At 47.4% G+C, this 144,179-nt stretch overlaps 1 long non-coding RNA gene across 2 annotated transcripts; it reads left to right on the forward strand.

Moving 5' to 3' along the window:
- Nucleotides 1-8,699: 8,699 nt before the first annotated feature.
- On the forward strand, nt 8,700-38,678 carry LOC141160958 (uncharacterized). Of its 2 annotated transcripts, XR_012250597.1 has the most exons (5): nt 8,700-8,964; nt 9,117-9,220; nt 38,179-38,256; nt 38,334-38,402; nt 38,483-38,678. It is a non-coding gene; the product is annotated as an uncharacterized lncRNA (long non-coding RNA). The 2 variants fall into 2 exon arrangements; XR_012250596.1 differs by lacking the exon at nt 8,700-8,964 and having other exon boundaries at nt 8,995-9,220.
- Nucleotides 38,679-144,179: the final 105,501 nt, after the last annotated feature.

The following is a 144,179-nucleotide window of genomic DNA, read 5'->3' on the forward strand; positions in this document are numbered from 1 at the left end:
ACAGATCAAGCAACTGAGAGAATCTATGGATGGAAGGCTGTTGAGTGTCATCATAAAAAAAGATGGCTATATTGATCACTAATTTTTTTTTTTTTACATGTCAGAAATGTTTATTTCTAAATATTGTGCACTGATATTGGTTTACCTGGTGAAAATAAGCAAGTGAGATGGGATTATATTTGGTTTTTATTAAGTTGCCTAATAATTCGGCACAGTAATAGTTACCTGCACAAACAGATATCCTCCTAAGATAGCCAAATCTAAAAAAAAAATTCTCCAACTTCCAAAAATATTAAGCTTGGATATTTATGAGTCTTTTGGGTTGATTGAGAACATAGTTGTTGATCAATAATAAAAATAATCCTCTAAAATACAACTTGCCTAATAATTCTGCACACAGTGTATATCCAGCTGATGGCCCTCTAACAATAGTAAGGGCTGCCTGATGGCCCTATAAAAGTAGCCTTTATGACTTTCTGAGTCCCTCCTTCATAAATGAAACAGGATGTGTCTGATCATGTCTCACATACCACATGGCCAGATAAGGTAGTAAAATGTTAACATAACATTTACCGGTGAAGGTATTTTTTTCCTTCATAAATGAAACAGGATGTGTCTGATGCATACTGTAAAGGAGACTACTGCATAATGTAAAGTAGACTCGCTCCTAAATCATGGTAATTTTTTTTTAAATAAGGCCCTCTATTTGTCTTTAAAGGTGTATTGGAGTTTTTCCAAATTTTGGGCAGGCCTTACAGTCACTACATGGGCATTATCACTATAGGAGACACACTCCTTAATAATGGGAAATTATTTTGTATCTTCAATGGTGTATTGGGTTTTTTTCAAAATTTGGACAGGTCTTACAGTTGCTGCATACACTATAATACTGTAGTATAGGAGACCCATTTCTTAATAATGAGAAATTATTTTTTTAAATCAGACCTTCTATATGCCTTTAAAGGTGTATTGTTTTTTTGTTCCAAATTTTGGCCAGGCCTTACAGTCACTGCATGGGCATTACCACTGTAGGAGAGCAGCTCCTTAATAATGGGAATTTTTTTTAAATCAGGCCCTCTATGTGTCTACAAAGGTGTATTGGGGTTTTTCCAAATTTTGAGCTGGCCTTACAGTTACTGCATGCGCTATAACAGTATAGGAGACCAGCTCCTTTATTATGGGATCAACAAAGCATAGTCAGCTGATAGCCCTCTAACAATAGTAAGGGCCACCTGCTGGCCCATTAGCAATAGTAAGGCCGGCCTGATGGCCCTATAAAAATAGGCTTTGTGACTTTCAGAGTCCCTCCTTCATAAATGAAGCAGGATGTGTCTGATCAGGTTTAACATACAATATGGCCAAATAAGGTAGTAAAATGTTAAAATAACATTTACCGGTGAAGGTATTTTTCACAGTTGAAAGGAATGCCAAAGTGCAGAAATGCATCAATAACACTACGGGTGAACATAGGCCAAGTGTGGAGGAGCATTTTTGTTTGTTTGTTTTATATGCAAGTCATTACCCTGGAAAGAATGTTTCTTAACAATTTTCCCAAGAAAATGAATTTTGGTTTAGTTTTTGTATGTTTTATTGTGAGTCTGTAAAAGCCACGTAATACTCTGACAACATTGTTCACAGCAATGACCTGGGAGTCAGAGATGTATCCATCGGTCTTCCAGATGCGGTTACCATGTCATTTCAGCTTTGTTCCCATCGATTTGGGCAATTTTTAGGCCCCCTGCAGACCTCTGGGGGGGGGGCTCTGGAAAAATTCTCGAGTTTTCCATTGACTTACATTGGGCTCGTTGCTCGGGTCGAGCACCCAAGCATTACGATTTGCTCAACCCGAGCAATGAGCACCTGAGCATTTTAGTGCTCGCTCATTACTAGTGGAGACTCCTGGTTTGGTCACCATCTGGTGTGTTTACTCTAATGGAAGGAGTGTTAATCCCTATCATAATATTTCTACTCTGGTGAAATTGATGGCACTTTGGTGGTGTATGGCAATAATTTTTCGAAATTGGGTCTCCTTCATATTTTTCTTGCCTGTAGCAGTAGGGCTCCCAGACCAGCAGGCCTGTACTTACTTTCAGTCAATTACCTGTGTTACTATCCTTAAATTTTTCTACCAATAGTAGTCTACAAAACTGTGGTTTGTGCAGGAGTGTGGCTGAGCAGAAAAGCAGTTTGAGCTGTTGCATGAGGTATCAGGGCTCCCAGCACAGCAGGTGTACACCGATCCCTCACCCACCTCATCTTAATTTGAATTCAAAGCTGTAAATGCTGGCCCAGACCCTGATGCCTCATGCATGGCCCAATGCTGACAGCCTAGGGATAATGTGATTAAAACTTGACCTTCATTGTAATTAATTAATATGGTGTAACAAATCAAGATTAAAATAACTCAGGTGTTATTGCTGTGTGGCATTTCTTTGGGACTCCTCTATGGGATATCACTCTCCTAAAGTAAATATATTTCCTACCTAGATTAATGGCTACAATCCACTAGCTAGGATGTTTTCTAAGGACAATTATAGATGTCAGCTGCAAGACCACTAAAGCTGATTAAAATTCCCTCATAGCCTCCTCAACATGTTTCACCATGACTGGCTTCATCAGGAGACTGAGGCTACACTGAGTTGAAAAAACAGAGTGCAAGGTCTTTTAAGGCTTCTGATGTTACATCATCAAATTAACAAGCCAATCAGATATTCCCACATATTGTGTCCAATCAAAAGTAAAGCTATCATTAATGATGTGTCACGCTGGCAGCCTATAATAAATCCTCTAACAAAAAGGATATCCGTAATTGGCTATGGCCATTTCTGTGTCACTCGGTCACATGGTTATCACAGGCAAATCACCAAACCAGGATTGCGATGATGTCACAGTCACATGCTAAGGTCCTGTAAAACAGACAGGATTCAGTCCTATTGTATCATTACTGTTATCGCCGGCCAATCACCAAACCAGGATTGCGATGATGTCACAGTCACATGCTAAGGTCCTGTAAAACGGACAGCACTCAGTCCTATTGTATCATTACTGTTATCGCCGGCCAATCACCAAACCAGGATTGCGATGATGTCACAGTCACATGCTAAGGTCATGTAAAACAGACACGATTCAGTCCTATTGTATCATTACTGTTATCACCGGCCAATCACCAAACCAGGATTGCGATGATGTCACAGTCACATGCTAAGGTCATGTAAAACAGACACGATTCAGTCCTATTGTATCATTACTGTTATCGCAGGCCAATCACCAAACCAGGATTGTGATGATGTCACAGTCACATGCTAAGGTCATGTAAAACAGACACGATTCAGTCCTATTGTATCATTACTGTTATCACTGGCCAATCACCAAACCAGGATTGCGATGATGTCACAGTCACATGCTAAGGTCATGTAAAACAGACACGATTCAGTCCTATTGTATCATTACTGTTATCGCAGGCCAATCACCAAACCAGGATTGTGATGATGTCACAGTCACATGCTAAGGTCATGTAAAACAGACACGATTCAGTCCTATTGTATCATTACTGTTATCACCGGCCAATCACCAAACCAGGATTGCGATGATGTCACAGTCACATGCTAAGGTCCTGTAAAACGGACAGCATTCAGTCCTATTGTATCATTACTGTTATCGCCGGCCAATCACCAAACCAGGATTGCGATGATGTCACATTCACATGCTAAGGTCATGTAAAACAGACACGATTCAGTCCTATTGTATCATTACTGTTATCACCGGCCAATCTCCAAACCAGGATTGCGATGATGTCACAGTCACATGCTAAGGTCCTGTAAAACGGACAGCATTCAGTCCTATTGTATCATTACTGTTATCGCAGGCCAATCACCAAACCAGGATTGCGATGATGTCACAGTCATATGCTAAGGCAGGGGTCGACAAAGTTGTTCAGACTCTAGGAGCCAGCCAAAAAATTTAGGAGCCAGAATTTTTTTTGTTGACAAACTGTACATATAGACCCCCTCACACACGGCGTCTCGCCGGGGAGCACGGCCTTTGTATGTACTTACACAGGTAGCGGGAGTTGAGAACGGGCCCCCGGCCACAGCGATCCTTCCCCCCAGGGCCGGCTCCAGGTTTTTCTGGGCCCCGGGCGAAAGAGTCTCAGTGGGCCCTTTGAACACATACACGGTTCATGATGCACAGATACGGCGGAGAAATAAATATATATAAATAAATATATATATTTATTACACATGGCCCAGCCTGCCCCCTCATCCTTCACATACGCAGACATATGCACACGCACACACGGTACGCAGACATATGCACGCACACACGGTACGCAGACATATGCACGCACACACGGTACGCAGATATATGCGTGCGCACACACGGTACGCAGACATATGTACACATACAGACATACACATAGATAAAACAGACAAATATATATACACAGTCATATACACTGACATTCACATACATGCACTCACACAGACCCATTACTAATATTTTTAATATGGGGATTGGGGAAGCCTCACTCACCTGTCCCCGAACCAGTGTCCTGTCCAGCAGCTCCTCGGGTATGGGGCAGTGCAGGGCCCCCGGCGTGTCACAGACTTCATGGCCCTGGAACATCAGAGGGGCCCACTTGCGGTCGGGTCCGGGCCCCTCCCGCCCATCTGTGCAGGACCTACGCTCCGACGGTGTTTGATTGCCGGCACTCCCCCAGACATGGCCGCGCGCTGTGCGGCTGTGTCTGCTAGTAATGACGCGGCAGGAGCGACACACAAGCACAATTAAAGGTGCAGTGCCGTCGACCCTGCCGTGTCATTACTAGCAGACACAGCCGGACAGCGGCCGGCCATGTCTGGGGGAAGTGCCGGCAATCAAGCAGCGCCTGCGTCCCTGAACAGGTGCCGAGGAAGCGGCCAGGGCCCCGACAGTGAGCACCAGGCAACATTTTCTAGGCGCCACTGGCGACCAGGCGCCTGGGTTTGTCGAGCCCTGTGCTAAGGTCATGTAAAACAGACTCGATTCAGTCCTATTGTATCATTACTGTTATCACCGGCCAATCACCAAACCAGGATTGCGATGATGTCACAGTCACATGCTAAGGTCATGTAAAACAGACACAATTCAGTCCTATTGTATCATTACTGTTATCGCAGGCCAATCACCAAACCAGGATTGTGATGATGTCACAGTCACATGCTAAGGTCATGTAAAACAGAGGCATCATTCAGTCCTATAGTATATTGCGCTATTTATGGCATAGCTTCCTACCATCTCGAATATAGCGGGACAGTCCCGATTTCGAGACTCGGCCCGCAGTTCCGGTGGGGAGCTTGTAAGGGACTCAGGGTGGTAGTTATGGCCAGAGGCTGATGTGTTCCCATATCCTGGTCCCCTGACAAAGATAAAAGTACACATTTTCCCATGTTGTGTGTGTGGTGCAGAACACTCACATCTGGATCATAGATCTCTGCCGTCTTCTCATCTCAGGAACGGCCGCACACACATTTAAGGAGTTCTGTTCCATTTTATAAAATAGAGCTTTACTAGAATATTGGTAAATATCTTCATACAGCACATTACATTGCATACCGACTCCACCAGGGTCACCGTTCGACACACCGCACGTAGAGATGTTCAGTGTCCATTTTCCCGAGTTGTCCCTTTCATAGTGAACACTCCTGGTCTATAAGACCCTTGCAGTAGTAAGAATCCCTGTACGGACTGTTTCCCGTCCGGCTTCCCCTTCTCTGAAGGCTTGTGGAGACACAACTCACTGTGAATCCTATGGACCGTAGGTCCCGAACGTACGGAAATGTCTATTCAGATTATCTGAGTACAGGTTCTTCTCTGCTGTACAACTTGTGCCAAAGGTGCCCCCTGGACCACCAACTGTACTTGTCTTACATCTTTCTCTTTCTCCCAGGAACTAACTGCAACCAGGAAACTGCTCTCTGATCCACTGAATCAGCTCCTCCCACACTCAGCAGCTCCCAAACTCCTTAACCCTTTCCTACACTACCCTTTACTAACATGTAGGGCAATTAATCATAAAACCTTTTCATATTGCAAACAGGACATGACATTATATGTACACATACAGACAAGGTGCATGACCAGATCCTGGTCACCCTCTTACATTTCCTCCCTCCTTAAACATAGTCGTCCCGACCATGACTGCACCTGTAAAAACACAATGCACATTTAAAACATTCAACACATATTTAAATTAAAACACACAATATATTAATTCACTTTTTCTTGGTGATCAATCTTGACCTCGGTCCCACTCGGTTGGGACCCTGGAACACAGAGTTTAAGTTCTTTTGGATATGAGTCCGTCGGACTCCGGTCCCCTTGCTCCTGGGACCAAAAACAAATAAACACGCAAAAAAAATATTTTTTTTTTTTGTCCACCACAGGCCCGCTGGCCAACAAATCCTGCTCCGACAGTCCTGGAGCAGTGACCCGGCTCGATCCTCAGGTCGTCCTGACAGTTTCTCCCCCTCCCTCCTTTTACTGGGTACGGTCCCGTTGAAGACCATGAACCACTCGACAGTTCTTTACTAGGACACAGTCCATGAAGTAGTTGCGCCCAGTCCTTTGTTAACCCTGTTAGGGTTCAGTCCCGTAATCCAGCAGGGGAATGCGCAAACGTGCGCAACAGAACTTGGAGGGGGAAAAACACACACATAAAAAATTATCTTCTGGCCGTCCGGCCAGCACCATTGCTCCATGGTGCTATAAGGGCTGGTTGCCCTTTAAGAGACGCGGAACAGTCTCTCTTTAGTGACCGCATCCTGGGCCACCTCTGGTCATCACCAGGCTGAACAGGGGCTCCTGCCCCTAGGAACGCAGAACAGTTCCTTATCTTCCTCCGTGCAATGAGCACAACCAGATGCTTTTAAAGCAGCCTCTCACTCGGGGATTCCCCTGAGACAGACATAATGAGCCACTCCCTGGCCTTGAATGTAGATGATGATGGTCCCAGAGGATGAACCACTGGAGGCAGACCCTCCGCTGCTGCTCCGGCTTCTTGTCTTCGATGCTGACAGGCTCGGGGACTCCGACTGCACGCTCTCCTGAGAGCTGGCCTTAGCTCCCAGTGACTCTGGCGCAGTGGATGCTGCTCTGGGATCCACGTCTTCGCTTTGGCCCACTGCCAGCTGTACTGCGGCCACCACAGTTGGCCGCACAGGCTGGTTCATCACCTGCTGTTGCTGCTCCATCTCCTGGCGCTTCTTGCGCCGGTCCAATTTCATCCGCCCGAGGCCTCCACGATAGGACATGGTGTTGCGTTGCTGTAGCTTTACCGTCTCCTTCAGCAATGGCGCCGCACTGCTCACCACACGAGGTCTTCCTTCTAAACTCCGCCCGTCCATGGGTGGAGTTGCCTTCGGCAATTCTTCCCACTCTGTCTCTGGGGTTTTCAATGGTAGGCAGAACTTCTTCCTTCGCCGCGCCCACCATGGGCGGATACCACTCACAGGGGGCCGTAATCTCCATCTGGGCCGGCGTCCATACCATACTGCTTTCCGCGCCGTTTTGTGCTCAGGACGCCCACGATGGGCGGGACCTTCGCCAATCTCCGAGCCATCGTCCGCCATCTTTGGACTCACGTTACTGGCCACCATCTTGGCATCGCCATGTTCATCAGCAATCTTATTTCGTACACTTTTCAATTCTCTCCGCTGCATTTGTTTATCTTCAGGCGCCTCATCTGCGCCGCGGGTCTTCTCCACCCCGCTCTCTTCATGCGAGGTACTCGCATCCTGCCGACTACGCCAATTTTGTAAGGGACTCAGGGTGGTAGTTGTGGCCAACGGCTGATGTGTTCCCATACCCTGGTCCCCTGACAAAGATAAAAGTACACATTTTCCCATGTTGTGTGTGTGGTGCAGAACACTCACATCTGGATCATAGATCTCTGCCGTCTTCAGTCTTCTCATCTCAAGAACGGCCGCACACACATTTAAGGAGTTCTGTTCCATTTTATAAAATAGAGCTTTACAGGAACATTGGTAAATATCTTCATACAGCACATTACATTGCATACCGACTCCACCAGGGTCACCGTTCGACACACCGCACGTAGAGATGTTCAGTGTCCATTTGTCCCGAGTTGTCCCTTTCATAGTGAACACTCCTGGTCTATAAGACCCTTGCAGTAGTAAGAATCCCTGTACGGACTGTTTCCCGTCCGGCTTCCCCTTCTCTGAAGGCTTGTGGAGACACAACTCACTGTGAATCCTATGGACCGTAGGTCCCGAACGTACGGAAATGTCTATTCAGATTATCTGAGTACAGGTTCTTCTCTGCTGGACAACTTGTGCCAAAGGTGCCCCCTGGACCACCAACTGTACTTGTCTTACATCTTTCTCTTTCTCCCAGGAACTAACTGCAACCAGGAAACTGCTCTCTGATCCACTGAATCAGCTCCTCCCACACTCAGCAGCTCCCAAACTCCTTAACCCTTTCCTACACTACCCTCTACTAACATTTAAGGCAATTAATCATAAAACCTTTTCATATTGCAAACAGGACATGACATTATATGTACACATACAGACAAGGTGCATGACCAGATCCTGGTCAACCTCTTACAAGCTTATGTTTCTTGCACTACAGTGAGTGGCAGCAGACACGCCCCTCTGTCTCCCCCTCTTCTCCTAGTGCAGAGAGTGCACTCCATGTCATCCCTTCAGTTCTTCTGGACTGAGGTAATTTCAGCAGCCACAGCACAATCACTCCCAGCATCAGCAGTGCTGTGTGCTCCTTTCTAGCTGCTTTCTATGAGTCCCAGTGTGTGTCTGCTGCACACACAGGCAAGTGTACCCTGAGGAGCAGACACTGATTGCAAGCACATCAGCTGACAGGCTGGGACCTGCACTGTGCACCAGCAATCTGCTGCACAGAGATCATTTTACAGATATTTTTGCAGCCTCGTCTATGCAATTGCTGGTGAGAGCCACCTATTTTTTTTTATCTTATCAAGTAACCTTTCCTTTTGCGCTGCAGCCATTTCCCTCTTTTATGCTGCTGCCTGTAGATGAGCAGTCCCAGCTGGGAGTTCTCTGCTGCTGAACTTACTTACAACTTTCCTCCATATACAGTCACAGCTCTGCAGCTATGCTGAAGGTCTTTGTGTACTCTGCTTCCAATGTCTCTAAAACCAAGCTTGGAAAGCCTGATCCCATAGTGGCCATCACCTTCAGAGGTAAGGTCAGGACCAAGTTTCCTGGAGTCTCCTAGCTGTGGCTTTCTCATTGCTGAGCTCTACAGCTTCTATCGCCTGCCATGTAATAAGCTTTTCTTCCCTCATAAAGGACATAACTGCCTTTACTGTGTATGGTAATAGGTCTGGTTGGGCTTCATATAGCATTACATGCAGTAGCTGATCTCCTAATTCCATCTCTGACATGGTGAAAGTGATTTGGAGAACTACAAATCACAGAATGCCTCATTCTTTGTTTTGTTCCGCACTAAGCAGAATGCCTCAGGTCTGCCCTCCCAGATTTCACTGCATAATAACATGGTCACCTCTCTCCAAGTGTGATTAGCATGTGCTCCATGTTAAAAAGCTATGTATTATGTGCTTTATTATGTTTCTGCCCTCTTTGTACTTTCTGTTTGGGTTTTATGTTTGTCGGTGAAAATGTGGCACGTGCTGCGTCTTCGGTGGGGATCATGCATCCGACTGATAAATGAAACAAACCAATTACGTCTGTTGTCCCATTCAGACAATTTCGACCCCCTGTTCCCATTATAGCATAGAATGTCATAGTAGGAGGATACCCTGCACAGGACCCCTGGTGTGATAACCAAGGTGGTGCAGAGGCAGAGACTTTCCATGACTATAGAATATGCCATAAATCTCTGATAGACTCCGGTCCCACCTCTGTGATCAGCTCCTATTTCCAGAACAGGGATGTTTTGTTCTAGCTGGTGTCTAAATAAAGGGAAAATGCAAACAACTGTATTTTCAGCCCAAGTACAATCTGGAAAGACATCGGATAACACTCAGACCAATATTATTTTGTGTCAGATTCTTTCCCTCAGACTGTATTTGTTTGAAGTAAAAAAACTTGCTGCATGTCCCGAGTTTGCACTCGGCCATGCAATTCAATGAATGTATGGGAAACATTTGACTGCACTCTGATTATATCTGAGTGCTGTTCAATTTTCAAGGACTCACAGAATGGAGACATTTTTCTTCTCCATGTACTCATCCAAGAGAATCAGATCCCACTATGTTCACACTGATCAGAGTGTGATTTGAGTAATTGGACTGATTCTCTTGGATGAGAGAAAATATGCTGATGTGACCCTACTAGTGATGAGTGAGCACTAAAATGCTCAGGTACACGTTGTTCGAGTAGAGCAAATTGGAATACTCGGTCCGAGTAATGAGCCCAATATAAGTCCATGGGAAACTCGAGAATTTTTCCGGCGGCTCCCCCCGGCGGTCTACAGAGGGCCTAAAAATTGCCAAATCTATGGGAACAGTGCTCAAATGACATAGGAACAGCATGGGGGAAGACCCCTGGAAGCATTTCTGACTCTCAGGTCACTGCTGTCAACAATGTTGTCACAGGTATTACGCCACTTTTACGGACTCACAATAAAACATACAAAAATGAAACCAAAATGGATTTTCCTCGGAAATATGTTAAGGAACATCCTGTCCAGGGTAGTAACTTATATATAAGGCAAAATAAATAAGCAAAAACAAAAATGCTCCTCCACACCTTGGGCTATGTTCACACATAGCGTTTTTGATGCATTTTTGCACTTTTGCATTGCTTTCAACCAAGACAAATGCATTCACCGGGAAATGTAATTTTAACATTTTACAACCTTATCTGGCCATGTGGTGTGTGTGAAACATCATCAGGCACATCCTGTTTCATTTAAGAAAGAGGGACTCTGAAAGTCATAAACACTCTTTTTACAGCCTTACTATTCTTAAAGGGCCAGCAGTCGGCCCTTGCTATTGATAGAGAGCCATCAGACGGCTATGCTTTGTTGTTCCCATTATTAATGAGTGGGTCTCCTATACTGTTATTGCATATGCAGTGACTGCAAGGGCTGCCAAAAAATTGGACGCAACCCAATACCCCTTTTGAAGAGACATAGAGGAGGGTCTCGGTTAAAAATATGTTACCATTATAAAGGAGCAGGTCTCCTATAGTGATAATGCCCATGCTGTGACTGCAAGGGCTGCCAAAATTTGGGAAAAACACCACTAACAATTTAAAGACACATACAGCTGGGCCACAGGAACGACATGTTCCCATTAGAAAGGAGAGAGTCTGCTATTCAGTTATAGGGTATGCAGTGAGTCCAACAGCTGCCAAAATTCAGGAAAAACCACAATAATAATTTAAAGACACATAGAGGTGGGCCACAGTAACAACATATTCCCATTAGAAAGGAGAGGGTCTCCCATACTGTTTGATTATGCCGTGACTGCAATGGCGGCCAAAAATTTGGAGGAACTCCAATGCCCCTTGCAAGAGACGTAGAGGTCGGAGGGCCTCCTGAAAACAATGTTCCCATTATTAGGAAGTGTGTCCGGAATAGGTTCATTAAATGAAAAATTGGGGTCTTTGGTTGATTACATGCTGCAGCCTGTGGTCAGGGATTTACCTGGTTACATTAAAGACACAAAAGCAGTGCTACAGTCCTTTGATGAATTTACATCGGATGAGAATTGGAGCTGGTTTACAGCAGATGTGGTAGCATTATATCCATCTATTTACAATAAAAATAATAGTAATAATAATTTTTATAGCGCCAACATTTTCCGCAGCACTTTACAATTTTAGGGGGGACTTATACAGACAATACAGAATAAGCATATCTCATATCAAAAGGAGTGAGGGCCCTGCTCGCAAGCTTACAGTCTATGAGGAAATGGGAGAGACACAAAAGGTAAAATGTACATATATTGTATAATGCTTGATATACTAAATAGCATAAATAATAATACATGGACTGGTCGCCAGCCAGTATGCATACTGTCCTGACCGAGGCTATTAAGTGCATGCATGGTATGAACCTGAAATTGAAGAAGATTTTAATATGGACCAAAACTGGGATAGATAGATAGTGTGTTGAGGCAATATGCCAGTCTAAAGAAATGGGTTTTTAGGGTCCGCTTGAAACTGTGGGTATTGGGAATTAATCAAACTGTCCTGGGTAGTGCATTCCAAAGAATTGGAGCAGCACATGAGAAATCTTGGAGACGGGAGTGGGAAGTTCGGATTATGGAGGATTTTAGTTTTAAGTCATTGGTAGAACGAAGGGCACTTGGAGGATGGTAGACTGAGACAAGGGAGGAGATGTATGGCGGTGCTGAAGCATGGGGTGCTTTGTGGGTAAGTGTGATAAATTTATATTGAACTCTATATTGGATGGGCAACCAATGCAATGAATGGCACAGGGAAGAGGCATTGGTGTAGCGATTGTCGAGGAATATGATCCTGGCTGCTGTATTAAGGACGGATTGGAGAGGGGAGAGTTTAGTAAGAGGGAGACCGATTAGTAGAGAGTTGCAATAATCGAGACAAGAATGAATTAAGAGCTACAGTAAGAGTTTTTGCTGATTCAAAGGTGAGAAAAGTCCTGATTCTTGAGATGTTTTTGAGGTGTAGATGACATGAACGAGCGAGTGATTTGATGTGAGGAGTGAAGGAAAGATCTGAATCAAAAATGACCCCAAGACAGCTGGCTTGTTGCTTGGGAGTAATGGTTGAGCCTCAAACGGAAATGGCAATATCGGGCATTGGTAGGTTAGTGGAGGGAGGAAATAGGAGTAGTTCAGTTTTTGACAGATTCAGTTTTAGATAGAGGGAGGACATAATATTAGACACAGCAGAAAGACAATCACTCGTCTTTTGTAATAATGCAGGGGTGATGTCCGGAGCAGAGGTGTATAATTGGGTGTCATCAGCATAGATATGGAACTGAAAACCGAATCTGCTGATTATTTGTCCAATAGGAGCGATGCATAAGGAGAAAAGAAGGGGGGCTAGGACTGATCCTTGAGGAACCCCGACAGTAAGGGGAAGGAGAGAGGAGTAGGAGTCGGCAAAAGACACAGAGAAGGAGCCGTCAGAGAGATAGGAGGAGAACCAGGAGAGAACAGTGTCCTTGAGGCCAATAGTGCGGAGCATAGTGAGGAGGAGCTGGTGATCCACAGTGTCGAATGCTGCAGGGAGATCCAGGAGAATCAACAGGGCGTAGTGACCATTAGATTTAGCTGTTAGTAGATAATTAGAGACTACTTGCTAACACTCTCGCACCCCTCCAGTCTATCCTCAACTCTGCTGCACGACTTGTTCATCTCTTGCCTCGCTACTCCTCTGCTACCTCCCTTTGCAAATCCCTTCATTGGCTCCCATTCCCCCAGCGAATCCAGTTCAAACTACTAACACTGACCTACAAAGCCATCCATAACCTCTCTCCTCCGTACATCTCTGAATTAATCTCCCGATACATTTCCTCATATAACCTCCGGTCCTCCCGAATATCCCCCGTCCTATGGAATTCTGTGTCTCAACATGTCCGATTATCCACCACACCTGGATCCTTCAGACGGAACCTGGAAACCCATCTCTTCAAACAAGCTTACAGCCTGCCATGACCTTTCTTGCTGCCATTTCAACCAATAACATCGGAGCTACTGCAACCACTCAACCTACTGTCTCTGCCCCATTCCTGTAGAATGTAAGCCCGCAAGGGCAGGGTCCTCTTCCCTCCGTACCGTTCTATCATTGTTAGTTTGTTTACTGTAAGTGATATCTGTATTTATGTAACCCCTGCTTATGTACAGCGCCATGGAATCAATGGCGCTATATAAATTAATAATAATAATAAGAAGAAGAAGAAGAAGAAGAAGAAGAAAGTTGTCTGAGAGATAGCGGATTAGACGGGAATGGACCAGGCGTTCCTAGAGTTTAGAAATAAAGGGAAGATTGGAAACAAGTCTGTAGTTGGCTGTGCAGTTCTGGTCAAGGGATAGATTTCTAAGTAATGGATGTATGCTGACGTGTTTAAAAGAAGAGGGAAAGATACCAGATGAGAGGGAGAGGTTGAAAATTTTAGTTAAGTTAGTGGTGACAGCTGGAGAAAGGGACTGAAGGAGATGTGAGGGAATAGGGTCACTGCTGCAGGTGGTAGGGTGAGAAGATGCAAGGAGCCTGATCACTTCATCTTCTGTGACTGGTTCGACATCGGAAAGTGATCAAGATACAATGTGGAGGGGGGAGCATGCATAACATTTGGGGATTGGGAGAAAATTTCCTATCGGATATGGTCAATTTTTTCTTTGAAATAATTGGCCAGATCGTCAGCACTGAGGTCGGTGGTCGGGGCCTGTGCTGTTTGATTGAGGAGAGAGTGAAACGTGTTAAAGAGGCATTTAGGATTATTGGAAAGTGAGATGATGAGGTTGTTAAAGTAGGTTTGTTTGGAGAGGTGAAGGGCAGAGGTATACTGTATGTTTTCAGCATAAATTTATAATGGAGGAAATTGTCGGGACGATTAGATTTTTTCCACAGCCGTTCAGCGCACCTGGAGCACCACTGGAGAAAATGTGTTTGAGGCGTGTGCCAGGGTTTTCGCCGTTAATGCCGAATTATTCTTTTTGTAGGAGGTGCGGCTTCATCCAAGGCACATAGCAATATTTCGTTATACAGCTTTAATGCAGAGTCGGGACATGAGAGGGAGTAGATTGGGGCCAATGATGATTACGACTTTTTCATAAATTTCTGGGTGTTTATGGCGCATATATTTCTATAAGTGTGGAAAGTGGGGATTTCTTGAGTAGAGTCACAGTTCTTGACAGAGAATGAAAGAAGATTATGCTCAGAGAGTGAAAGAGGAGAGTTAGTAAAGTCATGTACTGAGCAAAGCCGGAAGAAGATCAGATCCAATGTGTTCCCGTCTTCATGTGTAGGAGAATTAACAAGCTTTAAAAAGCCGAAGGAGGAAGTTAGAGATAAAAGATGAGCGGCAGAAGGGGAAAGAGAATCGCCAATTGGGATGTTAAAATCTCGCATGATTAGAGTGAGGATGTCGCAGGATAGAAAATTTGGAAGCCAGTAAGCAAAGTGATCCAGGAACTGACGGGAGGGACCTGGAGGGCAATAGACAACCGTCACTCGCAGGGAGAAGCGCCGGTAGAGTCTGACTGTGTGGGCCTCAAAAGAAGGGAAGATAAGGGAGGGTACTGGGGGGATAACTAGTGTTGAGCGAGCACTAAAATGCTCAGGTGCTCGAAGCTCGGGCTCAGCTCACCGTGATACTTGGGTGCTCGACCCGAGCAACGAGCACAATGTTAGTCTATGGGAGACCCGAGCATTTTTGTGGCCGCACCTCCGGCAGTCTTTAGAAAGCCTAGAAAGTGCCCCGAACAATAGTGACAGTGTTCAAATGACATGGGGACAGCATAGGGATCGCCCCAGGAAGCATTTCTGACCCCCAGGTCACTGCTGTCAACAACGTGGTCAGAGGTATTAAAACACTTTTACGGGCTCAAAAGAAAACGTTTAAAAACGAAACTGAAAGTGCTTTCCTGTGAAATATGTTAAGGAACTTCCTTTCCAGGGTAAAGACTTGTGTATAAGGTAAAATAAATAACCAAAAACAAAAATACTCCTCCACACCTTGGGCTATGTTCATAAGTAGCATTTTTTATGCTTTCTTGCACTTTTGCATTGCTTTCAACAGTGACAAATGCAATCACCGGGAAATGTCATTTTAACATTTTACAACCTTATCTGGCCATGTGCTGTGTGACGCATGCATACAGTGCTGAAAAGACATGGTAACAGCATGGGGAAAACCCCTGGAAGCATCTCTGACACCCAGGTCACTGCCTAAAAGTGTGCCCATCAGAAGTGATCCTTGCCGCATCAGAAGATGCAGACTTGCAACTATCTCTGTGCAAGTCCTTGTCCCAGGGCAGTGTTCAGTTGTACCTCCCCCATTCCTTGCAATGCAAGCACAAGTATGCAGCCTGCCACCCACCCACCCCCAGGCTGCAATACCATACTGCTTGCTTGCACTTTAAATTGGGCCTTTTAGGCATGTGGAGGCGGAATCTGGCCACCACATCATGGCTGCGTCGGCGGCCTGGTATCCATACTCAGTCCCCAGCCACCAGGTGGCCGGGTGTCTACGCTTGCTCCCCAGCTGCCTGGGGGCGGCCGGGTGATCCATAAATGGTCCCCAGCCTCCCCTATTTGAAGGACAGCCTAACCACAAACACATGGACAAGTGAATGTGGCCAGGGATGGTCCATCTCACTGACACTTTCACACTGGGTTAATATTGTGGAAGCCGGGACACAGTTGGACACTGGGATGAAACACGTCCTCCAGACATAGAGGGTTGCGGGTCCTGGGTCAATCAGGCTTCAACACAAAGTTCAGAAGGTAGACAGCAGCAGTGGTCGGCCTCGTACACAACGAGTAAATTATTCATGATCATGAGGCCATCCATCTCCTTAGCTTTCTGTTCCTTGGAATGCAAGCGCATGTATGTAGTAGCGGCTAGGCCTGAGGTGGTCAGCGTTTTGGCGCATATCCTACCTACTCCGAGGATTGCTGGATGTTTTCCTGCTACTATCCCAGTTCTATGACTCCCGTTAAAACAAAGCTTCAGGTGATGAATGATGGGTGAGGTAGTGGCAAAGGAGAAAGAGCAGGAGGAACAGGGACCATTCACATCAATATCAGGCCAGTCAACCACACTTGTCTTGTAGGATATGTTTCTGTACCAAAATGAGCGGTTCGGCTGCACAGTTATAGGGCATACAGTGAGTGCAATGCCTACCAAAAATTTCGAGGCACTCCAATGCCCCTTGGAAGTGACATGGAGGTCAAAGGGCCTTAACGAAACAGTTTTTTTCCATTTATAGCAACTGGGTCTCCTGTACACTGTTGGCCTAAGCAGTGAATGGAAGGCTTTCCAAAAATTATGAGGAACTGCAATGCCCCTTGAAACAGACGTGGATTACAGCATACTAAAAACCTTCTACCCATTATTGGGGAGTGGGTCTCCCTTAGTGTTCACCTATGCATTGAGAAGCAAAAGCTGACTAAAATTAGGAGGAAATGCATTTCCCGTTGGAAGAGTCGTGGAGGTTAGAGTTAATTAAAAGCAATATTTCAATGCCCCTTGGAAGAGCTGTGGAGTTCAGAGTGGTTTAACAGGACGGTTTTAATGCCCCTTGGAAGAGACGTGGAGGTCACAGTAGCTTAACAAGACAGTTTTAATGCCCCTTGAAAGAGTGGTGGAGGTCGCAGTGGAATAAAAAGACAATATCAATGCCCCTTGGAAGAGACGTGGAGTTCAGAGTGGTTTAACAAGACGGCTTTAATGCCCCTTGGAAGAGCTGTGGAGTTCAGAGTGGTTTAACAAGACGGTTTTCATGCCCCTTAAAAGAGCCATGCAGTACAGCATATTAAAAACATTATTCCCATTATTGGGGAGTGGGTCTCCCATAGTCTTTGCCTATGCCTTCCAAGCAAAAGCTACTAAAAATTAGGATGGAGGAACTTGCAATGCTGGCAACACGGACCACGGTCACCCTGGTGGTATAGCGGTGGAGGCCGAGGATAAGGTGAAGAGCAAAAAAAATGCCGAATTGAGGAAGCGTATACCCATGTGTGGGTGTGAAGCGGTGCATGGGAATACACCTCCCGAAATAACACAGTGGATTTGACTTTGTTACTCTGCTGTCATTTGGTGGTGATGAGAAGTCTGGCCCAATCCAGCCCTTGTTCATTTTGTTAAGGGTCAGCTTGTCAGCATTGTCAGTTGACAGGCGAGTGCGCTTATTAGTTAAAATTCCCCCAGCAGCACTAAAAACACGCTCAGATAACACGCTAGCGGCAGAGCAGGCCTGGACCTCCAACGCGTACAGAGCGAGTTCATTCCAAGTGTCCAGCTTGGATACCCAATAATTAAAAGGCACAGAGGAATCACGGAGGACGCTGGTACGGTTGGCAAGGTACTCCCTCACCATCTTTTGAAACTTTCCACTCCTTGTGAGAGTACCCCGTGCCTCAGGGCCTATAAGCTGGGTGGGTCTCAGAAAACTCCCAGAACGTTGACAGTGTTCCCCTGCTTCTGCTGGATTGGAGTTGCATCTCTGTCGCATGTACGCCTTGGTTGGGCAACGAACTGTGTCCTCTGCCGCTAGCGTGTTCAGATGGGAATTTTTTTAACTGTTCTGCAGCAAGGACCTCCTGGTACTGCCCCATTTTTGTAGACCTCTCCACTTCAGGAAAAAGAGAGTGAAAGTTCTCCTTGTAGCGGGGGTCTAAAAGTGTCACCAACCAGTAATGACTGTCACCCAACATTTTGACAACGCGAGGGTCACGGTTAAGGCAGCGTAACATAAAGTCAGCCATGCGTGCCAGACTGGTAACGGGCAAGACTTCCGTGTCCTCACCAAGATGATGACTGACCATGCTCTCCTCCTCCTCCTCCTCCCCCCTGTCCCCAGGCCACCCACGCTGAACCGACGGTATGACAGTTGTACAGGTACTACCGTCTACAGCGCATGATACCAGCTCCTGTACTTCCTCCTCCTCCTCTTCCTCATTGTCCCCCATTGCACATTGGGATGAGATGAGGCTGGGCTGTGTGCAATCGCCCGCTGCGGCTTCTTGATCCATCTCATCATACTTTGGCTGCAATGCCTCCTCTTTACTTCTCTGCAGAGAGCGTTGCAAAAGACAGACAAGTGGGATGCTGATGCTAATGATGGCGTCATCGCCACTCACCATCTTGGCGGACTCCTCAAAGTTTGTCAGGATATTACATATAACAAAACCTACAAAAGACAAAAGACAAAAATATATCTCATACCCTACCATCATTATATATAAATGTAAAGCAAAGTTGCATAATAAATATAGGGTACTTAGTGAACTATTTTTGATAGTTTTTAATATAGGCAGTATAGGTACCGTCCCAATTTAGGGTCACCTTGCCGCTGGTGGGACGGCTTGTATACTTTTTTTGATCAAAAATAGTTCACTAAGTACCCTATATTTATTATGCAACTTTGCTTTACATTTATATATAATGATGGTAGGGTATGAGATATATTTTTGTCTTTTGTAGGTTTTGTTTCTTTTTTGCTAGTGTGAACATGCTCCTATTTCTTGCATGTCGACCATCTTAGACCTCAGTTCACATTGCCTGGTTTTTTGTCTTGTTTGCATTCTGTGCAATTTAAGGGTGTGGCATCCCCTTTGTTGAGCTGACTGGTATATATGTAGCTTACCACGGGCCTGGGTGGTCTGGAGTTGGGACCCGGTCCTATTTGTCTACCCTTTTATATGCATTACTTCAACTTTGATATACAGTAAGGTTTTTAATATAGGCAGTATAGGTACCGTCCCAATTTAGGGTCACCTTGCTGCTGGTGGGACGGCTTGTATACTTTTTTTGATCAAAAATAGTTCACTAAGTACCCTATATTTATTATGCAACTTTGCTTTACATTTATATATAATGATGGTAGGGTATGAGATATATTTTTGTCTTTTGTCTTTTGTAGGTTTTGTTTCTTTTTTGCTAGTGTGAACATGCTCCTATTTCTTGCATGTCTACCATCTTAGACCTCATTTCACATTGCCTGGTTTTTTGTCTTGTTTGCATTCTGTGCAATTTAAGGGTGTGGCATCCCCTTTGTTGAGCTGACTGGTATATATGTAGCTTACCACGGGCCTGGGTGGTCTGGAGTTGGGACCCGGTCCTATTTGTCTACCCTTTTATATGCATTACTTCAACTTTGATATACAGTAAGGTTTTTAATATAGGCAGTATAGGTACCGTCCCAATATAGGGTCACCTTGCTGCTGGTGGGACGGCTTGTATACTTTTTTTGATCAAAAATAGTTCACTAAGTACCCTATATTTATTATGCAACTTTGCTTTACATTTATATATAATGATGGTAGGGTATGAGATATATTTTTGTCTTTTGGAGGTTTTGTTTCTTTTTTGCTAGTGTGAACATGCTCCTATTTCTTGCATGTCTACCATCTTAGACCTCATTTCACATTGCCTGGTTTTTTAGGATATTACATATGTCAGACATCCAGGTCCACTCCAGAGGTCTTATGTGTGGAGTCTGACCTGAATATCGACGGCTTTGTTGCAGCTGGTACTCCACAACTGCTCTCTTCTGCTCACAAATCCTTTGCAACATGTGGAGGGTAGAGTTCCAACGTGTGGGGACATCACACACCAGTCGGTGTGCCGGATGCTGCTGCAACACAGCAAGGGCGGCGGAAGCTGTAGCCGACTTCGGAAAATGAGCTGACAGGCAGCGTACTTTGACGAGCAGATCTGGTAACTCGGGGTATGATTTAAGAAACTGCTGAACCACGAGGTTAAGCACATGAGCCAGGCATGGTACGTGTGTGATCTTGCCTCGCCTCAGAGCCGCCACCAGGTTACGGCCATTGTCACACACGACCATGCCAGCATGTAGGTTCATTGGTCTCAGCCACATATCTGCCTGCTCTTTCACAGCTGTCCACAACTCACAAGCAGTGTGAGGTTTATCACCTAAGCTTATGAGTTTCAGCACAGCCTGTTGCCGCTTGGCTGAGGCAGTACTGCAGTGCTTCCAGCTTGTAACTGATGTGGTGATATCTGAGATGGAGGCTGAACATGAGGAGGAGGAGGATGATGCGCAGGAGCTGTACACTGTGGGGGCAACTCTGACTGACATAGGGCCCGCAATCCTCGGTGTGGGGAGGATGTGTTCCGTCCCAAGGTCCGACTGGGTCCCAGCTTCCACTATGTTTACCCAGTGTGCCGTCAGGGAGATGTACCATCCCTTGCCACAAGCACTTGTCCACGTGTCCATTGTCAGGTGGACTCTCCCAGTAACTGCGTTGTTGAGGACACGGCAGATGTTTTGGGACATGTGCTTGTGTAGTGCGGGGATGGCACACCGGGCAAAATAGTGTCGGCTGGGGACCGAGTACCGAGGGACGGCCACCGCCATAAGGTTGCGGAAGGATTCCGTCTCCACCAGCCTAAAAGGCAGCATTTCCAACGCAAGCAGTCGTGAAATGTGCGAATTTAGGACTGTGGCCTGTGGGGCGTTGGCTGTTAATTTGCGCTTTCATTCAAAGCTCTGGGATATGGACAATTGAACGCTGCTGTGGGATGTGGACGTGGACGTTGATGCTGTTTCTTGAGAAACTGCCATAACAAGTGAAGACTGAGAGGAGGGGCCATCTTTCCATGCAGTATGGACAGGGGATTGCCTTACACGCACAACAGGGGGTTCTCTTACACGCACAACAGTGGAAGAAGCAGTGGTGACACCCGCTGACACTGATCGTGGACCCTGGGGTTCGCCCCACAAAGTCGGGTGCTTTGCTGCCATGTGCTTGATCATGCTGGTGGTGGTCAGGCTGGTAGTTTTGTCACCCCTGCTGATGCTGGCATGGCAGGTGGTACAAATGGCCTTTTTGGGGTTATCAGCAGAGTCTTTAAAAAAATTCCAGACTCTGGAAGACCTACCGGTTGTACTGGCAACGTCCCTCGTGTTGGTGTTACGGGGTACAGTTGCCCGCCTTCTGTTTGCGGCCACCACACTGCTTCTTCATGCCTGTTGGGGTACTCTGCCTCCCTCCCCCTTTGTTCTGCTGGCCTCGCTCTGCGTGTCCTCCTGCCACGTTGGGTCAGTTACTAGATCATCCACCACCTCCTCCTCTTCCATTTCCGCACCACGGTCTTACTCCTCACTTCGTGGCAATTGTGTCTTGTCACCGTCCACATCTTGTGACAAATTGCCAGCGTCGCCTTCCTGTGGCTGGCTGTTCAAATATTTGGCCATCGCTACATGGGATCTCCTCTTCCACCACTTCAAGCGGAGCAGGCGAGGGGCCCAAATATGGAAATGGACCAGTGAACAGCTCTTCAGTGCGTCCAAGTGTGGGATCAGTTGCTGTCTGACGACACTCGGTATGGTGGGAGGAAGGAGCATCAGGGTGAGGAGGAGTATGCGGTCGAGACTCACGGCTACTAAGAGTTGACCGTGTGGAAGACAGACCGGAGGTGGTGGTGCCCAGGTGACTGGAAGTATTATCTGCTATCCAATTAATAACCTGTTCACACTGATCAGTTCTCAATAGTGTGTTGTGTGCTTCCATAGTAATTCGGTCAAGAACTGGGAGCGAGAAAATGTGGCTGTTGGTTGTGGCACATTTTCACCTTGGCCGCGGCCCCGTCCTCTGCACGCACCATCACCAGAATGTCCAGTTCCACGTCCCTTGCCATGCGCCTTGCCCATTGTAAATGAAGTAAAATAGCTTACACTCGCACTATCAATGGCAACAGGGTAATAAAAAGGAGATTTGATCCGTGGAAGAGGAAAACCACAGTTCTAGTTATCTGGCCTACACCAGACTCTTTTAAACAGATATATTTGTGTCTGAACAGTCAGCGAGACACTCAAAATGTTTTTTTTTTGGAAAAAAGGCAAAAAAGTGGATAATACAGAGATTTGAACCGTGGAACTGCAAAACCACAGTTCTAGTTATCTGGCCTACACCAGACTCTTTTAAACAGATATATTTGTGTCTGAACACTCACAGACACACTCAATTTTTTTTTTTCGGGGGGGGAATACCAAAAGGTTAATAAGACGCGTTTTTGTACAGTCTGACTGAGGGGGAAAAAAAAAAAAAGAGGATTTAGATGAAAAAAAAAGGATGAGACCTGGGGCTAAGTCTAGCAATTTGAAAATCAGCACACAGGACTGTAATGCAGTGTTTGTTGGTATAACCACTGCGTCTCCTATTCAGCCTGCCTGCCTGCCTGATATCTGGGATGGATATTAGTCCTGAGAAGGACTGTTTGTTTGATTTTGCAGGCTTTAGAGACCCTTCACTACCTATTTTGCATTATAAATCTCTCCCTTGCTCAGCAGCACTCTCCCTACACCGTCTAATCCGGAGCGACTGTGTCCAAGATGGCGGCGCCCGGTTTTAAATACTGTGCGGCCAGCCAATTACTGTAATGCCCACAACCAACATGGCTGTGGCATTACAATGACTGGCTGGCAATCCTTGCATATTCATTGGCTCTGTAAAGAGCGCCAAACGTGCAGGGCGGAGACCCGAGCTCTCGCCCGAGTAACCCGGAAATGCTTGGTGCTCGCCGACCATCCCGAGTAGTGAGATGCTTGGGCGAGTACCGAGCAGTGTCGAGCATGCTCGCTTAACACTATTAATTATCATTATTATTGCACTGTCTGTTCCCCTAATAATGGAACCCTCCACTTCCAGCATCCATCTGGCCTGCCTAGACACTCCCCCCGGCTTTCAGATGAAATGCCTTGCTACAGTATTGCTATCCCTGTACTCCCCTCATCTGCCAACTTAGCAAACTTGTTGAGGTGTGCCAAGTCAGGACTAGCCTCCCCGACACTCTTCCCTGCCTTTTGTCAAACGGTTAGCTGCCTCACTGTCCTGAAGCGCCATACTACAATCCTCCCTCACATCTACCCCAGCGAGCACCTGCTCAGTGAGCAGCAATCTCTTTTTCATATTATCATGGAATCTCAGTGTTGCCAGCTGTTCATTTAGATCCAGTAGCTGGGCTTCCAAATGTACAACATGCTCATATCTCGCACAGCAGTATGCACCCTCAAATGGATGTTCAAGGATTTTATACCTGTGACAAGACATAAACTGAATGGTATTGTCAATAATGGAGCATATTTTCCTAATGGGGATTGCACAAAGAAATATAAAAAAGTATGTCACATACACACTTCTCAGCACATGACATGGGGTGCGTCTGCAAGGGTTAATTTATCTCTTCTCACTCAATCTAGCTTGCAACCTCTATTATAAGTTATAAAGTGACCTCTCCCTCTGGTTAGCTTGCCTGCTGCAACATCATCATTAAGTTGTGACTCACATGTGATGTGGCACTAGACATGCTAATAAAAAGAAGATCTGCGAATGCTGTCAGGTAAAAGGGGGTACTCCTGTTTCTGTCAGTAGCCACAGACCACTACTTTTGCTGAGGAATGGGCTGTGCGAATAAATTCGACTGTACTCAGTGGGAGTAGAAGTATGGAAAGGAAAGAACATAAACATCTAAGGACTTAGTGAACATGGGATACTATCCAGGGGAGATTGTATTTTGTGAACATGAGTAGGGTGGCACTTTACTATAGGGCTATATTTAGATGTGCTTATGAAAAATCAATTTTCATCCTGAAAAAAAACAATTTTCATCCGTATTTTGTCATCCATATTTCTTTCGCATGTCATCCATTTGTCATCTGTATATTAGTTTCTACATCTATTTGATATCTATCTTGCATTTGTTTTTATACAACATTTAAAATACCAAATACAGTTTCCTAGATTAATAATTTCATTAGATCTGTAAAAATCTAATGCAATATGTACGATTCATATGGGAACAATTTTTTTTTGCACACATAGACTTGAATAGGCGAGTATAAAATGAAAAACAGATCGGACTATGGCATATTGCAACTTTTTTCACACAGATCTTCTGTCCATGAGAATAATCGCTAAACTACACAGCCCTGTAAAAGAAAGGAAATTGGTCAATGAGTCGATGAAATTGGTCAGTGTTCTGTTCTTATGCTGCCCAATTTTAACACAGACAAAACACATACAGTGGTGGCCAAAAGTATTGGCACCCCTGCTATTCTGTCAGATAATACTCAGTTTCCTCCTGAAAATGATTGCAATCACAAATTCTTTGGTATTATTATCTTCATTTAAGCATCACATGATTTTTCAAACCGTGCCAATACTTTTGTCAACCCCCTTTTTTAGGTTTGGTGTGGAATTGTATCCAATTTTGCTTTAGGACAATTATTTTTGTGTTTTTTCATTGAAGACAAATTAAATGAAGATAATAATACCAAAGAATTTGTGATTGCAATCATTTTCAGGAAGAAACTGAGTATTATCTGACAGAATTGCAGGGGTGCCAATACTTTTAGCCACCACTGTAAGTACAATATGCTCGACTGAACCTGCTCTCGGGCACAATATTCATGAGAACTTCTTTGCCCAAGTTTAATATTTGTCTCATATTAGAGTAAACTCTCTCTTCGACAATCGACAATCTGGCTTCCGCCCCCACCATTCCACCGAAACTGCCCTTACCAAAATCACCAATGACTTACTTACAGCCAAAGCTAACAGACAATTCTCTGTACTCCTTCTTGTTGACCTGTCCTCTGCTTTCGATACAGATGACCACTGCCTCCTACTACAGATCCTCTCTTCCTTTGGTGTCAAAGACCTTGCCTTATCTTGGATCTCCTCATACCTTTCTAACCGCACATTTAGCGTCTCCCACTCCCACACTACCTCCTCACCCCACCCCCTCTCTGTTGGAGTCCCTCAAGTCTCTGTCCTAGGACCCCTACTCTTCTCAATCTATACTCTTGTCCTGGGACACCTCATAAAATCCTATGGCTTCCATTACCATCCGTACTCTGATGACACCCAGATCTACCTCTCTGGCCCAGATGTCACCTCTCTGCTGTCCAGAATCCCAGCATGTCTAGCAGCCATATCCTCCTTCTTCTCCTCTCGCTATCTCAAGCTCAATGTGGACAAAACTAAACTCATTATCTTTCCCCCATCTCGCATATCTTTCCCACCTGATCTTTCTATCACAATAAATTACATCACTCTTTTCACTGTGCCGAAAATCCCCTGCCTCGGAGTAAACCTTGACTCTGCCCTGTCCTTCAAACCCCACATCCATCTCGCCACTTCCTGTCGCCTCTAGCTTAAAAATATTTCCAGAATCCGTACTTTACTCAACACTCAAACTACTAAACTGCTTGTGCATGCCCTCATCATCTCCCGCCTCGACTACTGCAACATCCTCCTCTGTGGCCTACCTGCTAATGTAAGAGGGAAGACCAGGGTGTAAGTACTTTCAAAACAAGGGATCCGTAACTGCCAGGGCCGTACCTATGGTTTCAGGGGGAAGACAGACTTCCAGCACAGGAGTCAGGTGACTGGGAAGCTGGGGCTGTGTCCAGAGTAAGAGCTGGGAGGTCAGGTGACCGGAAAACTGATGGCGTGGCTAGAGAGAGGGAGAGAAGATGACTTTTGCGCGGGAAAGCGAGAGCAGAGTCCAGCTCAGGACAGCAGTATGAGAGGGTCCAGGCTCCTGGCTCCAGTACTGGGAGCAAGAGCCGAGTGCAGTTGTCTGGAGGAGTCAAGCCGACTAGAGGGAGAAGAGATGCAGGGTCTGTGGAGCCGAACACGTGAGGTGCCATGTTTTGGACTAGGGGCTCAGCGGGTAAAACTGGAGACTGCCCTCTGCCGCCAGAAGACGGAGCATTGTTTGGGCGGGGAAGCCGGAAGAAATCTACACCGGCATCAGCTGGCAACTGCCTTGTGGAGGAAAAGAGTCAGCTAAGTGTAAAAACTGTCAATTGCGACCGGTTCGACGCTGCTATATCTAGTTAAACTGTGAACTGTCAGTTAAAGTTTTTTACCTTCTACTTCCCTTGTTTCCCCCCATATTTTCCCCTGTTACTCCCTGCGTGGAGATTGACCCTGTTATTATAAACTTCCCCTGTTTATTAACCATGTATTGGCTGCTCTGTGTTTCTGTGTCGCTGCATCTAAAGTACCCCTGTTACACTAACACTCTAGCACCCCTCCAGTCCATCCTCAACTCTGCTGCACGACTTGTTCATCTCTCGCCTCGCTACTCCTCTGCTACCCCCCTTTGCAAATCCCCCTTTCACTGGCTCCCATTTCCCCAGCGTATCCAGTTCAAACTACTAACACTGACCTACAAAGCCACCCATAACCTCTCTACTCCTTACATCTCTGAACTAATCTCCCGATATATTCCCTCACATAACCTCCGGTCCTCCCAAGACCTACTTCTCTCCTGCACACTTATTCGTTCCTCACGCAATCGCCTCCAAGATTTCTCCCGAATATCCCCCATCCTATGGAATTCTGTGCCTCAACATGTCCGATTATCCACCACACATGGATCCTTCAGACAGAACCTGAAAACCCATCTCTTCAAACAAGCTTACAGCCTGCCATGACCTTTCTTGCTGCCATTTCAACCAACAACATTGGAGCTACTGCAACCCCTCAACCTACTGTCTCCTCCCCCATTCCTGTAGAATGTAAGCCCGCAAGGGCAGGGTCCTCTTCCCTCCGTACCGTTCTATCATTGTTAGTTTGTTTACTGTAAGTGATATCTGTATTTGGTATGTAACACCTTCTTATGTACAGCGCCATGGAATCAATGGCGCTATATAAATTAATAATAATAATAATAATCTTTCAGGAGAAGTTACAAGAGATGCAGCTGCTACTAATTATTTCTTCTACATGCCCTTAATCAACTGCTAATCAGCTCCTGCCAGTAGAAGGTAACTGAGTGACGTAGAAATAGTGCCATCTGCACAGTCCCATCAAATTTCATCTCAAGCCATATTTCCTCTAACTTATTCCAGGAAAATCACCCACATACCAACTAACCGCTTGTTCGTCAGGTGCAGCCACTGGGTGTAAACATCTCATAGTCATCGATCTCTTAATGCAGGATTCAGCTGAAAACTAAGCTGCTCATCTGCTCTTCTTCATCATTCCTTCTCTCACCAATGGTAAAACAGCACTGCTATGGGAGCAGAGCTAAATATTATTTTTGGATTCAGACAAAATCTGGATTGTTTAGCATGGGCTTGGCAAATTATTAAAATCAATTCAATTAATCGCTTATCCCTATAGTAAACGTAAAATACTGTATGTTGAACATAAGTAGAAGTTGAATATAATTGTTTAAGAGTAGTGTTGAGCGAGCACTAAAATGCTCGGGTGCTCGAAGCTTGGGCCGAGCTCGCCGTGATACTCGGGTGCTCGACCCGAGCAACGAGCCCAATGTTAGTCTATGGGAGACTCGAGCATTTTTGCGGTGGCACCCCCGGCAGTCTTTTAAAAGCCTAACAAGTGCCCAAAACGATAGTGACAGTGCTCAAATGACATGGGGACAGCATGGGGATCGCCTCAGGAAGCATTTCTGACCCCCAGGTCACTGCTGTCAACAACGTGGTCAGAGGTATTAAGCCACTTTTACGGGCTCACAATAAAACGTTCAAAAACGAAAGTGAAACTTTTTTCTTGTGAAATATGTTAAGGAACATCCTTTCCAGGGAAAAGACTTGTGTATAAGTTAAAATAAATGACCAAAAACAAAAATATTCCTCCACACCTTCGGCTATGTTCACAAGTAGCATTTTTTATGCGTTTTTGCACTTTTGTATTGCTTTTAACTATGACAAATGCATTCACCAGGAAATGTCATTTTAACATTTTACAACCTTATCTGGCCATGTGCTGTGTGACACATGCATAAAGTGCTGAAAAGACATGGGAACAGCATGGGGAAGACCCCTGGAAGCATCTCTGACTCCCAGGTCACTGTCTAAAAGTGTGCCCATCATAAGTGATCCTTGCCACATCAGAAGATGCAGACTTGCAACTATCCCCATGCAAGTTCTAGTCCCAGGGCAGTGTTCAATTGTACCTCCCCCATTCCTTGCAATACAAGCGCAAGTATGCAGCCTGCCACCCACCCACCCCCAGGCGGCAATACCATACTGCTTGAACTTGAAATTGGGCCTTTTAGGCATGTGGAGGCGGAATCTGGCCACCACGTCATGGCTGTGTTGGCGGCCTGGAATCCATACTCAGTCCCCAGCCGCCCGGCGGCCGGGTGTCCATACTCGGTCCCCAGCCGCCCCGCGGCCGGGTGTCCACACACGGTCCCCAGTCGCCCCTATTTCTCCTTGGAACATCCCCCCACACACTTTTCTTAGCCCGGCCTGCTTTAGGCAGCATTGGATGAGCCCACCAGAGAACCAGACTCCTCCGGTGGGCCCTGACTTCTCCATCGGTGGAGTTGAGAGTGCCAAGGTGAGGAGCATGATGATGATGACAGAAGTTAGCATCTGCTATGTTTTCTTTTAATTCAATTGTAAGTGTGCAGCCTGCCACCCACCCACCCCCAGACTGCAATTCCATACTGCTAGCTTGCACTTGAAATGGGGCCTTTTAGTTTGGAGGAGGCCGAAGCTGGCCACTACCTCATGGCTGCTTCGGCAGCGAGGTATCCATACTCAGTCCCCAGCCGCCCCTATTTGTCCTGGTGTGCCTTACACATAAGATTAAGCGCGTATACCAAAACATTACCTGTGCCCTCCCCAGTACATTTAGTGGGAAGGAGAGCCTATTCCGCTGTAGTGTATGCATGCCAAACCCCTGTTCATGGTACATGCGAAGATGCCTCCCACCTTGCACCTGTCGTTGCAGACTTGCAACTATCCCCGTGCAAGTCCTTGTCCCAGGGCAGTGTTCAATTGTACCTCTCCCATTCCTTGCAATGCAAGCGCAAGTATGCAGCCTGCCACCCACCCACCCCCAGGCTGCAATACCATACTGCTTGCTTGCTTGCACTTTAAATTGGGCCTTTTAGGCATGTGGAGGCGGAATCTGGCCACCACGCCATGGCTGTGTCGGCGGCCTGGTATCCATACTCAGTCCCCAGCCGCCTGGTGGTCGGGTGTCCCCGCTTGCTCCCCAGCCTCCAGGGGATGGCCGAGTGTCCATACTTGGTCCCCAGCCACCCCTATTTGTCCCGGTAACCTTTCCCACACTTTTCTTAGCCTGGCCTGCTTTAGGGCAGCATTGGCCGAGCCCACTGGACTATCAGACTCCTCCGGTGGACCCTGGCTTCTCCATCAGGGGAGTTGAGAGTGCCAAGGTGAGGAGCATGATGAGGATGATAGAAGTTAGCATCTGCTTTGTTTTGTTGTAATGCAAGCGCATGTATGTAGTAGCGGCTAGGCCTGAGGTGGTCAGCGTTTTGGCGCATATCCTACCTCCTCCGAGGATTGCTGGATGTTTTCCTGCTACTATCCCAGTTCTATGACTCCCGTTAAAACAAAGCTTAAGGTGATAAATGATGGATGAGGTAGTGGGAAAGGAGAAAGAGCAGGAGGAACAGGGACCATTCACATCAATATCAGGCCAGTCAACCAGATATGTCTTGTAGGATATGTTTCTGTAACAAAAGGAGCGATTCGGCTACACTGTTATAGGGCATACAGTGAGTGCAATGCCTACCAAAAATTTCGAGGCACTCCAATGCCCCTTGGAAATGACATGGAGGTCAGAGGGCGTTAACTAAACCTTTTTTTCCATTTATAGCAACTGGGTCTCCTGTGCACTGTTGGCCTAAGCAGTGAATGGAAGGCTTTCCAAAAATTATGAGGCACTGCAATGCCCCTTACAAGAGCCATGTGTGGCACCCCAGGGGTCTGGTCACCACAATAATAGAGATATTACGTTGGAGAGCAAGTGGGAGGTTTCCTGGTCAGGATCCCTTAAACATGAAACATCCTCCTGCCCCAGTCCTGGGAGGGGAGAATTCTTCTCTTATAAACTGGATCTGGGGCGGGGTTGAGTGAGTCAGAGAACAGTCAGAGTCAGATTGAGAGCAAGGGAAAGTAACAGCAAGGAGCTCTGTAGGAGCTAGAAGCTAAAGACCAGGGGCTGGAAGCTGAGCAGAGCTTGCCCTGGCAGAAGACAATAGGAACCGGACACAGGAGCCCGAGGCTGTGAGGACTTATATATCCAGCAGCAGAAACCAGCCGGCAGGGGATTTCAGGTCCTCTGGCCATAGAAGCCCGGAGGCTCAGTCACAAGCAAGGGACCAGCACCGCCGTCGTGGAGCGGAGGCTAACAGAAGGCCCCAAGTCACCAGCCATACGGGTGAGCACTACACGGTACACTCAGGGACGTGGGCTACTTCTACCCGCTTACAGCAAGGTAGCCAGGAAGAGTGCAGACAGACGGGGAGGCCTACAACTCCACCTGGCCAGGGGAACTCCTGCTTGCTCACAGACTGACCAGGCCTCTTATACTAGCCAGTACTCCTGGGAGGGTCTACCTTATAATCATGCTGCGCTCGTGCACCATCACCCCCATCATCCACACTCACTGCCCTGAGGCTATACTCCTCCCGTGGGGAGTTATCCCATTCTCTGCTGCGCACACACCAGCCTCAGCGGTCTGCCTCTCAGCGGTGGTACTCCCTGACCGCAATCCACGGGTAGCGCAGTCGGACAATTAACCTCAAAACCTAAGAAAGACTGCCACTGGTTTGACCAGCCTGGGCCACGGGACCGGGTCACCGCCACGGAGCCTACAGACCCCAGAGACCCGGCACCGGGTATCCCACACATGTGTACACATGGCCCAGGGGGCGCGTCACATGCAGTACAGCATATTACAAACATAAGTCCCATTATTGGGGAGTGGGTCTCCCATAGTATTTGCTTATGCCTTGCAAGTAAAAGCTGCCAAAAATTAGGACGGAGCAACTTGCAATGCCCCTTAGAAGAGCCATGCAGTACAGCATATTACAAACATAAGTCCCATTATTGGGGAGTGGGTCTCCCATAGTATTTGCTTATGCCTTGCAAGCAAAAGCTGCCAAAAATAAGGACGGAGGAACTTGCAATGCTGGCACCCTGGTGATATAGTGGTGGTGGAGGCTGAGGATAAGGAGAAGAAGATAAAACAGCCGAAATGAGTAAGCGTATACCTATGTGTGGGTGTGAAGCGGTGCATGTGAATACACCTCCCGAAATAACACAGTGGATTTTGCTTTATGTTACTCTGCTGTCATTTGGTGGTGATGAGAAGTCTGGCCCAATCCAGTCCTTGTTCATTTTGATAAGGGTCAGCTTGTCAGCATTGTCAGTTGACAGGCGAGTGCGCTTATCAGTTATAATTCCCCCAGCGGCACTAAAAACACGCTCCGATAACACGCTAGCAGCAGGGCAGGCCAGGACCTCCAAGGCGTACAGAGCGAGTTCATTCCGCTGGTACGGTCGGCAAGGTACTCCCTCACCATCTTTTGAAACTTTCCACTCCTTGTGAGAGTACCCCGCGCCTCAGGGCCTGTAAGCTGGGCGGGTGTCAGAAAACTGTCCCAGAACGTTGACAGTGTTCCCCTGCCTCTGCTGGATTGGAGTTGCATCTCTCTCGCCTGTACGCCTTGGTTGGGCAACGAACTGTGACCTCTGCCGCTAGCGTGTTCAGATGGGAATTTTTTTAAGAGTTCTGCAGCAAGGGCCTTCTGGTACTGCCCCATTTTTGTAGACCTCTCCACCTCAGGAATAAGAGAGTTAAAGTTCTCCTTGTAGCGGGAGTCTACAAGTGTCACGGTTAAGGCAGCATAACATAAAGTCAGTCATGCGTACCAGACTGGTAACGGGCAAGATTTCCGTGTCCTCACCAAGATGACGACTGACCATGCTCTCCTCCTCCTCCTCTTCCTCCTCCCCCTGTCCTCAGGCCACCCACGCTGAACCGACGGTATGACACTTGTACAGGTACTACTGTCTACAATGCATGATAACAGCTCCTGTTTTTCCTCCTCCTCCTCCTCCTCCTCCTCCTCCTCCTCCTCCTCCTCCTCCTCCTCTCCCTCATTGTCCCCCATTGCACGTTGGGATGAGATGAGGCTGGGCTGTGTGTAATCGCCCGCTACGGCTTCTTGATCAATCTCATCATATTCTGGCTGCAATGCCTCCTCTTTAATTCGCTGCAGAGAGCGTTGCAAAAGACAGACAAGTGGGATGCTGACACTAATGATGGCGTCATCGCCACTCACCATCTTGGTGGCCTCCTCCAAGTTTGTCAGGATGGTACATATGTCAGACATCTAGGTCCACTCCTGAGGTCTTATGTATGGAGTCTGACCTGAATATCGACGGCCTTGTTGCAGCTGGTACTCCACGACTGCTCTCTTCTGCTCACAAATCCTTTGCAACATGTGGAGGGTAGAGTTCCAACGTGTGGGGACATCACACATCAGTCGGTGTGCTGGAAGCTGCTAATGCTGCTGCAACACAGCAAGGGCGGCGGATGCTGTAGCCGACTTGCGAAAATGAGCTGACAGGCAGCGTACTTTCTCGAGCAGATCTGGCAACTTGGGGTACGATTTAAGAAACCGCTGAACCACGAGGTTAAGCACATGAGCCAGGCATGGTACGTGTGTGATCTCACCTTGCCTCAGAGCCGCCACCAGGTTACGGCCATTGTCACACACGACCATGCCGGGATGTAGGTTCAGTGGTCTCAGCCACAGATCTGCCTGCTCTTTCACAGCTGTCCACAACTCACCAGCATTGTGAGGTTTATCACCTAAGCTTATGAGTTTCAGCACAGCCTGTTGCCGCTTGACGGAGGCAGTACTGCAATGCTTCCAGGTTGTAACTGATGTGGTGATATCTGAGATGGAGGCTGAACATGAGGAGGAGGAGGATGCGAAGGAGCTCTACACTGTGGGGGCAACTCTGACTGACATAGGGCCCGCAATCCTCAGTGTGGGGAGGATGTGTTCCGTCCCAAGGTCCGACTGGGTCCCGGCTTCCACTATGTTTACCCAGTGTGCCGTCAGAGAGATGTACCGTCCCTGGCCACAAGCACTTGTCCATGTGTCCGTTGTCAGGTGGACTCTCCCAGTAACTGCGTTGTTGAGGGCACGGCAGATGCTTTGGGACACGTGCTTGTGTAGTGCGGGGATGGCACACCGGGCAAAATAGTGTCGGCTGGGGACCGAGTACCGAGGGACGGCCACCGCCATAAGATTGCGGAAGGATTCCATCTCCACCAGCCTAAAAGGCAGCATTTCCAACGCAAGCAGTCGTGAAATGTGCGAATTTAGGACTGTGGCCTGTGGGGTGTTAGCTGCGAATTTCTGCTTTCGTTCAAAGCTCTGGGATATGGACAATTGAACGCTGCGGTGGGACGTGGACGTTGATGCTGTTTCTCAAGAAACAGCCATAACAAGTGAAGACTGAGAGGAGGGGGCATCTTTACATGCAGTATGGACAGGGGATTGCCTTGCACACACAACAGGGGGTTCTATTGCACGCACAACAGTGGAAGAAGCAGTGGTGACACCCGCTGACACTGATCGTGGACCCTGGGTTTCGCCCCACAAAGTCGGGTGCTTTGCTGCCATGTGCCTGATCATGCTGGTGGTGGTCAGGCTGGTAGTTTTGTCACCCCTGCTGATGCTGGCATGGCAGGTGGAAAATAACCCCAAAAAGGCCATATCAGCAGAGTCTTTAAAAAAATTCCACACTCTGTAAGACCTACCGCTTATACTGGCAACGTCCCTCGTGTTGGTGTTACGGGGAACGGTTGCCTGCCTTCTGTCTGCGGCCACCACACTGCTTCTTCCAGCCTGTTGGGGTACTCTGCCTCCCTCCCCCTGTGTGCTGCTGGCCTCACTCTGCATGTCCTCCTTCCACGTTGGGTCAGTTACTAGATCATCCACCACCTCCTCCTCTTCCACTTGCGCACCACGATCATCCTCCTCCCTTCCTGGCAATTGTGTCTCGTCATCGTCCACCTCTTGTGACAGATTGACAACGTCGACTTCCTGTGGCCGTGGCTGTTCAAATATTTGGGCATCGCAACATGGGACCTCCTCTTCCACCACTTCAAGCGTATCAGGCGAGGGGCCCAAATATGGAAATGGACCAGTGAACAGCTCTTCAGTGTGTCCAAGTGTGGGATCACTTGCTGTCTGACGACACTCTGCATGGTGGGAGGAAAGAGCATCAGGGTGAGGAGGAGTATGCGGTCGAGACTCACGGCTACTAAGAGTTGACCGTGTGGAAGACAGACCGGAGGTGGTGGTGCCCAGGTAACTGGAAGTATTATCTGCTATCCAATTAATAACCTGTTCACACTGATCAGTTCTCAATACTGGTGGTGTTCTGTGCTTCCCTAGTAATTCAGTCAAGAAGTGGGAGCGAGAATATGTGGCTGTTGGTTGTGGCACATTTTCACCTTGGCCACGGCACCGTCCTCTGCACGAACCATCACCAGAACGTCCACTTCCACATCCCTTGCCACGCGCCTTGCCCATTGTAAATGAAGTAAAATAGCTTACACTTGCACTATCAATGGAAAAAGGGTAATAAAAAGCAGATTAGAACCGTGGAAGAGGAAAACCACAGTTATTGTTTACTGGGGTATACCACACTTTTTTAAATAGAGATATTTGTGGCTGAACAGTGAGCGACACACTCAAACTGCTTTTTTTTTTAGATACCAAAGGCCCAAAATTGGATAGTACAGCGATTTGACCCCTGGAACTACGAAATCACACTGGGATGTCGGGCCTACACAAGACTATTTTCAACAGATATATTTTTGTGTCACAACAGTCAGGAGACACTACTGTTTTTCTTTGCGGAAAATATACCAAAACCTGAATAATTGAGATTTTTTACCGTGGGATGGCGAAACCACAGTTATTGTTTACTGGGGTATACCACACTTTTTTAAATAGAGATATTTGCGGCTGAACAGTGAGCGACACACTCAAACTGCTTTTTTTTTTTAGATACAAATGGCCCAAAATGGATAATACTGAGGTTTAAACCTTGGAAGTGCAAAACAACACTTCTGTTTCTCTAGCCTACGCCAGACTATTTTCAACAGTTATATTTGAGTCTGAAAAATCGGAGACACGCTTTTTTTTGGGGGGAGGGGACACCCCAAATGGTTAATAAGACGGGTATTTGTACAGTGTGAAGGAGGAAAAAAAAGGAGGATTTAGATGAAAAAAAATGGATTTTTCCTGGCTCCCGACACCTGGTGCTAAGTCCAGCAATTTCAGCAACAGGAGCACACAGGACTGTAATGCAGCGTTTGCTGGTATAACCACTGTGTCTCCTATACAGCCTGCCTGCCTGGTATCTGGGATGGATATTAGTCCTGAACAGGACTGTTTGTTTGTTCTGGCAGCCTTTACAGACCCTACACTAACTATTTCGCAGTTTATATCTCTCCCTAAATCAGCAGCGCTGTCCCTACACTGTCTAATCCGGAGCGACTGTGTCCAAGATGGCGGCGCCCGGTTTTAAATACTCGAGGTGACGCTGTGCGGCCAGCCAATCACTGTAATGCCTACAACCAACATGGCTGCAGCATGACAGTGACTGGCTGGAAATCCCTGCATGTTCATTGGCTCTGTAAAGAGCGCCAAACATGCAGGGCGGAGACCCGAGCTCCCGCCCGAGTAACCCGGAAATGCTCGGTGCTCGCCGAACATCCCGAGTAGCGTGATGCTCGGTCGAGTACCGAGCAGTGTCGAGCATGTTCGCTCAACACTATTTAAGAGTAAGACTCATTAGTTTACTCATATTTGTAATTAAAAAAAAATCTCTTTAGTAAGCCCAAAAAAAGTATTATTAGTAGGGTAAGAGCAATGTGTGGTTTCTGTTAGACCAGTCTTAATTTCACCTTTAAAAGTTTCTGTGATTCAGCTTACAGCCAGTGAGAAGAGAAGAAATGCACGACTTGTGATTTCCAACACTCTTCAAAGAGTTCTGAAGAGCTTGTTTATGTATAGCCTTCTTGAATACAGTCATATTGTGCAATAAAATTGAGCATTTCTTAAATAGAAGCAAATAGCACAATTCATACCTGCGTAATAAGTAAATACTGTATATTTAAAACTAATAAGCAAGTACTTATGCTACCAGTTGTAATATTCATGAAAACTAACTAACAATACACTTAAACCACTTAGCTGGATTTATCCTTTGTATCCAACTGGGCCATTCAGAATTTGTCTTCTTGTAAATTTGCTTTTTTTCAGGTTCCTCATTTGATCTATATCAGGTATTACCTGCATAATTCCATATGGGGCAATATTGCAGGAGTAGGCTGGCCTTACTATTTTAACCAATTCTAAATGTGAAGCTGTAATATAGTCTAAAACAATTGTGTGTTAGAATCAACTGTAAGAGTAGAAATAGGAGTATAGTATGTATAGTCCCCCTCATCTGAGATCCCACCTTTTCATATTGTATTTCATTTCCTCAGGAAACCAATAATGCCCTTGTCCATGAGTCTTTAGGTAAATATCTCATTGTGCATTGTGAACCATGGATACATCCCCTATTTTCCTGCTTGATCTTTCCTTGGTCAGAGAAACTCACTACTCTATTTATGCGTATTTTCCCAAATTTATAAGCCCTTTTGTACATTAAATAATTCAATAGAATGGTGGTACTAATGGGTATGCCCTATGCCGGCTGCAAGAAGGGACAACTACCATGGTTGTGTGAAGCTTTCAAGGTTTAAAAATATAAAACAACTTGCGCTGGTATAGTTGAATGAAGATTGACAGCTCTCAAACTGCGACAGCTTCCTATCCATTGGTACACTCCCATCTATAGACCTATAAAAAAGGACCCACAAGTGCCTAGGGATCACCTCTGAAGAAGGAAACTGGAGTTTCCGAAACGCGTCAGCCTTTCTGATCTTCCTAGGCCACCGTACCGGTACTCACCCACTTGACGTGACGTCACGCAGGTCCTCAAGCGGCCATTGTGCACAAGCGCGCAGGTCCTTCACTGCACCGATAAGTGCTGACACACGGAGACTGATGAGAGCGGTGGGTTTCCGGCTGGGACCCTGCCCATCCCCTCTCTGCACCATGCTACCAGCATCCATCCTCATAGCGGAGGAAGCAACTTCTCCCACTCGGACCGGCAGCCATTCAGGTCCACTGACAATAGATGTCCACAACTGACGAGAAGATTTCTACTGAACCGTAAGTCATTGTGCCAACCTGCCAGAACATGTGCAGCATCCTGGAATAGTTTATGCACACTGTGATCAAGCTTTTCTTTCTCTGATCCACGCAAGGATTCAAGCAACAGCAGTTAGGGGACTCCCCGTACTTCTAAGCATAAACCAAGACAAGCCATCTTTTACTAGTGCTGCAGGAATTTTACCCCGCTCCATTCCATCAAGGAACCTATCTGCTTTAGCTACTCCTGGGTCCACGTATATACCAACCAGTGTCTAGCACCTTGCAACTAATAAATGTGGGTCTCTCCCTAAACAGCACCAGTCATCAACTAATAAGTGACTCGACTTGTACAGGTATATCTTACCACTGCTCTTTAGCAGTACTCGTTATAAAATACCGCCATTTCCTATTGATCTTTTTCCCTGCTCCTTTTGTCACTCAATACAGGTGATTGCCTTCACCCTACAAGTGGAAGCAGTCCCCTTTTCTGCATCAAAATCTTCCAACTACAATCAACCACTACAGGTACATAAACCCCCTCTCCCTCTCGGCAACTAGGCTCTCCCGTGACTGAAGTAAAACCGACTCTCCTTCCTTTACAGTCTAACCTGAATCTGGATAACCCACACCTGACCGGAACCCCCCCTAAACCCTCCTACACATCAAAACAGGTAACTTGATATCCTAATGATTCATGAAGGCATCCTCTGAAACCTGTCACTAAACAAATCCTCTCCTCTCTCCACATAAGGGGGACCCTCCGACTTGGTCATCCACAGACCCTCCAGGAAGCTCATAACTGCCTCTCAACCAGGACAAACTTCAAGTGCCCCCATCCTGACTAACTTCCCTCCTTCCATTGTTTTTAGCATGCTAGTCACCTTTTAAAACAATGATTTTAACTTCTTGTAACCTACTTAATTAATAAAGTTGGTCATTTTTTAATACATTTTGTACATTATTCCATTGCCATGTTTCTCAAATATCCCCCTAAATCCAGTTATGTCATATTCCAACAATTAAGGAGAGACAACTCCTCTTTTGTCAAAGGGATTTCTAGATAGGGCATTAATTTGGCCAATGTAGGAGAATGAGTACAAAGTCAACAGTGTGTAAGATTAGGCAGACAAAATATAGCTCAATGGTGTATTATAAATTTATTATTCCACGCATCCTGAAGATATTTTTGTATATCCTCAATTGTGATCATAATTAGTTCAAAACACTTAACTGAAACACATGCATGATGTGGTCTAAGTCAAATTGACTCCCAGGTCACTGCTGTCAACAATGTTGTCAGAGGTATTATGCTACTTTTACGGACTCACAATGAAACATACAAAAACGAAACCAAAATAGATTTTCCTGTGAAAAATGTTAAGGAACATCCTTTCCAGGGTAATGACTTTTATGTAAGGCAAAATAAATAACCAAAAACGAAAATGCTCCTCCACACCTTGGGCTATGTTCACATGTAGCGTTTTTGATGCGTTTTTGCACATTTGCATTGCTTTCAATGGTGAAAAATGCATTTACCAGGAAATTTCATCTTAACATTTTACTACCTTGTCTGGCCATGTGGTGTGTGAGACATCATCAGCACATCCTGTTTCATTTAAGAAGGAGGTACTCTGAAATTCACAAACACTATTTTTATAGGGCCATCAGGTGGCCCTTACTATTCTTAAAGGGCCAGCAGTCAGCTATGCTTTGTTGTTCCCATTATTAAAGAGTGGGTCTCCAATACTGTTACTGCATATGCAGTGACTGCAAGGACTGCCAAAAATGTGGATGCACCCCAATACCCCTTTGAAGAGACATAGAAGAGGGCCTCAGTAAAAAATATGTTCCCATTAAAAGGGAGTGGGTCTCCTATTGTGGTACTGCCCATGCAGTGACTACAAGGGCTGCCAAAATTTGGGAAAAAACCCAATACCAATTTAAAGACACATAGAGGTGGGCCAGAGTAACCACATGTTCCCATTTTTAGGAAGTGGGTCTCCCATACTGCTTGCCTATGCAGTGAATGCAATGGCTGCCAAAAATATGGAGGAACTCCAATGTCCCTAGCCAGAGACGTAGAGGTCGGAGGGCTTCCTGAAAACAATGTTCCCATTTTTAGGAAATGTGTCTCCCATACTGTTTAGCTATGTAGTGAATGCAACGGATGCCAAAAATTTGGAGGAACTCCAATGTCTCTTGCAAGAGAAGTATATATGTTGATATTATAGATATTGTGGTGATCTGGTGGTGGTGGATGAGGAGAAGGAGGAGGACAAGAGCAAATAGACAAAGTCAGGAAGCTTATACCCATTTCTGTGTGTAAAGACAGAGGTGCATGCGAATAGAGTTAGACCTCCCAAAAATAAGATACTGTATTTGAGTTTATTTTCCGGTGCTATCATTCGATGGTGTTGAGAAGTCTGGCCCAATCCAGTCCATGTTCACTTTTATAAGAGTCAGCCTGTCAGCATTTTCAGTTGACAGGCGGATGCACCTATCAGTTATAATTCCACCAAAGGCACTAAAAACCCCCTGTGACAAAACGCTAGCGGCAGGGCAGGCCAGGATCTCCAAGGCGTACAGAGCCAGTTCATGCCATGTGTCTAGCTTGGATACCCAATAATTATAAGGCACAGAGGAATCACGGAGGACGTTGGTACAGTCGGCAAGGTACTCCCTCAGCATTTTCGGAAACTTTTCCTTCCTTGAAAGAGTACCCCGCGCCTCAGGTCCTATGCGATGGGAGGGTCTGAGAAAACCGTCCCAGAACTTTGACAGTGTTCCTCTGCTTCTGCTAGATTGCATTTGTGTCTCTCATGCCTGTACTCCATGGTTGTCCAACAAACTGTGACCTCTGCCGCCAGCGTTTTCAGATGGTCCTTTTTTTAATAATTCCGCAACAAGGGCATTCTTATACTACCCCATTTTATTAGGCCTGTCCTGCAAAGGAATAAGAGACATAAAGTTCTCCCTGTAGCACGGGTCTAGGAGCTTCACCAAGCAGTAATGACTGTCACCCAAAATTTGGACAACAAGAGGGTCATGGGAAAGGCAGCGTAACATAAACTCAGCCATGTGTGCCAGACTGCAAAGAGGCAAGACTTCCGTGTCCTGACCAAGAGGATGACTGACCATGCTCTCCTCATCCTCCTCCTCTTCCTCATCCTCCCTGTCCTCAGGCAAACCACGCTGAACAGACAGTATGACAGTTGTGCAGGTAGTACCGTCTATAGCACAGGAAACTAACTCCTGTTCTTCCTCCTCTTCCTCATTGTCATCCAAACCACGTTGTAATGAGATGAGGCTGGGCTGTGTGGAATCACCCTGTATGGTTTCTTGCTCCATCTCATCATGCTCCGCCTGCAATGCATCCTCTTTAATTGTGAGCAGAGAGCGTTTCAGAAGACAGAGAAGTGGCATGGTGCTGCTAATTATAGCGTCGTCGCCGCTCACCATCTTGGTGGAGTCCTCAAAGTTTTGGAGTATGGTACAGATGTCTGACATCCATGTCCAATCCTGAGGACTTATGTGTGGAGTCTGACCTGAATACCGACGGCCGTGTTGATGCTGGTAGTCAGCAACTGTACTCTTCTGCTCACAAATCCTTCCCAACATCTGCAATCTTGAGTTCCAACATGTGGGGACATCGCACACCAGTCAATGAGCTGGAAGCTGCAAACGCTGCTGAAGCACGGCAAGGGCGGCGGAAGCTGTAGCTGACTCTCTAAAATGGGCACACATGTGGCGTACTTTGACAAGCAGATGCAACACATCTGGGTAGGTTTTGAGAAATAGCTGAACCACGAGGTTAAGCACATGGGCCAGGCATGGTACGTGTGTGAGCTTGCCTCGCTTCAGAACTGCCACCAGGTTCCGGCCATTGTCAGATACGACATGACCATGCCTGGCTCTAGGTTCAGTGGTGTCCACAACTCTTTAGCATTGTGCGGTTAGTCACCTAAGCATATTAACTTCAACACAGCCTGTTGCCACTTGGCCGAGGCATTGCTGCAGTGACTCCAGCTTCTGCCTGAGTGCTCATTTTGGAGATGGAAGCAGAAGAGGAGGAGGAGGTGCAGGAGCTGTAGAATTTAGGGGCAACCCTGATTGACCCAGGGTCCGCAATTCTCGGCGTCGTGAGGATGTGTTCCGTCCCAAGGTTCGACTGGGTCCCGTCTTCCACTATATTAACCCAGTGTGCCATCAGCGAGATATACCGTCCCTGCCCACAATCACTTGTCCACATGTCCGTGGTTAGGTGGACTTTCCCAGTAACTGCGTTGTTGAGCGCACGGCTAATATTGTGGGACACGTGCTCCTGTAATGTGGGGAAGGCACACCGGGAAAAATAGTGGTGCCTGGGGACCAAGTACTGAGGGATGGCTAGCGCCATCAAGTTGCAGAAAGCTTCCATCTCCACGAGCCTAAAAGGTAACATTTCGAGCGCAAGCATTCACGAAATGTGTGAATTTAGTAGTGTAGCCTGTGTGGCATTGGCAGCGTATATGCACTTGCGTTCCAAGGTCTGGGGTGGAGACAACTAAACGCTGTGCTGGGACAAGGAAGTGGACGTGCTTGCTGATGGTGCTAGTTGAGTGTGTGCACGGACACGTGCAGGGTGGGAGGCATCTTCGCATGCGCCATGGACAGGGGAATGGCGTGCACAACAGCGGAAGAAGCAGTGGTGTCACCCACAGACACTGTTTCTGGACCCTGGGATTCAGCCCACTTAGTAGGGTGCTTTGCTGCCATTTGCCAGATCATGCTGGTGATGGTCAGGTTGCTAGTTTTACTATACCTGCTGATGCTGGCCTGGCACGTGGTGCAAATGGCCTTTTGGGGGTTATCTGCAGAGTCTTTAAAAAACAACCAGACTCGGGCAGACCTAACAGTTGTACTGGCAACTTCCGTCATGTTGGCTTTACGGGGAACGTTTTCCCGCCTTGTGTCTGCAGCCACCACACTGCTTCTTCCTGCCTATTGTGGTGCTTTGCCTCTCTCCCCCTGTGTGCTGCAGTCCTCGCTCTGGATGTCCCCCTGCCAGGTTGGGTCAGTTACTTTATCATCCACCACCTCGTCTTCCACTTCCGCTCCCTGGTCCTCTTCCTGACTATCTGGCAATTGTGTCTCATCATCATCATTATCATCCTCCTCTTGCAACAGTAATTGCACTTTCCCACTATTGCCTTCATGTGACCGTGGCAGATCAAATATTTTGGCATCACTACACGCCTTCTCCTCTTGGCTCGCTTGAAGCTGGCCGAGCGAGAGGCCCGAATCTACAAATGGAAAAGTGAACAGCTCTTCTGAGTGTCCAATTGTAGGATCAGTTGTCTCCGGGCACTCGGCATGGTGGGAGGAAGGAGGATCAGGGTGAGGAATATTTGGTCCAGGCTCACGGCTAGTTAGACTTGACCGTGTAGAAGACAGGGTGGTGGTGGTGGGAAAGTGACTGGAAGCATTATCTGGTATCCAACCAACAACATTTTGACATTGTTCTGGGTTCAAAAGTGGTGTGCTGCCGCCCCCTAGCAATTGGGACAGGTAGATCCGGCAACAAGGTGTGGGTGTTTGTTGTGGCCCAATTTCAGCTTGCCCACCTCATCGGCCTTGGCCTCTGCATACACCATCACGTACACTTCCCCATCCTTTGCCACGCACCTTGCCCATTTTAAATAGAGGACAATATTTTTCACGTTCACTAGAAATGGCTGATTTTGAAACACTCTTATAGGTGTTATGTCTGACAGAGAGCCACGGTTTTAAATAGCAGGCCTGTAATTTACTAATATTATTCTTCACAAAGACCTAGTGTGAATAGCTTAACCGACAGACTGCACGAAATGGAAGGCAAAAATGGCTGATTTTGGAACACTGTTATATGTGATATGTCTGACAGAGAACCACGGTTTTAAATAGAAGGTCTGTAATTTACTAATAATATTCTTCACAGAGACCTAGTGTGAATAACTTGGCCAACACACTGCAACAGAATGGAAAAGGAGGCCAATATTTTCCAGGTTCAGTTCAAATTTCTGAATTTTTATCCCTGAAATATGGAACAGATCTGGTTGTATTCTGCAGTGCTAACAAGCAAATGGAGCAGAAAAATGGTGTACTCTGAATTGCTTTTTAAGCAAATAACCAGGATTAAGATAAAAAAAAAATTTCCCCGGCCACTGATACCTGGGGCTATGTCTTCAAATATCTGTAAGGACAGCAGCAGCAGTAACGTGCTATGGACCCTCTTGCACTATATGCACTGCAGTGTGCCACATACGCTGCCTGCCTGCCTAACTTCTGCTATCACCTTCACCTCAGAAAATATGCACCTGGATTAGTCCTCAGAAGTACTGTTAGTTCAGATGGATATATAGATATATGTTGTGGAATACTTATACTAACTCTAAACAAGCAAATCTCTCCCTGACTCAGCAGCAGCTCTCCCTACTCTGCCTGATTCCAGTGTAGACTGTGACTAGCATAGCGGCGCCAGGTCTTGAATAGACCTGATGACTCTGTGCGGCCAGCCAATCACTGTAATGCCCACAACTAACATGGCTACGGCATTACAGTGCATGGCAAGCAATCCCTGCATGTTAATTGGCTCTCTAAAGAGCGCCAAACATGCAGGGCGAGGACCCGTGTTCCTGCCTGAGCAACCCGGAAGTACTCGCCGAGCTTGTTGAGTACCATGATGCTCGAGCGACTACTGAGCAGTGGCGAGCACGTTTGCTCATCACTAATAGCCACCTGTTTAGGTTGTTCCAGGGCTCTAAAGAGCTGTCTGATATTTTCAACATTCCTTATAGACCTACTTAAGGTCCTAAAAAAATCCCTTCTACTCCAGATGGGTTCATACTCATGTGCCACTCCAAAAGTGTACCTGGAATTGGTGTAAATGGTTGCTGTCTGAACATCTGTCATTGTACGCACTGCAACAAATTGCCTTAAGCTCTGCCTTATCTGCTGAACAGGAGGACATGGGTGGTTTCAGTATTAATTCATATAATTAACACATCTTTAAGGTGATCAGTGCATATCCCATGCATAGACTCCCTTAAAGTCCATCTAAAAAAATGTAAAAATCTGCAATAGCAAATGGCGTTTCAACAATATTCTCTAGATCTTTCATGTTAGTTTTCATTAGTTTTAAACAATGATGGCAGTCATCACGATTATAAAAGAGAAAAATGTTGTGTAGAATAGATCTATTCTGCATTTCCAATCCTTTCTTCATAAAAGATCTTTTGTGCTAATAAGTCTCTTGCTGCTTTCTCATGTTCCCATCCCTTCCTTTGTTCCTGCTCTGGCCATATCTCTGTGACCTCTTTTGTACACAGCAGCATTAATGCAGATGGGTTCAACTATGTGTACTGTTTCATAGTAATGTTGGGGGTCAGTAGGGATGCCTCATATTTTGTATAATGTTTTGTTTGGGCTTGCATCAGAATTCCAGTCACTGCATGTTTGACCTTTATGGTTAACGGGTAATTTAGCACTAAATTTGATACTTTATTTCTGAGCACAACTGTACAGCGCCTCTTGAGATTGGATCTTTAGTATGAATCTTTAACCTGTGATATGAGTGTTAATAAAACTAAATCAATTTAATGTTACTTAAAGTGAACCTGTCAGGTGATTAATGCTGTTCAAAGCACAGACAGTATGAATTACAGCCTGGCTGCGTGATTGCAGCCAGATGCAGTGGGGAAAATAACTATTTGATACACTGCCAATTTTGCAAGTTTTCCCACCTACTAAGAATGGAATCCAGAAAATCACATTGTATGAGTTTTACATAATTAATTTGCATTTCACTGCATGAAATAAGTATTTGATGCAATAGAAAAACAGAACTTAATATTTGGTACAGAAACCTTTGTTTGCAATTAAAGAGGTCAGACATTTCCTGTAGTTCTTGACCAACTTTGCACACACTGCAGCAGGGATTTTGGCCCACTCCTCCAGATCTTCTCTAAATGTTTCAGGTTTCGGGGCTGTCGCTGGGCAACATTGAGTTTCAGTTCCCTCCAAAGATTTTCTATTAGGTTCAGGTCTGGAGACTGGTAAGGCCACTCCATGACCTTGATATGTGTTATGCTCACGCCCGGACTGTTTGGTGTGAGCGTGGTTTGTGGTCCCACTGAGCCACGAACCGAGGAGTGCCTATAGGGGCGTGACTAGGGGCCTCACCAGATCCGACCCTGGACGCACGGCGGCTTAACGATTCCGTGATCTTAGGAGGGACAAGGGAGGTGGCCCAGGTGCTAATCCAGTGCAGACCTCGGTCACACAGCAGTTGACCCACACCAGGGTATGCAGGAACTGGCGAGGTCGGCTGGTGTGTAGATAAGCACCGGCAGGTGCGGTAGGTCCAATAGAAATGCAGATAGGCAGGCAAGTACTGGCAGGCATGACTGATATTCAGGCAGGCGGGCATGGCTGGTATACAAACAGGCAGGCAGGTACTGGCGGGCATGGCTGGTAAGCAGGCAGGTACTGTCAGGCTAGGCTGATTAGAGAATAGTACAGACAGGGATACAGGAGCAGAGCCGCAGGTGCAGACAGGAGTGGAGCAGCGCCGCAGAGTGCGGACGGGAGTGGAGCGGAATGCCGCAGAGTGTTGCCAGGCGGGACAGGGCTCTGTTCACAAGGAACAGACAGGTACAGGAAAGCACAGGGGAATAGCAAGTATACAGAGAATTAGTACTGAGACAGGGAAATGGGACAGACAGAGCCAGATTCACACAAGGTACTTACTATGAAGTAGCGAGTGGACACACTCACAAACTGAAGTACAGAGACGACAGGTAGGATATAGGTTCTGATATTCTGATACAGACACTGCAGAATAAGAAAACGGTACTGGAATAGACACATATGGTAAAGGGAAGGATCGGACATAGAGATAAACAGGTAACAGGCTAGGACACTGTTCAGACAGGAACTGGCACAGGAACAGAATACAGACCCCAGGAAGGCAGTAACAAGCTAGATACAAGACACAGGTACAGGCCTGGGTGCTCTGCCCCAGGGTGGCAGAAACAGGCAAGATACTGGATAGGACCTGGCAACTCAGCAGCAGCACAGAACACACTGAAAGAAAGTGTTGCTCAGGCACCTCCAAATGGGTGAGGTGGTTTAAGTATCCAGTGCCTCACATCAATAGACTGCGGACAGATTAGGAACACGCACTGTTACTTTAAGACTCAGGAAGGGCTGCTGCCCTGTGCAGGCAGCCAAGACACATGCACACAGCAAGGAGAGGAACACAGCGTGCAGCCTGGATTGGTGGGTAAGTCGGCGGTCTTGCATGGTGGGAGATGGGAAGCCATGCCAGCACACTGCCAGAGATGTTACAAAATGCTTCTTACGGAGTCACTCCTTAGTTTTCTTGACTCTGTGTTTCGGGTTATTCTCATGCTAGAAGACCCAGTCATAACCCATTTTCGATGTTCCTATTGAAGGAAGGAGGTTTTTGTCCAAAATCTCGCGATACATGACCCCATCCATTTTTGCTTCAATACGGTGCAGTCATCCTGTCCCCTTTGCAGAAAAGCACCCTCAAAGTATGCTGTTTCCCCCACCATGCTTCACGGTTGGGACGGTGTTCTTGGGGTTGTACTCCTCCTTCTCCTTCTTCTTCCTCCAAACATGGCGAGTGGAGTTGTTACCAAAAAGTTCTATTTTAGTCTCATCTGACTACATGACCCTCTCCCATGCCTCCTCTTGATCATTCAGATGGTCATTGGCAAACTTCTAATGGGCCTGGACATGTCCTGGTGTGAGCAGGGGGGGCCTTGCGTACCTTGAGGGATGTAAATCCATGACTGCGTAGTACATTACTAATGGTAATGTTTGAGACTGTGGTTCCAGCTCTCTTCAGGTTATTGACCAGACCATCCTGTGTAGTTCTGGGCTGATTCATGAACTTTCTCAGAATCATCCTTAATCCACAAGGTGAGATTTTGCATGGAGCCCCAGTCCGAGGAAGATTGAAGATTGTGTTTCTTCCATTTTCTAATAATTGCGCCAAGAGTTGTTGCGTTCTCAACAAGCTGCTTGCCTATTGTCCTGTAGCCCATTCCAGCCTTGTGCAGGTCTACAATTTTGTCCCTGGTGTCCTTAGACAGCTCTTTGGTCTTGTCCATGGTGGAGAGGTTGGAGTGTGATTGATTGAGTGTGTGTACAGGTGTCTTTTATACAGATAACGAATTCAAAAAGGTGCAATTCATACAGGTAATGAGTGCAGAGTAGGAGGGCTTCTTAAAGAAAAACTAACAGGTCATTGAGAGCCAGAATTCTTGCTGGTTAGTAGGTGATCAAATACTTATTTCATGCAATAAAATGCAATTTAATTATTTTAAAATCATACATGATTTTCAGTTTTTTATTTTTAGATTTTATCACTCACAGTTGAACTGTACCTAGGATAAAAATTACAGACCTCTCCATTCTTTGTAGGTGGGAAATCTTGGAAAATCAGCAGGGTATCAAATACTTATTTTTACCACTGTATATGACATGTAGATGCCTGGCAAAGAGGGATTCATCCTCACTGGCAGCAACAAAGCAGTGTTAGGTTTGCTTGTGGCAGATAACCTGGTATGTTTTGGTTTGACAAATCCATTGGCCACACTGAATAATCTCTAAGACATGACGTTGGAGGTTGGACACAACAGTGCTCCCATAGCAAACCGGTTTTTCACACTGGTGCAATTTGTTTAAATTTTTTGAACTAGAAATCCATGGGATTGAGACTCAATGTATCTGCCCCAGAAAGAACACATTCTAGATAGACTGAACGTGGTGTGCTTGCTGAAGTGCGCTAGCTTATTGCCATGGCAGAAAATAATATGTGGTCCATAATGTCAAATATACTTTTGTCTGCTTGCATTGAAGAGGGGTCTGCTCGTCATTTATGCGAGTGTACAATATTTAATTGGCAAAAGCTTTGGAGAACAGATAACAGAGCTTATCCGGGTAATAAATCAATTTGGATTCCCTTTTTAAAGCTGGAAAAATTCTTAAATTTTTCAATTTTGCTTTTATAGATAGGGTCTAAAAGCGTGGCTATCCAATAGTCATCACTTTGCTTCATGTTAACAATACATCTGTCCACCCACAAACATTGCAATATACAGCTTGCCATGCTCACCAGCATGACTGAGGGCCTCATGTAACGGGTCTGGGAGGTGGAACCTCTGAGCTACTATACAAAGGGGCAGTCCTTGTAAGGAAGCGGGTGGCTCCCAGGGAAGCCGGGCAGGTAGTCACGGCAAGTGACAGGAACAGTCTCTGGGTAGAAGGGCAGGAGGTCATGGCAAGTGACAGCAAGGTAAGATCTCTAGACAGGCAGGTGGTCACGGCAAGTGACAGCAAGGTAAGAGTCTCTAGACAGGCAGGTGGTCACGGCAAGTGACGGCAGAGCCTCCAGGTAGGCTAGCAGGCGGGTAGCAGGTGAGCGCTCCCAGGTGAGCGGGTAAGAGTCTCTCGGCTGGCTGGCAGGTGGTCTCTGGCAGGTATCAGGCAGGTATCAGGCAGGTGCTTCCTGATCCACCGGCGGACTGGTCCATAGACAGACTGGCGGATGCAGGTAGACAGACTGTCGGACCGCAGGAATGCAAGCAGGTAGACAGGGCTGGAAAGCAGACTGGCAACAGGACCTGAGGGCTGAAGCAGAGGTGAAAGGCTTTGCAACAACTTTGCTCGGGCACCTCCATTATGGAGGAGGTGCCTTATATATGGGAGCTCCACCGGCAATTGGCCGGGGACTCCTTAGGACGGCACGCCGGCCCCTTTAAGAGGGAGCGCGCGCGCCCTAAGCACAGTGCCCGAGAAGCGGCGAGCGCTGCCAGCAGCGCGGGAAGAGGACGCCGAGGACGGAGCAGGGAGGTGAGAGGAACGACGTCTCTGCTTAGCAGGAGGCAGGGACGCCGACGCTACACCTCATAGTTTCATTACCGTAACCCCACTGTAATTATTGGTTGTCATGGCTAGTTATGTTCCCTCTGTCTGCTTCATCTTCTGCCTACACCAAGTTTATGTCCTCCTCCAGTTACACTGGTCCCTCCATTTCATCCTGTTCCTCCTCTTCAGGGTCCCCAACAGACACAGGGTGATGCTAAATATTTGAAAATTGGTGTTCTTCCTCCATCCCTTCTTGCATCCTTGTGAGTGTTTTTTTCCAGAATAAATATTAGCGGGACTACAATGACATGTAAAAGTTTGGACACACCTGATCCAAATTACTGTTATTTGTGAATAGTTAAGCAAGTTGAAGAAGAAATGATCTCTAAAAGGCCTGAAGTTAAAAATGACACATTTCCTTTTGTACTTTAGACAAAATATATATATAGTCATCTTTTACATTTTAATAGTTACAAAAAGGAAAAAGGGCCAATGCAAAAGTTTTATGCACCCTGCATGGCTAGTACCTAGTAACACCACCTTTTGAAAGTATCACAGCTTTTTAAATGCTTTTTCTTGCCAGACAAAAGTCTTTCATTTTTTGTTTGAGGGATTTTCATCCATTCTTCCTTGAAAAATTCTCCCAGTTCTGTGAGATTCCTGGGTCACCTTGCATACATTGCTATTTTGAGCTCTAGCCACAGATTTTCAACAATGTTCAGATTAGGGGACTGTGAGGGCCATTGTAAAGCCTTCAGCTTGCGCCTTTTTTCGGTAGTCTATTGTGTATTTTGATGTGTGTTTAGGATCATTATCTATTTGTAGAAGCCATCCTCTTTTCAACTTTAGCTTTTTTACAGATGTTGTTATGTTTGCATCAAGAATTTGTTGAAATTTCATTGAATCCATTCTTCACTCTACCTGTGAAATGTTCCCCATGCCATTGCCTGCAACACAACCACAAAGCATGATTGATCCACCCCCATGCTTAATGGTTGGCGAGATGTTCTTTTCCTGAAATTCTGTGCGCTTTTATCTCCACACATTCCTTTGCTCATTGTGGCCAAAACACTCTATTTTAACCTCCTAGGTCCAAAGGATTTGTTTTCAAAATGCATCAGGCTTGTTTAGATGTTCTTTTACATACTTCTGATGCTGAATTTGATGGTGAGGATGCAGGAGAGGTTCTGATAATTCTTCCACGAAGTCCATTTTTGTGCAGGTGTCTCTGAACAGTAGAACAATGTACCACAATCCCAGAGTCTGCTAAATATTTCTGAAGAGCATTTGAAGTCAAGCGGGGGGTTCTGACTTGCCTATCTAGCAATCCTACAAGCAGCTTTAATTGAAATTTTTCTTGGTCTTTTAGACCTTATCTTGGCCTCCACTCTTCCTGTTAACGGCCATTTCTTAATTACATTTTAAACTGAGGAAAGGGAAACTTGAAAATGCTTTGCTATCTTCTTATAGCCTCCGCCTGCTTTGTAGGCCTGCACCATTTTCATTTTCAGAGTCCTAGGCAGCTGCTTAGAAGAACCCATGGCTGCTGTTTTTTGGCACAAGGTTAGAGGAGGCTGGGTTTTTATAAAGCTAGGAAATTTGCATCACCTGACCTTTCCTAATGATGATGGTGAATAAGCAAGAACCCTAACAGGCTATTAATTTCTGAAACCTTGATCAAAGTTATCTGAGCACACAAATCTCCAAGGATGCCCAAACTTTTGCAGTGTCCCATTTTCCTTTTTTAATTTTTAAAATGAAAAAACATGGCAATATGTATATATATTTTTTGCCTAAAATACAAAGGAAATGTGTATTTAACTTTAGGCCTTTTAGAGATCATTTCATCTTCAACTTACTTAACTGTTCACAATAACAGTAATTTTGACCAGGAGTGCCCAAACTTTTACATGCCACTGTACATAGCTGATTCCACACGTGTCCCTAATGACAAATTTGGTCTCCTATTCAAAGGGCAGTATACTGTTTGTACTAATGCTGACACATATACAGTGTCAAATTTTAGTGGGTTGTGATGCAAATCAGGTGGTGCTCTGGTGGCCTTTCTTTTTTTTTTTGCAAAGCCAGGAGGTCATGCTTTGCCACATAAGACCTACTGAAATGGGATGACACTTTCTCTGGCCATAGGTACCACCTTTCTCAACTCAAGAGTGTATATTTGTGAAAAAAATCTTGCACTATTAAATTCAGGCCATGAGCCATGTATGGCATGTGGGTATTTTGCCTGACAGTAAAGCAGACTGAATGTTCCAGCCATTGTCACTCATGTCAATTACAAGTGTCAGTTCTCAGGGCGCCAGTCATTGGGCTAGTTGCCTCTTAATGCAGAGCAGCAATTCTTCTACCATGTGGCTTTTCTCCCCATGCTTTTTTTCAAGATTTCTGTGGCCCTTCTACAGTTTGACCACTAGTGGCAGCTATTGTTCACTTTAATATTGTGCTGCAGTTTCACTCCTTACCACTGGAGGCTGCTGTTGTGTTCTGCAAATGCCTTTTACCAAGATGGCGGATTCTGAATCTATGCAATCCATCTTGTTTCCTGTTTGGGCCTACTTAAAGCCGCATGGATCTCTCATTCATTGCTTGAGTATTGTCTCTAGTAGTGATGAGCGAGCATGCTCGCTACTGCTCGGTGCTCGCCCGAGCATCTCACTGCTCGAGATGCTCGGCGCTCGCTGAGTATTTCTGGGTTGCTCTGGCGGGAACACAGATCCCCTCCCTGCATGTTTGGCTATCTTTAGAGAGCCAATGAACATGCAGGAATTGCCTGCCATGCACTGTAATGCCGTAGCCATGCTGGTTGTGAGCATTACAGTGATTGGCTGGCCGCACAGCGTCATCAGGTCTATATCAGACCTGGCGCTACCATGCTCGTCACAGTCACTTCGGATCAGACAGTCTAGGGAGAGCTGCTGTTGTGTTAGGGAGAGATTTGATTGTGTATTAGGTAGTGTAGGGAGAAAAAACGTACATTACACATATCCATCTTAAAAAACAGTCCTTCTGAGGACTAATCCATCTGCAGAGATATCAGGCAGGCATGGTGTATAGGCAGGCAGTGTATATAGCAGGCTGCAGTGCATATAGCACAAGAGGCTCCATTCCAATTCTGCCTTCTGCTACTGTTAGATATTTCTATACAAAGGCCCAGTACCATGTATACCAGGATAGGAATGAGGGTTACCAGGATGAGGGATGAGGGGTACCATACATACCAGGATAGGGATGAGGGCTGGGGTACCATTCATACCAGGATAGGTATGAGGAGTGCCATGCATACCACGATTGGGAATGAGGGGTGCCATGCATACAGGATTGGGGGTGAGGGGTGCCATGCATACAGGATTGGGGGTGAGGGGTGCCATGCACACCAGGATTAGTGGTAAGGGGTGCCATGCATACCAGGATTAGTGGTGAGCGGTGCCATGCATACCGGGATAGGGGGTGCCATGCATACCAGGATTGGGGATGAGGAGTGCCATGCATACCAGGATTGGGGGTGAGGGGTGCCATACATACCAGGATTGGGGATGAGGGGTGCCATGCATACCAGGATGAGGGGTACCATACATACCAGGATAGGGATGAGGGTTGGGGTACCATGCATACCAGGATAGGGATGAGGCATACCATGCACACCATGATGAGGGGTACCATACATACCAGGATAGGGATGAGGGATGAGGTACCATGCATACCAGGATAGGGATGTGGGGGGCCATGCATGCCAGGATTTGGATGAGGGGTGCCATGTATACCAGGATAGGGTTGAGGGGTACCAAGATAGGGATGAGGGATACCAGGATAGGGAGGAGGGGTACCATGCATACCAGGATGGGAGTGAGGGTGCCATGTGACCTGCTCCTGGTCCGTGTGTGCACGCATGTGGGTTACCCGGAGCCGGGTCTCTGGGGGTAGTAGTCTCCGTGGCGGCGACCCGGTCCCGTGGCCCAGGGTGGTCAAACCAGTGGCAGTCTTTTATATATTTTAGGTTAATGTCCGACTACGCCACCCGTGGATTGCGGTCAGGGTGTACTGCCGCTGCAAGGCAGATCGCTGAGGCTGGTGTTGTGTGCACAGCAGAGGATGGGACAACTCCCCACGGGAGGAGTATAGCCTCAGGGCAGTGAGTGTGGATGATGGGAGTGATGGTGCATGGGTGAAGCAGGAACGACTCAGAGTCTTTGCAGTGCAATTCAGGGTCTTTACTGATGATGATAAGGCAGACCCTCCCGGGAGTACTGGCTAGCATAAGAGGCCTGGTCAGTCTGTGAACAAACAGGAGTTCCCCTGGCCAGGTGGAGTTGTAGGCCTCCCCGTCTGTCTGCACTCTTCCTGCCTACCTTGCTGTAAGCGAGTGGACGTAGCCCACGTCCCTGAGTATACCGTGTGGTGCTCATCCGTATGGCTGGTGACTTGGGGCCTTCTGACAGCCTCCGCTCCTCGATGGCGGTGCTGGTCCCTTGCTTGTGACTGAGCCTCCGGGCTTCTATGGCCAGAGGACCTGGAATCCCCTGCCGGCTGGTTTCTGCTGCTGGACTTAGAGATCCTCACAGCCTCGGACTCCCTTGTCCGGGCATAGTGTCTTCAGCCAGGACGAGCAATATCTGCTTCCAGTCCCTGGCACTCAGCTCCTGCTCCTAACTGTTGCTTTCCCTGTGTCTGGAACTTCACTCTCTCCTCTAACCCCGCCCCAGATCCAGTTTATATAGGGCAGGTTCCTCCCCTATCTGGTCTGGGACAGGAGGTGTGGCATGTTAAGTGCTCCTGTCCAGGAAACTCCCACTTGCTCTCAGACGTAATATTTCTATCACTGTGGCAACCAGACCCCTGGGGTGCCACATTCCCCCCTAGTTAAATTTAGTACTCCGGGACTAAACACATTTTTGCCACATAACATGACAGGGTATAAACAATAATACAACAACATATGTACAAGAAGTTTAGTCTTTAGAGGTCACGGCGCGTCCGTGACTGGGTGTCCATGTCACCCAACGAGGTGAAGTCTTGAACGGTGCGGGGACCTGTCCAAAGCAAACCCCAAACGTTGACCCTGGGCGTGGCTGCAAGGCGAAGCGAACTACTTTGGACCACACAGGGCCACGCCAGACAGGTTTTTCTTCCGTGGCCGTCTTCGGAAGAGGCACCAAGCGCAACTATTTACAATGTAGTTCCGGTTATTCAGCGTCCATAACCTGGCAGTCCAAATTAACCTGCAGGGTAACTAGAGGAACATAATTACTAAACAGGCAACAAAAACATAAACCATTTTCAGCATTTGCCATTTACAGGTTAATCCATATTACATTCTAGATTCTCCAGTGAGCGGGCATCTGTCCCCTAGTGCTCCTGGTAGACCTACGTAACCCACTATCTGGCTCTGCACTTCAGGGTGTAGGAGGTGTTGCGGGTAGGCCTGGCAGCTTCCTGCGTACTCTTTGGCTTACTAGGGGCACGACAGGCTCACTACTAGCAGAGGGTTGATTCTCCTGGGCTGCTTGTATGGATCCTTCTGCCTCCTGGGCTGGCTGCTCTCCCGACACTCCCTGTTCTTCTGTAGGCCCTTGAGGGGCTGGCTGGAGAAAGATGATGACGGGTACCACGACTGCATTGTTAATTTGAGTCCAGGACCGGGGAAAGTCTCCGAGTACTGTACTGATCATTTCTTCCTTTTCCTCTGCGGGTTGAAGGATATCCTGGTCTTCTTCAGCACCTTGTTGCTGCTCGGGACACTTCTTCAGGTGGTCTCTGGAGACAGTGGCTGTGGTCTCTCCTCCATCCTTACTGATGACACATACTTTTGGGTTCTCATGGCTTGAGGGCAGTACGGTGTACGGGTCCTTCTCCCACTGGTCATCCAACTTGTGGAGCCGTCTCTTCCTCTTCAAAACCTGCTCTCCTGTTGCCAGGGGAACAGCGGGAGCATGTTGGTTATAAGTCCTCTCTTGCCTTCCTCTTGCTTGAGACAGACTTCACTCCACGGTCTCCTGTACTTTCCGGTACTGCTGCTGCCATTCCGTGTCCCAGTCTGCTTCTGGTGAGGTGTCCTTGGGTGTCAGGACTCCCATCTCCAGGTCAATTGGCAGCTTACCAGGCCTTGCTCTCATTAGGTAAGCCGGGATGCAGTTGGTGGAATTTACTGGGATATGGTTATACAAGTCCACCAGATCAGGCAGTTTCTCAGGCCACTGGCTGCGTTCCTCCAGAGGCAACGTCTTGAGCAGGTCTTTCACTACCTGGTTCATTTTCTCACACATCCCGTTGGTTTGGGGTGGTAAGGCGTTGTCCTTATCTTCTTGCAGCCATACAAGTTGCAGAACTCCTGGAAGACCTCCGCTTCGAAGGCTGGACCTTGGTCAGTCAACACTTGCTCCGGATACTCGTGTGGACGGCAGAAGTGCTGCTGGAAGGCTCTAGCTGCTGTTTGAACCATTAAGTCCTTGACAGGGACCACCACCAGGAACCGGGAGTAGTGGTCTACGATGGTGAGGGCATAGACGTACCGGGACCAACTTGGAGCCAGCTTCACATGGTCCAGGGCTACCAGTTCTAGTGGCCGCAGTCTCTGCACCATCTCTCAATGGCTCCCCTCATGTCTACCCAGAAGAACCGGTCACGCAACAGGAACTCCAGCTTCTTCCATCCGAAGTGCCCTGCTCCGTTGTGGTATGCCTCCAGGACCATAGCCGCGTCCCGTCTCGGGACCACTACCTGCCAGGTCAGCTCATGTGTCCGGGAATTGACAGTTCTCCGGCACAGCTTCCCCTTGTTGAGAAACAGTTTACTCTTCTCCTTCCACAGCTGTTTGGTCTGCTCCGGGGCGTCTGGGACAAGGCGGGCATCAGACTGTGTCAGCATCTCTTTAACCAGGCGGACTACTGGGTCACTGTCTTGCGTCTCCGCCCAGCTGTAGTGGGGTAAGGGATTGAACGTGGCGGAGTGCCTGTCCCTTACCCGGTGGGAATACTGGGTAATCCCATGATGGTGAAACGCGGGGAGTTCAATCTCTTCCAGTTCCTCTGGATCTTTCCCTCCGTCCGGTAAGTTCGGCATCCTGGACAGGGTGTCTGCATTGGCATTTGAGCATCCTGCCCGGTATTTAATGGTGAAGTCATAGTTGGACTGGCGGGCCATCCATCTCTGCTCCAGGGCACCAAGTTTCGCAGTGTCCAGATGTGTCAACAGGTTGTTGTCCGTGTACACGGTGAACTTGGAAGAGGCAAGGTAATGCTTGAATCGTTCCGTCACTGCCCACACCACTGCCAGGAACTCTAGCTTGAAGGAGCTATAATTCTCAGGGTTTCTCTCTGTGGGCCGTAGTTTTCAGCTGGCATAAACGATTACCCGTTCTCTCCCCTACTGGATCTGGGACAGCACCGCTCCTAGTCCGATGTTGCTCGTGTCCGTGTGGAGAATAAAGGGCTGGCCTTAGTCAGGGTGCGCCAGGATTTCATCCCCCGTGAGGGCCATCTTCAGCTGGCGGAAGGACTCCTCTTCCAGCTTGTCCCACCTGAAGGGTGGCTTCTGGTTTTTGGCCTTTCTGAACTGGCCTATTAGGAGGTCCTGCATAGGAGCGGCCATCTTGGTGAAACCAGGAATGAATCTTCGGTAGTAGCCTACCAACCCGAGGAACTGCCTCGCTTCCTTTATGTTGGAGGGTCTTGGCCAGTCCTTAATCACTGTGATCATATCAGGGTCAGGAGCTACTCCATCAGCACTCACCACGTGTCCCAGGTACTGCACCCTTGGTTTCAGTAGATGACACTTGGAGGGTTTCACCTTTAGGCCGAAGCCTGCCAGGGCATCGAACACTTCTGCCAGGTGCTTTAGGTGGTCCTCATAGGTCTTGGAATACACGATGACATCGTCCAGGTATAGCAGGACCATCTCGAAATTTCTGTGCCCCAGACAGCACTCCATCAGCCTCTGGAAGGTCCCTGGTGCGTTGCAGAGTCCGAACGGCATACAGTTGAATTCACTGAGACCCATCGGGGTGGTAAACGCGGTCTTCTCCTTGTCTGCCTCTGCTACAGGAACCTGCCAGTACCCGCTAGTAAGCTCCAAAGTGGAGAAGAAGTTAGCAGATTTTAATGCAGCTAAAGATTCTTCTATCCTAGGTAACGGGTATGCATCTTTGTGTGTGATACGGTTGATCTTTCTGTAATCTACACACATCCTCATAGTGCCATCTTTCTTTTTCACAAGAACTAGTGGAGCTGCCCAGGGGCTACAGTTATCCCTGATTACCCTAGCCTCCTTCATTTCTCGCAACATTCCCTTGGCGTTCTGATAGTGTGCAGGGGGTACAGGCCGGTATCTCTTTTATGGGTGGATGGTCTCCCGTGGGGATTTGATGTTCTACCCCCTTTACTTGCCCAAAGTCTAGTGGGTGTTTGCTAAAGACCCTTTCGTACTCCTGAACCACCCGGTAGACTCCCTGTTTCTGGTGTGGGGGAGTGGAGCCAGTGCCCACGTGCAGCTTCTGGCACCAGTCCTCCATTTGTTTCTTGGAGCCGTTACCTTCCTCTGGGGGAGATGGAGGCAAGGGTTCCACGGCCTTTACAGAGTTCTGGTTAATGGTGAACAATTTGGCTAGCGTGGCATACCGGGGCAAGTATACTTCTCTTTCCCCAATGTTTAGGATGCGGACAGGTACCCTCCCATGGCGGACATCAACCACCCCCTGTGCCGTCAAAATGGTGGGCCTACTGTCTGAGTAAATGGGTTCTACCATAGCTTGGTAGTCTCTACCCCTCAGACCAATAGCTGCCCGACACCAGATCATCATCTCACTCTTTGGGGGCATGGCGATAGGGAACGGGTCACTCATCCTAACGCTACCTATCTCACCACCCGACAGTTCTACCTGTTGCCGTTTCATCAGTGCCCGGATCTCCTTTTGTAGGACACGTTGCTGGCCGGAGCTGGCGTTCAACGCAACCTGCTGTAAAATGGCAATTACTTCTGAAATGCAATTCTCAATAACGTTAGTACCCAAGGTTATTTTAGGGTGACTTTCACGACGGTCAATGTCCACAATAAACAGTCCCTGCGCCGGCAGTTCAACTTTACCAATTTTGATGGTCACCTCCTTGAATCCGATCTGCGGCACGGGCTGACCATTACTGGCGATGATGCTCAAGTCATTATCTGGGTAACGGGTAATATCCGTGTCATCCCAGTATTGCTTGAAAAGTACATAGGGGATGGTGGTTACCTGCGACCTGGTGTCCAACAGTGCACTCATGGGAATGCCATCCAGTACCACAGGCAAGACCGGTCGTCCCCCTACATACTTGTCACGCCAGTTTGATGGGCCTGATGATCTTACGCCTGGGGGTTGGCCCTTTGCCACAGGTTGGACTCGTTTAAATTACAGTACCTTGCCATATGTCCTGGTTGGTTGCAGCGGCGGTAGATGGGCTGTCCGTCCTCGTTGTAGCGGTCGCTGGGTCTTCCTCTGGACAATGGGATCCTCCTCTGTCGGCGCCACGGGACGTCCTCCGGACTGGTGGCCAGCTTGATCCTTCCTGGAGAGGATACCTGTAATGACTGCACAGTCCTGGTTAATGCGGCAACGTTTTTGGTCAGTTCTTGGACCTGATGGTGCAGGTCTGCAGCCGGGTCTTTATCCAAAGCCTGCGCACCAGCTCCCACAGGCTCTGCAGACAAGGGCGCCGCCTACTGGTGATAGGTAATAGCAGGGCAGCAGTGGGTTACAGCGCTACCCGGTGCCGGTTCTCGGAGCACCCCGATGGCCCTGTCTTTGAACTTTGCAAAGTCTAACCCAGGGTTCTGCAAGGACATTGCACGTAACTGTGTTCGGTGGGCGTTGGACAGCAGACCCTCAATGAATTGCTCAGTCAACAGTTCATCTGCATTCCGCACACTGTCAGGGTCTGCCTGTTTAATGGCTCCCAGGGCCTCCTGCAAATTCAAAGCATAGTCTCTTATACTGTCTTGGGCCCGCTGCGTGCACCCATAGAATCTCAATTTTGATCTCTGCTGAGGTACAGGTATCAAAAGTGTCCTTCAGACGGGCTAAGATCTCCTTCACGGTCTCCTTGTCCCTGACTGACCAGGACTTTACTTCACGTTGGGCTGTGCCGGTTAGCTGGCCTATCAACATGCTCACTTTTTGTCCCTCCGTGAGGGGGTACACTTTAAATAGGCTGTACAGTTTCTCTTTAAAGTCGCTTAGGGTATGCGACTCCCCTGAGTATTGGGGCAGCCAGGCCGCTCCGGGGATGTAAGGCATTGTGAATGGCATTACTGCGGCAGCGGCCGCGCTGGCGGTGGCAGTCCCCTCATCTTCCAACATCCTCCTCCCCCCCAGTCGACCGTGGCCTACCTTCTGTTGCTTCTTCTCCGTAGGCCGTGGCTCCGCAGGCGATCGTCAGGTGGAGGATCTTGCGTCGCGTCCTGGTGACGTCAGCGTCCGCTCGGCTCCTTTCAGGACATTGCGCAGCGTCCGTGCGTAAGGCGGGGATTCAGGTCTCGCGCGGTTTGGACATCCACGCCCCTCTTCTTCCCACGCGGCGTCCCGAAGATGGCGTCCGATGGCGGGAAAACGGCTGAAGACGGCAGGAAATGACTGAAGATGGCGGGAAGCGACTTTTGAGGTACGTGTACAGTCTTTTCAGGCGCGCAAAACCCGTTTGTGGCGGGTTGGTCAAAATCCTGCCGACTTCGCCAAAGTTGACCCGCCCCCTGGGCCGTGTGTGCACGCATGTGGGTTACCCAGGGCCGGGTCTCTGGGGGTTGTAGTCTCTGTGGCGGCGACCCGGTCCCGTGGCTCAGGGTGGTCAAACCAGTGGCAGTCTTTTATATGTTTTAGGTTAATGTCCGACTACGCCACCCGTGGATTGCGGTCAGGGTGTACTGCCGCTGCAAGGCAGAACGCTGAGGCTGGTGTTGTGTGCGCAGCAGAGGATGGGACAACTCCCCACGGGAGGAGTATAGCCTCAGGGCAGTGAGTGTGGATGATGGGAGTGATGGTGCACGGGTGAAGCAGGAACGACTCAGTCTTTGCAGTGCAGTTCAGGGTCTTTACTGATGATGATAAGGCAGACCCTCCCGGGAGTACTGGCTAGCATAAGAGGCCTGGTCAGTCTGTGAACAAACAGGAGTTCCCATGGCCAGGTGGAGTTGTAGGCCTCCCTGTCTGTCTGCACTCTTCCTGGCTACCTTTCTGTAAGCGAGTGGAAGTAGCCCACGTCCCTGAGTATACCGTGTGGTGCTCACCCGTATGGCTGGTGACTTGGGGCCTTCTGATAGCCTCCGCTCCTCGATGGCGGTGCTGGTCTCTTGCTTGTGACTGAGCCTCCGGGCTTCTATGGCCAGAGGACCTGGAATCCCCTGCCGGCTGGTTTCTGCTGCTGGACTTAGAGATCCTCACAGCCTCGGACTCCCTTGTCCGGGCGTAGTGTCTTCAGCCAGGACGAGTAATATCTGCTTCCAGTCCCTGGCACTCAGCTCCTGCTCCTACAGAGCTCCTAGCTGTTGCTTTCCCTGTGTCTGGAACTTCACTCTCTCCTCTAACCCCGCCCCAGAGCCAGTTTAGATAGGGCAGGTTCCTCCTCTCTCTGGTCTGGGACAGGAGGTGTTGCATGTTAAGTGCTCCTGACCATGAAACACCCACTTGCTCTCAGACGTGATATTTCTATCACTGTGGCAACCAGACCCCTGGGGTGCGACACCATGCATGCCAGGATTGGGATGAGGGGTGCCATGCATACCACGATTGGGAATGAGGGGTTCCTTGTATACAGTATTGGGGGTGAGGGGTGCCATGCATACCAGGATTAGTGGTGAGGCGTGGCATGCATACCAGGATTAGGGGTGAGGGGTGCCATGGATATCAGGATTAGTGGTGAGGGGTGCCAAGCATACCAGGATTGGGGGTGAGGGGTGCCAAGCATACCAGGATTGGGGGTGAGGGGTGCCATGCATACCAGGATTGGGGGTGAGGGGTGCCATGCATACCAGGATTGGGGATGAGGGGTGCCATGCATACCAGGATGAGGGAAACCATACATACCATGATAGGGATGAGGGTTGGGGTGCCATGCATACCAGGATAGGGATGAGGAGTGCCATGCATACCAGGATAGAGATGAGGCATACCATGCACACCAGGATGAGGGGTACCATACATACCAGGATAGGGATGAGGAGTGCCGTGCATACCAGGATAGGGATGTGGGGGGCCATGCATACCAGGATTTGGATGAGGGGTGCCATGTACACCTGGATAGGAATGAGGGGTACCAAGATAGGGATGAGGGATACCGGGATAGGGATGAGGGGTACCATGCATACCAGGATGAGATGGGGTGTCATGCATACCAGGATAGGGATGAGGGGTACCATGCATACCAGGATGAGGGGTACCATACATACCAGGATAGGAATGAGGGATGGGGTACCATGCATACCAGAATAGGGATGAGGAGTGCCATGCATACCAGGATTGGAGTGAGGGGCCCATGCATACCAGGATTGAGTATGAGGGGTGCCATGAATACCAGGATGAGGGGTGCCAAGCATGCCAGGATTGGGATGAGGGGTTCCATGCATACCAGGATTGGGAATGAGGGGTGGCATGCATACAGGATTGGGGGTGAGGGGTACAATGCATACAGGATTGGGAGTGAGGGGTGCCATTCATACCAGGATTAATGGTGAGGGATGCCATGCATACCAGGTTTTGGGGTGAGTGGTGCCATGCATACCAGGATTGGGGGTGAGGGGTGCCATGCATACCACAATTGGGGGTGTGGGGTGCCAAGCATAACAGGATTGGAGGTAAGGGGTGCCAAGCATAACAGGATTGGGGGTGAGGGGTGCCTGTGACGGGGTATGCGTCAGAGCAAGAAGAGACCACCGGACTAAGAACGCTCCAACGGGATTTATTAAGGCAGGCAGCATACCAAATCAAAAATCCAAGTTATTCCTAAGGTTCATAATAAGTCCACAATCACCGACGGGCGTGAGGTCTTGCCGCAACTAAGAGCCCCCACACTTCTTCCTCCAGAGATCTCCCAACACAACACTGGTCACGTATAAGTCCATTGTCTTGGGCTACCAGGAACAGCCCAAGGGTAGGGGAGGAGAGGTTTCCCCCCTCCTAGTCGATGGTTTAGTCCATGGCATGGCTCCGATGTGTCTATAAAGATGTGTACTGTGAGTTCTCCCCCTGCTTAAGAGAACAATGGGGAGTCCTCTAGTGGTGTTGACACAAGCCCAAGTTAAATTATGGTTGAGGAACAAAGATCTGGGAAAGAGCATGGGTATTTACATCACATCATGACATTTTATACAGAAATGCAGGACAGGGAAAACGATGTACCATGACAATTCCTTCCCCTCCAATTTTGTGTACGTACAAGGGACCTCTACAGGTCGCTTGTTAAGTACACACAGGCAGGGCTGACCGGACTCAGGGCTCCTCCTGCCTGGACAGTCCATCTGCATTTTGGTGTTGGCTACCTCTTCTATACTGTACTGTAAAGTTATAGGGTTGCGGAGCCAGGCTCCGTCGTAGTAAGCGTCCATTGTCCCCAGAGGCTCTGTTCAGCCAAGTGAGGGAATTGTGATCAGTAACCACAGTGAATTCTCGTCCATACAGATACAGCTTTAGTTTCCGGAGGGCCCACACTATAGCCAGACATTCTTTTTCTACAGTTGCATAGGCCACTTCTCGGTCCAGCAGTTTCCTGCTGAGGTAGGCGACAGGGTGCTCGTCCCCCACTGCATTCACCTGGCTGAGTACAGCTCCCAATCCATAAGCAGAGGCGTCCGTCTGAACAATGAATCGTCTCTTGTAGTCCGGAGCAGCCAGAACAGGGTCACAGACCAGGGCGTTCTTCAGCCGGTTAAAAGCCTCCTCACAGGCTGGAGTCCAGATTACCAGCCTGGGCATCGTTTTCTTGGTCAGGTCGGTAAGAGGCTTGGCCACAGTGCTAAAATGAGAAACAAATTTTCGGTAGTAGCTAGCAGTGCCCAAAAAAGCCATAACTTGTTTCTTAGTTTGGGGTACAGGCCAGTCTCTAATAGCCTGGATTTTTGCAGTTTCTGGACGGAGCTTCCCTGCACCTACTCTATGCCCTAGGTACTGGACTTCACCCATGCCCAATTGACATTTATCGGGTCGAATGGTTAGGCCGGGTGCAAGAATCAGGTCAAGAATAACGGCTACTTGATTCAGATGTTCCTCCCACGTCTGGCTGAAGACGGCGATATCATCTAAGTAGGCACAAGCAAAGTCCCAACATCCCCGGAGGATCTGATCTACCATTCTCTGGAAGTTTGCCTGGGCATTTTTCATTCCAAAAGGCATGCTTAGAAATTCATACAGACCAAAGGGGGTTATAAAAGCGGACCGTCCTCTCCCTTCCTCCGTCAGAGGAATTTGCCAGTATCCCTTACTGAGATCTAAGGTAGTGACATATCGGGATCCAGCCATTCGGTCTAGAAGTTTGTCAATATGGGGCATTGGGTAAGGATCACTGACAGTATGTTCATTAAGTCATCTGTAGTCCACACAAAATCGAGTACTCCCATCCTTCTTTGGTACTAACACCACAGGAGAGGCCCAAGGGCTATGAGAGGCCTGGATTACCCCCAGCTGTAACATCTCCTCTAGTTCGTGCTGCATCGTGTTTCGAACTGATTTAGGTACCCGGTAAGGAGCCTGTTGTATGGGACGGATACCCTGAGTGTCTACATGATGTTGGGTGACGGTGGTTCGACCTGGTTGAGATGAGAAAGCAGCCTGTCTCTGTTGAAGCACTCCCAGCATCTGGTCTTTCTGTAAGGGGTCCAGGTGATCTCCCAGAGGAACCTGTTCCACAGTGAACGGGGCTCTCGTTGCTTCCACGAGATCCGGTAGGGAGTCCTCTTCCTCGGGACCGTCTTCTGAAGCTAGCCGACAGCTTGCTATCATTGGAAGGTTCTGGTCGTGGTATTCCTTAATCATATTCACATGGACAGTCTTTTGTCTTAGTCCCTGATCATCTAGAGCAAGAAGGTAATTGGTGTCATTTAGTTTCTTGAGAACCCGGAAGGGACCCTCCCACGTTGTCTGCAGTTTATTTTGAGGATGGGGAATAATCATTAAGACCGGTTGTCCTTCTACAAACTCCCGATAGCGTGCTTTACGGTCATACCAGGTCTTCTGTCGGGTTTGAGCCATATGCACATGACTCTGGGCGAAACTAGCAAGTTGAGCCAGACTTTCTCGCAGCTTTAGGACATAAGGGACAACAGGGGTGCCTGTACCTTCAACTTGCCCCGCCCAGTATTCATTGAGCAGAGTTAAGGGTCCTCGGACCTTTCTTCCATAGAGGAGTTCAAAGGGGGAAAACCCGGTGGACTCCTGAGGAACTTCCCGATAGGCAAACAAGAGATGGGGTAGGTATTTCTCCCAGTCTGAATCTCTGTCCGTGAAGGCCCTCAGCATATTCTTCAGAGTGCCGTTAAATCGTTCACAAAGTCCATTTGTTTGTGGATGATACGGTGTCGTTCGAATCGCTCGTACTCCACAGGTGCGCCACAGACACTGGACTAGTTCTGACATGAACTGGGAGCCTTGGTCCGACAAGATCACACTGGGAAATCCTACTCTGGTGAAAATGGTAACCAGGGCCTCGGCCACCTTGGCTGCAGAAATACTGGACAAGGCCACAGCTTCTGGATATCGGGTGGCGTAGTCCACAACAGTGAGAATGTACTGCTTTCCTGATCTACTTGGCTTAGCTAGAGGCCCAATGATATCAACAGCTACTCTTTGAAATGGCTTCTCTATGATAGGGAGTGGTTGCAGAGGGGCCTTTGGGTGATCTCCGGGTCGCCCTCTACGCTGACATATATCGCAAGTTCGGCAGAAATGTGCCACTGCCTGAGAAATCCCTGGCCAATAGAAGGTTTCAGTCAATCGTCTCTCGGTGCGGGTTTTGCCTTGATGGCCAGCAGTAGGGATATCATGAGCAAGGTGTAGTAGGGGAATCCTGTATTTCTGAGGAACAATCATCTGTTTGTTACAAGTCCAGGGCTTATCTGGGGAGGCAGCATTGGTAACCCTATACAAAAGTCCATTTTCTCGGATAATCCTTTCCCTGTTCTCCCCTAACTGCCCTGTCTCAGCTCATGCTCTAAAACTAGCTAGGGTGGGGTCAGTATCGACCTCTTGTCGAAACTGAACTCTAACCCAGGTATCACTCACATTGTCCCCACAAGAAGAATCACTCACCGGCAGTGTCGGCGGTTCTGGTGGCCCCATTTCCATGGATGAGTTGTATGCGTCCCCATCTGCTGCTCTCTTGGCTTGACTTCTGGTTACTGCACCGACGAAGTGGCAATGCAGATGTCCCACATCATTTCCTAAAAGAACGTCTGCAGGGAGGCCGCTCATCACACCGACCACGCATTGTTTGGCCCCAAAGCCATAATCCAGAGTCACCCTCGCTCTTGGAATATATCTCTGGGTGTCTCCAGCCAATTCAATGGCAATTCCTGGTCCCTTTTGAATTGCTTCTGGCTGAAGTACGCGGGGATCTGCTATGGTGAGAAAAGTCCCAGTGTCACGGAAGCCGACAACCTTTTGCCATCCAGCACGACCTCCTGTAGATGTTTGTGCTGACGGTCTGAAGAACAGGTGGCTGGGGCTCGCACCCCATAGACTCCTGGTATGGGAGCCAGGGTATGGGAGTCACTTGGCAAGTCGTCAGGGACTGAATCCAGCTCTTCTCCTGGTGAGGGTGTCTGTAAATAATGAACCGGCAAAGGCGGTCTGTAGCTGTCCTGCCTCCGAACACCTGGACATTGGAATTGCAGATGCCCAGGCTGCCCACATCTATAACATCTGTGCTCTGGGACTCTTCCTCCACGTCGTAGTCCCGAAGGCGGAACAGGAGTAATGCGAGGCACAGTCACACGAAAGTCACCATGAGTGGATGGTCTATTGGGATGGTGAGTATGGAAGGCCGAAGGACCAGGGGCCACCATCGTCAGGGGGCTGGTAGTTCTTTTCTCACTGAGTAGTAATTTTTTCCATTGAGGCTTGATGGTGAGAGCCTCATCCGCTAGAGCTGCAGCTTCCTCCACCGTGGCTGGTCTCCTTTCACGCACCCATTCTCGGATCTCAGCGGGACACTTGAAGTAAAACTGCTCTTTCAAGATGACCTGGAGGAAGGCCCCCCAAGTTAAGGCCTCCTCTCCCTCCAGCCAGCGATGACATATTTGTTTGAGTCTGTGGGCATACATCTTGAAGGACACCTCCTCATCACAGGCCAAAGTACGAAACTGGGTCCTATAAGTGTCTGGGGTCACAGCGTAGTGTTCCAGAATAGTCCGTTTAATGTCTGCATACTCACAGTCCCCCCGAGGGTCCATAGCTCTATAGGCTGCGGCAGCTCCACCCTCTAAGAGCCCCACCAGATGTCGGACTCGCTCCCTTTTTGGGACTTCCATTAATCTACACTGAAGCTCAAAGTCCTGGAAGAAGCCCTCAATGTCACCTGCAGCCTCCTGGAATGGCTTGAAATCTTTGCGGGACACTCTGGAGAGTTCCCTCATGGTGGGTGCTGGGGTTACAGTCTGTCTGGCGCTTCTAGCTGCTTCCAAAGCTATCTGCCTCTCCAGCAATGCCATCTCCTTAGCTCCTCGCATGACCTCCATCTTAAAGTCTATGGAGACCTCCTCTCCCGTCATTGCCATCTCCTCCTCGTACCACACAGCCCACTGACTTTTTTGGGTATTTACCTCTGCCTGTCGCCTTTCCTCCATTGGCCGTGGAGGTGCTTCCTCAGTGTCCTCTTGCAGGCGAACTTCTTCCAAAGCCTCAGTTAGCTGCTCCTTTGAGAGTCCCTTGTAGCTGACCCCCAGTTCACGGGCCTTTGTTTGTAAGTTCACCACAGTCCAGTTCTTGTACTCTGAGGCTCTGGTTCCAGCAGTTGATGGGCCGTTGTCCTCCATTCCTTCTGCTCTGACCCCACCGCTGCCAACCAGTTTGTGACGGGGTATGCGGCAGAGCAAGAAGAGACCACCGGACTAAGAATGCTCCAACGGAATTTATTAAGGCAGGCAGCATACCAAATCAAAAATCCAAGTTATTCCTAAGGTTCATAATAAGTCCACAATCACCGACGGGCGTGAGGTCTTGCCACAGCTAAGAGCCCCCACACTTCTTCCTCCAGAGATCTCCCAACACAACACTGGTCACGTATAAGTCCATTGTCTTGGGCTACCAGGAACAGCCCAAGGGTAGGGGAGGAGAGGTTTCCCCCCTCCTAGTCGATGGTTTAGTCCATGGCATGGCTCCGATGTGTCTATAAAGATGTGTACTGTGAGTTCTCCCCCTGCTTAAGAGAACAATGCGGAGTCCTCTAGCAGTGTTGACACAAGCCCAAGTTAAATTATGGTTGAGGAACAAAGATCTGGGAAAGAGCATGGGTATTTACATCACATCATGACCTTTTATACAGAAATGCAGGACAGGGAAAACGATGTACCATGACAGTGCCATGCATACCAGGATGAGGGTGAGGGGTGCCATACATAACAGGATAGAGATGAGGGCAGCGCATAAAAGGATGGGAGAACAGGATGGGGGCAGAACATACCAGCATGGGAGACTGTATACCAATAAAAATGCTTGCCACCCGGGTGTAGAACGGGCTTAATAGCTAGTTTTAATATAATGGTGACACCTTTAGAACAAATACCTGTGGAAACTATTAATAGAAATGCTCTGCTTAATCGCAAAGAGACATATTGGATTTATCGCCTTCATACATTGCATCCCAATGGCCTCAATGATATAGTGGAAAGAATTTAATATATATCTATCCCCCTTTTTTTAAAAAAAAAAAAAAAACTTAAAGAAAAAATAATTTATATATAAAAAACATTTTTCACTTTTCTTGTAAATCAAGTGAATTCTTCATGGGTATTAATTTTTTGATACATGTCTTGAGTGGTTTTTAGTTTAGTGATTTGCTGTATAGGGATGTTTGTTTTCATCATTTAATGAAGCACTATAGATGAAGCGGATAGTGAGACTGATTAGACAGGTGTGGTGATTTCCACACCCTTATTTGAATACCTAGTAAAGTGTAATTATCTTTTTCCCATAAAGCAAAGAGTCATATGTATTTTTATTCAGATACCTGAGGAAGGCGGTTGTTTCCGCCGAAACCCTTGTATCCATTTTTTTACATTCGTATGCTTGAGCAATAAATTTTATTTGTGGACAAGAAGTTTTTAAAATCATTACCACGAGGAGCGCGGCCACTATAGAATTGGATCATTTTCTATTGAACCTTTATGCCTGTGGGAATCCATGGCAGTATACAGCCCAGGATCAATTTGAGGCGAGCAGCAGACCCGGACTAAACCCCAAAGTGTGAGGAGGAACCATATGCTTTTAGTTTTTGTTGCAAGAGGTGAGTGCATAAAACTTCAACAAGAGGGCACCAGAGAGTTACATTGGAAACGTGCTGAGATTGGCGCTGCATGTTTGTTTTTTACACATACCCTACAGGGAATCACCTTACTTCATATTGCGACTGAGAGGATTCAGCTGAAAAACAAACAACCACCACCCAGGAACGGTGAAGGAGCGAGTGGCCTGTCTTAACCCTCAACTGGTGAGGTGGGTTTTGCCACACCCCAGGGAATTTTTATCGGCTGCCATTCACTGAAAAATGCTGGTATGAGGATATGTGTCTCACTTGCTTCCATCCATTTCCTTGTCAACAGGATGTCGTCAAGGCCTCTCTCTTCTGGCCACGCATAACAGAGCTAGCTGTCGCTAAGTGCTGTCTTGGCCTTGCTGAACCCCACATCACCACTCATGTAAATCTTTTTTTTTTTTTCTGACTTCTTTTTTCATTTTTCTCTTGAACGGCTTGTGGTGTTTTCAGTTTTCATGTTAATACTTATATTCCCTTGTTTTTGAAAAATTTTTGTGATTTTTATTTACATTATCCTAAAAGTCATGTTTCATAATGCCCTCGGATTGAATCATCAAAGTATTACATTTTCCGATACTTGTGGGTGTCAAGAATTTGTTATACTCATGTATAATCAATCGCCAATAAGAAAACGATTAAAACAAACGTGATCTTTGCATTTTCTGTAAAAATAAGAGATTTCTAAACACTGGGGTATAGGAAACCCCACATCACCAGTTGCGTGACAAAAACCCCACATCACCAGTTGAGGGTTAAGATGGAATACTATACAAATAGGACAGCAAGGAAAAAGGAACTTTTAGCGTCCATTAAAAACGCAGTGGGTCCGGGGAGAGCGAATGGACCTTTGGAGCCCGTGATAGACCTTGAAGTAAAAAAGACGATAACAGGTTTATTTTTTGAGTTTGCAAAACATGAAATTTTAAATAAGGCATCAAATAGATGCTGATTTTTTACAAATTTGTATTGATCAGGCCAAATGGCCTGAAACTACATTTTAATAGCACTTTTACAGATGATAAGATATTCTCTGACAAATGGAATAATTTGTTAGATGACTGTTCATATAGTTTGATGCGGCTTTTGATTGAGAAGCGCAATGGACTAGCGAGTGGAGCAGCTCAACTCTGCGAAAAGCAGCTAACAAAACTTGAAAAATACAATTTGCTTGATTTTTTAAATGTTATTAACAGTGATATTACTAGGACATTAAAAACTTTCAAAAATGATTTGGTAGATAAAAAAAATTAGAAGGGATATAATCAAAACCAAACCAAAAGAAAATGAGCCATTGGAAAAACCACTAGAGAGACCGAATGGGGAAAATGAGAAAGTAAAAAATAAGAATAAGGAGCAGATAATAATAGCTGCACATCTCTTATCTTGATGGCATGGTGTGGTATATGGGGTACAAAGATAGTGGGGCCATTCTTCATCAATGGAAACCTCAATGCCACTGGATATCTGAAATTGCTACATGATGATGTGTTGCCTTCTTTATGCACTGAAGATGGCACGTTCCCTGAGTTTTTCCATCAAGATGGTGCACCACCACATTATGGATGTCAGGTCCGAGAATTCCTACATGAACAGTTTCCTGGAAAGTTGATTGGTCGTCGTGGGCCAGTTGAATGGCCACCAAGGTCTCCCAATCTGACCCCCTTAGACTTTTATCATTGGGGTCATCTGAAGGCAATTGTCTATGCTGTGAAGATACGAGAAGTGCAGTGTTACGCACACGCCCGGACTGACTGGCGTGAGCGTGGTTAGTGATCCCACTGGACCATGAACCGAGGAGTGCCTGGAGGGGCGTGACTAATTATCAACTCGGTCTGACCATGGTCACACGGCGGCTCAGTCGACTCCGTGAACCAGGGAGGAACCGAGCAGAGGGACCAGGTGCTACTCCAGGTCAGACCCCGGCCACAGCTGTTGACCCACATTAAGGAATGCAGGAATGGGCAGGCTCAGCTGGTATGCAGACAGGTGGGTACTGGCAGGCACGGCAGGCATGCAGACAGGCGAGTACTGGCAGGCACGGCTGGTATGCAGACAGGCGGGTGCTGCCAGGCACGGCTGGTATGCAGACTGGCAGATTCTGGCAGGTAGGAACGCAGGCTGGATAGGGAACAGTGCAGACTGGGATACAGGAATAGAGCCGCGGGTGCGGTGGACTGGCAGAGCAAAACCACAGGTGCAGTGGACAAGCAGAGCGGAGCAAAACCGCAGGTACAGTGGACAAGCAGAGCAGAGCGAAACCGCAGGTGCGGTGAACCAACAGAGCAGAGCGAAACCGCAGATGCGGTGGACAAGCAGAGCAGAGCGAAACTGCAGATGCGGTGGACTAGCAGAGCAGAACCGAGCAGAAGGTGCAGGCAGACAGGACAGGGCTCTGTTCACATGGAACAGACTGGAAAATGCAGGAAGATAGTTAGAACACAGGAGGTAGATACGGAGGCAGGGAAACGGGACAAGCAGAACCAGATACACACAAGGTACTTACAATAAAGTAGCGAGTGGACACAAAACTCACAAACAGAAGTACAGAGACAACGAGTTGGAGTTAGGAGCAGGTTCAGACACTGCAGGAAAAGGGAAGGTACAGACATAGAGACAAACAGGTAACGGGCTAGGACACAGTTCAGACAGGAACTGAATCCGGAACAAGATACAGGAACGAGCCTGGGAACTCAGCCCCCAGGGTGGCGGAAACAGACTAGAAGTCACAGATACAGATAACGGGCCTGGGTATACAGCCCCCAGGGTGGCGGAACAGACTAGAAGTCACAGATACAGATAACGGGCCTGGGTATACAGCCCCCAGGGTGGCGGAACAGACTAGATACAGGATAGGACCTGGCAACTCAGTTGCACAGAACACACTGCAAGAAAGTATTGCTCAGGCACCTCCTACTGGGTGGAGGGGATTTAAGTATCCAGTGACTCACAGCAATAGGCTGGGGACGCATTAGGACTGTGCACACAGTAACTATAAGAATCAGGCAGTAACCCCGCCACCGCCCTAAGCAATTGGGACCATTTCAGTCTGGTTTCAGAGATGACACGTCTGTGAGGCGGGGCGGTGCCAGAAGTGAGATCATTGGTACAATCGTCGAGACTGTGTGGGGACATTGCCTCCACTTCCCTTCCTTTGGATACTTCAGCGCACAGCGAGTCAGCGACTAGCAGATCTGGTGAAGAAGAATAAGAAGACACTGCTGACTGTCCTGAATATATGGTGACTGGACATCCCTTGTACTTCCGCAGTCCCCCTGGAAACACCATGCAGGATCTCCAGAACAGAGCGGGCACTAGATCTCTTGGCTCTGGATGACCTGTGGGTAAACCAGACAGCACCTGGAATGTGAACTTCTTCATGTGTAATGCTCCTATCTGGAGCTTAATTTGTACAAACATATTCTGACTGTTTCTGAGTAGGGCTCGGCCTTCCGCTGACAGTGCCCTAACCGGATTCTGGAGTTGTCGGACGGGAATCAGACACCGACTCTTCAAGGCTTTAAGCCCGAAACTTCCGGTTAATCCGAGGCCTTCACTTGCCACGGAGACAGTCATGGTCATCTGTGGAGATGAAACACTAACACCAAGGGCAGCCTCTCCTACAGGCCTAATGTCTTGGTATTCTCCAACTTCCCTGGACAAAGACCGTCAGGGTGTCCCAAACAACCAGAGCGGGACCGCAATCCGATTTTGTGACTGAGTTCCGGCCTCTGCTTTACCTGACGAACATGGTCAACCTTCATGGATTCTGTGCGGATAGCTGCCTCTACAGGCTGGGGAACAGGAGGTCTTTGGGAGGACAGAACCTAGTGTGACGGTTTACCTCTATGCCTTGCACATCTGGACTGCCTCGAGGTTGGGAGGAGAAGTATTCTGTGGAGCATTGTCATCCTGTGTGGATTCTGTGTGCGCAGTAGCCTCTTCTGGCTGGGGAACTGGAGGGATACCTACACGCATCACCCATCGGGACTGCTCCAGGATATTGGGAAGGGAAGTTTTAGCAGAAGCTTCAGGGTTAGGGTCATCGAAGACCATTAGAAAGGCCACCAGGAAGGCCTGCAGGTCAGAGACGATAGGATCCCATGCTTCCCATAGGGGGTTGATCCAATTCAAGGCATCACCCATTAGGTAGGACATCAGAAATGCTACGTTAACCCTATCAGTGGGAAAATAGTGAGCATAGAATTTGTAATGCAGCATGCATTGCTCCACAAATGCACGGCTTTGTTTTGGAACCCCATAGTACCGTGGTGGATCCGCAGGAATGAGTGCTGATAGTTCCATTTGGGTTAGTGCGTAAATCGCCTGGACTTCAGCTTGAGAAAAATTTTTTCCTTGGTGTACATATTTGCCAGACAAGGATACAAATGTCTCCGAGAGCGAAGGGCCGCGGGGCTCAACGGGGAACATGGCCTGAGCAAACTGTTACGCACACGCCTGGACTGACTGGCGTGAGCATGGTTAGTGATCCCACTGGACCATGAACCGAGGAGTGCCTGGAGGGGCGTGACTAAGTATCAACTCGGTCCGACCAAGGTCGCACGGCAGCTCAGTCGACTCTGTGAACCAGGGAGGAACCGAGCAGAGGGACCAGGCACTACTCCAGGTCAGATCCCGGTCACAGCTGTTGACCCACACCGAGGAATGCAGGAACCTGCAGGCTCAGCTGGTATGCAGACAGGTGGGTACTGGCAGGCATGCAGACAGGCAGGTACTGGCAGGCATGGCTGGTATGCAGACTGACTGGTGCTGGCAGGCACGGCTGGTTTGCAGACTGGCAGATACTGACCGGTAGGAATGCCGGCTGGATAGGGACCAGTACAGACTGGGATACAGGAACAAAGCCGTGGGTGCGGTGGACTAGCAGAGCAGAACCGCAGGTGCGGTGGACAAGCAGAGCAGAGCGAAACCGCAGGCGCGGTGGACAAGCAGAGCAGAGCGAAACTGCAGGAGCGCTGGACAAGCAGAGCAGAGCGAAACCGCAGGTGCGGTGGACTAGCAGAGCAGAGCAAAACAACAGGTGCGTTGAACAAGCAGAGCAGAGGGAAACCACAGAAGCGGTGGACAAGCAGAGAGAAACCACAGATGTGGTGGACAAGCAGAGCAGAGCGAAACCACAGGTGCGGTGGACAAGCAGAGCAGAGCGAAACCGCAGGTGCGGTGGACAAGCAGAGCAGAGCGAAACCGAAGGTGCAGTGAACAAGCAGAGCACAACCGCAGGTGCGGTGAACAAGCAGAGCGAAACCACAGGTGCGGTGGACAAGCAGAGCAGAGCAAAATCGCAGTTGCTGTGGACAAGCAGAGCAGAGCGAAACCGCAGGTGCGGTGGACAAGCAGAGCAAAGCGAAACTGCAGGTGCGGTGGACAATCAGAGCAGATCGAAACCGCAGGTGCGGTGGACAAGCAGAGCGAAACCACAGGTGCGGTGAAGAAGCAGAGCAAAGCAAAACCACAGATGCGGTGGACAAGCAGAGCAGAACGAAACCGCAGGTCCGGTGGACTAGCAGAGCAGAGCGAAACCGAAGGTGCAGTGAACAAGCAGAGCACAACCGCAGGTGCGGTGAACAAGCAGAGCGAAACCACAGGTGCGGTGGACAAGCAGAGCAGAGCGAAATCGCAGTTGCTGTGGACAAGCAGAGCAGAGCGAAACCGCAGGTGCGGTGGACAAGCAGAGCAAAGCGAAACGACAGGTGCGGTGGACAAGCAGAGCAGAGCGAAACCGCACTTGCGATGGACAAGCAAAGCAGATCGAAACCGAAGGTGTGGTGAACAAGCAGAGCAAAGCGAAACTGCAGATGCGGTGGACTAGCAGAGCAGAACCGAGCAGAAGGTGCAGACAGAGATGACAGGGCTCTGTTCACATGGAACAGACTGGAAATTACAGGAAGATAGTTAGAACTCAGGAGGTAGATACGGAGGCTGGGAAATGGGACAATTAGAACCAGATACACGCAAGGTACTTACAATGAAGTAGCGAGTGGACACAAAACTCACAAAGAGAAGTACAGAGACACAACGAGTTGGTGTTAGGTGCAGGTTCAGACACTGCAGGAAAAAGGCAGGTACGGATATAGAGACAAACAGGTAACGGGCTAGGACACAGTTCAGACAGGAACTGAACCCGGAACAAGATACAGGAACGAGCCTGGGAACTCAGCCCCCAGGGTGGCGGAAACAGACTAGAAGTCACAGATACAGATAACGAGCCTGGGTATACAGCCCCCAAGGTGGCGGAACAGACTAGAAGTCACAGATACAGATAGCGGGCCTGGGTATACAGCCCCCAGGGTGGCGGAACAGACTAGATACAGGACAGGACCTGGCAACTCAGTTGCACAGAACACACTGCAAGAAAGTGTTGCTCAGGCACCTCCTACTGGGTGGAGGGGATTTAAGTATCCAGTGACTCACAGCAATAGGCTGGGGACGCATTACGAGTGCGCACACAGTAACTATAAGAATCAGGCAGTAACCGCTCCACCGCCCTAAGCAATCAGACAAGAGACATGCACACAGCAGGTACTGGAGCAAAGTGTGCAGCCTCGACTATTAGGTAAGATGGCGGTCTTGCATGGTGGGAGGTGATAAGCCATGCCAGCACGCCGCCAGGGATGTTACATGCAGCATCTGAAACAACGGATACTGGAAGCCTGTGCTAGCATTTCTTCTGCAGTGTTGCTGTCAGTTTATCAAGAGTGGGAGAAGAAGGTTACATTGACAATCCAACACAATGGGCAGCACTTTGAACACATTTTATAAGTGATCATAACTTTGTAAAAAACTCAAGAAAGAATAAAGTTACGTTAAAACCAAGCACACCATTGTTTTTCTTATGAAATTCTCAATAAGTTTGATGTGTCACATGACCCTCTTCCCATTGAAAAAAATAAAGTTGGATCCAAAATGGCCGACTTCAAAATGGCCGCCATGGTCACCACCCATCTGGAAAAGTTTTCCCCCTCCCATATACTAATGTGCCACAAACAGGAAGTTGATATCACCAACCATTCCCATTTAATTTAGGTGTATCCATATAAATGGCCCATTTTTTCGGATGCTAAATATTATTTGAGATTACATAATTATCCCATACAAATATATATTAAGGAATATATGACACTTATCAACGAAGCTTTTATGGAAAATATAAATAAAAAGGAAAAAAAATTGTGATGATTCCTACACCAACAATGGCACTGTTTTACCATCTGCCAAAAATGCATAAAGATCCTGTTAACTCCCTGGGGAGACCGATAATATCTGGAATCGGCTCCCTGACTACAAATTTGTCCCACTATTTAGACATTTTCTTGCAGGAACCTGTTAAATCTTTATCATAGTACCTAAAAGATTCTACACAATTAATTATTGACTTTAAAAATATAGAATGGCTAAAGAATTTTTATTTGATCACCATGGATGTTAACTCATTATAGTCCAACATAGATCAAGATTTAGGGATAAATGTGGTAGATTATTATCTCACAGAGATTGGGCTTGCAACTAAACAAAAGAATTTTCTGTTGAACGGTTTGGGATTTATTTTAAGGCATAATGTTTTCAGTTTTGAAGGGTCACTTTATTTGCAGCAGCTCGGGACCGTGATGGGGACTCGGGTCGCCCCAAGTTTTGCTAATCTTTTTATGGGGCGATTCGAGTCCTTATCCATATTAAGTAAGTTGGAACATGCAAAGAAAATCATTTTGTATAGGCGTTTTATAGACGATTTGATAATTATTTGTTATGGGACAAAAGAAGAAGCTATGGAAATGATAAATACGCTGAATAAAAACGATTGGGGCATTTGATTCACCTCAGAAATAAATAACAAAAAAATAACGTATTTAGATTTGGAAATTAGACACAAGGGTTCGTGTATCATTACAAAAAAAGGCATTGTAAAAAGGTTGATTCCAACAGATTTTTGGATTTTATAAGTGTTCATTACAAAAAATGCAAAGAAAACATACCGTACAGTCAGTTTTCTCGCATCAGGAAAAACTGTACTGAAGAGAAAGACTATGAAACGCAGGCTGACATTTTAAAGAAAAGATTTGAGGAAAAGAAATATCCAAAAAAATTGGTTCATGCCGCATATGAAAAAAATAGGGCAAGAAAGCAGGAGGATTGTTTGAGTAAAAAAGAAGGGGAAGAAAATTAGGTGATTTTTAAAGAAACAAAGGATAGAGAAGGACGCAGGTGGAAATTGAATTTTATCACGACTTTTAATAGGGGAAACAAAATGATTCGCATGATTCTGAAAAAGTACTGGTATATTTTAAAAACGGGATCTGATATTGGGAAAATGTCTGCCTGAGGAACCAGGTATAACTTTTAGGAGGGGGAAAACGATAAAAAGTCTAATAGCCCCAAGTAGGTTAAGAGATAATAAAAAAAGATCTGCAAAAAAATGGAAAAAGTAAAGATAATGAGATTGGAGTTTTTAGATGCATTTCCAGGAAATGTCATACTTGTGGGATCCTGAACCATGGTGCAAAACAGATTGCAAGCAAAAGTACAGGTGAAATGATTAGAATAAAACAAAATCTGACTTGGGATAGTGATTATATTGTTTACGTTATTAATTGTAGCTGTGGGCTACAGTACGTGGGGCGCACGACACAGACTTTACATGCTCGTATGAACGGGCACAGAAATAGAGCAAAAAATGGGCTTTTAAAACATAGCTTGTCGAGACATTTATTACTTAAGCATGATAAGAATTTTAATATAATGGTGACACGTCTAGAACAAATACCTGTGGAAGCTATTAATAGAAATGCTCTGCTTAATCGCAAAGAGACATATTGTATTTATCGCCTTCATACATTGCATCCCAATGGCCTCAATGATATAGTGGAAAGAATTTAATCTATATATACCCCCCCTTTAAAAAAAAACCCAAAACTTATTTATTTATATATAAAAAACTTTTTTCACTTTTCTTGTAAATCAAGTGAATTCTTCATGGGTAGTAATTTTATTGGTACATGTCTTGAGTGGTTTTTAGTTTAGTGATTTGCTATATAAATTAGGGATGTTTGTTTTCACCATTTAATGAAGCACTATAGATGAAGCGGATAGTGAGACTGATTAGACAGGTGTGGTGATTTCCACACCCTTATTTGAATACCTAGTAAGGTGTAATTATCTTTTTTCCTATAAAAAAAAGAGTCATATGTATTTTTATTCAGATACCTGTGGAAGGCGGTTGTTTCCACCGAAACGTGTTGTATCCGTTTTTTTACATTCGTATGCTTGAGCAATAAATTTTATTTGTGGACAAGAAGTTTTTAAAATCATTACCACGGGGAGCGGGGCCACTATAGAATTGGATCATTTTCTTTTGAAAAAAAAGACCATGGCACCCACCAATCTTCTATGTGCAGTATAAAACAGGTATAGCCACGCACTGCTATAGATGCAGTAATGGCGATGGTCAGTTTAAGCTAACTTGCCCTTCCTCTGTCCTATGACCCTAAAGGGGTCTCGTTTATACATTTAAACAAGTTGCTCTCTGGTGGATGCAAAAGAAAATTGCATACAACATTGTAAATTACAGAGTGAATAGTAAAAAAAAGTAAAACAGAAAGAGGGCAAATAAAAAAGACATAGTAGGAATATATTCATACTTGAAAAAATACATTAAAATCATTAGACATTCAGACCCAAATTACTGATGTAACACTGAGTCACTTCTCACATACAAGCCATGAGTCAGACTAATCCAAGTTCCGGCAGCAAAGATCAGAATATAAGAACTTAGTGCACAGTGAAAAAACACACTACTTGAGCTAAGTTACAACTGGTAATGTTCTAATCATACCAGTGTTCTAAATATCCAAGTAATCACACAGAACGGGCGACCACCTGGAGGACAAGCCACAAGCCTGGCCAGATTGGACAGTAGATCTGTCATTCACAATACTGATAGCTCAGCATGCCCCTGCCTCAGATTGTGTGTCTGAACTGTCACTCACAATCCTGACAGCTAAGCAGACTCCTGATACTATATTGTGAGTGATGGAATAGTGACAACCGAATGCCCCTGTCACTCCTCTGAGGACATCATGCCTCATCATGCTGATCTGGTTATTAAGTCTCGGCTACTACACAATCATCATGATTATCACATAATCATCCCTGACTCGGCTGACAGTTTGAGTTCCGTGTCCCCCACATGCTACCTACCATTAGATCTTCAATGACTTAGAGTTCCGGTTCCAACCCAGCTGCCAGTGCCTCTTCTACTACAACTGACAAAGCCAGCAACACAACTAGGTGATTGAATCATGTCCTCCATATCCTCTGGTGCCATGCCATCCAATTACAAAGTCTGACTGTTCATCTCACTCAATATACCATCTGGAAGAAGTTGTGAAATATCTCCCTAAGCTCCAGAGTGCTGTGACTTAGAGGACTATGGTACAGAACAGATAGAGGTGTAATTCATTAAATTGAAAAGTCACAATGTAAAAAATTAACTGTTATGGTAGCAGAGAATGTGCTGAACCCTGACTCAAACTGATGGCGTCACTATCAAAGGTTACATCTTCTTGCTGTGACATACTGTAGATGAGTTATGTAACACATATTGTAATTTAAATTCACCAGAACAATCTTCCAGCCCAGCTGCACTATATCACTGATAAATCAAACTGACACTACTGCTGGAACCTCTCTTATATATTTCCTCTATCAATGTAATCTCTGCGTTATTTGCAGATAACTACACTCATCTTTTTCAGTGCTGCAGTTGTGCAACACATAATGTCTGGAGTATTTGTCCTATATTTTAGGGTCTTATCTCCATTTGTCTATTGCTGAGCTGTGAGCTCTATTGTCTTCTCATTATCCTAAATCACAATAAAATAGCTGCTGCATTCCCTGCCTCAGTTTTTATACAGATGACGATAAACCTTCCTGTCTGACTGTGCTATACTATGTAATGTGAAAGCTGCAAGGCATTAACAAGAAGCCTGATTTCATGTGAACCTTCTGTGGCTCACACAATCTTCTGCAACAGGATGGTGGTTGGTATTTTTTAAGTGATTTTCTAAAATCAAATCATAAATTGTTTCTGTGGCGCCCCTGAGGGTTCAGTCGCCACAGAGATACTGCACCTCACCCCGAGGTGTGGTGTCTCCCTTCTCTCAGGTAAGATTGGATTGCTGCATGGAACCCCAAAACACCTGCATCCATCACTACACTGCTCCAGGCCGGCTGGAGGGGCAACATGCAGAGCGCAGCTGCTGAGCCCTGTCCCAGGCTGGAGTGGGGGGAACCCAAAGGTAGGGGGAACCAAAAGTGTGTGTGTGTGGAGGAAGCAGATACAGGAAGCACTGATACAGTAGATATAAAAGGGAAGCCATTAGAGTGGTGGAGCGAGTGGAGTTTAGTGAGGGCTGTTTAGAGGAACAGTCCGGGAGCAGAGGCTCATCAGGAGCTCTGCTCCACAAGTTAGGGCCCAGGATAGAGGCCCCGGATGGGAGCAGGGAGTAGGCTCCGTTCTAAGGAAAGGATCCCAGGGGGTACGGCACGCGCAGGAAGGCACCCGTACGCCCCGCTCCTGCCAGGTGTCAGTAGGGATCGGTTGCTTCATTCTAATCTCCGGGGGGTCAGGTTGGTCCCGGATCCGACGTACAGGAAGAACTTCAGCATACCCAAGCGGGATTGAGATTGGGCAGCATAGGGCAGAGGAGAGAAGGACCAAGTGTAAAGACAGTCAGAGTAGGAACACGAGAAAGTGGGGTTCCGCCAGGCATTCCTAAACTGCTTGAAGAGGGATTGAACCCCTGTCCGGTGAACGCGGCGCGATGAGGGAGGCCTTCACCTGTAATGTGCACTTTTGAATTGCCTAAGAACTGTAAGTAAAATCTTGGACGACTGCATCGAACGGCCTGTAACATCCCTGGCGGTGTGCTTGCATAGTGCACCACCTCACACTATGCAAGACCGCAATCTTACCTGTCAGTCCAGCCTACAAACCTTGCTCCAGTTCATGCTGTGTGCATGTCTCTTGACTGATTGCTTAGGGCGGCGGCCCGGTTACTTCCTGATTCTTATAGCTGCTGTGGGCGCACCCCTAATGCGTCTCCAGCCTATTGCTGTGAGTCACTGGATATTTAAAACCCCTCCACCCAGAAGGAGGGGCCTGAGCAACACCTTCACTCAGTTAGTCTTTGCTACTGAATTGCCAGGTCCTGTCTTGTTTCTAGTCTGTTTCCGCCCCTCTGGGGGCTGCATACCCAGACCTGTTATCTCTGACTTCTAGTCTGTTTCCGCCACTCTGGGGGCTGTATACCCAGGCCTGTTACCTGTGACTTCTAGTCTGTTTCTGCCACTCTGGGGGCTGTATACCCTGGTTCGTTCATGTATCTCATTGCAGTAGCAGTTCCTGTCTGAACTGTATCCTAGCCTGTTACCTGTTTGTCTCTATGTCCGTACCTTCCCTTTTCCTGCAGTATCTGAACCTGCACCTAACTCCAACTCGTTGTCTCTGTACTTCTGTTTGTGAGTTTTGTGTCCACTCGCTACTTCATTGGAAGTACCTTGTGTGTATCTGGTTCTGCTTGTCCCTTTTCCCTTCCTCCGTATCTTCCTCCTGTGTTCAAGCCATCTTCCTGTATTTTCCATTCTGTTCCATGTGAACAGAACGCTGTCCTCTCTGCCTGCACCTTCAGCCCTGTTCGGCTCTGCTTGCTCACCACGCCAGCAGTTTCTCTCTGCTCTGACTTGCCCACCGCTCCGGCGGCTTCCCTCTGCTCTGCCTTACCCACTGCTCTGGCGGTTTCTCTCTGCTCTGACTTGCCCACCGCTCCGGCGACTTCTCTCTGCTCTGCCTTGCTCACCGCACCAGCGGTTTCTCTCTGCTCTGACTTGCCCACCGCTCTGACGGCTTCTCTCTTGTCTGCCTTGCCCACCGCTCCGGCGGCTTCTCTCTGCTCTGACTTTGCCACCACTCCGGCGGTTCCGCTCTGCTCTGCCTTGTCCACCGCACCTGCGGTTTCTCTCTGCTCTGCCTTGTCCACCGCTACGGCGGTTCCGCTCTGCTCTGCCTTGCCCACCACACCTGCGGTTTTCACTCTGCTCTGCTTGCTCACCGCACCAGCAGTTCCTCTCTGCTCTGCCTTGTCCTCCACTCCGGCTGTTTCGCTTTACTCTGCTTGTCTACCGCTTCTGCGGCTCTGTACCTGTCTCCCAGTCTGTACTGGACCCTATCCAGCCTGCGCTCCAACCTGCTAGTACCTCCCTGATTGCACTCCACCCGTGCTTGCCAGTATCTCCCTGTCTGCATACCAGCCGTGCTTGCCAGTGTCCACCTGTCTGCATACCAGCCGTGCTTGCCAGTGGCCAACTGTCTGCATACCAGCTGTACTTGCCAATACCCACCTGCCTGTATGCCAGTCTAACCTGCCTGTTCCTGCATTCCCCGGTGTGGGTCAGCAACTGTGACCGGGGTCTGACCTGGAGTCGCACCTGGTCCCTCTGCTTGGTTCCTCCTTGGTCCACGGAGTCGACTAAGCCGCCGTGCGACCTTGGTCGGATCGGGTTGATACTTAGTTACACCCCTCCAGGGACTCCTCGGTTCATGGTACAGTGGGATCACTAATCACACTCACGCCGGTCAGTCCGGGCACGGGCGTAACACGGCCTCTGACTGTTTCTTCACCGGCGCCATTCTTCCTCCCCCGCACTACAACGCCCAGCGCACCATTCATCTATTTTACACTGCCCTGAGGCCCGCTCCGCCTGTGGGGAACTGTACCATCTTTAGCTGCCCTAACATCTGCCTCAGAGGACTGTTGCAGCACTGGTGATCCTCACCAGACACCACAGGTGGCGTAACGAACTTTCTGAACTTTTCACTAATAAGTGATACCCCTTTGTGCACTGACCGCCCTGGGCCAGCCACCGTGATTCCTCCCATAGAGTACCCCACGGCCCTGGGGGCGAGTCATTTAAATTCCAAGAGGTGCACATATCTTAAAATTGGACATGAATTTCATTTACATTTAATGACTTTGCTTACATTTACCAATAAGATGTATGGATCTATAACAATCAAAGACAACACAAGGATGCCATCCGTGAACAATTTACGAGCTGCTTGCTTCTAACTTTGTAATGGGTAGGAGAAGCTTTGCAATGATTTTTTTATTTGTATGAAGAAAATCACAGACAATAAAACTAATGGCGGACACGGACCAAATACTGGTGAAAATAAAATGTGTTGCAAAAAGCTGATAAAATCAGTTCACTTTTTTGCATCTTAGAATGAGGCCTAAGAGATTGTCTGTCTGTACTTTTTGACCGTATTTTTAAAGTTCTAGTAGTCTAAAACAATGGTTTTATGAAAATTACACAGTGATTTAAAGATGTAATTTGCCTGTTGCATTCATAGTAGCTCCCAAAGTATTACTTCACGAAGGAACAGCTAAGAATCTGATTTACTTACAACTCTTCTCCTCTATTTGAATTAGGGTTACACGAAAGTGTGTTATAAGAACATTCACTTGAATGACTTAGAGCAGGGGTGGGCCATTAATTTTTCCAAAGGGCCACACAAGAGACCGTGACTGTTATGGAGGGCCGAACCAATAGGCCGAAATTAATTCTGATCAATAATAATATTAACACATTAATTGTAATTGTATTAGTATTTATATTTTTTTATATAATAATTGTAAAACTTAATTTTGAGCTTAATTAACTATGCTGACATCCTCCTGTATACCGTATGAGCCCACACAAAGTCCCCTATAAAAATTATGAGCCCACACACAGCCCCCTTTATACCGTATGAGCCCCCATATAGCCTCCTATATACAGTATGAGCCCCCATATAGCCTCCTATATAGAGTATGAGCCACCCCATAGCCTCCTATGTAGAGTATGAACCCCACATAGCCTCCATATATACAGTTTGAGCCCCACATAGCCTCCTATGTACATACAAACATCCCATACACATGAAAAAAAAACACCACATGCTCACCTCTCTCTCTTTTCCCCGGAACTCTGCCCCTTTTTCTGGTGTACTGACTCTCTGAACTGCACAGCTGATGCGATGAAATGACATCATCGTATCAGCTGTCTCACACGCTCATTGGTGGAAGAATGGGCCGGCGGTCCCTCTCCCACCAATGTATTCACCGCTGTCTGCATCCCGAGGATGTGGATAGCAGTGACAGTGGCAGCTGATGGACGGCGAGCGGGGGAGGGCACTCTGCGGCCCATGGGTCACTGTTTCAGCCCTTCGGCTGTCTTGGTTCAGACTAGAAAAGCCAAAGGGCAGGATGTGGCCCATGGGCTACAGTTTGCCCAGGTCTGAATTAGAAAGGTTTACAGAGAGGAGTACATAAGGCAAACTATGTTCTGGTTCACAGATTCCTTTCATAATTTATATAGAAAAAAATAAAACATATTTGGAAAAAAAATGTGTTGCATGGTTGATGTATGGTACATATGAGCTCTGAGTGATTGGCTTCAGTTTTCCTGTGGAGTGAATTTTAGACAATGTATCGTTTGCCATAATTCAGTTAGACATTGTCTGCAGTAGAAGCACAAATTATGGTTCTCTGCTATGTTTCAAGACTATAATTAATTAATAAATGCCATACATAGTTTAATCATTCATAACTCAGAGTGTAGATTGGATTCCACCACAGATAAAGTATTTGAGTTACAATGAAAATACTAAAATATAGAAGACAGGTCTTATGAAGCTGAGTCTGCACATACACAACCCCAATTCCCCCCTTGATTAGTGTTCATTAGAGATGAACAAATTGCTCCATGGAGGCTAACATTTTTTGTTAAGTTTCCAGAAATCCATGTTTACAAGCAAATTCAAACAATTTGCATTTCGATTTGAGAGGATTTGCAAAAAAAAAATATGTTGCACTATGAGAAGGCTAATGAGGGTCAGGGGCAGCAGGAAAGGCTTCCCCATAATGCCAGGCAACAATTTGATCACATGGTGTAGCAAAGCTAATCAAGATGGCTAATCAGATACATTGTAAAACATAGGAATGCCATTTTATGATTGTATTGTGTAAGGATAGGAGTAGAGATGAGCAACCCTTTAAAGGTTCGATTCGTTTCAGATCGCCAAACTTCTCAATGTTCGTCGAAAAGTTTGTCGAACATAACCGAATCCCATCGAATTCAATGGGAGGCAGAACCAAACGCATACATAACACTCTCAAAATTTGCCAAAACCTCTCAAATTAGGGGCAGACACCAGGAAAAGTGGCATCAATTGACCTACAGTACACATTTTATAATGGCACAGCAGCAGTCAGCATTGGGCCATGCATGAGGTATCCGGGTCTGGGCCAGCATTTACAACCTTGAATTTAACTTCAAATTAAGATGAGGTGGGTGAGGGATCGTGTAGGCCTGCTGTGCTGGGAGTCCTGATACCACATGCAACAGATCAGGCTGCTTTTCTGCTCAGCCACACTCAGGTGCACAAACCTCAGTTTCATAGTGTATTATTAGTACAAAAATTTAAGGATAGTAACACAGGTAGTTGACTGAAAGTAAGTGGAGGCCTGCTGGTCTTGTAGCCATACTGCTACAGGCAACACACATGAAGTGACCCAATCACGAGACTCTACATTTCCAAAAATTAAGGGCAGACACCACCAAAGTGGTATCAATTTCACCAGAGTAGAAATAGTATAATGGGGACCGACACTTCTTCCACTACAGCCAACCCAGCAGATGGAGACCCAATCAGGAGTCTCCACATTTCCAAAAATTAGGGTCTGACACCTGTAAAGTGGCATCAATTTCATCAGAGTAGAACTAGTGTAATGGGGCACTGACACCGCTTCCACTACAGCCAACCCACCAGATGGACCCAACCACGAGTCTCCACATTTCCAAAAATTAAGGGCAGACACCACCAAAGTGGCATGAATTTCACTAGAGTAGAACTAGTATATTAAGACACTGATACCCCTTCCACTACAGCCAATTCAGCAGATGGAGACCCAACCAGGAGTCTCCACATTTCTAAAAATTATTGTCGACATCAGTAGCAGCTGCAACATCAAGGACAGAAGTCACGACAAAGATATCACAAACTGAAATAACATGTGATCAATAAATCGTAATGCTCAGATGCTCGACCTGAACAACGAGCCCAATGTAAGTCAATCAGAAACTCGAGCATTTTTCCAGTGACTCCCCCCCCCCCCCCCCCCCAGAGTTCTGGAGGGGGCCTAAAAATTTGTCAAATCAATGGGAACAGTGCTAAAATGATATAGGAACAGCATGGGGAAGGCCCCTGGAGGCATCGCTGAATCACAGGTTACTGCTGTGAACAATGTTGTCAGAGTATTACGCCACTTTTACGTACTCACAATAAAACATACAAAAACAAAGCCAAAATGTTTTTTCCTGGAAAAAATGTTAAGGAACATTCTTTCCAAGGTAATGACTTGTATATAGGGCAAAATAAATAACCAAACAAAATGCTCCTCCACACCTTGGGCTATGTTCACGTGTTCAAGTGTTTTTGATGCATTTTGCACTTTTGCATTGCTTTCAACGGTGAAAAATACATTCACCGATAAATGTAATTTTAACAGTTTACTATCTTATCTGGCCATGTGGTGTGAGAGACACGATCAGACACATCCTTTATCATTCATGAAGGAGGGACTCTGAAAGTCAAAAGCCTATTTTTCCAGGACCATTAGCCAGGGCCCTTAATATTGTTAGCGGGCCAGCAGTCATCCCTCACTATTGTTAGAGGGCCATCAGCCGGCTATGCTTTGCTGTTCCCATTATTAAGGAGTGGGTCTCCTATACTGTTGTTGCATATGCAGTGACTGCAAGAGCTGCCAAAACTTAGGACGCACTCCAATACCCCTTTGAAGAGAAGTACAGGAGGTCCTCATTAAAAAAAAATTATTATTAAGGAGTGGGTCTCCTTTAGTGGTAATGCCCATGCACTAAATGAATGACATTTATCACTGGGGGTTATGCATGAACATATTGTATAACATACAGAATGTTAGAGGTAGTCCTCTAAAAAATTCCAACATAAACAGCCTTAAAAAAAAATTATGTAGTTGTTGCATCACGGTCACCCTGGCGATACGGTGGTGGAGGATGAGGAGAAGGAGGAGGACAACAGAAAATCAGACAAAATCAGGAAGTGTATACCCATGTTTGGATGTGAAGAGGTGCATGGGAATAGACCCCCCCAAAAAGCCACTGGATTTGACTTTATGTTTCGCTGCTATCATCCAGTGGTGTTGAGAATTCTAGCCCAATCCAGCCCTTGTTCATTTTGATAAGAATCAGCCTGTCAGCATTTTCAGTTGACAGAAGGATGTGTCTAATAGTTATAATGTCCCCGGCGGCACTTAAAACCCGATCTGACAAAATGCTAGCGGCAGGGCAGGCCACGACCTCCAAGGCATAGAGAGCCAGTTCATGCCACGTGTCCAGCTTGGATACCCAGTAGTTATAAGGCACAGATGAATCACGGAGGATGTTAGTATGGTTGGCAAGGTACTTCTTCAGCATCTTCCAAAACTTTTCCCTGATTGTCAAAGTACCCCGCGCATAAGAATCTGGGCTCAGGGAGGCTGTGAGAAAGCTCCCACACCTTTGACAATGTTCCCTTGCCTCTGCTGCATCGTATTTGTGTCTCCCCCACCTGTACTCTTTGGCTGTCCAACGAACTGTGACCTCTGCCACCAGCGTTTTCAGATGGGAATTTTTTTAATAATTCCTCAACAAGTACCTTCTGTTATTGCAACATATTATAAGACCTCTGAGCCATGGGAAGGAGAGATAGAAAGTTTTCCTTGTAGCGTAGGTGTAGCAGTGTGACCAACCAGTATTTACTGTTGGCCGAAATGTGTACAACGCGAGGGTCAAGGGAAAGGAAGCGGAACATAAAATCAGCCATGTGTGACTGGCATAGATGTAAACCATATCTATTCCAACTATCATTTCTCTACCACCAGGTTCCAGCCATTGTCACACATGACCATGCCTGGCTGTATGTTCATCGGTGAGATCCACAGATCTGCCTGCTCTGTTATAGCTTTCAACAACTCTGCAGCATTATGCGGTTTGTCATCTAAGCATATTTTCTTCAGCACAGGCTGCTGCCACTTGGCCAAGACAGTGCTGCAGTCCTTCCAGCTTGTGACTGATGTGGTCATTTTGGAGATGAAGGCCGAAGAAGACGAGGAGGTGCAGGAGCTGTACAACGTGATTATATTGAGGTTACATTGGCGAGTCTGGTTTTAATACTAAAGATCCTGTTGTGTTTTTATAATTTTTTGTTACATCTCTTCAAATGTGTATTGGAGTGCATCCTAATTTTTGTAAGCTCTTGAAATTGCTGCATACGCAATCACAGTATAGGAGACCCACACCTTAATAATGGGACGGACAATTCAAAGAGATTCTATATTCTAGAATATTATCTGTCTTATCTGAAATTCATTTTCGGGTGAGCTATTGCAGTATGGATAGCGTATTACACCGATCCCGCCAGGTATTATTGCTTTATACTGTGTGCTGCTGGTGGTGCAGAAAAGAAATAAAAACATATTCTATTCCCTATCGATACTGCTGTTAGATGCATTTACAATAGGGAAAGGTGATGCTAGGTGGTATAATCAGCTCGAGATGAGTGTTCATTCTGGTCGCATAACTCTCTTCCACAGTCCATAACTATTTTTTTTAATTTAGCCTTATATACAAGTCATGACCCTACAAAGAATGTTTCTTAACATTTCTTCCAGGAAAATCCATTTTAGCTTAGTTTTTGTATATTTTATTGTCAGTCCATAAAAGTGGGGTAATACTCTGACAATATTGTTCACAGATATGCTAGTGGTCAGCAACCAAGTGTAAATAGGTTTGAACAACACACAACTGGCAGACTTTAACTGGAGTCTAATATCTGGCACGCTCCCAAAAAATTCTGTATTAGCGCAGTAATATGGGATCGCGGCTGATGACCACGGTTTTAGGCAATGGCCTTGTACTATGCTATTTGTCAGCGACCAAGTGTGAATAGTTTGGAACAACACACAACTGCCAGACTTTAAATGGAGTATAATATTTGACACTCTCCCAAAAATTTCAGGATTATAACTGCAGTAATATGAGATCACATCTGATGATGGAAAAGTTTCTCTGTTTCCACAATACAGCAATGAAAATAAAATAAAAAAATCTGGCTGTATTCTGCTAACAAGCAAATAGAGCAGTATAATGGTGTACTGTCTTGCTGTTTAAGCAAATAATCAGGATTAGGAGCAAAAAAATAGCCCTGATATGTAGGGGTATGGATATCTGTAACAGCAGCAGCAGCCAGAACATGCAATGGACCCTATTCTGCTGTAAACAGTGTCCACAAACCCTGCCTGCCTAACTCCTGCTATCACCAGTAATATATGCAGCTGGATTAGTCCTCAGAACGACTGTTCGTTCAGATGGATATACAGTTGTGCTTAAAAGCTTACATACCCAGGCAGAATTTTTGCTTTCTTGGCCTTGTTTCAGAGAATAAGAATGATAACAAAAAACGTTTTCTCCATTCACGGTTATTGGTTGGGTGAAGCCATTTATTGTCAAACGACTGTGTTTTCTCTTTTTAAACCTTAATGACAACCAAAAACATCCAAATGACCCTGATCAAAAGTTCACATACCCTGGTGATTTTGGCCTGACAACATGCACAGAATTTGACACAAATGGGTTTGAATGGCTACTAAAGGTAACATCCTCACCTGGGACCCGTTTACTTGTAAGCAATGTGTGCATAAAAGCTGAGTGAGTTTCTGGGATCCAGACAGACTCCTGCATCTTTCATCCAGCCACTGACATTTCTGGATTGTGAGTCATGGGAAAAGCAAAATAATTGTCAACAGATCTACGGGAAAAGGTAGTTGAACTGTATAACACAGGAAAGGGATACAAAAAGATATCCAAGGAATTGATAATGCCAGTCAGCAGCATTCAAACTGTGATTAACAAATGGAAAATCAGGGGCTCTGTAAAAACCAAACCATGGTCAGGTAGACCAACAAAAATTTCGGCCACATTCTATATAAACCCACTAATCAGGGAATCATCTGAATGTTATCTCACGTAAAAGAGACCATGATTGTATGAAAAATAGATTTGGAGACATACCCCGGCCCCCTCACACCACTCCAACGCCGTTTTGCTCCTTGCTTCGTCAGGGAGTCAAAGCAAGGAGCGAAACGGCGTTGGAGTGGTGTGAGGGGGCTGGGGTATGTCTCCAAATCTATTTTTCATACAATCATGGTCTCCTTTACGTGAGATAATATTCAGATGATTCCCTGATTAGTGGGTTTATATAGAATAGGACTGGATTTTCTGCAACCAAAATCTTTCATTAGCATTTTTCTCATAGCAGCAGTGAATTTGTATTTTTCTTCTTTTCCCTTCACCAATCAATATTTGGCAATTAATTACATATGTATGTGTATATATATTTATTGCACAATCACTTTATATTTATTTATTTATATACATTGTTTTTGGATATATTATTATGCTGCTATTTAGAGGTAACTATATATGTTTAATCAATCACTGTGAATCAATTTTGGTTGGTAATTGAATACATATATACCCCTTTTTATATAGGTGATCCATGTTTAATAATCATTGTGAGCATCCCCCTCCCCCCTCCTGGGCTGTATTTTAATCATGTTTTATTTTTTTAAATTGGTGTTTTGTTGTCTGTTTCTTATTGATTGTTCTTGAATATAATAAAATTTATGAATTTAACTTGAAGAAAAATGGGCTACATGGTCGAGTCGCCAGAAAAAAGCCATTACTGCGCAAATGCCACAAAGTATCTTGACTACAATACGCCAAACAGCACAGAGACGAGCCTCAAAGCTTCTGAAACCAGGTAATTTGGAGTGATGAGACCAAAATTGAACTTTTTGGCGACAACAATAAACATTACATTTGGAGAGAGGTCAACAAGGCCTATGATGAAAGGAACACCATTCCTACTGTAAAGCATGGAGGTGGATCGCTGATGTTTTGGGGATGTGTGAGCTACAAAGGCATAGGAATCTTGGTAAAAGTTGAAGGAGAGATGAATGCAGCACATTATCAGCAAATACTGGAGGAAAATTTGCAGTCATCAGCCCGGAAGATGTGGGATGGGACGTACTTGGACGTTCCAACACGACAACGATCCAAAAGACAAGACCAAGTCGACCTGTCATTGGCTACATCAGAACAAAGTGAAGGTTCTGGAGTGGCAATCTCAGTCTCCTGACCTCAATATCATTGAGCCACTCTGGGGAGATCTCAAGCACGCAGTTCATGCTAGACAGCCCAGGAATTTACAGGAACTGGAGGCTTTTTGCCAAGAAGAATTTTACCATCTGAGAAAATAAAGAACCACATCCACAACTACCACAAAAGACTTTAAGCTGTCATTGATGTTAGAGGGGGCAATACACGGTATTAAGAACTGGGGTATGTGAACTTTTGATCAGGGTCATTTGAATGTTTTTGGTTGTTATTAAGATTTAAAAAGAGAAAACACAGTAGTTTGACAATAAATAGCTTTACCCAACCAATAACCATGAGTGGAGAAAAAGTTTTTTTCTTATCATTCATATTCTCTGAAGCAAGGCCAAGAAAGCAAAATTTCTGCCGAGGTATGTAAACTTTTGAGCACAACTGTATATGACGCGCCCCCTGGGACATATTCCTTTTTGAGGGGAATACCCGGCACCGGATCAGATGGGGGGTTGTAGTCTCCGAGCGGCTGTGACCCGGCCCCGTGCCCAGGGCGTCAAGCTCAGTGTTATGTGGCAGTCCTACAGATGTTATTAAGAGTTCTTTTGTGTCGACTACGCCACCCGTTGTGATGCGGTCACTGTGGCCGCCGCTGCAGCAGGGTCCGCTGAGGCTGATGGTGCAGGTGCAGCTTGTGATGATAACCCCCAACGGGAGGGGTATAGCCTCAGGGGGGACAGGTGCAGAGGATGGGGGTTGTGGTGGTGCTGTGCAGACGGCAGTGAAGACAGAGTCGGGTTATGCAGTTAAGGGTGTTTACTTACTGCAGATGTTGTACTGGTCACTCCAGCTCCGAGTGACCACCCGAGCCGTGCTGCGTCCACCAGGTCCTGGATCCAGCCAACCCCCAAACAAGTCCGGAGCGTGGCCCTGAGCTCTCCTTCTGTCCCGTTCTCTGGCCGTCCCCACCAGTGATCCACCTAGGTCCAGCTCCCTCGGGCCTTCTGTTGGGACACCCTTGGCCTTGGGTTCCCTGACCCTTCATGTGGTGTGCCTTCGGGGTGGATGTGGTGGGTGACCGTGGCAAACGCTGCCCACGGTCTCCGGTCTCTGGCTGGGGAATGTTTTTACCCCCACCAGCTTGGGTTCCGGTACCCTGATGCCGACTCTTCACCCGGGGTTTTAATTTGGGATCTTAGAGTCCTGTTCTTCTGTGCCTCTGGGTCTCTCTCTCTCCTCTCTCACTCTGGGTCTTTCCTTCTCCTCTGCTCCTGACTTGTTCTCTGCATCTGACCCTGTTCTTAGTTGGTGCCCACCTTATATACACCCTCTATGTGTGAGCTCAGGTGACCAGCACCCAATGAGCTCCTAACTTTACCCAGGCTGCTCCCCCTATCTGCCCCTACACTACTTGGGATGTTCCACCCCCCTCCCACTCCAGCCAGGAACAGACTCGGTCGTACCTGCACATTTCTAAGTGGGAGTACCGTCGGTCTGCTCCTCGGAAATGGGATGTGTGTAGTGCATGCAGCCTACCGAGCTCAGATCCACACTCCATCCTTACCCGGGAGTGGAATATCACACCTCTGGGTTGAGGTGCAATACCCCTGTAGCAGCCGAATCCTCAGGGTGCTACATTCCCCCCTGGTAAATCACAGCACGTCCTCGGGCTGTAAGACATAAAACATCACCAAAACATACAAATTTTTATAAACATATAAAACATATAAAACATTATATATATATAAAACTTTTCATATAACATTCTCGTCGTCTCTTGTTTCTGGTTCCTCCTCCGGACACTGTGCAACGTGTGTCCGGGAAAAGTGCGACAGTCTCTTAGAAAAACTGGTTTTCCTATAAAACCGGTAGGGGGCGCTTTAGGACGCGCAACTATATACAAGGGATATGGCCGCTCTCAGTCCTCGGCCAGGTAAGGAGGGAAAGGGGATGGCTGCTCACAGTCCTCAGCCTGTGGGATTAAGGGGTAAGCGGGTAAACAGTTCACTCAGCTGGTCCCAACGGGGACTATATTTGCAGTAACAGTTTCAGTTTCTTTATACCCCGATTGGGTAACTTATTTACAGCACCTACTCTGCCGCACTCAACGGCGTCTTCCTCCTGCTCTTTGCTTACAGCTGGTGGTAACTTCAGACCCGTCCGGGTCCTCTTGCTCCTCCTCCTCGCACCGCAACTCCTCCTCCGTCAGGCGGTGTACGTGGAGGGCGTAAGGTCCTTTGGCACACTTGTGCCGGGTAAAGGTGACCTCGTCCCCGATATAAAGGTCACGACCTCTGTGCCCCTCCGGCAGATGGGACTCAACGTCTCTGCGCGTTACAAAAACGTCGCCGGGGGTGTTGTGGTCTCTGATGAAGCCCCACCCATGCTGCTGGTTGAACTTGATCACTGTCCCGATGGTGCGGGGACAATGCGCTGCACGGGGGTCTCTCCTGGCCCGACTCTTCTGCTCCGCGCTCCTTATCTGGGCTTGTTGTTCCCGGACCCGCCTCTCTCTCCGCTCCCTCGCAAACTCCTCGAGCTGCTGTCGGCAGCACTCAGCACGCTCCGCTGCAGCTGCCCTGGTTTCCTGAGTGAACCCCATTAGATCTTCTCCGGTGGGGTCCCACTCAAACTGCGCTTCTGCTAGCGGGGGCGAGATCCTTATAACGGGCTTTGGAGCCGGGATCAGGGGTGCACACATGGCCCCAACCCTCCTCTGGTGCTCCAGTTCGTAATACTTCTGGGGCCAGATGAAAGGCTGCCCGTCCGGCCACGTGTGCTGGGCAAACAAGTCCTCTCCCAGACGCGGCACCCTTGATTTTGCGGGTGCGGGCGCGGTGGTGGTGGCGCCCGGGTTGCCCAGGCCTTGCGGCCAGGCCTGGGGCACCTGGAAGGTGAAGGGCACCGTTAGGACGGCGGCGCCCTGGGCTACCTGGCCTTGCGGCCAGGCCGGAGGCTCCGCGGAGGTAGGGGGCGCTGTTGGTATTGCGGCGCCCGGGGGTACTAGGCCTTGCGACCAGGCTGGTGGTACTTCCTGCTTGGTCACGCTCGGGGTCGAGGCGTGTGACGTCACAGGGGTCGCGGCGGCGGCTTCCGGTTGGGGCCTAGTCTGCGTCGGTGACATGGCGTTTTCGGGCACAGCAGGGGGACTTTCGGGCTCTGCGACGGGGAGCTGGGGCAGGTAAGCGGTGTCCCGGCTTGGGGTGTAGACGTCCCCTTTACCTGCCTCCATGCGTTCGGCTCCCTTCTCGGCGCCGTCTCCGACCTTGGGTCCTCCCGCGCCATCCTCAGAGGCGGTCTGCTTCCTCATCTTGGCTGGCGTGCTCCGGGTCTTGGTTTGCTGGGCCATCTCACGGCTCCACTCCGCCAATGTCTCTCGCTGTACCCGGGCCATCCTCCGTGCGAGGCCCTCCAGGGCAGTTTGTGCACACTCCCGGTCTCGGGGGAGCTGTGCAAGGACCTCCACTAGGCCTAGCGGGGTCGTGGTGTCTAGCAGGCTCCTGACCAATTGGTCGGTGCTGCTCTGCTCTTCTTCCAGCAGGCTCCTGGCCAGCGGGCCGGTGCTGCTCTGCTCTCTGGACATCTCCGGGTGAGCTTCTTTGCTGCTCCTCTCCAGGCTTCCTGCCTCCGGGTGTGCTCGCTCCAGACTGCTCCAGGCGACACCCATCTTTGCTCTCTCCTTTCGTCTCCTCCCACTTCGAGGGCGGTCCCGGGGCAACTCTGTGACTGTCAGCTCCAGGGGTAGTTCTTTCACGCTGACAGACACCTCCAGCATCACAGTCTCTGTTGGTGGGGGCGGTTTCCACTTTTGGCGCCATTTTCTGTCCCGGCCCACGATGGGAGGCGGCCTCTTGCCCTCCTTTGGCACGCCCATAATGGCGTCCGCTGCTCTTCCAAGGCGGGAAATCTTCGGATTTGGCGGGAAGCGTCGCCCAGTGGCGGGAAACTCTGCAGATGGCGGGAACAAGCTGGAAATGGCGGACAATCGGCGGGACACGACCTGTGATGGGGTCCGATGGTGTGGACCCTCCGGAACCGGCGGGAGACTTCTTTCTGAGGTAAACTTGCACTTTTCTTCAGGCACGCAGTACCCGGGTGTTGCGGGCACGTAATCCTGCCGACTACGCCAAAGTTGACGCGCCCCCTGGGACATATTCCTTTTTGAGGGGAATACCCGGCACCGGATCAGATGGGGGGTTGTAGTCTCCGAGCGGCTGTGACCCGGCCCCGTGCCCAGGGCGTCAAGCTCAGTGTTATGTGGCAGTCCTACAGATGTTATTAAGAGTTCTTTTGTGTCGACTACGCCACCCGTTGTGATGCGGTCACTGTGGCCGCCGCTGCAGCAGGGTCCTCTGAGGCTGATGGTGCAGGTGCAGCTTGTGATGATAACCCCCAACGGGAGGGGTATAGCCTCAGGGGGGACAGGTGCAGAGGATGGGGGTTGTGGTGGTGCTGTGCAGACGGCAGTGAAGACAGAGTCGGGTTATGCAGTTAAGGGTGTTTACTTACTGCAGATGTTGTACTGGTCACTCCAGCTCCGAGTGACCACCCGAGCCGTGCTGCGTCCACCAGGTCCTGGATCCAGCCAACCCCCAAACAAGTCCGGAGCGTGGCCCTGAGCTCTCCTTCTGTCCCGTTCTCTGGCCGTCCCCACCAGTGATCCACCTAGGTCCAGCTCCCTCGGGCCTTCTGTTGGGACACCCTTGGCCTTGGGTTCCCTGACCCTTCATGTGGTGTGCCTTCGGGGTGGATGTGGTGGGTGACCGTGGCAAACGCTGCCCACGGTCTCCGGTCTCTGGCTGGGGAATGTTTTTACCCCCACCAGCTTGGGTTCCGGTACCCTGATGCCGACTCTTCACCCGGGGTTTTAATTTGGGATCTTAGAGTCCTGTTCTTCTGTGCCTCTGGGTCTCTCTCTCTCCTCTCTCACTCTGGGTCTTTCCTTCTCCTCTGCTCCTGACTTGTTCTCTGCATCTGACCCTGTTCTTAGTTGGTGCCCACCTTATATACACCCTCTATGTGTGAGCTCAGGTGACCAGCACCCAATGAGCTCCTAACTTTACCCAGGCTGCTCCCCCTATCTGCCCCTACACTACTTGGGATGTTCCACCCCCCTCCCACTCCAGCCAGGAACAGACTCGGTCGTACCTGCACATTTCTAAGTGGGAGTACCGTCGGTCTGCTCCTCGGAAATGGGATGTGTGTAGTGCATGCAGCCTACCGAGCTCAGATCCACACTCCATCCTTACCCGGGAGTGGAATATCACACCTCTGGGTTGAGGTGCAATACCCCTGTAGCAGCCGAATCCTCAGGGTGCTACATTTATCTTGCTGTGGAATACCTATACCTAACTATTAAACCTCCAATTCTGTCCCTCACTCAGCAGCAGCTCTCCCTACTCTGCCTGTTTCCTGGGTACACTGTGACGAGCATAGGGTCACCAGTAGAGATGAGCGTTGTTCAACTCGAACACAACAAAAAGACAAACTGACAAAAATGTACTACAGGTCCCAGAAGGACCAAGCGAACTTGACAGAGAAAGGCACCGAAGCACCAGGCTAGAGAAACAGTCAAACATTGACCGCAAAACACAAGATAGAAAAAACAAACAGGAAGGTTCTAACAGTTAAGATCTGGGTAGTTAACGGTTTTGTTCTGCCTAAGGATGTTACCCATCGTACTGAGTAGAGATGAGCGGTGTTCGACTCGAACTGTTTGCCAATCTGAAATTCAAGCTGTTTTGGGCGGTGTTCGAGCCGTTCGGCGAACACGAACGATTTGAAAAAAATTCGGCTGTTCGAGGTTATGTTCGATAACTGTTCGTGCACCAAAATCATAACTGGATTTTTTCTCAGTAATGATGAAAATTAATGTTAATACGCAGTTTGAGTGTACAGCGGGGCGGGGGGAGGGGCAGTGGATGGATCTCTGCAGGAATAATGAAGATCTCCATTTTTTTTTCTTTTTCCCGCATTTACAGTGGGGAGGTGCAATCTGTCAGCCTATCAGCAGCGCACACACGGAGCGAAGTGTTTTTTTTCACACAAGCAAGGGCATGTGTCATTGGCAGTGTATGTCACATGTCCTTGCCCTATAAGACCCAGCCATTTTCCCCGTCGCCACCATTTTCTCACTGCTGCAGCTGCGTGTTAGACGGCACCGCTGTTGCTGTGTGCGCTATACCTTGTTAATTTCAAGCCAATTTTCGCACAAATCTACAGATAGCTTAAGAGTAGGGAATAGTTGTGATTGCAGTCCTTTTAAGGACTAGGTAACAGCATTTCCTATGACTTTTATCAGGCAGGTCTGTGCTCTTAAATAGATAGGTTGGGAGTAAAGACTAATTGTAATTGCAGTCCTTTTCAGGACTAAGTTACATCAGTTCCTATCAATTTTTGCCAGGCAGGTCTGTGCCAGTGCTGTGCAAGTTTTTTCCACAGCATTCGGCTAAATCTAGCAACGCTAATCCTTTTTGGCCTATTGCAGAGTGTGTTAGTCAGTGGAGTAGCCTATCTGTGTTGCAAGCTACACCACCTGTGTATAGAATACCAATTTTTTTACTGCACCTAGTGAAGTAAAACCTTTTGGGCATAGCATCATTCTATTAGTCCATCTATACTGACCTCCATCAGGTTGCAAATTGAATATAATTTTTTTCTGCATTTAGCTCTGAAAAAATATTTAGGCTTCTAGCAGTGTGTGGGACTTGTTCTATTAGTCCATCTATACTGACCTCCATCAGGTTGCAAATTAAAAATAATTTTTATCTGCATCTAGCTCTGAAAAAGTATTTGGGCTTCTAGCAGTGTGTGGGACTTGGTCTATTAGTCCATCTATACTGACCTCCATCAGGTTGCAAATTGAATATAATTTTTTTCTGCATCTAACCCAGCCAATAGTTTTGGCCTAATACCACAGTTTGGCCACTCAGCTCTGCTCGGTTCCCATCCATTGTTTTTTTGTGCAAACAACGTCAGAGTTATGAATTAGTTAACCACCAAAATGAGTGGAAAAATGCCTGCTGCTGGTGGAAAGGGGAATAGGCGTGTTGGGAAGCGGAAAAAAGGTTGTGTCCGTGGGGTAGGTGTTAAAGCAACAGTAACATCTGCAGAAGAAAGACCATCTTCCAGCCAAACTAAAATGTCTACTTCTTTTAGCAGACAATGTGATAAGATCCCTTTCTTACTGCCATGCCCATCGCTACAAATTCCAGATGAGGCACAAAAACAGCAGGTGCTTCAACGGATATCAAGTGCTCCTTTAAGTGGGCTCTCCTCCACATCAACTTCAACATCACAAATACTCCAGTCCTCAGAGGTGTCTCCCCAATCGCACTTGCTTCCTCACAGCTCCCAAATCTCCAGCTGCCCGTCTGAGTATGAGGTAGAACAGATGGTTGAGTCTGCAGAGCTGTTTACTCATACTATAGCCTGGGAATCAGAGGTCGGTTCCAGCGCTTCTGTGAATCCAGACGAGGAAATGATCTGCACTGATGCCCAGAATCTTTATGAGTCGGATCCAGGACCAGACGCAGAAGGTTCTGACCATAATTTATACCCTCATTCCCAAACTGTAACTCCTGTTGGTGGAGACAATGAGGAAGACAATGATGATACTCAAATACCTGATTGGAGCGACAACTTTAGTTTTTTGTCAGGGCAGGAACAGGTTGGCTCTGAGGACAACGGGTGTGATAACACACAGGGTGATGATGATGAGGTTGGAGATCCCACTTACTGTCAACCCACAGTCAGCCAAGAGATGAGGTCAGCAGAGGAGGTGGAGGAGAATGCTAGTGACGATGAGGTCAGGTTGCGCCTTCCTGGACAGAGACGTAGTACTGGAAGCACGTCAACAACTACATCCTCAAACACAACTCTGCCTCTCACCACAAGTCGTGGTGGCTCTTCAGGTCGCATGGGTGCTAAGCCTTGCATAGCCTGGGCATTTTTTCAGATCGATAAGGATGACCCAACTCGTGTTATCTGTAACATTTGTCAGCAAAAGCTAAGTAGAGGCCAAAAAATACATATTTTGAGTACTTCATGCATGAAGCGGCACATGGACATGAAGCATAAGTTGCAGTGGGAAGCTCTCTGTGCTACAATGCGGCCAAGCCGGCCGGGCCAACCAATGTCTGCCACATCTTGTGCATCCGCGGCCTCTTCATCCTCTGTGACTGGGAGGACAGCAGTCACACCTATTTTGGGACGCAGACCTGCCACCTCTTTACCCGCAACAGCCAGCGTGATTGGCAGGTCATCATTTTCTTTGGAGGTGGTAACACCAGCTGGTGTTGAGCGCTGTCCGACATCGATAGGTTGCCTTGATCCAAAGGTGGTGCTAACATGTCCGCCTGCATCTTCCTCACAGACCGACAGTTTGCCGGGGACACACTTATCAACTCCGTCTTAGCACAACAGCCAGCCCTCAGTCCCTCAGATGTGGACAAGTAAAAGACCATTTCCTCCTAGCCATGAGAAAGCTAAGAGTTTGAATTTCACCATCTGCAAGCTCTTGGCTACAGAAATGCTGCCTTTCTGCCTGGTGGACACAGAGGATTTTCGAGACCTTATGTCCGTCGCAGTGCCCCAGTACCAGATGCGCAGTCGGCACTACTTCTCAAAGAAAGGTGTGCCTGCGCTCCACCAGCATGTCGCACACAACATCACCGCTTCTTTGAGAAACTCTGTGTGTGACAGGGTGCATTTCACCACAGACACTTGGACGAGTAGGCATGGACAGGGGCGTTACATGTCGCTGACTGGACACTGGGTAACTATGGTGACAGCAGGACAAGGGGCAGCTGTCCAAGTCTTGCCGTCCCCATGAGTTGTGCGTCAATCCTGTTTATCTCAAAGTTCCTCCACTGCTTCTGCCTCCTCAACCTCCTCTCGGTCCTCCACCTGCACCCAAAGCCTGTCTGGTCATGCCACAAGCTTTCTAACTGCGCAGAAGGGATCCTGCACACCTCCTTACTTTGCTGGCAGTAGGGCTCAACGTCATCAGGCGGTTTTTACTTTGAAATGTCTGGGAAATGTGAGTCACACAGCTGAGGAGTTGTGGTCAGCTCTGGAGAACCAATTTCATGAATGGTTGTCTCCACTGGACCTGAAACCAGGGAAGGCCGTGTGCGACAATGCTGCAAACCTGGGTGCGGCCCTTCGCCGGGGCAATGTCACACACGTGCCTTGTATGGCTCACGTGTTGAACCTGGTTGTCCAGCAATTTTTAGCCCACTATCCCGGACTAGATGGCCTTTTGCAGAGGGCACGGTCGCTGTGTGCTCACTTCCGCCATTCGCATCCCGCAGCTCAGCGACTTACATCTCTACAGAAGTCGTTGGGCCTGCCACTTCACCGGCTAAAATGCGATGTGCCTACCCGGTGGAATTCAACTCTGCACATGTTGCAGCGACTGTGGCAGTACCGACAATCCCTGGTGCAGTATGTTCTGACATATAGCCTGGGCCAACGAGATCCATAGGTGGGGCAAAGCACGCTGGAGGAGTGGTCTCAGATCTGGGACCTATGCACCCTTCTGCACAGTTTTGAAATGGCGACGAAGAAGTTTAGTGCTGACGATACCATTATCAGCATGACTATTCCGGTGATTTAAATGCTGGAGCACATGTTAAACAGAATTCGGAGTCAGGTGGTGACACAAGAGGAGGTGGAGGAAGTAGTGGAGGAGGAGTTGTATGCGGAAGGGCTAACATCTGCAAGGTCCAGACGGTCGGCAGCACCAAGGCGGCAGGCAAGTGAGGGTGGGGGAGATGGTTTTACCAGGGTGCATGGTAGCAGACAAACTAGTGAGGAAGGTGCAGGAGCCCAGGAAGAAGTGGAGGACGAACTGATGAAAGACTCATCAGATGAGGGAGACCTTGATCACATTTCTGTTGTGCGAGGTTGGGGGGAGAGGACAGAGGAAGGAAGCATGATTGTTACCTCGCCACCAACACAAAAGGTACTTGGTGCTCCTGGATGCGCAAGATACACGAGTGCCTTCTTGCTGCACTGCCTGCAACATGACCCTCGAATTGTGAGAATTAGAAATAATCCTGACTACTGGGTTGCCACACTGTTTGATCCCCGGTACAAAAGTAAATTTGCAGAAATTATTCCTGCCATAGAAAGGGATGCACGCATGCAGGAGTATCAGCAGAGACTGTTGCAGAATCTTACATATGCTTTTCCACAAAACACCAGTGGTGCACGTAGTGAATCTCACAGTTCCAACTTGCCAACCGTGGGACCGTCGAGTGTTCAGCACTCAAACCGTAACAGAAACACAGTATCTGCTGGTAACATCAATTTTGCTGAATCATTTCACCACTTTTTTAGCCCATCCTTTGCAAGGCCACAGGAGACAAGAAGTCTGACACATAGTCAACGCCTAGAGACGATGGTACAGGAGTATCTCCAAGTAAACATTGAAGCCATGACTGTGTCACTGGACCCTTGCTCTTTTTGGGCTTCCAATCTGGATAAATGGCCGGAGCTAGCCACTTACGCCTTGGAGATCTTGTCATGCCCCGCAGCCAGCGTTCTGTCTGAACGTGTGTTCAGCGCTGCTGGTGGTCTGCTGACAGTTAAGCGCACTCGGCTCTCCACTGATAATGTAGACAAACTCACGTTCATAAAGATGAGCAAATCATGGATCCGAAACGACTTTTCTACCCCTGTGTCATCCTGGGGAGAGTAAAAGCTTGATGATTGGTTAAAATCACCTCACCAACCTTTTTAAGCTTTCAAATTACTAATCATTTGGGCTTTGTAGCAGTGTGCAGTACTGATTCTATTAGGCCATCTATACTAAGCTCCACCTGATTTAAAATTACTAATCATGTTTATCTGTATCTTGGCTGGAAAATAATTTGGGCTTTGTAGCAGTGTGCAGCACTGATTCTATTAGGCCATCTATACTAAGCTCCACCAGATTTAAAATTACTAATCATGTTTATCTGTATCTTGGCTGGAAAATAATTTGGGCTTTGTAGCAGTGTGCAGTACTGATTCTATTAGGCCATCTATACTAAGCTTCACCAGATTTAAAATTAATAATAATTTTTAGCTGCATCTAGCCCGGAAAATAATTTTGGGGCTCCGAGATGCGCAAGACACATAAATGCCTTCTTGCTGCACTACCTGCAACATGACCCTCAGATTGTCAGAATTCGAAGTAGTCCTGACTACTGGGTTGCCACACTCTTAGATCCCCCACACTCTTCGATCAACCTTTTCATTTTAATAAAGACCAAAAAATGGTCATTTTTGAAATTATAAGCATTAGCAGGTTATTAGAAACTGAAATCAAACAGTTTTCAACTCAAAACTTTATTCTAGGTGATGTTACATTTGCACAGAGGACCCCTTGTTCGAAAGGAGCTTCTGAACTCTCTCGTCCATTGAATTTGTCAGGTTTTGGATTGTTTCTGCTTCAATTGTTTTGCATGAGGACAGAATACCCTCCCAGAGCTGTTGCTTAGATGTGAACTGCCTCCCGCCATCATAGACACTCCTTTTCATGATGCTCCAGAGGTTCTGAATGGGGTAGAGGTCAGGGGAGCATGGGGGTCACACCATAAGTTTGTTCCCTTTTATGCCCATATCAGCCAGAGATACAGATGTGTTATGTGCAGCATGAGACGGTGCATTATCATGCATGAAAATGATCTTGCTGTGGAATACACGGTTCTTCTTCTTGAACCATGGCAGGAAGTGCTGTTTGAGAAACTCCACATACATTATGGAGTTCATCTTTACCCCTTCAGGAATCCTAAAGGGGCCGACAATCTCTCTCCCCATGATTCCAGCCCAAAACATTACTCCACCTCCTCCTTGTTGGCGCTGTAGCCATGTTTGCGTGGGGTGTCCATCAACCAGCCATCCTCCACTCCATCCATCTGGACCATCGAGCGTTGCACGGCACTCATCCGTGAACAAAACAGTTTTGAAATCAGTCTTCATGTATTGTTTGGCCCACTGGAGCCATTTCTGCTTGTGTGAAGTGGATAGAGGAGGTCGACAGGATGGCGTACGCACAGCTGCAAACCTCTGAAGGACTCTGCATCTTGTTGTTAGGGGGACGTTGGAGGCACCAGCAGCTTCAAAAACTTTTCTGCTGCTATGACAAGGCTTTTTTGCCGCTGCTCTTTTAACCTGACGTAATTGCCTGTAGGAAAGAGTCCTCAATTTGCCCTTATCAGCACGCACACGTGTGTACTGTGAATCAGCTACATACTTCTTGATTGCCAAGACACTTCATCCTGATCATCGCACAATGTTGATTGTAGTCATGCCTTGACCTAAACACTCCACAATTTGTTGCTTCTCAGCAGCCGACACATCCTTTTTCTTTCCCATTTTGGCAGAAAATGTAGGCTGCTTAATAATGTGGGACAGCCTTCTTAAGTAGTCTTGCCTTTCATTGGACACACCTGCCAAACTAATTAGCACAGGTGTCTGCAATTGCTTACAGTGATATAAAGAGCCCTGACACACATCACCATCAATGAGTTTAACTGACAAACAAACAAATTCTTCCCTTATCACTCCTAAACACTTTTTGCATAATAATTTGGAACACAGTGTACATGTGCTTTTCCACAAAACACCAGTGGTTCACGTAGTGAATCTTACAGTTCTAACTTGCCAACCGTGGTCTGTATGGAGTTGTTCAATAAAGGGCCCAAAATTAAGATAACATAGACGGGAGAGGTCTCTATGAATAGGAATTCCTAAGAATTTGATACCCTGTGAGGGCCAGGCAAAAGGAAAGTTGGACTCGATGGAATCCTATATGGATTTGGGGAGGGAGACATCGAGGGTCTCAGACTTCGCTGCATTGATTTTAAAATTTGACCATGTAACAAAGTGATCTATTTCAGCCATAACAGCAGGGATGGATATATGTGATTGAGTGATATATACTAGGACATCATCAGCAAATAGACTACACTTGTACTCGGTGCCCCCCACCTCAATCCACCGAATATTGGGGTTATGGCGAATTGATGAGAGCAGCTGCTCCGTCACTAGGATGTATAAGAGAGGGGACAGAGGACATCCCTGCCTTGTCCCATTGGTGATTATGAAAGGTGATGAAAATGTTCTGACGTGCCCCCTGGGCCTTGGGACTCCCGGAGCCGGACCCTTTTTGGTGGATGCTGGTGGTTGTAGTCTCCGTGGCGGCGACCCGGTTCCGTGGCTCAGGGCGGTCAAACCAGTGGCGGAACTATTTATGTGGTATTGATGTTTAAACGTCCGACTATGCCACCCGTGGATTGCGGTCAGAGTGAACCGCCGCTGCAGGGCAGACCGCTGAGCTGGTGTTGTGGGTGCAGCAGAGCGTAGTATAACTCCCCACGGGAGGAGTATAGCCTCAGGGCAGTGTATGCGGAGGATGGGGGTGATGGTGCAGGGCAGCAGCAGTAACGACACGGAGTCAGTGATGCAGTCCAGGGCCTTTACTCACAGTTCTTATTTTCCAGACCACTTCTGCAGGTAACGGCTGCCCACGTCGTACTGTGCTCACCAGGTGAGGGGCTCAGACAACTCCCAGATAACTTTGGAGCGCTTCACAGGACCCCCTTTGTGTGTCCTTTGTCTGGCCTTTCTTACCAACCCTTCTGTCCGGCTGCCTCGGGCCTCCTCTTGGTAAACTTGGCGCCAGTTTCCCTGACCCTATGTGGTGCCTTCCTAGCGGGTGTAGCGAGGGGCTGCACCACATAAAATGTCACAGCCTCCGGTTTCTAGCTGAGGGTCTTTTCCCGCCTCCACTAGTTTCGGGGACCGGTCTCCCCCTTTGGCCTGACCCCTCCACGCAGGTGGATTCGGGCGTGCGGTGGCGACTCGCCCGTCCGCACCCCTGGGATCCCTTCCTTTCTCATTCCTGGAGCCTTCTCCGCTCCTCTTCCTTTCTTCTCCCTCTTCCAGGCCTGGGCCTCTGTTACTAGGCCCGCCTCCGGAGCAGAGCTCATGCAGAGCCCCTGCTCCCTGCCACTTCTGCTCAGACTTCTCTGCACTGAACTAAGATGGTGCCCACCTTTTATACTCCCTTCTCAATGCACCCAGGAACTGCTTCCTCCCTGCTCCTGCACTACAGGGTTCCCCTTCCTCAGTGTTCCCTCCCCCCACTTCAGCCAGGGACAGGGACTGTCGTGCCCATCTCAGGGGCATATTGGTCGCCCTGCCCCACGGCAATGTGGTGTAATGCATGCAGGTGTCGGGTCCTGATCCACACTCCATCCTTACCTGAGAGTGAGATATCACACCTCTGGGTGGGGTGCAATACCTCTGTAGCAACCGAGCCCTCAGGGTGCTACAGTTCCATTTATCTTCAGCCTAGGTGACGTATTGCGATACAGGGCCGTGATTTTGGCTATAAAAGGGTTCCCTAGACCCCTACCCCAAGCTTTTTAAGAGAATAATATATGGCGTGCCAGGAGACTCTATGGAATGCTTTCTCAGAGTCCAACAAGAGTATCTAATTACAAATTTTTAACTGCATCTAGCCCAGGAAATACTTTGTGCCTAGTAGCAGTGTCTGCTAGTCAGTGGATTATCCCGGCTGTTAAGCAAGCTACACCACCTGTAGTTTGGACACTTAATTTTTTCAAAGGAAATGCTTTGGGACCACGGGATACTCAGTGAAGAGCATCAGGAGGCACCCCAAGGCATAGGGGCTTGGACTGGCGGTAGGATGCCTTGCGGTGGACAGCCGAGCTCGATCCTTATAAAAGCTTTCTAACTGCAGCAGCTTTAGTGGACGCTACTGGAGCTGGAATTACGCGGCTGCTGGCATGAGACTTGCCCTCCAATAGATCCTTGTAAAAGGATTTAAAGTGTATTCATTCAAATTAGAGAGACAATTTAAATTAAAAAGCTTAGAGCTGCCTCCACCACAGGGGGGCTCGCTCGACCCACCAGCGGACAGCCACCAGTATTGGGAGAGGGGGGCTGGCCGTCAGGGTCCACCGCGGCTCTGGCACAAACCCGGCGACACGGAGGTGGTACGGGCAGGAACGGACTGGCCATGTCAGCTTCTCACTTTTTGGATTTTAGAAGGGCATGACATGCCTATATCTGTGTCTCCCCCTCCTTTTACTCCACCACCTCTATTCTTTTCGCATGACTATATGTACTTGTCACTTTTCCATGTGTTAGTTATGTCTTCTGAGCAGTTTGTCAGCTTTTGGACACCTTTGAAGGTATTTTCTATGTGTTTCTATGTGTTTTTGTTTGCCTGCCATTGGTTTTAAAGGTGTTCGAAGGTGTTCGAAGAACAGTTCGACGAACAGTTCGGCGAACACGTGGGTGTTCGACGAACCGAACCGAACTCGAACACTATGGGGGTGGCTCAACACTAGTCACCAGGTCATATATAGACATTCACTGTAATCCCGCAACCAACATGGCTACGTCATTACAGTGCGTGGCAGGAAATCCCTGCATGTTAATTGGCTGTCTAAAGAGCACCAAACATTCAGGGTGGGGACTTGAGCTCCCACACCAGCATCCCAGAAATACTCGCCAAGCGCCGAGCATGTTGAGCAGTGAGATGCTCGGGCGAGTACCGAGCAGTGGCGAGCACGCTCGCTCATCACTAGGGATGAGCGTTGTTCGACTCGAACTGTTCGCCTATCTCAAATTCGAGCTGTTTTGAGCGGTGTTCGAGCCGTTCGGCGAACAAGAACGATTTGAAAAAAATCCGGCTGTTCGAGGTTATGTTCGATAACTGTTTGTGCACCAAAATCATAACTGGATTTTTTCACAGTAATGCTGATAATCAATGTTAATACGCAGTTTGAGTGTACAGGGGGGCGGGGGGAGGGGCAGGGGATGGATTTCTGCAGAAATAATGAAGATCTCCATTTTTTTTTCTCTTTCCCGCATTTACAGTGGAGAGGTGCAATCTGTCAGCCTATCAGCAGCGCACACACGGAGCGAACTGCTTTTTTTCACACAAGCAAGGGCATATGTCATTGGCTGTGTAAGTCACATGTCCTTGCCCTATAAGACCCAGCCATTTTCCCCATCGCCACCATTTTCTCACTGCTGCAGCTGCGTGTTAGACGGCACCGCTGTTGCTGTGTGCGCTATACTTTCAGTCTAAATTTCAAGCCAATTTTCTCTGAAATATACAGATAGCTTGGGAGTAGGGAATAGTTGTGATTGCAGTCCTTTTGAGGACTAGGTTACAGCATTTCCTACGACTTTTAGCAGGCAGGTCTGTGCTCTTAAATAGATGGGTTGGGAGTAGGGACTAATTGTAATTGCAGTCCTTTTGAGGACTATTTTACAGCATTTCCTAGGAATTTTGCCAGGCAGGTCTGTGCCAGTGCTGTGCAAGTGTTTTTCACAGCATTTGGCTAAATCTAGCTAAGCAAATCCTTTTTTGCCTCTTGCAGTGTGTGTTAGTCAGTGGAGTAGCGTATCTGTGTTGCAAGCTACACCACCTGTGTATAGAATACATTTTTTTTACTGCACCTATCCAAGTAAAACCTTTTGGGCATAGCATCATTCTATTAGGCCATCTATACTATGCTCCACCAGCTTGCAAATTAGTAATAATTTTTATCTGCATCTAGCTCGGAAAATAATTTTGGGCTTGTAGCAGTGTGTGGGACTTATTCTTAGTCCATCTATACTAAGCTCCTCCAGCTTGCAAATTACAAATAATTTTTATCTGCATCTAGCTCAGAAAATAATTTTGGGCTTGTAGCAGTGTGTGGGACTTATTCTTAGTCCATCTATACTAAGCTCCTCCAACTTGCAAATTACAAATAATTTTTATCTGCATCTAGCTCGGAAAATAATTTTGGGCATAGTAGTAGTGTGTGGTACTCATTGTATTAGGCCATCTATACCAAGCTCCACCAGCTTTGAAATTAATAATAATTTTTAGCTGCATCTTGCTTGTAAAATAATTTTGGGCATATTAGCAATGTGTGGTACTCATTCTTTTAGGCCATCTATACCAAGCTCCACCAGCTTTCAAATTTCTAATAATTTTTAGCTGCATCTTGCCTGGAAAATAATTTTGGGCATAGTAGCAGTGTGTGTTACTCATTGCATTAGGCCATCTATACCAAGCTCCACCAGTTTTGAAATTAATAATCATTTTTAGCTGCATCTTGCCTGGAAAATAATTTTGGGCATAGTAGTAGTGTGTGGTACTCATTGTATTAGGCAATCTATACCAAGCTCCACCAGCTTTCAAATTAATAATAATTTTTAGCTGCATCTTGCCTGTAAAATAATTTTGGGCATATTAGCAGTGTGTGGTACTCATTGTATTAGGCCATCTATACTAAGCTCCACCAGCTTTCAAATTACTAAAAATTTTTAGCTGCATCTTGCCTGGAAAATAATTTTGGGCATAGTAGCAGTGTGTGGTACTCATTCTAACCAACCGTTTTAAGCAACTCTGGGGCAATTGATGCCACTTAAGTGGTGTCTGTGCCACAAATTTTTGGAAAAAATGGAGACTCTTTTTGGAGTCCCCTTGCTTTGTTTTACGTGACGTTGCCATCGTCAATTAGAGGTGGGTTGGGTCTCCCCCCCCCCCCCCCCCTTTTAACCGTAAGAAAATACATACACTATGGCTTGGGGTAACACAGATGGTTGAGTCTGAAGAGCTGTTTACTCAGAGGTCTGCTCCAAAGCTTCAGTGTCTGCTAGTCAGTGTAGTAACCCAGCTGCGAAGCAAGCTTCACCACCTGTGTATCTAATGAGAATTTTTAACTGCATCTGGCCTAGGCAGACTGTGGGGACCCCCAACCAAACCCAGACGCTCTGCATCTAACCCAGCCAATCATTTGATAGTATTGCTAGTAGCAGAGTCGCATGGGCTCTAAACCTTGCATAGCCTGTGCATTTTTTCAGATCGCTAAGGATGACCCAACTCGTGTTATCTGTAACATTTGTCACCAAAAGCTAAGTAGAGGCCAAATAATCCATAGTTTGAGCACTTCATGCATGAACCGTCACATGGATATAAAGCATAAGTTGCAGTGCGAAGCTCACTGTGCTACAATGAGGCCTAGCGGGCCGGGACAACCACCATCTGCCCCACCTGTGTCATCCTGGGGAGACTAAAAGCTACTGCGTAGTCTTTTCCAAAAATTTGAGGGAATTACCACGGGAATGGTTTGGAAGAGGTATAAGAGTTTAGGCAGGACGTTCATTTTTAGTATACTTATTCTGCCGAACCAGGAAAAATCTTTCACCGTCCAAGAAGTAAGATCTTTATGGAGTTGTTCAATAAAGGGCCCAAAATTAAGATAAAATAGAAGGGAGAGGTCTCTATGAATAGGAATTCCTAAATATTTGATTCCCTGTGAGGGCCAGGAAAAGGGAAAGTTGGACTGGATGGAATCCTGTATGGATTTGGGGAGGGAGACATCGAGGGCCTCAGACTTCGCTGCATTGATTTTAAAATTTTACCATGTAACAAAGTGATCTATTTCAGCCATAACAGCAGGGATGGATATATGTGATTGAGTGATATATACTAGGACATCATCAGCAAATGCAGAGCACTTGTACTCTGTGCCTCCCACCTCAATCCACCTAATATTGAGGTTATGGCGAATTGATGAGAGCAGGTGCTCCATCACGAGGATGTATAAGAGAGGGGACAGAGGACATGCCTGCCTTGTCCCATTGGTGATTATGAAAGGTGATGAAAATGTTCCATTTATCTTCAGCCTAGCTGACGGATTGCGATACAGGGCCATGATTTTGGCTATAAAAGGGTCACCTAGACCCCTACCCCAAGCTTTTTAAGAGAATAATATATGGCGTGCCAGGAGACTCTATGGAATGCTTTCTCAGCATCCAACGAGAGTATCTAATTACAAATTTTTAACGGCATCTAGCCCAGGCAATACTTTGGGCCTAGTAGCAGTGTCTGCTAGTCAGCGGAGTAGCCACCTCCTGTAGATCTAATTACAAATTTTTAACTGCATCTAGCCCAGGAAATACTTTGGACCTAGTAGCAGTGTCTGCTAGTCAGCGGATTATCCCACCTGTTAAGCAAGCTACACCACCTGTAGTTTGGACACTTAATTTTTTCAAAGGAAATGCTTCGGGCCCCCGGGACGCTCAGTGAAGAGCATCGGGGAGGCACCCCAAGGCACAAGGGCTGGGACTGGCAGTAGGACGCCTTGCGGTGGACCACCAAGCTCGATCCTTATAAAAGCTTTTTAACTGCAGCAGCTTTAGTGGACGCTACTGGAGCTGGAATTCCCGCTGGCATCAGACTTGCCCTCCAATAGATCCTTGTAAAAGGATTTAAAGTGTACTCATTCAAATTACAGAGACAATTTAAATTAAAAAGCTTAGACCTGCCTCCACCGCAGGGGGGCTCGCTCGACCCACCAGCGGACAAGCACCAGTATTGGGAGAGGGGGGCTGGCCGTCAGGGTCCACCGCAGCTCTGGCGCAAACCCGGCGACACGGAGGTCGCACGGGCAGGAACAGACTGGCCATGTCAGCTTCTCACTTGTTTGGTTTTAGAAGGGCATGACATGCCTATATCTGTGTCTCCCCCTCCTTTTACTCCTCCACCTCTTTTCTTTTCGCATGACTATATGTACTTGTCACTTTTCCATGTGTTAGTTGTGTCTTCTGAGCAGTTTGTCAGCTTTTGGACACTTTTGAAGGTGTTTTCTATGTGTTTCTATGTGATTTTGTTTGCCTGCCATTGGTTTTAACGGTGTTCGACGAACAGTTCGACGAACAGTATGACGAATATACGGGTGTTCAGCGAACCGAACCGAACTCGAACACTACGGGGGTGGCTCAAGTCTACTCATCACTAGTGGAGACTCTTGATTGGGTCTCCATTAGAGATGAGCGGTGTTCGACTAGAACTGTTCGCCAATCTCAAATTCGAGCTGTTTTGGGCGGTGTTCGAGTTGTTCGACGAACCCGAACGATTTGCAAAAAATTCGGCTGTTCGAGGTTATGTTCGATAACTGTTCGTGCACCAAAAGCGTGTCCTGCATGTCTGGCGCTATTTAGAGCACCAATCATGCAGGGATTGTCTGCCACTCACTGTAATGCCACAGCCATGGTGGTTGTGGCATTACAGTGATTGCCCAAATCGATGGGAACAGTGCCAACAGTGAAACATGAAAAGCCGGCAATTCAGCAGCGGCATACACCTGTACCCGACAATTTAGAACCGAAAGAATAGAGCTTCACACATAGATTAGATAGATATAAACATGTCAGCCACATATATACGAAGTACAGTGAAAGTGCTGCTTACTGTACTTGTCATTTAGCGTAAAGGATTTATCAAAAAAAATAATAGTGTTTTCATGCACCGTCTCTTTAAAAAAGCCGGCCGGCAATTCAGCATCTGTACCCGACAATTTATAACAGACAGAATAGAGCTTCACACATAGATTAGATAGATAGAAACATGTCAGCCACATATATACGAAGTACAGTGACTGTTGCTTACTGTACTTGTCATTTAGCGTAAAGGATTTATCAAAAAAAATAATAGTGTTTTCATGCACCGTCTCTTTAAAAAAGCCGGCCGGCAATTCAGCAGCGGTACCCGACAATTTATAACAGACAGAATAGAGCTTCACACATAGATTAGATAGATAGAAACATGTCAGTCACATATATATGAAGTACAGTGATAGTGTTGGTTACTGTACTTGTCATTTAGTATTAAAATAAAGGATTTATTATTAAAAAAATTGGCGTGGGGTTCCCCTTAATTTTAGGCTCTAGCGGAGGTTAAGCAGACGGCTGGGGCAGATGTTTGAGACCTGGGAAGGGGGTAATACCCACGGAGCTTCCCAGGCTACTAATATCAGCCCCCAGCTGAATACATAGCCTTTACTAGCTATTAAAATGGGGGACCCCCCCAAAAAAATGACGTGGGGTCCCCCCTAATTTAATAGCTAGCAAAGGCTAGGCAGACAGCTAGGGGCTGATATTAATAGCCCAGGAAGGGAGCCATGAATATTGGCCCCCTCCCAGGCTAGAAACACCAGCCGTCAGCTGCCCCAGAAATGGCGCATTCATAGGATGCGCCAATTCTGGCACTTAGCCTCGCTCTTCCACGCTGCCCTGGTGCGGTGGCAGGGGGTAATAGGGTGGAGGTTGATGTCAGCTTATAATGCCAGCTGACATCAAGCCCAGGTTAGTAATGGAGAGGCGTCTATAAGACACCCCCATTACTAACCCCATAGTCAAAGTTAAAAAAAACACAAACACCCAGAATAAAGTCCTTTAATTGAAATAAAGACACAATCCTTTATTGTTCTAAATTAAACCATACTTACCGTCACGCCCATTCCAGCTGAAGCCAACGATCTCCTGCAATAAAAGAAAAATAATAAAGCAACCTCATCCTTACCTTTCCATGGTTCCCACGACAGCTTCAGCTCTGCTACATCGAGATGACAGGCTGGACCGCAGCAGAACGCTGCCATCCAGCCTCTCATCCCGCAGACACTGAGAAGCGCAGGCTTGCTTGCGCTGCTCAGCGTCTCTCTGTGACGACATCCAGATGAGCCGAGTTCATGTCCAATGAACTCGGCTCACCTCATGCACGTCACTGACAGCGTGGGAAAATTCTCACGCTGAAGCGGTGAGTGCAGGAGAATTCTCCCACGCTGTCAGTGACGTGCATAAGGTGAGCTCATGTCCAATGAACTCAGCTCACCTCCTGCTCGTCACTGACAGCGTGGGAGAATTCTCCTGCACTCAGCGCTTCAGCGTGAGAATTCTCCCACGCTGAAGCGCTGAGTGCAGGAGAATTTTCCCACGCTGTCAGTGACGTGCATAAGGTGAGCTCATGTCCAATGAACTCAGCTCACCTCCTGCACGTCACTGACAGCGTGGGAGAATTCTCCTGCACTCAGCGCTTCAGTGTGAGAATTCTCCCACGCTGAAGCGCTGAGTGCAGGAGAATTTTCCCACGCTGTCAGTGACGTGCATAAGGTGAGCTCATGTCCAATGAACTCAGCTCACCTCCTGCACGTCACTGACAGCGTGGGAGAATTCTCCTGCACTCAGCGCTTCAGCGTGAGAATTCTCCCACGCTGAAGCGCTGAGTGCAGGAGAATTTTCCCACGCTGTCAGTGACGTGCATAAGGTGAGGTCATGTCCAATGAACTCAGCTCACCTCCTGCACGTCACTGACAGCGTGGGAGAATTCTCCTGCACTCAGCGCTTCAGTGTGAGAATTCTCCCACGCTGAAGCGCTGAGTGCAGGAGAATTTTCCCACGCTGTCAGTGACGTGCATGAGGTGAGCCGAGTTCATTGGACATTAACTCGGCTCATCTGGATGCACTCCCAGAGAGACACTGTGGAGCGCAAGCAAGCCTGCGCTTCTCAGTGTCTGCGGGATGACAGGCTGGATGGCAGCGTTCTGCTGCGGTCCAGCCTGTCATCTCGATGTAGCAGAGCTGAAGCTGTCATGGGAACCATGGAAAGGTAAGGATGATGTTGCTTTATTATTTTTCTTTTATTTCAGGAGATCGTTGGCTTCAGCTGGAATGGGTGTGATGGTAAGTATGGTTTAATTTAGAACAATAAAGAATTGTGTGTTTATTTCAATTAAAGGACTTTTTTCTGGGTGTTGTGTTTTTTTTAAATACTTTACTAGAAATTCATGGTGGTCATGTCTAATATTGGCGTGACCCCATGAATTTCGGGCTTAGGGCCAGCTGATAATGCCAAGCTGGCCCTAACCCCTTTATTACCCAGTGAGCCACCGCATCAGGGCCCTGGATGAGTTGGGTACAGCGCCAGAAGATGGCGCTTCTATGAACGCGCCATTTTCCGGGGTGGCTGCGGACTGCAATTTGCAGCGGGGGTGGCCCAGAAAGCTTGGGCCTCCCTGCGCTGCGGATTCCAGCCCCCAGCTGCCTAGTTGTACCTGGCTGGACACAAAAACAGGGCGAATCCCCACGTCAATTTTCTTTAAATTATTTCATGAATTTCCTGAAATAATTTAAAAAAATTGAAGTGGGGCTTCGCACTATATTTGTGTCCAGCCAGGTACAGCAGGCAGGAACGGGCTGCCCCCATCCACCAGCTGCCTATTTGTACCTGGCCGGACACAACAATATAGGGAAGGCCTTTTTTTCTTAATTATTTCATGAATTTCATGAAATAATTAAAAAAAAAGTACGTGGGGCTTCGCCCTATTTTTGTGTCCAGCCAGGTACAACTAGGCAGCTGGGGGCTGGAATCTGCAGCGCAGGGAGGCCCAAGCTTTCTGGGCCCCCCCCGCTACAAATTGCAGTCCGCAGCCACCCCGGAAAATGGCGCGTTCATAGAAGCGCCATCTTCTGGCGCTGTACCCAACTCATCCAGGGCCCTGGTGCGGTGGCTCACTGGGTAATAAAGGGGTTAGGGCCAGCTTGGTATTATCAGCTGGCCCCAAGCCCAAAATTCATGGGGTCACGCCAGTATTAGACATGACCGCCATGAATTTCTAGTAAAGTATTTAAAAAAAACACAACACCCAGAATAAAGTCCTTTAATTGAAATAAAGACACAATTCTTTATTGTTCTAAATTAAACCATACTTACCATCACACCCATTCCAGCTGAAGCCAACGATCTCCTGCAATAAAAGAAAAATAATAAACCAACCTCATCCTTACCTTTCCATGGTTCCCACGACAGCTTCAGCTCTGCTACATCGAGATGACTGGCTGGACCGCAGCAGAACGCTGCCATCCAGTCTGTCATCCCGCAGACACTGAGAAGCGCAGGCATGCTTGCGCTCCTCACTGTCTCGCTGTGACGGCATCCAGATGAGCCGAGGTCATGTCCAATGAACTCGGCTCACCTCATGCACGTCACTGACAGCGTGGGAAAATTCTCACGCTGAAGTGCTGAGTGCAGGAGAATTCTCCCACGCTGTCAGTGATGTGCAGGAGGTGAGCTGAGTTCATTGGACATGAGCTCACCTTATGCACGTCACTGACAGCGTGGGAAAATTCTCCTGCACTCAGCGCTTCAGCGTGGGAGAATTCTCACGCTGAAGCGCTGAGTGCAGGAGAATTCTCCCACGCTGTCAGTGACGTGCAGGAGGTGAGCTGAGTTCATTGGACATGAGCTCACCTTATGCACGTCACTGACAGCGTGGGAAAATTCTCCTGCACTCAGCGCTTCAGCGTGGGAGAATTCTCACGCTGAAGCGCTGAGTGCAGGAGAATTCTCCCACGCTGTCAGTGACGTGCAGGAGGTGAGCTGAGTTCATTGGACATGAGCTCACCTCCTGCAAGTCACTGACAGCGTGGGAAAATTCTCCTGCAATCAGCACTTCAGCGTGAGAATTTTCCCACGCTGTCAGTGACGTGCATGAGGTGAGCCGAGTTCATTGGACATGAACTCGGCTCATCTGGATGTCGTCACAGAGAGACGCTGAGCAGCGCAAGCAAGCCTGCGCTTCTCAGTGTCTGCGGGATGACAGGCTGGATGGCAGCGTTCTGCTGCGGTCCAGCCTGTCATCTCGATGTAGCAGAGCTGAAGCTGTCGTGGGAACCATGGAAAGGTAAGGATGAGGTTGCTTTATTATTTTTATTGCAGGAGATCGTTGGCTTCAGCTGGAATGGGCGTGATGGTAAGTATGGTTTAATTTACAACAATAAAGGATTGTGTCTTTATTTCAATTAAAGGACTTTATTCTGGGTGTTTGTGTTTTTTTTAACTTTGACTATGGGGTTAGTAATGGGGGTGTCTTATAGACGCCTCTCCATTACTAACCTGGGCTTGATGTCAGCTGGCATTATAAGCTGACATCAACCCCAACCCTATTACCCCCTGCCACCGCACCAGGGCAGCGTGGAAGAGCGAGGCTAAGTGCCAGAATTGGCGCATCCTATGAATGCGCCATTTCTGGGGCGGCTGACGGCTGGTGTTTCTAGCCTGGGAGGGGGCCAATATTCATGGCTCCCTTCCTGGGCTATTAATATCAGCCCCCAGCTGTCTGCCTAGCCTTTGCTAGCTATTAAATTAGGGGGGACCCCACGTCATTTTTTTTGGGGGGTCCCCCATTTTAATAGCTAGTAAAGGCTATGTATTCAGCTGGGGGCTGATATTAGTAGCCTGGGAAGCTCCGTGGGTATTACCCCCTTCCCAGGCTTCAAACATCTGCCCCAGCCGTCTGCTTAACCTCCGCTAGAGCCTAAAATTAAGGGGAACCCCACGCCAATTTTTTTAATAATAAATCCTTTATTTTAATACTAAATGACAAGTACAGTAACCAACACTATCACTGTACTTCATATATATGTGACTGACATGTTTCTATCTATCTAATCTATGTGTGATGCTCTATCTTTCTGTTCTAAATTGTCGTGTACCGCTGCTGAATTGCCGGCCGGCTTTTTTAAAGAGACAGTGCATGAAAACACTATTATTTTTTTAAATAAATCCTTTACACTAAATGACAAGTATAGTAAGCAACACTATCACTGTACTTATTATATATGTGACTGACATGTTTCTATCTATCTAATCTATGTGTGAAGCTCTATTCTTTCTGTTCTAAATTGTCGGGTACAGATGCTGAATTGCCGGCCGGCTTTTTTAAAGAGAAGGTGCATGAAAACACTAATATTTTTTTTAATAAATCCTTTACACTAAATGACAAGTGCAGTAACCAACACTGTCACTGTGCTTCTTATATGTGTGACTGACATGTTTCTATCTATCTAATCTATGTGTGAGGCTCTATTCCTTCTTGTCTAAATTGTCGGGTACCGGTGTATGCCGCTGCTGAATTTGCTGGCCGGCTTTTTTAAAGAGAGTGTCTTCTGAGCAGTTTGTCAGCTTTTGGACACCTTTGCAGGTGTTTTCTATGTGTTTCTATGTGTTTTTGTTTGCCTGCCATTGGTTTTAACGGTGTTCGACGGTGTTCTAAGGTGTTCGACGAACAGTTCCTCGAACATCCCGGTGTTCGACGAACCGAACCGAACCCGAACACTACGGGGGTGGCTCAACACTAGTCTCCATCTGCTGGGTTGGTTGTAGTGGAAGAAGTGTTGGTACTAATTATACTATTTGTACCATAGTGAAATTGATGTCATTTTAGTGGTGTCTGCCACTAATTTTTGGAAATGTGGAGACTCCTGTTAGAACCCTCCTGTTAGTTTTTGCTATCTTGTGTTTTGCGGTCACGTGACCATCTGCCTATTTATTCCAGCTCCGCCCTTCTGGCTTTGCTGGGCTTCAGTGTTGTTTGACTGTCTCTCTAGCCAGGTGCTTCTGTGCCTATCTCTGTCTAGTTCACTTGGTCCTCTGGGACCTTTAGTACGTTTTGTCTGTTTGTCTTTTGTGGTCTGCATCTACTTCTGTTTAGGAGGTATCCCTTTTTTGTCCCAGTCCTTAGTTCTTTTAGGGACTCCTCCCTTAACTCTATAGGTCTTCTTTCAGACTAGCCGAGGACTAAGGCGGGTCTGTTCACTAGGAACAGGCAGCTCGCTACATCGCAGGGATTCAGCTTAGTCTTACTGTAGGGATAGCCTTCCCCTATCTTTCCTTAGTACTTGTTGCCGATCATCACAGTAAGTCCAGCCCAAAAAAAAACCTAAAAGGAAAGAAATTCGGGGATCGGTATGGTTTCCGTCCAGGAGTTGGCTCAATGCCTGCAGGGATTGTTTCTGGAGGTGGCCGAGCTTCAGCAACACGTGAGTACCTGTCCTGGAGCGCATTTTGATGAACCCAAGGTAGGACTGCCTGATTTTTTTTATGGTAAACAGCAAGATTTTTTTTCCTTTAAAAATGCTTGTTTGTTATATTTTCGTTTGAGACCAAGATCCGCTGGGAATGAATCACAGCACATTAGTTTTATTATGTCACTTTTGCGCAATGAACCACAGGGTTGGGCCTTTTCTCTCCAGCCTAATGATCCGTGTTTAAGTTCTGTTGAAGAATTTTTTTCTGCTATGGGGCTATTATATGATGATCCTGATCAAATCTCATCTGCTGAATCAGAACTTAGACGTTTGAATCAGGGGTCAGATGATGTTGAAAATTATTGCACACACTTCAGGAGATGGGCTTCAGAAGTTAAATGGAATGATTCTGCGCTAAGGTATTTATTTCTTGCTGGTCTGAGTGAAAGGGTTAAGGATTTGCTAATTGCATTCCCTGCACCTGAGACTCTGCAGGAAGCTATGCTGTTAGCTGTTCGTGTGGACAGGAGACTGAGGTCGAGGGTTAATGATGTAAAAACTCCTGTAACTTCGGAGGAGGAGTCGCAAGATTTACCTCCTCATAGGGATTATGATTGCGCCATTGAGTTTGTTCCGGGTGCTACTCTTCCCAAAAGTCGCTTGTTTAATCTAACTATCCCTGAGAGAAAGGCCTTGGAGGAGTACATACAGACTAGCCTGGCTGCTGGTCACATTAGACCTTCTAAGTCGCCTGTGGCAGTTGGATTCTTCTTTATTAAAAAAAGGATGGCGGTTTACGTTCATGTCTGGATTTTCGTGAAATTAATAAGATTACCGTACGCAATTCCTACCCATTGCCGTTAATTCCTGACTTGTTTAACCAGTTAGTGGGGGCTAAGTGGTTCTCCAAAATTGATCTCCGGGGGCATACATTTTGTTACATGTGAAGGAGGGTGATGAATGGAAAACTGCTTTTAACACTCCGGTAGGTCACTTTGAGAGTCTGTTGATGCCTTTTGGTCTTACCAATGCACCTTCATTTTTTCAGAACCTTATTAATGACATCCTGAGACCTCTGATTGGTAAGAATGTGGTTGTGTATTTGGATAACATTTTGATTTATTCACCGGATCTCGAGTCCCATTGGCAGAGTGTACGTGAAGTTTTGCAGTTATTGGGTGATATTTCACTCTTTGCCAAGCTGGAGAAATGTGAGTTCGCTGTGCAGAAAATTAGTTTTTTGGGCTACATTGTCTCCAGCGAGGGCGTTGATATGGACCCTGTGAAGGTTCAGGCTGTGCAGGAATGGCCTAGGCCTATTGGTTTGAAATCTATACAGAGATTTTTGGGTTTTGCCAATTATTACAGGAAATTCATTAAGAATTTTTCTGTAATTGTTAAACCTCTAACCGATCTCACCAGGAAAGGTGCGAATACGGCCCAGTGGACTACTGATTCCATTGAAGCGTTTAAGTATCTCAAAGAGGTTCAATTCTGCTCCTATCCTTATGCAGTTTGATGAGACCAAGCCTTTTTTGGTCGAGATCGATGCTTCATCGGTGGGGGTCGGAGCAGTTTTGTGTCAGGAGAACAGGGATGGAGTGCATCCTTGTGCCTTTTTTTCTAAAAAATTTTTGGAGACCGAACTGAATTATGATGTTGGAAATCGGGAGTTGCTGGCTATTAAACTTGCGTTTGAACACTGGCGTCATTTTTTGGAAGGTGCTAGATTTCCTATTCACGTTTTCACAGATCATAAGAATTTGATCTATCTGGATGCTGCCAAGCGCTTGAATGCCCGTCAAGCTAGGTGGGCACTTTTTTTTTCTCGGTTTCATTTTTCTGTTACCTATATTCCTGGTACAAAGAATGTTAAAGCCGATGCTTTATCTCGCAGCTTCACTCCTACGGTCGGTGCCGAGGAGGAGGAGAGCATTTTGCAGAAAGGAGTTGTGGTGGCGGCTTTGGTCTCCATTTTGGAGAATGGGATTCTGAATGCTCAAGATGATGCTCCATCTAACACTCCCCATGGGAGGTTGTTCGTGCCTAGAGCCTTTAGGAGAGATTTGTTTGTGGAGTGTCATGAGTCTCGGTTTGCAGGTCATCCAGGAGTTTCGGAGACTAAGAGACTTATCAGTCACAGTTTTTGGTGGCCTGGATGGCAGAAGGAAGTCATCAAGTGGGTGCGTCAGTGTACTATGTGTGCTAGGTCAAAGGCTTCACATACTCCTGCTGCGGGGTTGCTTTGCCCTCTGGAGGTTCCTAGTGTGCCTTGGACGCATCTCATAATGGATTTTATTACTGATCTTCCTGTGTCCCAGGGTTTTACTGTCATCTGGGTGGTCGTGGACCGTTTTAGTAAGATGTGTCATTTGGTTCCATTCATTAAGTTGCCCTGCGCCAAGACACTTGCTAAGGCATTAAGGAGATTGTCAAGCTCCATGGCTTTCCCACGGATATTGTTTCTGATAGATGACCTCAGTTTGTGGCTCGCTTTTGGCCTGCTTTTTGTGACAGGTTGGGAGTCCATTTGTCATTTTTGTCTGGTTATCATCCTGAGTCTAATGGACAGACTGAAAGAAAGAACCAGGATGTTGAGCAGTTTTTGCGTTGTTTTGTGGCGGACAATCAAGAGATGTGGTCGGAGTTTCTGCCTCTCACAGAATTTTCTCTTAACAATCATACATCCTCCTTTGCTGGGTGTTCTCCTTTTTTTTGTTGTACTGGGAGACATCCGTCTTTTGGTTCGCTCTCCAAATTGGGGTCGGCGGTGCCGGAGGAGGAGAATTTTTCCAGTGATTTGGAGAGAGTTTGGACTAATGTACATTGTAACCTTCAAGAGGCTAACAAAAAGTCCAAGAAGTATTTTGACAGGAAACGTAAAGAGGTTTTGTTTACTGTGGGTGACATGGTTTGGTTGTCCTCGAAGAACCTGCGGTTGAGGATTCCCTCTAAAAAACTGGGTCCTAAGTTTGTGGGTCCATTTAAAGTGCTTCAGGTTGTTAACCCGTCTGCTGTTAGGTTGGATGCCCCTACTTCCTGGAAGATTAATCCTGTGTTTCATGTTTCCTTGTTGAAAAAGGCTGACGTATCTGATAGTGACGCTACTGTCACAGTTCCTCCTGTGGTGGAAGACGGCGAATATGAAATTTCGCGTATCTTGAATTCTAGATGGCATAGAGGGAGATTACAGTATCTTGTCTCCTGGAAGGATTTAGGTCCCGAAGACAACTCCTGGGTAAGGACGGATGATGCCTCTGCTCCTAGGCTTGTTAAATCCAAAGGCGGTGAAGGTAGAGATATACGTCCGCGCCGCTGAAAAATCCTCAAATCCGGAACATATAATAAAATCCTTGTTTATTGGTAAATGCCTACGCGTTTCTGGGTGTTCCACACCCCTTCATCAGTGCACCAACAGTGGGAAGGATCGCCTAACCACAAACACGTGGAGAACTGAATGTGGCCAGGGACGGTGTGTCTCACTGATGCATCACTGGGTTAATATTGTGCTCGGTCTCCTAGACAATGACCAAATTATTCATGATGGTCGGATCATCCATCTGCTTAGCTTTGTGTTACTTGGAATGCAAGCGCAAGTATGCAGCCACCCACCCACAGGCTAAACTGACACATTTCTGTACTGCTTGCACTTGAAATGTTACCTTTTAGGCTCGTAGAGGCAGAAGCTTTCCACAACCTCATGGCAGCAGTGGCCAGGTGTCCATGCTCGTTCCAAAGATGCCACTATTTCTCCCTGTATCGAATCCACCTTCCACAAGTCCGGATCTCAGAACATTACCCGTGCCCACCCCAGTGCACTTAAGTGGGAAGGACCACCTAATCACAAATATGTTGACAAGTGAATGTGGCCAGGGATGGTTCATCTCACTGACGCATTGCAGTGGGTTAATATTGTGGAAGCCAGGACCCAGTGGGACCTTGGGACGGAACACATCCTCCTGACGCAGAGGATTGTGGGCTCTGGGTTAATCAAGGTTGTCCCTACATTCTACATCTCCTGCACCATCTCCTCCTTCTCTTCAACCTCCACCTCCATGACTTGATTCATTTTTTCAGGACATATTCCAGATTATTTACTTAAACTTCATGTGTGCCAATAACAATAAGCAGGACGGTATGCCTAGGTGACAAACCGCACACCATTGCAGAGTAATTGAAAGCAGTATCAGAGAACCTGGTGACGGCTCTGAAGCCAGGCAAGCTCGCACACGTACCATGCCTGACCCATGTGCTTAGTTGGTGCAACTTAGTGGTTCTATGGTTTCTCAAAATCTACCCAGATCTGCCAGAGCTACTTGTGAAAGTACGCCACGTGTGTGCCCATTTCAGAAAGTCAGCTACAGCTTCTGACACCCTTGCAGGGCTTCAGCTTCATTTGCAGCTTCCAGCTCACCGACTGGTGTGCGATGTGACTATGCGTTGGAAATCAATGTTGCAGATGATCGGAATGATTTTGAGTAGCAGAGAGCAGTTGTTGAGTACCAGCTTCAAAACGTCCGTCGGCATTCAGGTCAGACTCCGCACATAAGAGCTGATGAGTGGGCATGGATGTCTGACATCTGTGCTGTCCTCTAAAACTTTGAGGATTCCACCAAGATGGTGAGTGGTGATGCCATAATTAGCGTCACCATTCCGCTTCTCTGTCTACTGAAACAGTCTTTGCTCACAATTAAAGAGGAGGCATTGCAGACAGAGCAAGGAACTATACAGGGTGATGCTACTCAGCCCAGCCTCATCTCATCTCAACGCGGATTTGGTGATAAAGAGGAAGCAGAGGAGGAAGAGAACATAGACAACCATACTCTTGGTGAAAACAGGGAAGTCTTGGCTGTTGGCAGTCTTGCATGCAAGGACGACTTAATGTTTCGCTGCCTTTACCATGACCATCGCGTTGTACGCATTTTGGGCATTACAGAAAACTGGCACGGCATGAGAGAATTCTTGGAGACGGAGGTGTGAGGTTCTGATTAAGGAGGATGTCAGTCTTAGATCAGTTGCAAAACGGAGGGCATGGGAGGGATGATAATACACAGAAATGAGGGATGAGATATAGGCCGATGCAGAACTGTGGACAGATTGGTGGGTGAGAGAGATGAGTTTATATTGTATTCTGTAGTGATTGTTTCACCTAACCAATGCAATGACTGGCACAGGGTAGAGGCAACTGAATAAGTTCATTTTTGGAGATATTAAGTTCAGGCTCTTGTTGAAGAATTATTACAAAAAAAAATTCCCATCTGACAACGCTGGCAGCAGAGGTTACAGTCAGACAGTTCATTGGACAATCAAGGAGTACAAGCGAGAGAGACACAAACCAGATGCGGCAGAGGCAGGAGAACGCTGTCAAAGGTCTGGGACAGTTTTCGTAGACCCTCCCAGCACCCAGTCCCTGATACACGGGGTACTCTGACAAGGAATGAAAAGTTTTGGAAGATGCTGAAGGACTACCTTGGCGACCATACCAGCGTCTTCCATGATTCCTTTCTGTCTCTGTGCCTTACAACTGTTGGGTATCCAAGCTGGACACGTGGCATGAACTGTCTTTCTATGCCTTGGAGGTCCTGGCCGCTAGCGTTTTGTCAGAGATGGTTTTTAGTGCACCGGGGGAATTATAACTGATAAAACTGGTAGGCGTATCCACCTATCAACTGAAAATGCTGACAGGCTGGCTCTTAGAAAAATGAACAAGAGATGGATTGGGCCAGACTTCTCAACACCACCAGATGATAGCATCAAATATAAACTCAAATACAGTAGTTATTTTTTTGGGGGTCTATTCCCATACACCCCTTCACACCCAGACATGGGTATACCCTTCAGGAATTGTTCTATTTTAAGTCGCCCTCCTCATTCTCCTCATCCTCCACCACCATATCACCTGGGTGACCGTGATGCAGCACCCACATATTCATTTTAAGGGTGTATCTGATTAGAGACAAACGAATATTTCAATACTCGTTTCGGATTGCAATCGCCGTTTTTGCAATATTCACCAATGTAATTGTCGAATATTCACCGAACATTGCCGAACGCCGTTGGATTCAAAGGGTGCCAAAACCAAACACATACACAACACCTTCAAAAGGGACCAAAAGCTGCCAAAACACATGAATTTAGGGGCAGTCACTAGGAAAGTGCCATCAATTGACCCAAAATACAAGTAGTATAATTATTATTATTCATTATTATAGCACCATTGCACTTTACATGTGAAAAGAGGTCATTGACTAGAGCAAGGGCAGAGAGGACCCTACCCATGAGGGCGCACAAACAGTCTACAAGGGATGGGTACAGCTGGTCTTGCAGCGGTATGGTGGAGCGAGGGTTACTGTAGGTTGTAGGCTTGTCGGAAGAGGTGGGTCTTCAGCTTCCTTTTAAAGGTTTCAACAGTAGGTGAGAGTCTGATATGTTGGGGTACAGAGTTCAAGAAGAGTAGAAGGGATGCACAGGAAAAATGTTCTATGCGATTGTGGGAAGAGGTGATAAGACCGGAGTAGAGAAGGAGATCTTGTGAGGATCGGAGGTTGCATACAGGTATGTACTGGGAGACTAGGTCGCAGATATATGGAGGAGACAGGTTGTGGATGGCTTTGCATGTCATGGTTACGGTTTTGAACTGAAGTCTCTGGCCAATGGGGAGCCAGTGAAGAGATCCATCTTTTAGATTGCAATCTTATAGATTGCTGAAGCCAGTCCACAGTAAAAAATCAACCATAGAGTGTCCAGGAATCTTCCCACAGACTTTTCGTAGCCAGGGCTGCTTCTCGGCAGGGTTGGACAGGCCCACCAGAAAACTAGAGACTCCTCCCATGGGCCCTGGCTTCTCCTTCAGGAGAGTTCATAGCGCAAACTTTGCAGGTCGTGATGATGACAGAGGCCACATCTCCTTAGCTTGCTGCTGATACTTTTCTGTAGGAATCAGCTTTCCTCCAACCAGCCTGGAATATTTCCAGTAGTTTGGTATTGGCACCCAGTAGCAGACACGAAGCCATCCATAATTTTCTTCTCAGAAATTTTATTTTGTAGACTGAATGGCTGCCCAAATACATTAGTTTCTCACAAAGGAGCTGAAGATACTGAGTGGCAGTTGGTGCAAGTTTCTCCAGCATGTTAGATATCAGAGGGAGAACAGAGAGGGCAGCAAAGTGGCTCAGGGGTTAGCACTGAAGCCTTGCAGCGCTGGGGTCCAGGGTTCAAATCATACCAAGAACAACATCTGCAAGGATTTTGTATGTTCTCCCCATGTTTGCGTGGGTTTCCCCCTCAGTAAAAAATCAGCAATAGAGTGTCCAGGAACCTTCTTCCAGACTTTTCTTAGCCAGGGCTGCTTCTCAGCAGGGTTGGACGTGGCTTCTCCATCAGGGGAAAGGTGGGCCATCAGAATCAAATCCTCTGGTGGGCCCAATGTTTTTCAGTCTGACACTGCTTCTCGGTGAGAGTTGTATTTCACCACAGCCATTTTCTTTAGCTTGGTGAAAGATCTGGCATAGAGGGAAACCATATCTACTCTGGCTGTCATTTCTCCGCCACCAGGTTCCGCCCACTGTCACACACGATCATGCCTGGCAGGATGTTCAGTGGTTAGAGACACAGAACAGGCTGCTGTGTTACAGCTTTCAACAACTCTGCAGCGGTGGGCGGTTTGTCACCTAAGTGACGCGCCCCCTGGGCCGTGGAATACCTGTTGCCAGGCCGGTGGATGCTGAGGAATGTCACAGTGGCGGTGACCTGGTCTGTGACCCAGGGCGGTCAATAAAAGGGGTTATGGATAGGAGATTTATAGTGCTTTTATAGAGTTTGTGATGCCACCAGTGGAATGCGGCTAAAGGGAGCCGCCACTGCGGAGCAGTCCTCTGAAGCTGATGTTACTGCAGCAGGGATGGTGTGGCTCTCCACAGGAAGAGCTAGCTCCAGGGCAGTGTGGATATTACAGGTTGTGCTGGGCGTTGTAGTGTAGGGGTTGATGGCGCAGCAAGAAACACAGAGACAATGAAGTGCAGTCCCAGGGTCTTTATTCACAGTTAATGCAGTTCAGATTACAGGCGCAAAGATATCTCCCTCGTCGTGCTGTGCTTACTCAGTGAGGGGTTCAGTCCACCCCCAGATAGCTCCGGAGTACTTAGCAGGACCCCCTTCTGTGTCCTCTCCCTGGCGTTTTCCCTGCTCCTCATACCTATTATCTCCAATCCGGTACCCGCGGGCCTTGGCGAGCGACGTCTGTTATGTCCCCTGGGTCCTTTATGGCTACATTCTCGGTGAGACTGGCGTGGACTTGTGGCTACAGGACATAAAGTACTGCAGCCTCCGGTTTCTAGCTGAGACTTGCAATCTTCTACTAGTTGAGGGACCGGTTCCCCTTAGATGGCCTGACCCCTCCACCACCAGGCAGATGTGGGCGTACAGGTGGCCTTCTGCACGGCCCGTACCCCTAGGGTCCTTTCTTCTATTCCTGGAGCCTCTCTGCTCCCTCTCTTCTCTTCTCTTCTCTCCTTCCTCTCAGACTTGGGCCTCACTGGCTATGCCCGCCTCTGGAGCAGAGTTCCTGCAGAGCCTCTGCTCCTTTCACTTCTTCCCTCAAACTAGCCCCCAATTTATACCTCCTCTCATGTGCTTCCCTAAGCTACATCCTCCACCCACACCCACTACATGGTTCCCCCTCTCTAGGTTCCCCTCCACTCCAGCCAGGGACCAGGGACTGTGCTCTCCCTTAGGAGCAATCTCGCCCTGCCCTACTGAAGTAGACGTGTTGGATGCAGGTGTTATGGTCCTGAGCTGTACTCCTTCCTTACCTGAGAGTGAGATGCCACATCTCTGGTTGAGATGCAACACCTCTGTGGCGACCGAACCCTCAGGGGCGCCACATACCCCCCTGGTAAAACACAGCACGTCCGCGGGCTAGAACAGAGTAAAAGACAAAGTATTTTAAAGACATGCAAAATTTTAGAATGCATTCGCATAGAAGATTACCAACATAACATCTCTTCCCTTTATGGGAGGCTCTTTTTCTTTAATGTTACTGGTTACTAGTGTTGAGCCACCCCCGTAGTGTTCGAGTTCGGTTCGGTTCGTCGAACACCCGTGTGTTCGCCGAACTGTTCGTCGAACACCCGTGTGTACGCCGAACTGTTCGTCGAACACCCGTGTGTTCGCCGAACTGTTCGTCGAACTGTTCATCGAACACCTTCGAACACCGTTAAAACCAATGGCAGGCAAACAAAAACACATAGAAACACATAGAAAACACCTTCAAAGGTGTCCAAAAGCTGACAAACTGCTCAGAAGACACAACTAACACATGGAAAAGTGACAAGTACATATAGTCATGCGAAAAGAAAAGAGGTGGAGGAGTAAAAGGAGGGGGAGACACAGATATAGGCATGTCATGCCCTTCTAAAATCCAAAAAGTGAGAAGTCGACACGTTCAGTCCGCTCCTGCCCGTGCCACCTCCGTGTCGCCGGGTTTGTGCCAGAGCCGCGGTGAACCCTGACGGCCAGCCCCCCTCTCCCAATACTGGTGCCTGTCCGCTGGTGGGTCGAGCGAGCCCCCCTGTGGTGGAGGCAGCTCTAAGCTTTTTAATTTAAATTGTCTCTCTAATTTGAATGAATACACTTTAAATCCATTTACAAGGATCTATTGGAGGGCAAGTCTCATGCCAGCAGCCGCATAATTCCAGCTCCAGTAGCGTCCACTAAAGCTGCTGCAGTTAAAAAGCTTTTATAAGGATCGAGCTCGGCTGTCCACCGCAAGGCATCCTACTGCCAGTCCCAGCCCCTATGCCTTGGGGTGCCTCCTGATGCTCTTCACTGAGTATCCCGTGGTCCCGAAGCGTTTCCTTTGAAAAAATTAAGTGTCCAAACTAAAGGTGGTGTAGCTTGCTTAACAGCCTGGATAATCCGCTGACTAGCAGACACTGCTACTAGGCACAAAGTATTTCCTGGGCTAGATGCAGTTAAAAATTTGTAATTAGATACTCTCGTTGGATGCTGAGAAAGCATTCCATAGAGTCTCCTGGCACGCCATATATGATTCTCTTAAAAAGCTTGGGGTAGGGGTCTAGGGGACCCTTTTATAGCCAAAATCACGGCCCTGTATCACAATACGTCACCTAGGCTGAAGATAAATGGAACTGTAGCACCCTGAGGGCTCGGTTGCTACAGAGGTATTGCACCTCACCCAGAGGTGTGATATCTCACTCTCAGGTAAGGATGGAGTGTGGATCAGGACCCGACACCTGCATGCATTACACCACATTGCCGTGGGGCAGGGCGACCAATATGCCTCTGAGATGGGCACGACAGTCCCTGTCCCTGGCTGGAGTGGGGGGAGGGAACACTGAGGAAGGGGAACCCTGTAGTGCAGGAGCAGGGAGGAAGCAGTTCCTGGGTGCATTGAGAAGGGAGTATAAAAGGTGGGCACCATCTTAGTTCAGTGCAGAGAAGTCTGAGCAGAAGTGGCAGGGAGCAGGGGCTCTGCATGAGCTCTGCTTTGGAGGCGCGCCTAGTAACAGAGGCCCAGGCCTGGAAGAGGGAGAAGGAAGGAAGAGGAGCGGAGAAGGCTCCAGGAACGAGGAATGAAGGGATCCCAGGAGTGCGGACGGGCGAGTCGCCACCGCACGCCCGAATCCACCTGCGTGGAGGGGTCAGGCCAAAGGGGGAGACCGGTCCCCGAAACTAATGGAGGCAGGAAACGACCCTCAGCTAGAAACCGGAGGCTGTGACATTTTATGTGGCGCAGCCCCTCGCTACACCTGCTAGGAAGGCACCACATAGGGTCAGGAAAACTGGCGCCAAGTTTACCAAGAGGAGGCCCGAAGCAGCCGGACAGAAGGGTTGGTAAGAAAGGCCAGACAAAGGACACACAAAGGGGGTCCTGTGAAGTGCTCCAAAGTTATCTGGGAGTTGTCTGAGCTCCTCACCTGGTGAGCACAGTACGACGTGGGCAGCCGTTACCTGCAGACGTGGTCTGGATAATAAGAACTGTGAGTAAAGGCCCTGGACTGCATCACTGACTCCGTGTCGTTACTGCTGCTGCCCTGCACCATCACCCCCATCCTCCGCATACACTGCCCTGAGGCTATACTCCTCCCGTGGGGAGTTATGCTACGCTCTGCTGCACCCACAACACCAGCCTCAGCGGTCTGCCCTGCAGCGGCGGTTCACTCTGACCGCAATCCACGGGTGACGTAGTCGGACATTTAAACATCAAAACCACATAAATAGTTCCGCCACTGGTTTGACCACCCTGAGCCACGGAACCGGGTTGCCGCCACGAAGACTACAACCACCAGCATCCACCAAAAAGGGTCCAGCTCCGGTTGTCCCAAGGCCCAGGGGGTGCATCAGAACATTTTCATCACCTTTCACAATCACCAATGGGACAAGGCAGGGATGTCCTCTGTCCCCTCTCTTATACATCCTAGTGACGGAGCACCTGCTCTCATCAATTCGCCATAACCCCAATATTAGGTGGATTGAGGTGGGAGGCACCGAGTACAAGTGCTCTCTATTTGCTGATGATGTCCTAGTATATATCAATCAATCACATATATCCATCCATGCTGTTATGGCTGAAATAGATCACTTTGTTACATGGTCAAATTTTAAAATCAATGCAGCGAAGTCTGAGGCCCTCGATGTCTCCCTCCCCAAATCCATATAGGATTCCATCCAGTCCAACTTTCCCTTTGCCTGGCCCTCACAGGGTATCAAATACTTAGGAATTCCTATTCATAGAGACCTCTCCCATCTGTTATCTTAATTTTGGGCCCTTTATTGAACAACTCCATACAGACCACGGTTGGCAAGTTAGAACTGTAAGATTCACTACGTGAACCACTGGTGTTTTGTGGAAAAGTACATGTACACTGTGTTCCAAATTATTATGCAAAAAGTGTTTAGGAGTGATAAGGGAAGAATTTGTTTGTTTGTCAGTTAAACTCATTGATGGTGATGTGTGTCAGGGCTCTTTATATCACTGTAAGCAATTGCAGACACCTGTGCTAATTAGTTTGGCAGGTGTGTCCAATGAAAGGCAAGACTACTTAAGAAGGCTGTCTCACATTATTAAGCAGCCTACATTTTCTGCCAAAATGGGAAAGAAAAAGGATGTTGGCTGCTGAGAAGCAACAAATTGTGGAGTGTTTTGGTCAAGGCATGACTACAATCAACATTGTGCGATGATCAGGATGAAGTGTCTTGGCAATCAAGAAGTATGTAGCTGATTCACAGTACACACGTGTGCGTGCTGATAAGGGCAAATTGAGGACTCTTTCCTACAGGCAATTACGTCAGGTTAAAAGAGCAGCGGCAAAAAAGCCTTGTCATAGCAGCAGAAAAGTTTTTGAAGCTGCTGGTGCCTCCAACGTCCCCCGAACAACAAGATGCAGGGTCCTTCAGAGGTTTGCAGCTGTGCATACGCCATCCTGTCGACCTCCTCTATCCACTTCACACAAGCAGAAACGGCTCCAGTGGGCCAAACATTACATGAAGACTGATTTCAAAACTGTTTTGTTCATGGATGAGTGCCGTGCAGCGCTCGATGGTCCAGATGGATGGAGGGGAGGATGGCTGGTTGATGGACACCCCACGCAAACACGGCTACAGCGCCAACAAGGAGGAGGTGGAGTAATGTTTTGGGCTGGAATCAAGGGGAGAGAGATGGTCGGCCCCTTTAGGATCCCTGAAGGCGCTAAAGATGAACTCCATAATGTATGTGGATTTTCTCAAACAGCACTTCCTGCCATGGTTCAAGAAGAAGAACCGTGTATTTCACAGCAAGATCATTTTTTTGCATGATAATGCACCATCTCATGCTGCACATAAAACATCTGCATCTCTGGCTGATATGGGCATAAAAGGGGACAAACTTATGGTGTGACCCCCATGCTCCCCTGACCTCTACCCCATTCAGAACCTCTCTAGCATCATCAAAAGGAGTGTCTATGATGGCGGGAGGCAGTTCACATCTAAGCAACACTTCTGGGAGGGTATTCTGTCCTCATGCAAAACAATTGAAGCAGAAACCATCCAAAATCTGACAAATTCAATGGACGAGAGAGTTCAGAAGCTCCTTTCGAACAAGGGGTCCTATGTGAAAATGTAACATCACCTAGAATAAAGTTTTGAGTTGAAAACTGTTTGATTTCAGTTTCTAATAACCTGCTAATGCTTATAATTTCAAAAATGACCATTTTTTTGGTCTTTATTAAAATGAAAAGGTTGATCGAAAAGTTTGGGGGATCTAAGAGTGTGGTAACCCAGTAGTCATGATTATTTCGAATTCTGACAATATGAGGGTCATGTTGCAGGTAGTGCAGCAAGAAGGCACTTATGTGTCTTGCGCATCTCGGAGCCCCAAAATTATTTTCCGGGCTAGATGCAGCTAAAAATTATTATTAATTTTAAATCTGGTGGAGCTTAGTATAGATGGCCTAATAGGATCAGTGCTGCACACTGCTACAAAGCCCAAATTATTTTCCAGCCAAGATACAGATAAACATGATTAGTAATTCGAAAGCTTAAAACGGTTGGTAGGGTGATTTTAACCAATCATCAAGCTTTTACTCTCCCAAGGATGACACAGGGGTAGAAAAATCGTTTCGGATCCATGATTTGTTCATCTTTATGAACGTGAGTCTGTCTACATTATCAGTGGAGAGCCGCGTGCGCTTATCTGTCAGCACACCACCAGCAGCACTGAACACACGTTCAGACAGAACGCTGGCTGCGGGGCATGACAAGATCTCCAAGGCGTAAGTGGCTAGCTCCGGCCATTTATCCAGATTGGAAGCCCAAAAAGAGCAAGGGTCCAGTGACACAGTCATGGCTTCAATGTTTACTTGGAGATTCTCCTGTACCATCGTCTCTAGGCGTTGACTATGTGTCAGACTTCTAGTCTCCTGTGGCCTTGCAAAGGATGGGCTAAAAAAGTGGTGAAATGATTCCGCAAAATTGATGTTACCAGCAGATACTGTGGTTCTGTTATGGTTTGAGTGCTGAACACTTGACGGTCCCACGGTTGGCAAGTTGGAACTGTGAGATTCACTACGTGCACCACTGATGTTTTGTGGAAAAGCACATGTAAGATTCTGCAACAGTCTCTGCTGATACTCCTGCATGCGTGCATCCCTTTCTATGGCAGGAATAATTTCTGCAAATTTACTTTTGTACCGGGGATCTAACAGTGTGGCAACCCAGTAGTCAGGATTATTTCTAATTCTCACAATTCGAGGGTCATGTTGCAGGTAGTGCAGCAAGAAGGCACTCGTGTGTGTTGCGCATCCAGGAGCACCAAGTCCCTGTTGTGTTGGTGGCGAGGTAACAATCATGCTTCCTTCCTCTGTCCTCTCCCGCCAACCTCGCACAACAGAAATGTGATCAAGGTCTCCCTCATCTGATGAGTCTTCCATCAGTTCGTCCTCCACTTCTTCCTCGGCTCCTGCACCTTCCTCACTAGTTTGGCTGCTACCATGCGCCCTGGTAAAACCATCTCCCCCACCCTCACATGCCTGCCGCCTTCATGCTGCCGACCGTCTGGACCTTGCAGATGTTAGCCCCTCCGCATACAACTCCTCCTCCTCTACTTCCTCCACCTCCTCTTGTGCCACCACCTGACTCCGAATTCTGTTTAACATGTGCTCCAGCATGTAAATCACCGGAATAGTCATGCTGATAATGGCATCGTCAGCACTAAACATCTTCGTCGCCATTTCAAAACTGTGCAGAAGGGTGCATAGGTCCCTGATCTGAGACCACACCTCCAGCGTGATTTGCCCCACCTCTGGATCTCGTTGGCCCAGGCTATACGTCAGAACGTATTGCACCAGGGCTTGTCGGTGCTGCCACAGTCGCTGCAACATGTGCAGAGTTGAATTCCACCGGGTAGGCACATCGCATTTTAGCCGGTGAAGTGGCAGGCCCAACGACTTCTGTAGAGATGTAAGTCGCTGAGCTGCGGGATGCGAACGGCAGAAGTGAGCACACAGCGAACGTGCCCTCTGCAGAAGGCCATCTAGTCTGGGATATTGGGCTAAAAATTGCTGGACAACCAGGTTCAACACGTGAGCCATACAAGGCACGTGTGTGACATTGCCCCGGCGAAGGGCCGCACCCAGGTTTGCAGCATTGTCGCACACGGCCTTCCCTGGTTTCAGGTCCAGTGGAGACAACCATTCATGAAATTGGTTCTCCAGAGCTGACCACAACTCCTCAGCTGTGTGACTCACATTTCCCAGACATTTCAAAGTAAAAACCGCCTGATGACGTTGAGCCCTACTGCCAGCATAGTAAGGAGGTGTGCAGGATCCCTTCTGCGCAGTTAGAAAGCTTGTGGCATGACCAGACAGGCTTTGGGTGCAGGTGGAAGACCGAGAGGAGGTTGAGGAGGCAGAAGCAGTGGAGGAACTTTGACATAAAGAGGATTGAAGCACAACTCGTGGGGACGGCAAGACTTGGACAGCAGCCCCTTGTCCTGCTGTCAGCATAGTTACCCAGTGCCCAGTCAGCGACATGTAACGCCCCTGTCCATGCCTACTCGTCCAAGTGTCTGTGGTGAAATGCACCCTGTCACACACAGAGTTTCTCAAAGAAGCGGTGATGTTGTGTGCGACATGCTGGTGGAGCGCAGGCACACCTTTCTTTGAGAAGTAGTGCCGACTGGGCATCTGGTACTGGGGCACTGCGACAGACATAAGGTCTCGAAAATCCTCTGTGTCCACCAGGCGGAAAGGCAGCATTTCTGTAGCCAAGAGCTTGCAGATGGTGAAATTCAACCTCTTAGCTTTCTCATGGCTAGGAGGAAATGGTCTTTTACTTGTCCACATCTGAGGGACCGAGGGCTGGCTATTGTGCTTAGACGGGGTTGATAAGGGTGTCCCCGGCAAACTGCCGGTCTGTGAGGAAGATGCAGGCCGACATTTTAGGTTGCCTTGATCCAAAGGTGGTGCTATCGATGTCGGACAGCACTCAACACCAGCTGGTGTTACCACCTCCAAAGAAAATGATGACCTGCCAATCGCGCTGGCTGTTGCGGGTAAAGAGGTTGCAGGTCTGCGCCCCAAAACAGGTGTGACTGCTGTCCCCCCAGTCACAGAGGATGAAGAGGCCGCGGATGCACAAGATATGGCAGACGGTGGCTGGCCCGGCCGGCTAGGCCGCATTGTAGCACACTGATCTTCCCACTGCAACTTATGCTTCATGTCCATGTGCCGGTTCATGCATGAAGTACTCAAACTATGTATTTTTTGGCCTCTACTTAGCTTTTGCTGACAAATGTTACAGATAACACGAGTTGGGTCATCTTTATCGATCTGAAAAAATGCCCAAGCTATGCAAGGCTTAGCACCCATGCGACCTGAAGAGCCACCACGACTTGTGGTGAGAGGCAGAGTTGTGTTTGAGGATGCAGTTGTTGACGTGCTTCCAGTACTACGTCTCTGTCCAGGAAGGCAAAACCTGACCTCGTCTTCACTAGCATCTTCCTCCACCTCCTCTGCTGACCTCATCTCTTGGCTGACTGTGGGTTAACAGTAAGTGGGATCTCCAACCTCATCATCATCAACCTGTGCGTTATCACACCCGTCGTCCTCAGAGCCAACCTGTTCCTGCCCTGACAAAAAACTAAAGTTGTCGCTCCAATCAGGTATTTGAGTCTTATCATCGTCTTCCTCATTGTCTCCACCAACAGGAGTTACAGTTTGGGAATGAGGGTCTACATTATGGTCAGAACCTTCTGCGTCTGGTCCTGGATCCGACTCATAAAGATTCTGGGCATCAGTGCAGATCATTTCCTCGTCTGGATTCACAGAAGCGCTGGAGTCGACCTCTGATTCCCAGGCTATAGTATGAGTAAACAGCTCTGCAGACTCAACCATCTGTTCTACCTCATACTCAGACGGGCAGCTGGAGATTTGGGAGCTGTGAGGAAGTAAGTGCGATTGGGGTGACACCTTTGAGGACTGGAGTATTTGTGATGTTGAAGTTGATGTGGAGGAGAGCCCACTTAAAGGAGCACTTGATATCCGTTGAAGCACCTGCTGTTTTTGTGCCTCATCTGGAATTTGTAGCGATTGGCGTGGCCGTAAGAAAGGGATCTTATCACATTGTCCGCTAAAAGAAGTAGACATTTTAGTTTGGCTGGAAGATGGTCTTTCTTCTGCACCTACCCCACGGACACAACCTTTTTTCCCCTTCCCAACACGCCTATTCCCCTTTCCACCAGAAGCAGGCCTTTTTCCACTCATTTTGGTGGTTAACTAATTCACAACTCTGGAGTTGTTTGCACAAAAAAACAATGGATGGGAAACGAGCAGAGCTGAGTAGCCAAACTGTGGTATTAGGCCAAAACTATTGGCTGGGTTAGATGCAGAAAAAAATTATATTCAATTTGCAACCTGATGGAGGTCAGTATAGATGCACTAATAGAACAAGTCCCACACACAGCTAGAAGCCCAAATATTTTTTCAGAGGTAGATGCAAAAAAAAAATATATTCAGTTTGCAACCTGATGGAGGTCAGTATAGATGGACTAATAGAGAAAGTCCCACACACTGCTAGAAGGCCAAATATTTTTTCAGAGCTAGATGCAGACAAAAAATTATTTTTAATTTGCAACCTGATGGAGGTCAGTATAGATGGACATATAGAGAAAGTCCCACACACTGCTAGAAGGCCAAATATTTTTCCAGAGCTAGATGCAGATATAAATTATTTTTAATTTGCAACCTGATGGAGGTCAGTATAGATGGACATATAGAGAAAGTCCCACACACTGCTAGAAGGCCAAATATTTTTTCAGAGCTAGATGCAGAAAAAAATTCTATTCAGTTTGCAACCTGATGGAGGTCAGTATAGATGGACTAATAGAACAAGTCCCACACACAGCTAGAAGGCCAAATATTTTTTCAGAGGTAGATGCAGATAAAAATTATTTTTAATTTGCAGCCTGATGGAGATCAGTATAGATGGACTAATAGAGAAAGTCCCACACACTGCTAGAAGGCTAAATATTTTTTCAGAGCTAGATGCAGACAAAAAATTATTTTGAATTTGCAACCTGATGGAGGTCAGTATAGATGGACTAATAGAGAAAGTCCCACACACTGCTAGAAGGCCAAATATTTTTTCAGAGCTAGATGCAGACAAAAAATTATTTTTAATTTGCAACCTGATGGAGGTCAGTATAGATGGACTAATAGAGAAAGTCCCACACACTGCTAGAAGGCCAAATATTTTTTCAGAGCTAGATGCAGAAAAAAATTATTTTTAATTTGCAGTGTGATGGAGGTCAGTATAGATGGACTAATAGAACAAGTCCCACACACTGCTAGAAGGCCAAATATTTTTTCAGAGCTAGATGCAGAAAAAAATTATATTCAGTTTGCAACCTGATGGAGGTCAGTATAGATGGACTAATAGAACAAGTCCCACACACAGCTAGAAGCCCAAATATTTTTTCAGAGGTAGATGCAGATAAAAATTATTTTTAATTTGCAACCTGATGGAGGTCAGTATAGATGGACTAATAGAGAAAGTCCCACACACTGCTAGAAGGCCAAATATTTTTTCAGAGCTAGATGCAGACAAAAAATTATTTTGAATTTGCAGCGTGATGGAGGTCAGTATAGATGGACTAATAGAACAAGTCCCACACACTGCTAGAAGGCCAAATATTTTTTCAGAGCTAGATGCAGAAAAAAATTATATTCAGTTTGCAACCTGATGGAGGTCAGTATAGATGGACTAATAGAACAAGTCCCACACACTGCTAGAAGCCCAAATATTTTTTCAGAGCTAGATGCAGAAAAAAATTATATTCAATTTGCAACCTGATGGAGGTCAGTATAGATGGACTAATAGAATGATGCTATGCCCAAAAGATTTTACTTCACTAGGTGCAGTAAAAAAATTGGTATTCTATACACAGGTGGTATATCTTGCAACACAGATAGGCTACTCCACTGACTAACACACTCTGCAATAGGCCAAAAATGATTAGCTTTGCTAGATTCAGCCAAATGCTGTGAAAAAAACTTGCACAGCACTGGCACAGACCTGCCTGGCAAAAACTGATAGGAACTGATGTAACCTAGTCCTGAAAAGGACTGCAATTACAATTAGTCTTTACTCCCACAATCTATCTATTTAAGAGCACAGACCTGCCTGATAAAAGTCGTAGGAAATGCTGTAACCTAGTCTTTAAAAGGACTGCAATCACAACTATTCCCTACTCCAAAGCTATGTGTAGATTTGTGCGAAAATTGGCTTGAAATTAACAAGGTATAGCGCACACAGCAACAGCGGTGCCGTCTAACACGCAGCTGCAGCAGTGAGAAAATGGTGGCGACGGGGAAAATGGCTTGGTCTTATAGGGCAAGGACATGTGACATACTCTGCCAATGACATATGCCCTTGCTTGTGTGAAAAAAAGCACTTCGCTCCGTGTGTGCGCTGCTGATAGGCTGACAGATTGCACCTCCCCACTGTAAATGCGGGAAAGAGAAAAAAAAATGGAGATCTTCATTATTCCTGCAGAGATCCATCCCCTGCCCCTCCCCCCACCCCGCTGTACACTCAAACTGCGTATTAACATTAATTTTCATCATTACTGAGAAAAAATCCAGTTATGATTTTGGTGCACGAACAGTTATCGAACATAACCTCGAACAGCCGAATTTTTCTCAAATCGTTCGTGTTCGCCGAACGGCTCGAACACCACCCAAAACAGCTCGAATTTGAGATTGGCGAACAGTTCGAGTCGAACAACGCTCATCTCTACTGGTTACGTTTCCTTACCAAAAACATTATAAAACTTTTTAAAGAATATCTCTCTTTACACATATAAAACATTTTTCTCATTAAACATTTTTCAACAGGTTACAGCACGATCTGCAACCAGGTGTCCATTCTTCAGTAATTGCAAACTAGCAAACACGAACATGAGGGACCTGTCCGAAAACCCTCAACGTAGGCCCTGGGCGTGGCTGCAGGCCATAGGCGTTCCGGTTGTTGGACCATGTCTTCGGCCACGCCAAACGGGTTTTTGTTCTGAGGTCATTTGTTGTGGATTTATAAAACCAATAGGGGGCACTCTAATAAGTGCAACTATTTACAATGGAAAGTTTTTTAGGGAGATAACCGTCCTCTACCCTAATGTCCCTATACCCTCACAGGTAACTAAAGGCATATGTCATTTTTAGTGCACACAGAAACAAATTTTAAATTGTAAACTTTCCTGTACCCTTACGGGTAACTATTTACGGTTCAGTTCCATCTACTATGCTTTAGTAATGGTGCTCCCTCCGGGGAAGCTCTTGTCCACTGTAGGCTGGCCCAGCCGAATCTTCAGCGCTGTAGGGTGAGGAACTGCTCCCTTTCCCCACCCGGTGAACATTCAGGGCATATCAGCCCCTTTCACCTCTGTGTCTGGTGTAGGTGACGTAATGACCCGGGTACAGGTTCCGGTCCGGGTGACCTTCTGTTAGGTGGGACTCCATGTCCCTCCGGTTTACAAAAAGGTCTGTCTCGCACTGCGGGTCCCGGATGAAGCCCCAACCTCCTTCGTGGTTGAACTTTACTATGGTCCGCTCGGCACGGGGACCGGATGCTGCAGTACTGTTTCTGCGGGCCCGGGCTTTCTCCTCCATGTTGCGGGCTTCCAGCTTCTCCCAATAGCACCCGCCGGATTTGTCGCTCCCTCTCGAGCTTCTCCAGCTCCCTCCTGCAGTGCTCTTTTCTGCGGGCCGCCTCAGCCTTTGTTTCTTGGGAAAACCCCATGAGATTTCGCCCGGGGTTGTCCCACTCGAACTGATCCTCCTCACCTCGGGAGACGGCGGAGGGCAGGGGAGCTGGTAGGAGTGGGGGCTGCTGGTCCTCCACCTCCGTGGACCAATCCCATGGACAGCATCTACACACCCATTCGGATGTCGAGGTAGGTGGTTCCCGTAAGTGGCCCAGGAGCGGGCTGGTGTTGCTGGTGCCCGGAGGTGACAGTTCCGGGGCTTGGAGGACGTCTAGGGCGGGCGCGCCCGGGGACAGATATCCGGGGAGGAGGGTCTGGAATGGATCCATGCCTCCCGCGCCCGGGGACAGAGAGCCTTGCTCGGGTGTTAGGAGCGGGCCGGTGTCAGTAGCGCCCGGGATCGACGGTTCCACCAAGGGGCCCAGGAGCAGGTCAGCGTCTCTAGCGCCTGGGACAGGGAGACTCCTTTTACCTGCTCCCACGGCCGCTCTTGCGCTCCACTCCGATTCCTGGCGCTGGTCCGGATCCGCCAAGGCTGGGGCGCTGCCTGTGCTTGGCAGCGTCATCTGCTGCCGGCTTGCCATCTTCTCCACCATCTCCTTTTTCCAGCTGGTGATGGCCTCTTGCTGGGCCCTCTCCATTTTCCGGTTTAGGTCTTCCATCCCGGCGTAGAGGAACTCTGAATCCTCCCGGGACAGCCTGGCAACTAACTCCTCCAGGGTGAGGGGCGCCTCCGGTGGTAACAGGCTACTGGCAGGGATTCCGGTCTCTCTTCCTTCCATGTTCCCTGCCAGTTGTGATCTGTCTGGATGGATCCAGACCACACTCCGTCTCCCAGTTTTATTCTTCCCTCTCCCCTTTCTGGGGCGGTCCCATGTCTGCTTGCTGTCGGTCACATCTGGGGGCGTCTCCTCCAGACCGATGGACAGGGCCAGGGTTATGGCCACAGTTGCAGTGGGTGGGCCGCGCTTTTGGCGCCATTATGGGACCCGGCCCACGATGGGAGGTGATCTCTTGTTGTTGTTTGTTCAGTAGAAAACACAGTCTTTAGGCACACAATACACGGTGATAACGGGTGGGTTTCATATCCTGTTCGTGACGCCAAATATGACGTGCCCCCTGGGCCGTGGGGTACCCAGTGCCAGGCCGGTGGATGCTGGGGAATGTCACAGTGGCGGTGACCCGGTCCGTGACCCAGGGCGGTCAATAAAAGGGGTTATGGATAAGGGATTTACAGTGTTTTTATAGAGTTTGTGACGCCACCTGTGGAATGCGGCTAAAGGGAGCCGCCACTGCGGAGCAGTCCTCTGAAACTGATGTTAGTGCAGCAGGGATGGTGCGGCTCTCCACAGGAAGAGCTAGCTCCAGGGCAGTGTGGATATTGCAGGTTGTGCTGGGCGTTGTAGTGCAGGGGTTGATGGCGCAGCAAGAAACACAGAGACAATGAAGTGCAGTCCCAGGGTCTTTACTCACAGTTAATGCAGTCCAGATTACAGGCGCCAAAGTAATCTCCCTCGTCGTGCTGTGCTTACTCAGTGAGGGGTTCGGTCCACCCCCAGATAGCTCCGGAGTACTTAGCAGGACCCCCTTCTGTGTCCTCTCCCTGGCCTTTTCCCTCCACTTCACACCTAGTATCTCCAATCCGGTACCCACGGGCCTTGGCGGGCAACGTCTGTTCCGTCCCCTGGGTCCTATATGGCTACCTTCTCGGTGAGACTGGCGTGGACTTGTAGCTACATGACATAAAGTACTGCAGCCTCCGGTTTCTAGCAGAGACTTGCAATCTTCTACTAGATGAGGGACCGGTTCCCCTTAGATGGCCTGACCCCTCCACCACCGGGCAGATGCGGGCATACGGGTGGCCTTCTGCACGGCCCGTACCCCTAGGGTCCTTTCTTCTATTCCTGGAGCCTCTCTGCTCCCTCTCCTCTCTTCTCTCCTTCCTCTCAGACTTGCGCCTCACTGGCTAGGCCCGCCTCTGGAGCAGAGTTCCTGCAGAGCCTCTGCTCCTTTCACTTCTTCCCTCAGACTAGCCCCTCTTTCTAAGATGGCTTCCCAATTTATACCTCCTCTCATGTGCTCCCCTAAGCTACATCCTCCACCCATACCCACTACATGGTTCCCCCTCTCTAGGTTCCCCTACATTCCAGCCAGGGACCAGGGACTGTGCTCTCCCTTAGGAGCAATCTCGCCCTGCCCTGCTGAAGTGGACATGTTGGATGCAGGTGTTAGGGTCCTGAGCTGTACTCCTTCCTTACCTGAGAGTGAGATGCCACATCTCTGGTTGAGATGCAACACCTCTGTGGCGACCGAACCCTCAGGGGCGCCACATAAGCATTAAGCATATTATCTTCAGCACAGCCTTTTGTCGCTTGGCCAAGGCAGTGCTGCAGTGCTTCCAGCTTGTGACTAATGTGGTCATTTCGGAGATGGAGGCCGAACAAGAGGAGGAGGTCCAGGAGCTGAACAATGTGATTATATTGAGGTTACATTGGGGTCTGTTTTTTAAACTAAAGAAAGATCCTATTGTGTTTTTTTTTTTATTTTTTTTTACGTCTCTTCAAATGTGTATTGGAGTTCATCCTAATTTTTGGCAGCTCTTGAAATTGCTGCATATGCAATAACAGTATAGGAGACACTTTCCTTAATAATGAGAAGGATAATTCAAATAGATTCTATATTCTAAAATATTAACTGTCTTATCTTAAATTTATTTATGGGTGAGGTATCGCAGTATGCATAGTGTATTACACCGATCCAGCCAGGTATTATTGCCTTGTACTGCGTGCTGCTGGTGCTGCCAAAAAAAATTTTAAATCTATTTTATTCCCTGTCGATAACGCTTTTAGATGCATTTACAATAGGGACAGATGCCGATAGGTGGTATCATCACCAGCTACAAATGAGTGTTCATTCTGGTCGAATAAATGTCTTACACAGTCCATAACTTTATTTTTTTTATTTCTTTGGTCTTATATGAAATTCATTACCCGGGAAAGAATGTTTCTTAATATTTTTTCCATTTTAGCTTGTTTTTTGTATGTTTTTTTTGTCAGTCCGTTAAGGTGCCGTAATACTCTGACAACATTGTTCTCAGATATGCTATTTGTCAGCGGCCAACTGTGAATAGGTTTGAACCCACAACTGAAATACTTTAAATGGAGTGTAATATTTGACACGCTCGCAAAAATTGCTGGATTATTTGGGCAGTCATATGGGATAACGCCTGATGGCCACGGTTTCAGGTAGTCACTTAATAGTATGGTATCTGTCAAGCGACCAAGTGTCAATTGGTTCAACAAAACACAGGTGGCTGACTTTAAATGGAGTAGAATATTTGTAGCACTCCACAAAATGTCTGTATTATTACGAAGTCATATGGATCACGTGTGTCTGATCACTGAAAAAAGTTCCTCTGCTTCCACAATACTGTAATATAAATAAAACTAAAAAAATCTGTCTGTGTTCTGCGAACAAGCAAATGAAGCTAAACCTAACTTAAAGTCTAATAGGTATCATGAGGGTAATCGTATAAATAATAACATAACAGGGAAAAATAAATAAATACCTAAGACACATCGGAGATATATGGAATATATTATAATTTTATTAAATACAAAAATATTTCTTTATATGAAACATTACATAATAGGTGTTGGGAAAAGAACAGCTAAAACAATAGGGGATACAAAGTTTATAATCCCAATAATTGACAGGGAAAAGACTGCACTAACAGTCCCAGGTCGCTATAGACACTCCATAGGCTTGTTATATAAGTATATCTAATATAATTGATACAATGAAAATCCAGCAGCTCTGGATAATATGATAATATAAGTCAATAAATATCCGAAATAGACAAAAATCACATAATAGCTAGAAGTGTGAAAAAACTTAGAATTAATGCGCAATAGTATAGCTCAATCCAATAAATATCAGTTAATATCAATTAAATACAAAAGGGTATTTGTGCTATAATAGTGCATGTAAGATGATAACTGGCATGTCATTTGGTTATCTAATAGTAGTAGTGCGGCATGCTAACCAGTGGAGTGAATGTCAGCTCAATATAGATACCTTGAGTCATGGTGCAAAACCTGAGACTTTTAGTGGCAGTCAGCCAAACGTCTCAATGCGTGTTTCGCCTCGGCTTCGTCAGCCAAGGCGAAACGCGCATTGAGGCGGGGTATATAAACCTTTGAGCACAACTGTATATGTCCTCCATCCTGGTATATCTATTCCCCATCCTGGAATATGTCTCTTATCCTGGGCTCCATCCTGGTATGTATATCACCCATCCTGGTATATGTCCCTTTTCCTGAGCCCCATCCTGGTATATATATGTATTCCCCATCCTTGTGTATGTCCCTTATTCATTCTGCCACTGTTCTTTAAAGCAAGAAAAAAATAAACCATTATACTCACCTTCCCTCCACTTCCCTGCCTCTTCTGAAGCTGGCAACTGTCTTCAGCGTGCAAGCAACGGAAGCGCGTGATGTCACTGTAATGCGCCCCCAGTCACGTGCACGCCGACATCAGCTGCTGGTCTCTGATTGCCCGGACCCGACAGGTCTCTGCGCTGCAATACACAATATGTCTAATTTTTTAATGAAGTATTGCAATGTTTAAGCCTTTAGAAGTCAATAAAGAATTTAAAAAAACTCTCGATTGAAAATAAAGAGAAAATGATGTCAGAATTAGTGTTGAGCCACCCCCGTAGTGTTCGAGTTCGGTTCGGTTCGTCGAACACCCGTGTGTTCGCCGAACTGTTCGTCGAACTGTTCGTCGAACACCTTCGAACACCGTTAAAACCAATGGCAGGCAAACAAAAACACATAGAAACACATAGAAAACACCTTCAAAGGTGTCCAAAAGCTGACAAACTGCTCAGAAGACATAACTAACACATGGAAAAGTGACAAGTACATACAGTCATGCGAAAAGAAAAGAGGTGGAGGAGTAAAAGGAGGGGGAGACACAGATATAGGCATGTCATGCCCTTCTAAAATCCAAAAAGTGAGAAGCCGACACGGCCAGTCCGCTCCTGCCCGTGCCACCTCCGTGTCGCCGGGTTTGTGCCAGAGCCGCGGTGAACCCTGATGGCCAGCCCCCCTCTCCCAATACTGGTGCCTGTCCGCTGGTGGGTCGAGCGAGCCCCCCTGTGGTGGAGGCAGCTCTAAGCTTTTTAATTTAAATTGTCTCTCTAATTTGAATGAATACACTTTAAATCCATTTACAAGGATCTATTGGAGGGCAAGTCTCATGCCAGAAGCCGCGTAATTCCAGCTCCAGTAGCGTCCACTAAA

This window comes from Phyllobates terribilis, unplaced genomic scaffold (genome assembly GCF_046119375.1).
Source record: "Phyllobates terribilis strain yellow unplaced genomic scaffold, ASM4611937v1 Scaffold_9__5_contigs__length_417890890, whole genome shotgun sequence".
In the NCBI taxonomy this organism is placed as follows: domain Eukaryota; kingdom Metazoa; phylum Chordata; class Amphibia; order Anura; family Dendrobatidae; genus Phyllobates; species Phyllobates terribilis.